The 137411-nt window shown below is 51.0% G+C and overlaps 7 protein-coding genes, 1 long non-coding RNA gene, 1 other non-coding gene and 1 pseudogene across 17 annotated transcripts; 3 read left to right on the top strand and 7 right to left on the bottom strand.

The window, feature by feature from the left end:
- The first annotated feature begins 1290 nt into the window (after positions 1-1290).
- Positions 1291-4928, top strand: Avpr2 (arginine vasopressin receptor 2). Of its 2 annotated transcripts, none has more exons than XM_047536626.1 (4): positions 1291-1387; positions 2775-2973; positions 3371-4255; positions 4412-4928. In XM_047536626.1, exons 2-4 carry the CDS (start codon positions 2949-2951, stop codon positions 4615-4617), a joined length of 1116 nt encoding a protein of 371 aa, XP_047392582.1. In that variant the 5' UTR covers positions 1291-1387; positions 2775-2948; the 3' UTR covers positions 4618-4928. The 2 variants fall into 2 exon arrangements, with proteins under 2 accessions (XP_047392582.1, XP_047392581.1); XM_047536625.1 differs by lacking the exon at positions 1291-1387 and adding an exon at positions 2181-2269.
- A 239-nt stretch (positions 4929-5167) lies between these two features.
- On the bottom strand, positions 5168-20729 carry Arhgap4 (Rho GTPase activating protein 4). Of its 3 annotated transcripts, XM_047536622.1 has the most exons (21): positions 20579-20728; positions 16775-16982; positions 16533-16695; positions 16256-16318; positions 15749-15946; positions 14617-14745; positions 14295-14516; positions 10710-10811; positions 10350-10541; positions 10175-10259; positions 9923-9950; positions 9604-9706; positions 8620-8680; positions 8427-8504; positions 8205-8339; positions 8012-8117; positions 7687-7920; positions 7536-7609; positions 7269-7452; positions 6578-6677; positions 5168-5651 (listed from the first exon to the last, which is right to left on the bottom strand). In XM_047536622.1, the coding sequence occupies exons 1-21, from the start codon at positions 20643-20645 to the stop codon at positions 5430-5432; spliced, it is 2754 nt and encodes a 917-aa protein (XP_047392578.1). In that variant the 5' UTR covers positions 20646-20728; the 3' UTR covers positions 5168-5429. The 3 variants fall into 3 exon arrangements, with proteins under 3 accessions (XP_047392578.1, XP_047392579.1, XP_047392580.1); XM_047536623.1 differs by lacking the exon at positions 16256-16318 and having other exon boundaries at positions 20579-20729; XM_047536624.1 differs by lacking the exons at positions 16256-16318; positions 16533-16695; positions 20579-20728 and having other exon boundaries at positions 16775-16885.
- Positions 20730-24041: 3312 nt separating this feature from the next.
- On the top strand, positions 24042-26618 carry LOC124972082 (uncharacterized). The gene is made up of 4 exons (XR_007106433.1): positions 24042-24997; positions 26012-26175; positions 26256-26334; positions 26405-26618. It is a non-coding gene; the product is annotated as an uncharacterized LOC124972082 (long non-coding RNA).
- On the top strand, positions 25424-25519 carry LOC124972736 (uncharacterized; annotated as a pseudogene).
- On the bottom strand, positions 25506-30181 carry Naa10 (N-alpha-acetyltransferase 10, NatA catalytic subunit). The gene is made up of 8 exons (XM_047536244.1): positions 30011-30181; positions 29494-29592; positions 29029-29087; positions 28361-28406; positions 28158-28273; positions 27911-27955; positions 26502-26586; positions 25506-25829 (listed from the first exon to the last, which is right to left on the bottom strand). Exons 1-8 carry the CDS (start codon positions 30029-30031, stop codon positions 25593-25595), a joined length of 708 nt encoding a protein of 235 aa, XP_047392200.1. The 5' UTR covers positions 30032-30181; the 3' UTR covers positions 25506-25592.
- Positions 30182-30343: 162 nt separating this feature from the next.
- On the bottom strand, positions 30344-36311 carry Renbp (renin binding protein). Of its 4 annotated transcripts, none has more exons than XM_047536241.1 (11): positions 36193-36311; positions 35836-35945; positions 35595-35670; positions 35361-35436; positions 35062-35234; positions 34501-34725; positions 33973-34054; positions 33502-33677; positions 32921-33052; positions 30691-30778; positions 30344-30607 (listed from the first exon to the last, which is right to left on the bottom strand). In XM_047536241.1, exons 1-11 carry the CDS (start codon positions 36217-36219, stop codon positions 30477-30479), a joined length of 1296 nt encoding a protein of 431 aa, XP_047392197.1. In that variant the 5' UTR covers positions 36220-36311; the 3' UTR covers positions 30344-30476. The 4 variants fall into 4 exon arrangements, with proteins under 4 accessions (XP_047392197.1, XP_047392198.1, XP_047392199.1 ...); XM_047536242.1 differs by having other exon boundaries at positions 36168-36272; XM_047536243.1 differs by having other exon boundaries at positions 36223-36241.
- A 3223-nt stretch (positions 36312-39534) lies between these two features.
- Positions 39535-65382, bottom strand: Hcfc1 (host cell factor C1). Its single transcript, XM_047535882.1, is given in 27 exon segments — positions 39535-40478; positions 40654-40717; positions 41339-41639; positions 42563-42748; positions 43238-43375; positions 43475-43593; positions 43825-44148; positions 44528-44972; positions 45631-45794; positions 46065-47568; positions 48188-48408; positions 48638-48776; positions 48925-49067; positions 49382-49601; positions 49866-49970; positions 50111-50335; positions 50700-50897; positions 51487-51647; positions 51948-52106; positions 52109-52306; positions 52398-52577; positions 54006-54112; positions 54666-54750; positions 55681-55889; positions 56597-56757; positions 56988-57136; positions 63986-65382. Coding segments are annotated over 27 exon segments (6138 nt in total). The 5' UTR covers positions 64179-65382; the 3' UTR covers positions 39535-40438.
- Positions 65383-93524: 28142 nt separating this feature from the next.
- Trnaa-ugc (transfer RNA alanine (anticodon UGC)) lies at positions 93525-93598 on the bottom strand. The gene has a single exon. It is a non-coding gene; the product is annotated as a tRNA-Ala (tRNA).
- A 3591-nt stretch (positions 93599-97189) lies between these two features.
- Positions 97190-106094, bottom strand: Irak1 (interleukin 1 receptor associated kinase 1). Of its 2 annotated transcripts, none has more exons than XM_047536892.1 (14): positions 105804-106094; positions 105556-105723; positions 105285-105416; positions 105055-105158; positions 104676-104864; positions 104337-104401; positions 103996-104110; positions 103160-103245; positions 102409-102616; positions 101775-101840; positions 100574-100810; positions 99451-99841; positions 98828-98983; positions 97190-98324 (listed from the first exon to the last, which is right to left on the bottom strand). In XM_047536892.1, the coding sequence occupies exons 1-14, from the start codon at positions 105937-105939 to the stop codon at positions 98263-98265; spliced, it is 2115 nt and encodes a 704-aa protein (XP_047392848.1). In that variant the 5' UTR covers positions 105940-106094; the 3' UTR covers positions 97190-98262. The 2 variants fall into 2 exon arrangements, with proteins under 2 accessions (XP_047392848.1, XP_047392847.1); XM_047536891.1 differs by having other exon boundaries at positions 103160-103278; positions 105804-106093.
- Positions 106095-108733: 2639 nt separating this feature from the next.
- Positions 108734-120257, bottom strand: Mecp2 (methyl-CpG binding protein 2). Of its 2 annotated transcripts, XM_047535496.1 has the most exons (3): positions 119907-119993; positions 118803-118857; positions 108734-118693 (listed from the first exon to the last, which is right to left on the bottom strand). In XM_047535496.1, exon 3 carries the CDS (start codon positions 118563-118565, stop codon positions 117774-117776), a length of 792 nt encoding a protein of 263 aa, XP_047391452.1. In that variant the 5' UTR covers positions 118566-118693; positions 118803-118857; positions 119907-119993; the 3' UTR covers positions 108734-117773. The 2 variants fall into 2 exon arrangements, with proteins under 2 accessions (XP_047391452.1, XP_047391451.1); XM_047535495.1 differs by having other exon boundaries at positions 108734-118857; positions 119907-120257.
- Between the last annotated feature and the right edge of the window lie 17154 nt (positions 120258-137411).

Below are 137411 nucleotides of genomic sequence, written 5' to 3' on the forward strand. Positions count from 1 at the left end.
GCCCAGTGAGAAGGTGCCCTGCTGGGGACCCTGCCCTCTCCCCTGCAGGCGAGAGCCCTGGATCATCCTCAAACAGTTGGCACTGGCTGCGCCCAGCCAGCATGCTTGCACACCTGCCTGCTTTCATTTGTTTGTGTCCACTTAATCCCATCCTCTGATCCATTGCTCCTTCCCCATAGGCACCTCTCCCAGGTGTTTGAATGACAGGGGTTCTCCTCATTCTGCTCCTTATCAGTCCCTGTGACATCCATTCATGCTGGCACACCCTCCCACTGCCACACAGAATGAGCTACCTGTGTTTGCACAGCCCCTGCGCATGATCTGGGTGCTTCTTCCCTCCCCGGTTGCTGCCTCTCAGCAGCTCTGCTTTCTTCCTGCCCTTGGGCACCTGTGTCTTGGCCCCAGGCTCTCCAGACACTTCCCTGCCTCCACTCCTCTCTCCACAGGACCCCTGTCCCCAAGGCAGGTCCAGGTTCTTCCATCTCCACATCCACAGTGGGGCCACTTGCAGGAAGTGGATAGTGAAGGACAGGCCAAACTTCAGTCATTGAATTCACTCTTTGGAGAAGGGGAGCCCGGAACAGAGAGCTGGGTGGTGACGTTCACACAGCTGGGCAGTAGCAAAGCAGGTACTTGAGCCTTGCTTTGTGTCATTAGAGGACCAAGGTCCTCAACTTCTTTGCCAATTTAGATGTGTCTGTATGATGAGGAGATTTGTTTCCTTGATACCTATTCTCCAGAGGCCACCCAGGGCCAGCACGCGGAGGAGGGCTGATGAGGATATGGGCATGAGGCAAGGAAGGAAAGGACGAGGTGGGGTGTCAGCATTCTGCAACCCATTTGCAAAGGGTCCCCAAAACCATCAATGTGCATGTGTGTGTGACTGTCATGTGTGTGGTGTTTGTGTGTTCAGTGTGTATTGGGTGCCTTGTGTGGCCTGTGTGCACATGGGTGTGTGCATGTGAGTTGTGTGGCATGTGCACATGCTGTGTGAATGTGAGGTGATCTAGGGGTGGGTGTGTGTGCATCTCTGCCTGTTTGCAAAGAGCACACCCCCATATGTCCTCTACCAGTTGGGGCTGGGAGGGACTGAACACCGTGACACTCACAGGGCAGGAAGAGGAGGTCTTGGCTGTTGGCAAGGTCCCTGAGTCAGGGCCTGGGCCTGGGCCATGAGAGGCTGGTTTTGGTCTCCAGCTTTGCAGGTCAGTGGAGAGGACAAACAGGAAAAAAGGAGCCTGCTCTGGCGGGTGGACAGGCCAGGGCTGGGCTGGGCTGGGCTAGGCTGACATCTGGAAAGAGTGGAAGCCCTGAGGAGAGGAGAAGCTGACATGCGGCATGGAAAGTCCCCTCTCAGACCCCTCCACATGGAACTGCAGTGGCCATGGTGTGTGCATGAATGTGCATATGAATGCACGTGTATGCCTCTGTCAAACCCTGGTGGGTGTGTGGATGTCATACACGTGAGCGCGTGTGTGTAAGAGAGGGGAGAGGAAGCAAGAGAAACAAGTAAGGACATGGAGGTCCATTAGAAGACCCCTCCTTCTAGGGCAGGTAGTACAGGAAGTGGGTGGGGTGTCCCTGGCTGACACAGGACCCTGGGGAGGAAGTTGGATCTTGCAGGGGCACATTAAGCCTGGGCTTGGCCCCTACCCCACCCCCTCCTTTCCTGTCCCTCCTCTTGAGCCAGCCCTAATTGAGAAGGAGGGGGCTGTGTGTGCCTGGGGGGTACCCTGAGTGTAGTGTGAATTCCCAAGGTTTCACCCCTTCCTCACTGGGCCCAAAGAGGAACAGAAGGCGCTGGCTTGGTTAGCGGGAGTGGGGGCCTGCCATCTCCGACCTCAGTTTACCCACTGAGGAGGTGAGGGCTGCTGCTTGGGCAATCTCCCACAGAAGTTCCAGGAGGGGGGCCCTGTGGGGTGAGGGAAGGCAGGATGGATGGAGGTTGCCACTAGGCCAAGTAGGGGACTGGCTGAGGTGGACTCAGGGCCATCGGGAGTGGGGGGAGGAGCCCTGAGGATGGATCTGGGAAGCCTGAGGGCAGGAAGGGAAAGTGGGGGCCAGGAACTTACTTCCTGGTGGACGGGAGGAGGGAGGCGGGAGGCCAGGGGAGGCATGTGAGGGAGTTAGAGGGGGAGGAAGTTCTCTCCTGGGCAGGTCACTCCCAGAGGCTGGGTCGGGGCGGGGCAGGCGATGGAGAGCAGATCTGAGTGCCTGGGCCACCTTCACGCTGCTGCCCAGCTGCCCAGGAGCCCGGGAGCCCAGCCAGGTAAGGGTGTGCAAAGGGGCACCTGGCAGCACACCTGCCCCTCCTGCCTAGTCCCTAGCCCTCAGATGGTAACCTCTCTAGGCCTCTGCCAGGGCAGGAGGATTTCTGATCTGTGTTGGATGCCCACTGCCCAATCTGGGTCTCATGGGCTCCCTGGGGGTATCCTGCGCTCTGTTCTGTGTGACTGACTTGACCTCTCTCTCTCTCTCTCTCTCTCTCTCTCTCTCTCTCTCTCTCCCTCCCTCCCTCCCTCCCTCCCTCCCTGTCCCTCACTAGGGGAGGTGGGTACTGGGGATTAAACTCAGTGGTGCTCTACTACTGAGCTACACCCACAGTCCCCAGCCTTTTTAACATTTTTTCCAAGTATTTTGAGTCAAGGTCTCACTAAGTTCCTGAGGCTGGCCTGGAATTGATGGTCCTCCTGCCTCAGCCTTCCAAGTCACTGGAATGACAGACACGCGCTGCTGTGCCCAGCTGACTGCCTCTCTCTTATATCCCTGCCCAGGATCGAGCACAGGCCAGACCCCTATCCCGGGCACCCACACACTGACAGGCTCGACTCCCCTGGCACCTCTCTAAGGACTTCTGTACAGTGAACCTGGAAGGCAGGGCTGGCCCCTCAAGTGGAGGCTGAGTTGCCCCATCTCCAAAAGCGTAGGACACCTGTGGTGGCCCCACCATGCTGCTGGCGTCCACCACCTCTGGTAAGGCTGGGCCCCTGCACACCCCCACAGGGGTGAGTTTGGTGGGTTTGATAAAACCAAAAAGTCCCTTTTCCTACACAGCTCCTTCGCCCTCCTCTCTGGGGCAGGTGGGAAGAGTGCCTCTTTCCCAGGAGAGGACAGGGAGAGGAGGGCAGGGCGTACATGCTCCCTGGACCGGGGCTGCCCTTCCCTCAGACCACATGTGTACAACTCCCCACAGATAAGGCTTCCTTGGAGGAGTCCCCTCTGCTGAGAGCCGAAAAGTGGGCAGTTGGGGAGGTCCGGGGTGCCAGCTGCCCAGGTCATCAGCCCTGGCATCTGGTGGGAACTTGCTTGGTGTGGGTACCCCTACATGGCACCCTTTCTAACTTGGCCCTCTCCTCCCACCCTTGCCCAGCTGTGCCTGGGCCCCTGTCTCCACTTAGCCCGCCAAGCAACAAGAGCCAGGAGGAGTCACCGGACACCAGGGACCCATTGCTAGCCCGGGCAGAACTGGCCCTGCTTTCCACAGTCTTTGTGGCTGTGGCCTTGAGCAATGGCTTGGTACTGGGGGCCCTAGTGCGGCGGGGCCGGCGGGGCCGCTGGGCACCCATGCATGTCTTCATTGGTCACTTGTGCCTAGCGGACCTAGCTGTGGCTCTATTTCAAGTGCTGCCCCAGCTGGCCTGGGATGCCACCGACCGCTTCCGTGGGCCCGATGCCCTGTGTCGGGCTGTCAAGTACCTGCAGATGGTGGGCATGTATGCTTCCTCCTACATGATCCTGGCCATGACGCTAGACCGCCACCGCGCCATCTGCCGCCCCATGCTGGCATACCGCCATGGAGGTGGGGCTCGCTGGAACCGGCCAGTACTGGTGGCCTGGGCCTTCTCACTTCTTCTCAGCCTGCCCCAGCTCTTCATCTTTGCCCAGCGTGATGTGGGAGATGGCAGCGGGGTCTTCGACTGCTGGGCCCGTTTTGCAGAGCCCTGGGGCCTTCGTGCCTATGTCACCTGGATTGCCCTGATGGTGTTTGTGGCACCTGCCCTGGGTATTGCTGCTTGCCAGGTTCTCATCTTCCGGGAGATTCATGCCAGTCTGGTGCCAGGGCCATCAGAAAGGGCTGGGGGTGGCCGCAGAGGGCACCGGACAGGCAGTCCCAGAGAGGGAGCCCGGGTGTCAGCAGCCATGGCCAAGACTGTGAGAATGACACTGGTGATTGTGATCGTCTACGTGTTATGCTGGGCACCCTTCTTCCTTGTGCAGCTGTGGGCAGCATGGGACCCAGAGGCCCCTCTGGAAGGTAGGTGTTGCTGTGGCTGGGGCTGGGGCTCTGGGGGCTGCTTTGCTTGGTCCTCTACCCCACACACCTGATAGCGGGCTGCACGCTAGCCTTAGCGGGCACAGAGGATTGCACCCCTCCCAAACCTGAGCTCCAGCCTGGACTCCACCTCCACAGGGCCCCCTTTCGTGCTGCTCATGTTGCTGGCCAGCCTCAACAGCTGTACCAACCCCTGGATCTACGCCTCCTTCAGCAGCAGTGTCTCCTCAGAGCTGCGCAGCTTGCTCTGCTGTGCTCGGGTACAGGACCCACCCAGCCCAGGGCCCCAAGATGAGTCCTGTGCCACTGCCAGCTCCTCCCTGGCTAAGGAGACTTTCTCGTGAGGAGCCGGTGGGCACCTTCCTTCCAAAAGCTCCACGAAGCTCAGCTGCCTCTGGGGTTGGCCCCTCTAGGCCTCACTGTATACACTGAGGGCCCCTTACATTAGCTCCTTGTTCCAGGCATAGGGAGAGACTAAGGAGGGCAGAAGACCCTACGGCCTGGGGGTGGCAGGTGGCTTGTGCCCTGGAAAGTGCCCCCCAGCTAAGACAGAGGTCCCAGGGAACCAAAGAGGAAGGACCAGGGTGGGACCAGGGGACTTTCCTGTCTGAGCCTCTCTATAGCCTTCCGTAATAAAAGTTGCAGTTATTTTCCACATGGTGAGGGGGTCTCCTTGCATTAGGGTAATGGCAGATGTGGAGGGAGGAACATAGACATACGAAGACTCCCTGGAACATGCATGGGTCAGACACCCACAATGCAAGCAACCCAGCCTTCACAGGTACAGCTGTCCAGGAGACACAGTCCCCTGCCAGGGGACCTATAGCAGAAGTTATTCCTTGCCAGTGGAGGTGCTGGGACTGGCCCTGTACCAACCTGCCCAGCCCCCCAAGACAGAGAGTTGGCTCCATCAGGGAATCAACGCACAGGTCTTTATGAATGACTGCCAACACCTGCCACCCACAGCCGCTGACGAGCCCTCCCACCAAAGCTGCACAGGTGCTTGCCCCCAGCCTATTTTCCTGGCTGCCTCCATAAGAGGCCTAAGCCAGGGATGAGAAGAAGCAAAGGACCTAGGGAGAATGGTGGACTTGCTGGAAGCCACCTTGGGAAGGCAGGGCCTGTGCTGGCTCTACCAGAGCATCTCAGTGTGGCTTCAGGGCTGAATCTGGCCCTGGGGATGGGAAGCAGAGGGCGAAGCTGGGGCCCCAGGCCCTCGGGAGAAGCCTTTGTTTCTGCCCAGGCGGCTACAGGCCAGAGGCTTTGGGCTTCGGGGCCCGGGGCTGGTGGAGGCAGTAGCTGCTGGCCCAAGGCCTTGGCGGGCAGCAGCCTTCCCCAAGAGCTCCTTAAACACGGAGTCCATGTTCTGCGCCACAGCCTGGCAGGGAGGAAAGGCAGGGAGAGCATCCAGTGAGGGTTCCCTCGTGGGGGCTCCCCCACTCAGGCCTCTGCCTAATCTCCACCCACCCTGCCACTGGGCCCCTCCCCTCCCAGCCTCTACCACTCCCTGCTGGTTTCCCTTCTACCACTTTTAGTGTCTTCTGTCACAGCCTCCTCTGGGGACAGTGATTCCTTGGTCTGGCCCCATGCCCCCTCATCTTCTCACCCCTACTCTTCCTGGCCCTGTCCATGGCCTCTGGGGCCACCAACATGCTGGCAACTCCCAGCTCAATGTCCTTCCCTGGGACTTCCCACATGCTCTGCCCCAGCCACCCCTGTCCCTGCCAGCAGGTTTCTTATCCTGCATATCCACCCAGCCTGTCTTAGGCTCCTGGTATTCCTACATATTCTTGTACTGTCTCCTCCTTGGGCTCAATGACTGTCCCCAGGACTTCTCTGCCTATAGATGCTCACAAGGCACATCCTTCAGAACAATGGAAGAGGGCTGTGTTCCCCAGGTTGTGCTGCTAACCAGGGCCAGTTGCCCTCCCTGCCCGCCCCACCATCTATTCCTTTCATCTTCCCCGGTGTGCTAAGCACCTTCCAAGTCACTACCTGTCACCTTGAAGCCTGTCCAGGAGCCTCTCCCCGATGCCAGCTTTGATAGCTTGTCCCTACTGCATCTCTGCTCAAGAATGAGCCCCTCTCATCCCTGCCTCTGGGCCCCTGTCCTTCCCACTCCCATCCCCAGCCCCTTTGCCCTCCTGCCCCTTCCTGGACTCTGTCTTGGGCTCTTGTCTGGTGGTGGGTAAGCCTGAACCAAGGCCAAGGAAAGCAGAGACGAACCTCACTTCAGGAGGGTTCCTAGGGGGAGGCAGTGGCCCTGTGGGAGAGAGGCTGCCCCACCTGCCACATAGCTCTCACCTTATCCACATCCACATGTTGCTCTGGGGAGGTTGGGACCAAGCAGTGTCGTCTGTATCCAGAGGGGTCTACAGCCTCAGGTGGGGTGCCTACCTCTGACCTATAGGACAAAGAGAATGAACCTGATGGAGGGCCTGGGAAGTCCCCAAGCCAAGGTGGCAGTGGCTCCTCCCATCGTGGGCATGGCCAAGGAAAGGGGTGGGTCCCAGTGTTTCCCAAGTTCCTCTAGAGCCTCTCCCTGTCAAAGCCAGTCTGGCTTTATTCTGCCCTCCCTAGTGACCCTGGCCTGGCATGGTGAGGGCAGCCTCTGGCCACTATGTCTGCTGCCTGGGGCAGGCAGGACCCTCAGAAGGGATGGGTACACTCCAAGGCCAGGAGGCCCTGGGCCCACCACCTGCTTCTCAGACATGGGCAGGAAAGAGATGGACCTGTCTGAGTGCTCCTTCCCACCTGGGGTCCCAGCCAAAAGTGGTCACAAATGTTCATTCTTGAGCCCAGTCCATATTTACAAAATTTGGCTCAGAGCAGAGAAGGGGCAGCAATGCGGGTTTGAACAAGTGCAGCGTGAGCACCTCCGGTGACAGTGCCTACTTCTCGAGAGAGCTGGGTGGAGAAATGTAGATACCTCCAGTTCAGGCCAGGCTAAGAAGACAACCTCGAACAACCCCCACGAGGGCCTCAGCTCACTCACCCCTCAGGCAGCATGATATACTTGTGGGGAATGAGTCCCCGCACACCAGCATGCTCGCCCCGCCACCAGTCACTTGAGGCCCGCGCATGCAGTCGCAGAACATCCCCTCGCTGGAACGTCAGCTCCTGGGCCGTGCGGCCTGTGTAGGCAAAGCAGGCCACGGCCTCCACAACACCCTCCAGGTCTGCGAACAAGAGAGGGTCTGAGTGGGAATGGAGTGGGCCCCTAGAGTGGGCACAGGGTGGGGACTCCAGCCTGTCCACTCACCATTGTCTTGAGCTGAGGTCCCAGCTTCCAGCTCTGGCTCGTTCTCCCCCACGAGGATCTCCAGTTGGGCATCCCTGAGGTTCAGAGCAGAGCAAGGCAGGTGACGGGGGCTGTCCTCCACTGGACCCCCCAGGCAGCCCCAAGAGCATACCCCAGGCAGCTGGCCGAAGGTGGAGCCATGCACTTCTCATAGGCGGGGCCTGGCAGTGTGGCCAGGGTTGGGAAAACCTGGGCCGGCTGCAGGATGAGTGTCTGCACCAGCTGGTTCACCCGGCTCTGCAAGGCCACTGGGTCCTGTCCAGCAGGCACGGGCAGCAGTGTTGGCCCAAAGCACACAGCCAGGTTGTAGGGGTCCATCATATTCTCATCGCTGTACTGGGCCAGGCTGGGGGGAACATGCGGCTCATAGGCAGAGAGCTCCCATGTTGGTGTCCCCCCCACCCCCCATTCCCAGTTTGCTCCCCAGAGGCACTCACTGGTTGAGGAAGGTGAAAAGGTAGCGTAGGACCACCAGCACCGGGCCAGGCAGCCGGGCCAACAGGCGGCTCACAGGCTCTACCCGCTCAGCCACAGCCTCCAGCTCTGTGGCCAAGAGAGAGTTGAGTGAGTGGGGCCACAGCCACAAGCAGGTGGCCCTCCCATCTGGTCACCCTCAGACCCTGGCCTCACCTGCAGAAGCCAGCAGCTCACTGAACAGGTCTGGGGGGAAGAGTGGGGGCTCCAGGCTCCGGAAGTAGAGCTTCAGCACCCCAGCCACTGAGTCCAGGTCATGGGCAGTGCAGCCTTCTACCAGAGGGTCCTCTCCTAAGGTGGGACAGGAGACATAGCACCATGAGAAGGTCAGCTGCACCTGCTGAGACCCCACTGCCACCCTGGCCTTCCCGTTCGCACCTCTCTCGAAGGCATCACGGATCTCTGAGATCCGGGGCTGGGCACCTGACACTCGGAAGATGCCTTCATGCTGCAAGCCTGTGGAGGACAAGGAGCTGGTGGGCAGAGTCCCCTCCCAGCTTCAGGACTGTCACCCTGTGTGAGGTTCCAGGTGCCGGGCACCAGGCCACAGGAGGGGCTGGGGTGTGCTTACCGTTGAGGTTAATGAAGCGGATACAGCTCTCCACCACCAGGGGAACAGGCTGACCCGAGCTCTGGGGACGGAGAGGGTATTACACGCAAGACCCACCTTGGCATTCCACCTTTCTCTTAGTGTCTTACTGTTGAATTTGCTACAGTCACTCCTAAGTGTCTGATATTTCTAATGCTATTTTAGGTAGTGCTTTGCATTTTATTTGCAAATTGTTTGTTGCTGGAATGTCAAAATGCAATCAAAAGCTGGACGTTGACCTTGAATCAAGTAACACTGCACAACTCAAACAGGTTCATTTAAATAGTCTGATTCTTTTGAATGCTGTGTACATACTCACATCATTGCAAATGATAGTGTTCTTTCTCTTTCTTTGTTTTTTGTTTTTCTTTTTGTTCTTCTTCTTATTATTATTATTTTGTACTGGGGATTGAACCCAGAGATGCTCTACCACTGAGCTACAGCCCCAGTCCTTTTTTTAATTTTGAGGCAGGGTCTCACTGACTTTCCCAGACTGGCCTCAAACTTGCTATCCTCTTGCCTGAGCCTCCCAACTCACTGGGATTCCAGTTGCCCACCATACCCAGCATGCTCTGTACCCACAAGCTCTTTCTTCTTTTGGATCTCTCTTGCTCCCCCTATTTCAATATCTATTGTCGCACCCCAACAGCCAAGGAGCCAGCAATGGGACCTTTGGGCATCCTGCACTGGTCCCAGTCACAGGTAGGGGGCTCTTGCAACATCTCCCCCTGAAAAATGCTGCTGCCCCAGGTTTCTGTATTCCTGTGACTGTTGAGGACATTCACATCAAGCAGTAGAGGCCTAGAAAAGGCCCACCCAGGAAGGGACAATTGACCTCCACCTGGGAAGGTCAGGAATGAGGGATGCAGGGATCAAGCTGCTGCTTGGCCACAAAGATGATCCAGGGTTGAAAAAAGACCGACAGGGCTACCTGCAATCAGTTGGAGTATGGGGCAAAGCAAGCACCTGGATAAACTTCTCCATGTCTCCTCCAAAGAGTTTCTGGTTATACTGGGAGCTGGGGCGGGGATGGCGGCTCTTCTGGAGTTTTCTCTGTGTGTACTGGGTCCTGTGGTGAATGGGAGTTGACTCTGAGGGGATCAGGCATGGAGAATAGGATGCCCTGGTCCAGCCCAGTAAGGCCCTGAAACTCCCAATTTATTCCCCTAAACCACTGGGCACACGGGGACATTGAGGCCACAGGGGACTGAGTGACAGAGCTAGATCCCAAGGAGAGAGGTGATGGGGAACCTCAGAAGAAGCCAGCATCTCATGAAGGACTCACCAAGACATCTCCCGCTCCTCCTTGTCACCTGAGGAGAAGAAAATGCTGGTCTGCATCTCAGGCCAGGAACTCTTGAAGGAACCCCAGAGAAAGGAGCCACAGCCTGAGACTGAGTGCTCAAAGGCCAGGGGTAGGAGAGAGGCCAGGACCCTTGCTGGGCTAGTTCCTCTGGGAAGGAACATAGGCTGGATGGGAGTCCGACAGGACAGAGGAGAGCAGGAAAGAAGGGGTAGGGCCTGCACCAGAGCCCACCTCGTTGCAAGGCCTCCTGCAGCTTCTCATGCTTGGCCTGAAGCTTGGCAAGGATGCTCCGTCCACTCAGATACTCCTGCAGCTTCTGGAAACCCCAAGAAGAGCTCAGAGTTTAAGAACTGGCTCCATGACTGCGCCCAACCCTGCATGCCTCTTCCCTGCCCACCCAGCCCACCGTGATATAGAAGGTCTCTGTCTCCTGTTGCTGTCCCCGCCTCCGGCCTGCCTGCCGGGTGCCTGGGTCTGAGCTGGTGGACTTGAGGGACTCAGTGGAAGGACTGGCCTGGAAAGAATCGAGCATGTCCCCATCATCTGTTGCTACCACCTCCAGCAGAGCCTGCAGCGTTGCCTTCAATGTCTTGTTCACCTGAGGAGGGGACAGCACCAGGGCGGTAAGAAGTCAGGGAGGGTGAGCTGCAGAACAGGAAGTCCAAGTCAGCAGGAAGGAGAGATAAAGGCCATTGTCAATTGGGAGGTTGGTGGCAGGGCAGCTGACCCCACAAGAGGGCTCTAGAGGCACCTGAGCCACTCATACCTCTTCTGTCTCAATGGTCTGTCGGTCCAGGCGGCTCTGGATATTCTGGGCTCTGGGCAGAATCTCATCCCGCAGTTCCATCTCAACCCGGATCTCAGCCACCTGCAGAGGGTAGTGCCAGAGACTGAGGGCTGCACCTGGGGACAAAGCTCAATAGTGGCAGTAAGGACAGGCAGCAGGTACCAGGATCTCTGGGGCCTAAGGAACCAGGCACATTTCTATTGCCTGGTGGCTGACTATAGGACCAGCAGCCCTTGACACTTAAACTGAAGAATGTTTCTCCCCCAGAGAAAGGAATGCATCCATCCACACCAAGACTTGTCCACAAAGGTTCACGGCAACATTATTCAGGCTAGTCCAAAGCTGGAAACAATGCAAGCATCTAACAACTGGCAAATGAAAAAAATGGGATATCATTCAGTCACAATAAAGAATGAAGCTGGGTGTGGTGGTGTATGACTATAATCCTAGCGGTTAGGGAGGCTGAGGCAGGAGGATCAGGAGTTCAAAGTCAGTCTCAGCAAATTATCAAGGTCCTAAGCAACTTAGCAAGATCCTGTCTGTAAATAAAGTACAAAAAAAGGCTGGGGGTGGTGACTCAGTGGTTAAGCACCCCTGGGGCCAATCCCTAGTACCAAAAAAACAACAACAACAAAAAAGAATAAAGTATTTATCTCTGCTACCACAAGGAAAGACCTAGAGAACATTATCTGAGTGAAACAAGTCAGACACAAAGGGCCACATATCACAGAAATGTATTTACCTAAAATGTCTGCTCAGGCAAATCGCGAGAGATAGGAAGCCCATGGAGTGGGCACTGGGGGCAGGGCATAGGTGGGGAGCAACTGTACAGGTAAGATTTCTATTTGGGTGATGAAATGGTTGTAGAATTAGATAATGAAGATGGCTGCAGAGTCTGGGAAGATACACTTTACATGGCTTAATTGTATATATGTTATACTTCAATTAATTGCTGATTTAAAACTAAGGATGGTGAGGAGGGCTGGGCCCTGAGACAGAAGAAGGCCCAGCCAGACCTCTCCTGGGAAAAAGAGAGGACAGAAAAATCACTCTAATTGGACAGCATAAGAGCAGTCTGTCTCCTGGGCATGTGGGGGGATAGGAGGAGAAAGTTTTAGGAAGTGAGGAATTCCCTAAAAGGGAAGTAGAGCACATGCTTAGCACACACGAGGCCCTGGGGCCACCGTTAGAAACACATATAATAAACATGTAAGTATCCAGAAAAGTCTGGCAGAGAGGGGAATGGGGATTTGGTGTTTAATGGCGCCAGGGTTTCATTGTGGGAAGATGAGCAGGTCTGGAGGTGGAAGGTGGTGATGGTTATGCAACACTGTGGAAGTACTCAATGCTACTGACCTGTGTTCAGGTACCCAGTTTTTTTTGAGATACGGTCTCACCAAGTTGCTCAGGCTGGCCTCAAATTTGTGATCCTCCTGCCTCAGCCTCCTGAGTTTCTGGGAGTGCAGGCATGCACCACCACACCCAGCAACCACAGGAAACATTGACATCGGCTCCTTCCCCAAATGCATACCATTAGCAGAAACTAGATATTTCCTCTCTGGACTCAGGGACAGTAGTCACAGCTGACAAGGAGGGATGAAACTGCACCCTGGTGACATAGTGAAGACAGAAACAAGCCTGCCCTGGAATTCCATGTGGCGAAGACAAAAGCAAAGACTTGGTCCATGCCACTTGGTCCATCTCCCTCAGTGCTTGCCAACATGAGACTGCTGCTTCCTCACAATGGCAGCCGTGGCCTCCCTTCACTGTCTCCTTGCTGATAAGATTTATCAAGATGCCAGACCATGGAGTTAGCCCTGTTCTTTGACAGCACGCAATGTACAGGCTTCCCAAGTCCCCTAATGCATGCCCCAGCCTACACCTCCCTGAGATGCGTGCCCCCAGGTTCTCCACGCGGTAGTCTCCTCACAGCAAGAAGTAAAAACCGCAAAGTGGGCCACTACAGGGGTGTTCCTGGTGGGCTTTGGCTGGGTCTGGGTCATGGAGCTCCATCTAGGTGCCTTCAAGTGAGGTCCCCAGAGCACAGCAGCCAGAAAATCTCCTGCTTGGGGAACTGGTCAGTTCAGGAAGAAAAACTCACAGATACCCAATCTTTATTTGGGAATCTCCCCAACAAAAGAGATGAGCCGGGCTGGAGTTGTGGTTCAGTGGTGAGTGCTTGCCTAGCACCACATAAAAATAAATGAATAAATAAAATAAAGATATTGTGTTCATCCACAACTAAAAATATTTTAAAATAAATAAATAAAAATAAAAGATGGCTGGGGATATAGCTCAGTTGGTAGAGGCTTGCCTTACAAGCATGAGCCCCTGCGTTCAATCCTCAGCACCGCAAATAAATAAATAAATAAATAAATAAATAAATAAATAAATAAATAAAAGAAAGGAAGAAAGAAAGAAAGAAAGAATTAAAGGATTTCAGCCCAGAGTGATGGCTCATACCTGCAATCACAACAACTTGGGAGGCTGAAGCAGGCCAGCCTGGATAACTTACAGAGACCCTGTCTCAAGATAAAAAATAAAAAGAGCTGGAGTGTAGCTCGGTGGTAGAGCACTTGCCTAGCATGTGCAAGGCCCTGGTTTCCATCCCCAGCACCATAAAAATAAAGGCATAGTGGGCTGTGGATCTAGCTCAGTTGGTAGAGTGCTTGCCTCACATGCACCAGGCCCTGGGTTCTAATTCCTAGCACCACAGAAAAGAAAGAAAGAAAAAAAAATAAAGGCATAGAGATGAGAAATGGGAAGGAGGATGAGATTAGAGACCCAACCTGTAAGTCCAATATCCAATAACAAGGATTCAAAAAAAAAGAAAATTGAGGGGAGGACCTTTTCAAAGGAATCCTAGAAGCCCCAACCCTCAAGGCACTACTTTGCAGATAGACAGCACCAGAAGGGGAAAAGGATCCCCAAGGCAGAGCATCATGAATTTTACATCAAGGGGAAGGGACTATCCTAACAGCTCATGGGACAAGTACAAAGAAGCCTTATTATAAATTACTGCTGTATGTTTATTTCCTCTCAAATTGGTATTATGAAAATATTTTTAAAAATTTTTTAAGTTGGGCATGGGTGGTGCACACCTGTAATCCTAGCAACTTGGGATGCTGAGAAAGGAGGATCACAAGTTCAAAGCCAGCCTCAGCAACTTAGACCCTGTTTCAAGATCAAAAGGGTTGGACATGTGGCTCAGTGGTTAAGCACCCCTGGGTTTAATCACTGGTATTCCCAAAAAATTTTATGGAAAATTTTCCACATACAGTACATGGAAAGCTACCTAGCACCTGGTGGCAACATTAACACGCCTTGGCCCATGGGGTGTGCATTGGGTTTGTGGATGTTTGGAGTAAGCTGTTGCATGTGCCCTGAGGCCAGGGAACAAGGAGCTGAGCCATCAAGACCAGCTGGTTAGTGAGCTTCCATTCTTTAGCCAAGTGCAAATCCTGAAAATCCTACAACTGGCCTTAGCTAAAATGAAGACCAGAGAATGTGAAGCCCTTTGTACCCATATTTGGGGCATTAATGACAGTGTCATGTGAACCTCACCTCATCACCTTCGTGCGGCTGGTAGTCAAAACGCAGCGGGGGACAGAAAGCAGTTGCATGCACCTCGAGCACCTTGGCCTTGTCTCCTGGAGGATCCAGGGCCTCTAGAGCCTCCTCCAGGCTGCCCAGACCCTGCATCTGGGAGGCTTGGGTGCGGCTCTCTGCGGTTGTGTAGCTCCGGAGCACCTGCCCCAGGGCCAAGTGGAAGCCTGTGTCACAGCACTGTGGAGAAGCAAGCAGACGCTCAGGTGAGCCCAGAGCCATGGTCCCTGAGCCCCAGTTTGTGGGGCTCCTCTCACCCAAACACCTGCCCAAGACTCACATCCATGAGGTCCAAGACATCATGCAAGTAGTAGTTGCTGACGGCAGCGTTGACGCTGGCCAAGCTGAGCAGGTATTCATTGCGCGCCTTAGTGCACTTGAGTCTGTGCTCCAAGAACTTGGCCTGACGCTGCTCAAGACAATGGGGCACATGGGGGTGACCCACTCCCCAGCCCACCCCCATCTCCAGCCTTCCATATAGCCCCCCTTCCCTTCCCTTCCATTGTGGACAAGCACACCATGTCCCATGGGCAAGTCCCTTAGCAAGTTCCCGTTGTCTTTCCCTCCTCACCTTGTCACACCTTAACCCTCAGGGCTCAGTGTGTGGGCTCACCAACCATGGGGTGCCCAGCCGAGCCTGACTTGACTTCCCAGCTCTTTCCAGCTATTTCTAGTCCATCCCACTCTCTTTCCTGCCCTCTGCAAATCTGCCTGTCGCCTTAGTCCAGGCCCCAACCTGCTTCATTGTCATTCCTCACAGCCAAGGGGGAGGACAACACACCAGATACCTGATAAATAAAAGGCCCAAATGCACACACCCCACAATGGAGGTGGGAGCCAGGGCAGGAGGACCTGGAGGATGCACAAGAAACTCCACTTGGACCCAACAGGGGGACTGAAAAGAGGAGAAGGCACATGCTGGGTAGAAGGGACTGGATCGGCACACTCAGCCCCAGCCATCGTGGGGGTTCCCTCCTGGCATTTCACACCCTCTCCATTCTCTTTGGGATCACCTCAAATGTCCTTTCTTACGTGTCACTTGATCACTTATCCTGAGTCTTCTTGCTCTCTGACACCTCACAGGATGGCTGGGAGGAGAGACCCCCAGACTTGGCAACACCAAAGCTCTCTGTACTCTGGTGGGGATGTGGGGGGGGCAGCTTGAAGCATGGGGGACTGCACTGGGCTGTCCTGGGCCCTGTGACTGTTTGACTGTCCTTCCCTCTCTGTCTCTCAGGCTCATGGAGCATTCTGTATGTGATCCCTAGTTTGGGGAACCCTTCAGAGCCAGAATCCTTCCTTTACAGGAGGCAAGAGCCTCACTGGAGGCCTACAGCTCCCCCTCCACCCAGCAGACCCCAGGAAGAGCCAAAGGCTTGCAGGGATGAAGGCCAGGAGCCCTCCAGGCCCACCTTCTCCACCAGCTTCCCCCCCTTCTTGAGGGAGCTCTTGCGGAGGGGCCCTGTCTCAGCAGTGGTGGTGGTGGCGGTGGCAGCAGTGGCCACAGGGGCACTCCGACCTGCCCGCTTCTCCTCTTGCCGCTCAGCTTCCCGGAGCTTCGCCTCTGCATTCATGCTGTCCACATGGTACACCTGGTATGTCTTCTTGGCCTGCAGGGAGGCCCCAGGCAAGGCAGCCCTGCTGAAGGTCATGGCCACAGCCAGCTCCTCCCCCATCCCAGCCCACCTGGGACTTGGACCAGGGATCTGGGCAATTCCACATGAGCACTTAGTCTAACTACCCTGTCCCCAGAGCTGAGAAGGGGCCTTGCCCACGGTCCCCCAAAACCAGGTCTCCCCTGGGCACCCTGCTTTCCTTTAGCCTGATATGGGGAGATGTGATAGCTTGGGGGTGTTCTCGCCTCTGACTGATGTCTCCCTGGGCCACTGCTGTGGCCCTGCCCCTGCCCTGTCCTTTACCGTCTGGAGCTCTGAGACCACTTCCAGGAGCTCATCCTGCAGCTGTTGCACCAGGTCCTTACTCTAGAGGTGGAGGGGGCAGTGTGACCACAGTACCCACCACAGTCCCAGATGAACCACCCTGCCTCAGCTTGAGCCACACAGGTCCCCTCTGCCCAATGACCCCTGGGCCTCCTGTGCTTTCAGCCACAGTGCCTCTGGATCAAGACCCCACAGGCTGCCCCTGCTAGATCCTGAGGGCCCCCTACACTTCACATGGCCCATGCATGAACCCTACCTTCCTGACAATGCGCCCCACGTCCTCTGCGATGTGACTCAGGCGCTGGGCCAGAGGCCCGGCCAGCACCTCACTGAGGGCCGCGCTGTCCCGGCTCTGCTGCCGCGTTTGCTGCAGCAACACAGCCCAGCAATGCAAGGGGGACAGGAGGGATGGCTCCTTCCTGGGGGCACAGGGGCACTCAGACCAGGGTGCCTGGTCCCCGGGCCCCGCTGTGGCATCTCTTCTAGTGCAGCACCTACCGGAAGCTTTGCTGCTCCCGGCTGCTGCCCCCCAGGCGACCTCCGCGGCTGGCAAAGCGCTCGGCCAGCTTGTCCAGGCCCCGGGAGTACTCCAGCTCCACCTCAGCTCGCCGCCGCATGAACTCAGCCAGCTCCTGCAGCAGCTCCCTCCGCAGCTCGCCCTGCAGCTCCAGGCAGCGCAGCTGCTCACTCAGCTGCCAGCGCATCTCTGCAGGACCAGAGGGGCTACGGTTCAGACCTGGTCAGCAGGTATGGTCACCCCATCTGCCCAGAGGGCTCCTGCATGCCTGGCCTAGGCTAAGACTAAAGCCAAGTACAGGGAAGAGGCAGCCCCACAGGCGCATCCCAGCCAGAGGGGAGAGTGGTGCACATGCCCAAGGGTGGGAAGGTTGGAACCATCTACGGCGGGCAGAACACAGGGCCACTCAGCCCCATCCTGCCCCATCTCCAGCCAGGCGCCTTTCAGTTTGGCTTCTTATCCTTCTTTGGTTGCTGGAAAGTCCCCAGAGGTTCTCCCTGCCACTTCCTTCCCCTCAGCCCCCAGGATTCTGGCGCTGCAGCTTCTTCTGAACAGATACACACACACACACCAGGCTGACTGCTCAGACCTCTGTGGCACTCTGGCAAGCCTCTAGTGAACTCGTGGCCTCAGTGGCCAGGGAGCCCTGTCCTCAAGCCCCAGGGAAAAGGGCAGTCTCATGGCGAAGGGTGAGCTGATCTGGGCTGATAAGTAAAGGGACAGAGGGGCAGTTCCCACTTCTGATCACCCACCTCAGGGCTTCCCCAGAACAGAGGAGAACCACACCCGGGGCCCCACACTGCCAGCCTCTCGACAGCTTATCGCTAGTTCCATTGGGCAACACTGCTTCCCCCACACACAGACAGAAAGCTTAAGCAACTCGCTGGCTACAGTTCTGCCCCATTAAATGGACAGGTAGACGGTAGGGGTCCTGAGCAAAAAGACACAGTCGTGGCTTCCGGCAAGCAGGCTGCCACACACTAGTCTCTGTCCATGTTCGCCGGGGCACAACACTAATTCATCTCTTCACTCAGCACAATGCAACGTCCTATCCAGTGTGTGGCAGACACATCCTAGATAGAGTGGTGAGGACAGCCGAGTCAGTGCCTGCCCTCCTGAAGCTAGGATTCGAGTGGGAGAACAGAGAGCAAAAGGACAGACATACAAGAATGTCCAGGAACAACAGGTGCACAAGGCAAGATCAGAGAATGAGTCTGACAAGTGGGTAGGGCAGATGCCCAGAGCCCAAGGTCCAGGGAGGATTTCCAGCTGGACCTGAGGGAGAGGGGAGCTTCATCTTCAGGGCCCTCTCTGGCTGCCATGTGGAGCCCAGGTGGCAAATACTGTACTAGTCCAGGTCAGAGATGGCAGGACTCAAGGGGCTGTTGGGGAGGATTCCACTCTGAACAGCTCAGTACAGGCAGATTTCTGTTCTGCTAGTGACTTTCCAGGGCCTGTGGAGCAAGCAGCCTTGGTGGGCTTTGCCTGCCCAGGCATCCTTATCTCCTCCTATTTCCTCTTGCAGAAAGTCCCCTACCAGTCCTCAGCCCTGAGGTTTGGGTGGGATTGACCTCTCTCTCTCCCTGACACCAGGAACCCCAGAATCAACTGCAGGTGTCACTACCCCTCAGTCCTGCACACCACCCCCACTGGCCTGGCTCGGGGATGGGCCTAGGGGCCACACCCCTGACTGTTTATTTCACTGAAAATACTGAGCAGGGGCACTCTTTTTACACCAATGGGACAAGCTGGGCAAATGGAAGCCTGGAATGGGGAGGACTTCCCAAGAGTGAAGCCAGTGCACAACAGGCCAGAGCTCACGACATGATACCATGTGAGATGGCAGGAGGTTCTTAACCATCCCAGTCAACCTCCTGTGGCTGATGCACGCTATGTGTGTACATGCCATGATTTTCAACCAGGAGAGTTTTCATTTAATCAGGATGACATTTTTGAATAAAAATGAATTTAATTTCATTCCAAGCAAGGTTTTAGATGACCCAGCTGGCCTTGCCTGTCCTCTGGCACCTGTCCTGCCCTTTGGGAGGACTATGTTCCCTGGGGACCTATCACAACCAACAGTGCTGAATGGACCAGCCGACCACAGCACTGCATTTATTCTTTGCTACCACCAGCAAAAACTGACTGGAGAAACGCACCCCATCAGGATGCCGACATGCGCACTGGCTGGCGTCAAGTAGCTGCAAATTGGAAGCCGACTGCATTTGAAGTCCACAAGAGCCTAGCGGCACCCCCCCCACACAGAGTGCAGCTTGCAGCTCAGAGGACCCTGTGCTGACCTCCCCGCAAGCGAGGTCAGCCCACACCCCATCCCCTTTTGCGGTAGTTGTACTCGAAGTTAATTGCGCATTGGGTTGTTTACTATTTGTCTCCCTCACTGGACCCATGAACCATGTGACGGCAGGGGCTGGTTCTTCCTTGTACAACAACATACTCCTAGTGCCTGAGTCAAAACAGATGTATACAAAACATGTGGCAAAAGAAGGGACTGAATGCGGAATCCCCCATATGTTTGAATTGTAAAGCTGAGCCATGGGCCCCACCAGCACTTCCTGTAAGCAAGGCATTCGCTCTCACTTCTGCTGACAAGAGAAGCAGAAGAAAAGATGGCCTCCCAATCCACGGTTATGCTGACCTTTCAGGATTTAGGGTGTTAGGACAGAGACCCTGTTTGTCTACCATGGTCAAAAGGTCTGTTGCCAGGGAAAGGATGGGAAATAGAGGTGCAAAACACTGGAGACCCACAGCACACAAGTTACACCTTAAATAAGTCTGGCTCAGAACTTCACTTTTTCAGTGTGAATAAATGACCCTATTTACTGACTGAAGAGCTTTCAAAGTCCTTGAATTTCATGACATTTTGAGGAAGTAGGTTGAGGATTACTGAGAGGTGATGAAGGCTCACCCACTCAGAAATCTTCTCCAGCTGACACTGGACACCAGGCGGCCTCTCCCAGAGTGGAAGGACTAGGGTTCACTTTGGTATCAATTGCTTGCATTGAATAATTACATTGGAACCAGCACAATCAGGTTGGAAGACACTTCAAGGGTCATTCAATCTACCTCTTGGGAGCTGTTGTGCTGTGTTCCCCATGGAAAGTCACCGTACCTCTCTGGGCTGTTACCACAATAAGTAAACTGGAGTGACAGAGAGCGATATGAGGATCAGGCATTGAAAAGCAGCAGGGAACTGCTGGTTCTTCGAGCTGCCTTCTTTCCTTGCCAAGAGTTACCATGCCCCGAATTAACAGAAGCTGGCGCTGAGCATTTGCAAAGCTGATTTGCATGTGATTTGCACAGGGTGTTTATCAGAGAGGTTTCATTTGTAAAACAGCCCTGTGGACTCTCCCAAGCCAAGATTCACTGCACCGGCCTGACCCAGAGGCAGCCGCCGCCACCTCCAAAGGGAGGCAAAAGTGTCGGAACCTGCAGTGGTGTTAGGGTGAGGTGACCACCAACCCAACCAAGCGACTCACGAGACGCCCTTACCCGCCCCACCCCTCAGCAAAGTCAAGGTGGCCCGTTACACTCTAGCGGGGATGCCGTCTTCCCAGTGTCCCCTCCCTCGGGCCACCAGGGTCTTCACTGCTCCCTGGGTGAGGCACAGGGAGACCCAATTCGGGCAGACGGACCAGAGGCAGGGGACTGGTGGGCGCTCGGGGTGAAGGGGACCCACGACGCAGGCTGGGGCTCGAGCTCCCTCCGCCCCTCTCCTGAGGACGCTTCGGGATCCGTCACAACCTGGGGGTCTCGGCCCCTCTCACCTTTCACTTGCGCCTCGTAGTCGGCCTGCAGCCCCCGCTCCCGCCGCAGCTTCCCGTGCGCCGCCATAGCGGCTGGGCGGCCGCGCCGTCGAGCCCGCTGCTCCCACGCGGCGGCGAGCGGTCGGGCGCTGGGACCTGGGGCGCCACCGCCAGCACCTCGCGCCAGCCCCGCCCAACCCCGCCCCCTGAGCGGTCCCCGGCGGGCGGGGCGGGGCGGGGCGCTCGGCCGGACTGTGCCCCCCGGCCCCTCCCTCCCTCGGAACCCGCGCCCGGCGCCAAGCAGCCAGGGTATGGGCGACAGCTCCCAGGTGCCAGGCCAGCTGACACCCCCTGCCATCTCCTCTGCCCTCAGGAGGCAGTCTTTGGGCGTCACTGGCCCTCAACAGCAGTGGACGGTACACCATAGCTGCTCTGGGCCCCACCCTCCCTGGACATCCCAGCCCTGGGAGAGGCCTAAGGAGCTTGGAGAACCGGAGTGGGAAGTTCTGCACGCAGCCTTAGGCCTTCCTTCCCTCCAGGCTGGGGGAGGGAGCAGGGTTCAACTATGGTTCCCCTTCTGCTCAACCCCAGAGGGAGGAACAAGCCTCATTTCCCCATAGGTGGTTACCACTTCCTGCTGCCGGAAGACACTCTCCTGCCTCCTTTCCCCTGCAGCTTGCACCTGTCCTGTCCTGGGCTTGGGGGACAACCCCCCCCCCCAGAGCTAGGTCTTAGCCAGCCTAAAGGCAAGCCCTGGGGCCTCCCAGGGATGATGGGGTTTCCCTCCATCCCTCTGTACCAACTCTGTGCCATAGTGGCAACAGTTTTCTCTGGTAAATTGGGAAGACAGGTGGCAGGTGGTGACAAGCAAGACTAGACAATGTCTCCTTTGGTAAGAGATAAATCCCTGGGGTACAGGCGATGGGCAAGAGGCAAAGCAGTTAGGCACTGCTTGTCTCCAGACAGGAAGCCTGCAGGCATTAGAGCAAGGGGTCCAGGTGTGTGCATGGATGTCAAAATGCACATATTTAGTCAGGTGCAGTGGCTCAGGAGGCTGAGGCAGGAGAATCATGAGTTCAAAACCAGCCTCGGCAACAATGAAGCGCTAAGCAATTCAGAAAGACCCTGTCTCTAAATAAAATATAAAATAGGGCTGGGGATGTGACTCAGTGGTCGTGTGCCCCTGGGTTCAGTCCCCAGTACCAAAAAAAAAAAAAAAAAAAATGCACGTATTGGTCTGCTACAATGGTGCATCTGTAATCTCAACTATTGGGGAAACTGAGGCAGGAAGGACTGCAAGTTCAAGCCCAGTCTGCACAAGCAAGACCCTGCCCCAAGAGTGGGGGTGTAGCTCAGTGATAGAGTGCTTGCCTACATACACAAGGCCCTGGGTTCACTCCCAGTACTGGGGAAAGAAGTGCACACATCGGTACATATAACCTTGACCTGCAGATCCGAGGGGAAGAGAGGCCATGCAGGTACTTCCTGTCTTGCAGCTCTAAGCAATAAATCTTCTTTCCCAGAAGGAAAAAATACATTCCCTCAGCTATGCGCCCCCCAACACATACACCCCAAGTACCAAAGCCTTTCTCTAAGATTTTGCCACATGCTCACAGGACCTTGAAGGAAGACATGGGAGTTAATCAAACTCTGGTAGGCCCAGGACCTTCCAGTCGCTGGTCTCTTAAGTACCAAAGCTGGAGTCCTCGAGCAAAGCTGGTAAGCTCGCATCCCTTCCCAACACACACGCAAGCACATGCACACTGGAACCTGTTCCTGTGTTAGGTGAGACCCACACACCCCACCATTGCCTCATGCTAAGGGAACCAGGCACCCATTCCCCTCATTAGCTAACCCAACACATCCTGCCTTCCTCCTATGCCTCTGGGCCCTGATTGGTCCCCAAAGGTCCCTCATCCATTCAGCAGAGCCAGGCACAGAACTCAACCACACAGGAAACGGCTGCTAAACTGGGCTCAGCCCCTGCTTTCAAATGCTTCCCTCAGTCCTTTTCAGACTCCAGAAATATCATATGGTGCCCCCTTCAGCTCCTGTTTCCTCTCCCCTCCTCCTCCCCTCCCTTCCTCTTTCTCTCTCTCATTGGGGACTGAATCCAGGGGAGCTTTATCACTGAGCTACTACCCCAGCTCTTTTTATTATTTTTTAATTTTGACACAGGGTTTTGCTAAGTTGCTGAGACTGACCTTGAACTTTTTTGTTGTTGTTCTTTTTAGTTATATATGACAGAATTCATTTTGATATAATTATGCAAACATAGAATATATCTTATTCTAATTAGGACCCCATTCTTATGGATGTACACAATGGTAGGATTCACTATGGTGTATTTATACATGTACATACATGTATTTCGAACTGGCCTCGACCTTGCCATCCTCCTGCCTCAGCCTCCTGAGTCCCTGGGATTACAGACAGGCATCACTGCGCCTGGCTTCCGCCCCTGCTTTGAAACCTTGAGTTAAAAGCAAAAGCCAACCAACCAACCAACCAACCAACCAAACCCTTGAGTGATTAGTCCGGCTTTTAAGACACTTGTCTGGCATTTAAGGCCCTGAATGAAACAGCACCCTATTGCTGGCTCTATCTTTAGCTGTACTGTTCCTCTGCAAAGAATCCAAAAGTCAATTATTTCACATAAAGTGAGGGCCAGGACTGCAGGATCTCTCTAAGCCCGTCGCATGTACCCTTGGCCCTGAGGGGTGATCGCAGAGTTGATGTAGTTAGGTACACTGTGAAAGTAGACCAGAGGGAGATTAGACCAATGGTGAAGTTTTTCACCATATGTCCACATGGAAATGAGAGCAAGAATTAGGCAGTGAGCCCCGCTTCCCATTCCTTTGTCAGTTTTCAAGGATAAGTTTAATAATGGGGATTCAGAGATCAAGGCTGTGCACCTTGAATGTGTATGGGTTCATCTCCTGGGAAAGCCTCCCTAGAATCCACCCCCCAGTCACACAGGGAGGAAGCGAGGGACCTGCTTTCCCACCCTGTCTTCCAGCCTCTGTTCATTGGCTTAGAAGCGGCCGCTCCCAGGAGGCGGATACTGCAGAGGCAGGGGAAGTGCGGGGCCTCTAGGGCCAAGCGGGCCTGCGGTTTCGGTTTCCCTCCTCCCTTCTTCTCCCCCGCTCCGCAGGTCCCACCTCCGCCCAGGAAATCTAACCGCCTGGGGGAGGAGGGGGCGGCCGCGCGTCAACCGGCCGCTAGGGACGCAGAGCACCGAGGACACAGGACGAAGTGAAAGAAGAGTTCCGCAGGACGCCGTGGGAGCCTCTAGCGACTCCCTCCCTCCCTCCAGAGCTGGGGCGCGGCCTAGTTAGCGCGCATGCCCGTCCTCTAGCGCATAGGCGCCGCCGGACCAATCAGAGCCTGGGAACTTAGCCCGCCGCCGGCTTGCGAAACACTGACGTAGGCGAAGTGGGCGGGACGAAGCGCCACTTGGACCCACACAAAGAGAAGCCTGAAACTTCAGCCAATTAACGCAGCCTCGCCTGATCCAGCGGCGCGCCGGCGCGGCGCTGCGGAGCTGCACTCCTGTCACGGTTTCCGCAGTTGCTTGTTGGTCACGCGTCAGGCGCCAGCCAAAGAAAGCTCCGGCCCGGGTGGTGAATTATTCAACCTAGCGGGGGAGCAGTGTGGCACCGGCAGTAGCGGGAGCATAGTGACAGCTCAGGAGTGCGGAGCTCCGCCGGGAGGCGGGAGGCCCAGGCAGAACCCGTTCAGGGACTAGCAGCAACAAATGATGGCGTTGCAGCCAGAAGGGCCCCTAGGGAGGAAAGGCGAGGGAGCTGAAGTTAAGGTTAAGGTGAGGCCATGAAAACCTTGGGAAGGATTTGCTTTTTGTCTTTTTATTCAAAGGAGACAAATGGCTACAGAAAACAAAAACACAAAACAACCTCCGAGGGTTTACATTCTGCATGGAACTAATGGTGGATATATGACTTTATGCATTTGCTAAAACTCATAGAAACTGCATAACAGAGGGAACCCTAATGCAAACTATGAGCTGTAGTTAACAGTAATGTACTAAAAAGAAAAAAAAAATAATGTACCAAATTGGCTCATCAATAGTAACAAATATACCACCTAGTAGAAAAATGTTCATAGGGAAACTGATGGAGAAAGAGGGGATAAGTACTATCGGATCAATTTTTCTGTTAAAAAAAACTACTGTGGTCTATTCTTTTAAATGAAAGCTCAGGTGAGGGAGAAGATTCAAGAGGTATCAAGGTGGCTGAACACACAGGGCTTGCTAACCTTTCACATGGCAAGGGAAGTAGTTGGGATAGTTGACAAGGCTTGAACTGGATGGCAGGTTGGGACATCACCCAGATAGGAAACATGTAGATAAGCCCAATGATCACGTGGACACAGGCCAGCAGGTATGAACTGGAGCTGCAGCTGCAGTAGCTGAAAGCAAACGTGAGTAGGGAGAAGGGGTGGCAGTAGTGCTGCCTACCAAGGATGGGGAGCTGCCTTCGAAGCTTGAGGCTGGCTAGCCTAGGCTTGTCCCTCCATTCAGTGTGGGAGAACTAGAAAGGCCCTGAGGGATCATGAAGCTCAGCCCTGGGACGTTAATGAGGACACAGGCCCAGCAAAGCAGCAGGACAGCAGGGCTCCAAAGGCAGTATCTACTTCCATGGGGGGTTTCTCCCTCCCCTCACACAAAGCTGCTGAAAGCCATTGGTCTTGGGAGTCCCACCTCCACAGCCCTGAAAGAAACCCTTCCCTTTTATTGGACTTGTGGCTCTAGGACCAAAGATTGTAAAGTTGTTATCCCCTGAACACAGGAGCTGGAGAGAGGTACCTCCCCAAGAATCTGCAACACACACGCACACATTCCCCAAGGCTTCAGCAGCACATACACAAATTGGAACAATACAGAGTATTAGCTTGGGCCTGTGCAAGGATGATACACAAACTCGTGAAGTGTGCCATGCTCAAGAAACAAATGCCCAAGGCCACAGGCTGAGGTTTATTGTGGAAACCTGCGGGTGAGGATGGGCTGGGGCAGGCTCTAGGAGGCCGAGTCAGAGGCCTCTGAGCTGTCCTTGACGTCCGTGCTCTCTGTGGTCTCGCTGACTTCGCTGAGGTCCTTGCTGTCCCCGCCACTATCCTCAGCAGCCAGGCCCTTCTCCTCATGACAGACCTCTCCTGAGCTGGGAATCGAATTGCCTTTGCTCTCCACCTTGTTCTCGATGGCACCCAGGACCACGTGCCTGCCCTTTTCCTTCAGCTCCAGATGCCGCCTCAGCTGCCACCAGGAGAAATGGGTAGAAAAAGACAAGACTTAAGTCTGTAGTCACAGGGCAAGGGAAGCTACGTCCAGTCACTGACTGGGGGAGGAGCACATTGAGAGGCATCAGGGCCAGAGCAGGAACCCTGACAGACCAGGTGGGAAGACCTGACTTGAGTTCTGGCTCTGTCCTTCTCTAGGCCTGTTTCCTTGCCTGCAAAAGGAGAGTGATTGTGCCTCCCTCAAACCAGCCGCTGGGAAGCCCCCAAGACAGCAGTGCCCTTTGAAGAGCCCTGCCCTATGAGGAGGCATGGCCAGGACCCCAACTTTCTCCACAGCCCGGTTTGGTTTTACCTCTGAGCAGGTAGGTCACAGCTGTCCCCTGGGCATCCCACTCCCCCTCTGGAAAGCATTTCATTTCCCACCTATAGGCTTCTCTCCCAGACAACAGAATCTTGGATGGATGGCCTCCTCTAGAGCCAGCCAAGGCCAAGCTCACCACTTGACCACTTAGGGAACACAGGTAAAAGAGGGGCCTCGACCCCCAGCACTAGCGCCACAAGGGCTGGCACTAAAAGTTGGTCTTCTTCCAGCCTCCTGTCTCAGGAGTCCTGAGCAACCAGCCACCTTCCCCAGCAGGGGCTCCCCTTCACTTCCAGGACCGCCGCTCCAGCCGGGCTGAACTCTTACCTCATCAGCCATCTGGGTGAGGTCCCGCTTCATCGCATACGCATCTTCACCATCTGCATAGTATTTGGGCTCCACTTCGCTGATCCTGGGGGTAGAAAGAAAACCCAAACCTGGGGGCAAATTCTCTTGGTCTCCTGGTATCATAGGCTAATGGATAGGTGTCATTTCCCCTGAAGGATCCTTTTGGAGGCAGCAAGCCCAGCAGAAAGGAGCTCCTTTCCAGTAGCCCCATTTCTAACATGGCCTTCCCTCTGCTGTCTCAAGCAAAGCCCAGCAGCAGGCTGCACCCACTACCTTTACATCACTCACCCCAGGCCTGCCACTGCTGTACCCAGTCCAGCCACCAAGGTCTGTCTGTGGCTTCCCATGAGCTTAAACCTGGGTTAGCCTTCCCCTTCCCTACCTGCTCTGCTCCCTGTCACTTATTGAGCACACAGCCAGTTCCTCTGCCTAAGAGCAATGGGAACTGGGGACAAGGAGTGCTGTGGCCTCTGAGTACTCATCCCCACACAGTGTGGCCCCTGCCCAAGCAGCTTAGGGGCAGTGACCCTGACACTGGAAAGAAAGCTGCACTCATTGGCCTAGAAAGGCCCTGCCAGCCCTAAAACCTGGGAATTGTTGGCTTAGCACAGGAAGCAGTTCCCACCAGAGGCATCCTTAACTGGGTCAAAGGTCCCTCCCTGATCTGGGTGTTCAACCCAGCCTAGAGGGCACTGACCTACCCAACACTCCTTTCTCTTTACCCCCAGCCCCGCCAAACTGAAGCTAATTATGTCTCCAAGGGCCCTCCATGGGTAGCCCATCCCAGCCTCACTTTCAAGTACTTTTTGCCACTGTCTACTGAACACGTCCAGGTTCTCTGGCCTATGTTGGGCACATGAAGATGCCCACATCCTGAGCCAACCTGCCCTCATCCACCAAGGATGCTCACAGCTCTAGGCCTCTTGCTGCTCTAGTTGGTGGCCCTTCCTTCCTGTGTCCTCCTTCCTTCTGCTCTTGAAGATGCTTCCAGGTACCTGGTCACTTGGGAGTCCTGCTTCTTAGCCTCTGCTCATGCCTGGGGACCATATCTACCTACTACCAAACTTGAACAAAGAAGCCTCGCATGTTTTTTGCCACACTGCCCTTCACCAGCCTTGGCCAGTAGCAAGCCATTATCTCCTCCACCACAACGTGCAGTGAACAGATCTGAACAGGCAGGTGCCGTCTCCATGTCAGCTTTTCAGTCAGCAGCACTGAGTATGAAGAAGGATTCCTGGCAATATCTGGGGTCCATGGCCACCTCCCCCTCTTAGCCCACCCCCCACCCCGCCACTGTGCCTGAAAGGCAGCTCAGCCCATTTCAACCAACTGGATAGGTCAGACCTGGGACCAGCCCCAGCCCCTTAGAAAAATCTAGATCTACTTACTGAAAGTTGAGGGTGTTGGAATAGAGGTGCAGGGCGGCTCGGTTACTGCAGGGGAATAAGGCACTGCTGAACTGCACAGACTTGGCCCGGCAGGCCATGTCCAGGTCCTACCCCTCCTCCTGGTCCCCCCTTCCCACTAATCCTACTTCCCAGATTTTCTCCAAAAGGTCGAGCACCCCAAAACCCACTTTGAAATGTCTCTTCTTCCCCCTCCCCACATCTCCCCTTCCCTCAGCTTAGCTTCCACCTCTTTCTGACATGCAGGGAGACGTATTTGGCATTGAAGTTCTCTATCATGGCTCGAGAGGCCTGGTCCATCAGCTTTTGAGCCAGGCCAAGGCGCCGGTGGGAACGCTTCACAGCCTGGTGAGAGAAGGGTGGGTGGGGGTGGGATATTAAGGGCTGCCCCGACTACCCCTCATTTTCAGAGCCTTGGTGAGTCCCACTCACCAATGAAGTGATATGTCCATGAGGCACATCATCTGGGTCCTCTTCCCTGGAGGAGAAAGGAGAGAGCTAGAAAGGAGCCTGGTGCAGGCACAGCCACCCCCAAGCATCTATGCACAGTGGGTGTGCAAATTCTTTGAGGCTGGTCTCCTAGCACCCCAAGATCCAGGCAACCAGATATGTACAGTATCAACAGAATATTGTTCTATGACAAAAATAAAGAGTTCACAAGCCACAAAAGGACAGGAAGGAAACTTAAATGCACATCACTAAGTGATAAAAACCCAGTCTGAAGTCTACAGACTGTATGATTTCAACTATATGACATTCTGGAAATGGCAAGACTGTGGGGCTCGCAAAAATATCAGTGGTTGTCAGGGGTTAGTGGGCAGGGAGGGAAGAATTGGCAGAGCACAAGGAAACAAGTCCTAGTCCTACCTATAACCCCCAGAGCACACAACACAGAGAACCATCAGAATATAAACTAGGGAACTTTTAGTTAACAAAGTATCAGTGTTGGTCTCTTTTAAGCTGTCCTAAAAAGCAGCCTATTTCACTTTTTAAAACCACACAATAGGTATCTGTCAGACATAAGGAGTGTTGGCCTTTCCCTCCAAAGTTTGTCTCCCACAGTCCCAGCACTAGACTTCTCTTCCTCCTTGGTGACTCACATTTTGGCCAGGACATACCCCACAATCTTCCCATTCTCATCCTCAGCAATGTAAGAGAGCTGGTGACAGAGAGGAAAAGGAAGTCAGTAAACAACTCCATGTAGGAGCCAGAAGAACCCACAGCCCACCTCCTGCTGTGTGCCTGACAGCTGGAAGCAGCTCAAGTGGTGAGTTCTGTGACAGCTCCTGACCTTTGGGCCAAGTCGCACAGTTTTCCCTGCACCACACTGTGCTCTGTCCTTGATCCAGAAGAGAAAAGACAGAAGGTAGGAATCCTGTCCCCACACTGTCCCTACTCTGTGTTCCCTTCAGGCACCTCCTTTCCGTCTGTCCCTGTCCCCACCAGCTGAGAACATCCGCACCTCAGCCGACCACACAGCTCTCGGGGCTCTGGTGGCCTTGCCCACCGGGGTTGTATTTTCTTCGGCCTGGGGTCCCCCGCTCCCAATTTCAAACACTTCCCACCTGGGGCCAGGAGAGGCCATGGTAGAAGTAGTATTTCATCTGGTAGTTCTCAGGCAGGCAGAGGAGGTTGCAGTGCTGCATGTTCATCAGGTCCTCAGGCTGCAGGGGAGGGCAGCGGGATGCGGTCAGTTCAGGGCTGGGGTGACTAAGTAGACCTCGGTCAGGTGAGAACCCAGCTCCCCGTCGGTCTTCTCGGCCTCCCCTCCCCCGGGGCCGGGCAGGGTTGTAAATATCTGACTTTGCACAGGGCCTGGTCCACAGCCGCTGTTCCAGGAAAGAGTGAGAGCTGGGAGGTTCCTGGAGCCCACCCAACCGGGCCCTGACATCACGCAAACAGAAGAGATTCGCTGCCCTAAACCCTGCGTCCCTGACCGCCTCCGCGGGCAGGTCCAGGCTCACGGCTCCCGCAGCTGCCGGCGCGCAGGGCCACAGGGCCGGGTCCCTCGGGAGCATGCGCACGCGGCTACCCGGTCCGGCGCCCACGCGGCGCGGACAGCCGCCCGCCCCGGCCCCTCACCCTTGCATTGCGGATGTTCATAACGGCGGCGGGGCTCGCGGGTCCCAGCGGGTCGTGAACGCGCAGTCAGCTGCCGCCGCGCTCCGAAGCGATGCTGGGCGGTTGGGGCCGGGGCCGGGGCTGGGACTGGGGCTGGAGCTGGGGAAGGGCTCGCGGGGGCGGCGGCGGAAGAGGCGGTGCGCTCCCGGCCGGCCGCCGGCCGGAAGTGCGCGGCTGCCGGACCCGCCCTCCTGGCCGCTAGGCCAATGTGCGGAGCGGTCCAGCGTGCGGGGCGGGCCTGTCCGCGGGGCGGGCTACTGTGCGCACAAGCCAATGAACTGAACAGACCCAGGCGCCGAGCGGGAGGGGCGAAGCACCAGCCCTGTGAGCTGGTGCCTGCGGGCTGCGGGACGCTGGCGAGACGCGGTAGCCGCCCCCTCCCGCGTACCCAGACGCGCGCACACGGGCAGGTGGAGCAGGCTCAGCTTTATTCCACGCCGCAGCGGGCGGGGACAGCGGGCGGGGAGCAGGTGGGGGCGGGGGCCGAGGCGAGGCGGCTCAGCAGAGCGCCCAGCATCTCTTCGCACATGGCTAGGCACCGCGGCACGTGGAAGCAGCCTGCAGGGAGAGGAGGACGGTTGGAGGGGAGGGGGAGCTGAGTCCACGAACCCCTGCATCCCCGCTGTCCCACACTTACTTACCTTTGAAAGGACCCCCCTTAATGGTGAGGGCGACCTTTCCCTCTCGATTTAGATAGCCAAACCACTCCCCATACTCAGGATCGCGAAACTGGAATAACAATGAGACAATGACAGCTAGACCCGGCAGAACCTGCCCCGATGTCACCGTCTGAGGAATGAGCGATCGTGGTTCCCCCGCTGCGGGGGATTAGAGCCCCGCTTGACCCCAGGTGTCACTGCTCAAGAATCAGTGTTTTTAACAGCTACAAGGCGTCCTAGACAAAGATGAAAGCCGGGGAGTGGGAGGCAGCAGGCGATCTGCAGCTGTGTAACTGACTAGAGAAGGGTCTGCTGGTGAGGCGATGGAACAAAAACCCTACTCTGGAACCATAGTCACACTCCGTAGCTCCACTGTGGTGGCGGTTACACAGGTGTACTACATTCTCATAACTCCAGGAACTGAATCGTTAAAATGGATACATTTTAGTGAATGTGAATTGTACTTCTGGTCAATCCACTTAAAGAAACTTGAGGGAGGTTTGACCTGACAGGAAACTTTGTAACAACTGAGTACCCTGTTTCCTGCTTCACAGGTCTGTGGTCCAGATGACTTTGTGCACATCCTGCACAGAGATCAGACTCCTGCTCTTGTACCATGGGTTCAGTATGCCCCTGCCCAGTACCTCACTGCTTCCCATACAGGGAACAGCAGCTCAACTCAGCTCCCCCACTCCTGTCCTGCCTGCATCTCATCCCACGTCTGTCCAAAGGACACTTGTCACTTCCTTTCATACTCTCCAAGATAGATACACTACAGGGCCCTAGCCTAGGTCCTTCTCTTTTTCTCACTGATAACAGTTTAAGTGGAGGCTCTTCTCAGAAGGATCATAGAGCAAAACAATGACATTAAAGTCTACCATCAGAGTGTCCCTTTAGGGGTTAGAGGGTGTAGCTAGTGCTGGAGCACACTTGAGTGGCATGCACAAGGCTCTGGGTTTGACTTCCAGAACTGCAAAAGAAATGTCCATTTAAATTGCGACCTATGAGTTCATAGCCCCTGGTCAAGTGGTGCACATCTGCAATCCCAGCAACTCAGGACAGTGAGGCAAGAGGATCTCAAGTTCAAGGCCAGCCACAACAACTTGGGAAGACCCTGTCTCAAAAAGAAAAAAGGCTGGGGATATGACTGGTAGAGTGCCCCTCGGTTTGATGCCCACTACCAAGGGATAAAAGAGTTCATGGGAGTTAAAACTAACTTTTGAGTTACATTGCTCATGTCCTTATTGTTTTACTACTTGATGTGACACAGGAAGGTAATGCTCCAGCACCACACAAAAATAAAAAAGCAAAATGTTAGTAAAAACCTTCCTACTGTTTTCATCTACTTTTTCTTTTCTTGACCATCCAGATTTTTCTTTTCTTTATCGTTATGTTCCTTAGTGCATACTGATTTACATGTTCATTATGAATTTTATAACGGTTTAATGTCATCTCTATCTTGTTCAAATGTATCCTATTTCAATTTATAGTTATAACTGGTGGCCTCTAATTCATGCCCTTTATGAATACATTCAGTATTAAGAAGAGTCACAGGTCTAATGATTCCTAGTATTTAGAAAGTCATAACAAGCATGTGAGATAGTTGGCAATGTCTCTAACCACAACGTAATGTAAATAAATCTGGGATTCCCTTGCCTCCAGTCCCAATGGAAGCAGTACTAGATTTCAGTTAGAGATCAGTGCAAAGTAATTTTTCTCCTAGCTTCCACAGCCCACAGACCCCAGGATAAGGGCCTCTGCTACAGTTCCAGATTTAGCATCAAAGTGATCACAGCTTTGGAAACATAATCAATCTTCATTCTTTCCCCACTACTTGGGCTTCTGGGGAACTCCTGGCTTAGTTTCCTTACTACCTCATGGCTGACTTTTGTCTCCTTTGCTGGTCCCTCCTTGTTTTGTTTTGTTTGTTTGCTTTGTTTCATTTTCTTGTCCCACAGTTCTCAGTATTATCTATATCTTATGGTACCTAAATATCTGTAGCCAGCCCAGACCTCTCCCTCTGAAGTAGAGACTCAGAGACCCACCTGCAGCTCCACCAGCCTCCTTGTCCCAAGGCTGAGCAGGTCATATATGGTCCTGCCATGCTCCTTTGTCCAGGTTGAACCCTGCCCTACTCTATCCTCCATTGCCTCAGATCCTTGTCCCTGGAAACCCACTGTGGGCTTTCAGGGGACAAGGGGGCAGCACTCACCTGGCGGAAGGTGTACTCAGCCACCTGGTAGAAGACACGTAGCAAGGTAGGGTCCCCACTGTAACTGTAACCCATGAGGAAGGCAATCATGGCCTCACTGTGTGGCCACCAGAGTTTCATGTCCCACTCCAGCTAAAAGCAAAGCAGAGGCAGGTGGCTGAGAGCCTGGGTCCCCTACAGCCTTCTCAGTAGGACATATCCCCATCCTCTGGTCCCAGCTCAATTTCCCTCTGGCTCAGGCACTTCGAGTTTAATTGTGAGATATCTGTGGGTGGCTCTGAATGGCCCCTCTGACTAGGACATATCCCAAGAGTCTCCTTAGGACTAAGTGGAAGGACAGGCTTCCTTTTTAGCCCTTCAATCAAAACTCTGTCTCTCTTGTCTACCTGTCTTTAAGCCCCTTGGACACTGTTCCCACCCATGACCAGCACAGCCACCCTCAGTAGTCACAAGGCCATAGCACCAGGGAGTAATTCCACTCCTGGTTTCTGCAAAGCAAGAATCACTCTAAGATGTGGCTGATGACAGGGAAGAAAGCCTTAGCAAAGAGGCTGTTAATCCATGCCCCTGGGAGCACCAACCTGGGTGGGGCAGAGGTTGTCAGCATCCTGGAAGTAGAAGAGGCCTCCATGCTCAGGGTCCCACCCAGAGTGGAAGGGCAACAGTAGGAATTTGTCAATAATGTGAGCTTGAAGTTCAGGGTCACCTTTCCTGATGGCATGACGAAGCAGGAACCAGCCAGCTTCCAAGGCGTGTCCTGGGGAGGGGTAAGGTAAGGCAGGAACCAGACCCTCCCTAGGTATGGGGAAGTCAAGTCCTTGGTACCTCCCTTCCTCCCTCCATAACCTTGACAGCTGTGTGTTCGCCCCCAAGGGATAGTCTGCCTGATCCCTACAATCCTGCTGCAAGCTCCCCTGACTTACTACTTATGCTCCAGCGGCCACCTGCTCCTCTATGGAGAGTGGTGGGAGGAAGGCAACTCCCCTCACCAGAGGCCTCGAGCCTGAGGTTGTGCCTTCCTCTAGGATGACTCAGTGTATTCTGCCCCTCACCTGGGTTCTGGTGTCTTCCCAAGCAACCAGAGAGTTCTTTGCCATCTTCTGACACATTCTCCAGCACAGCTTGTCCATCCCTCTGCCGGGAAAGGGGCAGGAGCAGCCAACTCTGTCTCTAGCTCCCGGCTCCAAGCAACCCCTCCCTCTTGCCTGCCTAGCCACCCACTGGATTCCCTCCCTTGGACCTGTGGGTTCTAATCCTTGCCTCAGGCCTGAGCCTCCTGAGGGGGAAGAGTAAAATATTCAATGGGGTCTCACAGTGCAGGCATGGATGCCCACAGGCTGGGGAGGGACTGGACCAAGTCTGAGTTTTCTGCCCAGGGGCTCTGGCTCCCTCCCTTCCGCCTTTTGCCACACCCGTGAGGCCTGCTTGGAGTCTATCTTCCCAAGGGCTCTGGGCCGCACCTCCCCCAGTAAGTCTCCCCTGGCTTCCTTGTCTGTAAGGCAGGATGGCAGGTGGGTGGGGCAGAAGAATCACCCCAGGGAGTAGGAGAGCAGGTGTCATCCTGCCCCCTCAACACACACCTGGACGTGCTGCAGAATCCTCTGGGCACACCAGTCACCCAGCTCTGCATATTTGCCTGCCAGCTCTTCATCCGCCTCCCCAAGCTGCTCCACCAGGTTAAGCAGCATCATGGGCACTGCCATGGATTCTGCAGGTGGCGTGCCTGGCAGCTGGGGCCGGCCAAGCCCCGACGGGTCCTCTCGAACCCAGTGGATGATCTGATCCATCATCTCCACTGCTTCATTCTGCAGGGATAGGTGAAGAAAGGAAGGCCCGGGTGAAGGCTGTTTTGCTTCTGACTCAGCTGTCCTGTCCCCTAGGAACCTGCAGGGTCCTGCGGATACGCCCTGTGGTGGGAGGGTTGTGTCCTCTCATGCACTCCAAGGACACTTCTCCCAGCTCTGCTTTAGGATCAGCCTAGGGGCCTAAGGAGGAGGGGAAGGACCCATCCCAGCTAGGCACAGGGTGTGGATCAAGCCCTTTCTGCCCCAGGCCCCTGCGGTGATACTTGAGGTGGGGCACCTCTTCAGGATGCACCCTTAGGCCCATCAGTCTAATTAGGCAGCCCCCCTCCCACAGACCTGGTAACGCTCTTCCCCTGTCACCCTCCACAGCTCATTCATGGCCATGGTGTAGAAACACTCGCTGAAGATGGTCCTCTGCACCTTGACCGGGAGGCCACTCTGAGTCAGCACAAAGGCACACTTCTTGCCAGGAGGTGCAACCCGGGCATAACGCAGCAAAAACTCGCCACCTGGTGGTTGGGGAGTTGGCAGCGAGGACTCGGTGAGGACCTTTCCCAGATCCTTTACTGCTTCTAGACCCCTCTAGGAATGCCCCTGCCGGCCTTATTGAGTCCCCAGGGGAGATGAGGAGGCACCTGCTTTGGCTGAGTCCAGAAGTTCGGAATGGCGGAAGCGCTGGAACTTTCGGTACAAACGACAATACATCCATACCTGTAGGGGGATGGGGCCAAGAGGGGAGTGGCTTGGGTGAGGGGGAAGCCTAGAGGTTCTTATTGTGGGAAGAAGAGTGTTGAAATGACAGGCCTGTGTGGACTGTCAGGAAGGGCCCAGGGGCACGACGTAAGCCATGAGGCTAGGGACACCCCTACCTGCCTCCCCTGCAGCCAAACATATTTGAGGTTGTCATACACCTGCCCATCGCGGCCAAGGCATGTGAAGAAGCCCCTGTGAGACACAAAGGGTTAGTGAGCAGGGAGGAGCCTCACACCTCTACACAGGCACACAGGTGCACAGCCAGGCTGGGGCCATTCTTCTGTGAGTCGCATTTGAGTGAGGTAGAGGCTTGGGAGGGGCAAACACCCTGCTGAGGACACCGGGAGGGGCACGCACCCATGCTCCTGGTCATGGGAGTGCTCCATCCAGAAAGCCACCACTCGATCCAGCTCCTGCCCCACACGCTCCTTCCAGGCACGAAGAGTCTCCCACTCCTTTTCCATGTCCTGAAGGGGGACTCAGGGCTTGTAGGCACAGCTACCCAGGAGGACTTCCCAATTCCCCTGGGTCCCAGCTTCCTCAGAGGGCTCGAGTGGACTCCAGAGCTGCCTGACCCGTGCCCCCATAGGACGCAAAGTCTCGCGACACAGCGCTCTGGGCTCCCCCACCACCACCTCTGCGCTGGACTTCTGACCCCACCTCGGCTGGGGCCCTCTCCAGGACCGCACCTCCCCGGTCAGTCCCACCACTGGCCTGTCGCACTCGGAGACCCCCGCTCATCACCCTCTCCTCCAGGAAGCCAGACGGAGCTGGTAGCGGTCCCGTGACTGTCACTCAGCTGACCGAGCTGCGCCCCACTCACCCGCCCCTTCTCCAGGTTCCGCTGGGCCAGGGGGTGGGGCCTGGGCGAGGCGGGGAGTAGCCCCGCCCCCGTGCTGAGCCCAGCAACGACCCTTGGGCTTGCGATTGCTTCTGCGGGGCACCCTCTGCTGGAGATCCTCTTGGTGGGCAATGCTGGTTGAGTTGGCAGGACAGTCTGGGACGACGGGGAGTGCAGGAGTGGGGCGGGGAACTGGGTCTGAGTAGGGTGGTGGTCCTGGCAGGTTTGTGTGGCTGGGTGAAGCAGGAGAGGGGACAACTGAAAATGCCTGAATCTAGAGGCCCTTCTGACCCATGACCCCACAAGGTGGACAAGTCCTTTTTGTTGAGTTAGTTCTTCTCTAGCCTTCAGCAGTCAGCACTGGGCAACCATTGGTGCTCACTTCACTCAGGAGATGCTGCTGGCAGGCCGGATGGTAACTGCAGAACAGAGCAGGCATGCCTCCACCTCTCTGGGCCTGTCTTCCATCCACCCAGTCTGGTTTGCATTGTTCAGTGACTGACCCCATCAGGTGCTCCAAGGCAAGCTGACTGAACTGTTCTTCATGCTCCCTGCCAATTGGCCAGCCTCACTGCTCAGTCGAATTATGTGGGTAGTATTCGCGTGGTGGCGGGGCGGTTCCAGGAGCCAGAATGTCTGAGCTCCTTGGGCTCCTAGTGTGGTTTATGGGAGCTTAGACTTTTTCCAGAAGGATGGATTGCAGCCCAGTAGCATAACTAGGTCTTTTTGCCTCATTGGTGCAGCTCTGGGAGATGGCCAGCATGGAAAGGTTCCAGTCCTTGAGCATGGCATCATACTGGGGTTCCCACTGCTGTGTGCTGGCCTTTGGTGTCATGATGGTTGTTTCCTTTCAGGCTATGGCTACTTAGCTCCTGCTGCAGACTGAATCTTCCAACACCAGTTTCCCTTTACGGTGCTTGGGAGTAATCGTGGCTCTGTGGCCAGTAGGTGGCTGTCTACTGCAGCTGTTCTGTGTTCACCTCTCAGTTTTAGATCATGCTTGGGGGACCTGGCTTTGTACTCACAGTCTTGTGTCCACTTGTATCAGTTCGTGTTCTGCCTCTCTGTACATACTGCCTCTCTTCCTGCCCAGCCAAGGACAAGTCTTGGTATGTGGAGAGTTCTAGGTTTCTATGGGTGGTCTCCGCCTTGGTTAGTCTAGAGGTGGAGAACTGGAATAGCTTCCATCCACAGCCCAAGAACAGGGCAAGACAGGGTCGTGCTGCCTCTCCTTGCTGTCTTCCAGAAAACTGAAGAGTGATGTGCTCAGACTCAAGCCCACTTTAAGACCAGCACCAAAGACACAACAGGTGTGGCCTTTGCCTTCTGGAGTGCAATGCAGGCTGCCATGAAGCGCCGTGAGTCCAGGGAAGGGGGAGGATGGGTGGCCCCACAGGTATAGGCTACAGGAGTGGATGGGAAGAACCACCGCAACCCTCTCAAGCTAAGCATCTACAAGTCTAGTGATTACATAGGCTCCTCCCCTTTGGAGGCCAGCTCCACATGAACCCTTCACCCCAGCTGGCTGGTGCTCTCCCACCCCTGGGCATGGCTCCCACAGTTCTCCATCTGAATGTTTTCCCACCCCTATCCTGGGCCCCTACCTGGTGAAGCTGCTGTCCTGAGCAACTTGAGGAACAGATACTGGGTGCCAGACTCCACCCAAGGTAGGGAATATAGCCATGATTCCTTGTGTCAAGACCAACACATTAGGTGGGTAGACATGTTGTCCCATTATAGGAGATACTGTAGAGCCCAGTGGTGTGAGCACCAGGGATAGAGCTTCCCAAGACATCCATTGCATTGGCCTTTGTTCTGTCACCAGAGTGCACCAAATGCACAGGAGTGCCACAAGGCAAGATATAGGCAGGTTTTGGTGCCCCACGCAAGGATCTTCTGGTACCAGAGAGGAAGGATCCAAGGGAGCTGGCTGCTAGTAACCATGCTCTGGTGCCATCCTCCAGTGGGGAAAAGGGAAGGTGGTCCCATCCCCAGACACATGGTATGGGCAGCAGTTGCCTATAAGGTCCCCAGATCTCACCCTGTAAGACAGCTATTGTGCAACCTGCTGGTTACATCCAGGCTTGTTGCAAAGGCAGCTCAGGCCACAGTGGGGGGACTTGCTTTGGAACCTTCCATACTCTGGAAAAACTGGGAAGCAGAATCCCTCACCTGCAATCCCAAGGAACAAGAGGCCCCCAGGGGGCTCAAGTGAGCCTTGGGCAGGTCCCAGCTTCCCCCTCTTCCAGAGGCCATGGGAAACCCGGACACAGTCAGACACCAGATAGTTATTTCAAAAAAAGTCTTTTAATTGTTCAAAATAGCACAAAACAACATCGCACTATGGTAATATTGAGTCACAGGGGTTACTCTACAATAGATGAACGGGTTCTCAGAAACGAGAAATCAAAGGGCATTTGGGAGAAGGAACAGGGGTAAAACAGTGGGACCAGGCGAGTGGGCTCCAAGGTGACTAAACGTGACATTTTCCACAGCGAAATATAATACAACAAACCAGAGGCCCCAGAGGGTGCAGGCCAGAGGTGGGGGGGGGGGCTGCCCTCTCCCTTCCCACCATGTCTTCGGAGATGGGGGGACTAAAGAGAGGCTGCTCACTTTAAATCCTTCCATGACCTTTTTGCAACCTTTGCTCAAGCCTGGGTGTGGGGCAGAAAAATCCAAACACAGCTCTAACTCCCCAAGTCTGGCCCTTTGGGGGGAGGATGGACTCAGCCTGAGAACAATGCTGCAAAATTCAGAGCTGATGGCCAGTGCTGTTGGCTTCAGCCTCCTTCTGGATTACATGATATGCTCTCCTGCCCTGTGGAATGGCCTCCAAGGAGACCTCATTCCCTTTCTTTCCCTTCAGATGTCAGTCTCTGAGACGGTAATGCTGAAGGAGGCAGGCTCACTCTCAACTCCCTCAAGCTTGACCCTCTAGGTGTGAAGTGCTCACCCATGGGGAGTAAGGTTTGACAGCTCAGCCTTCCTTTGACCTAGAGGTGTGGGGACAGGCAAAGGGGGCAGAGGGCAGGGGCGGGCAATTGGAAATTGGGCTGGGCAGTAAACACCAGTCCCATGTGGGAGATTCCACACCTCTCCTGCACCAAGTGCCCCCAACTTTTCCTCCAGAAAGATCCCTGCCAAGGATTAGTCAAGGAGAAAAATGTAAAAAAAAAAAAAAAAAAAAAAAAAAAAAATTAAAAAAAGGATAAACATTCTGTACACAGCTAACAACAAAAAGGGACAAAACCCCACACGCTAAGGCTAAAATTACAATAAAAATGTTAACTTCATCAATTTCAACTTAAAAAGAAAAATACAACAAATGCAGCAGTTGGTGATGTGGCCCCAGCCTCAAGCTGGGCAGGGCCAAAGCCAGGCTTGCCAGGGGCCACTCCATTCCCCACTGGGACATTTCAGGATTCCACAGCCGCTGCTCAGGCTACCCAGGGGCTCCTCCTTTCCCCTCCTCCTATTTCCTTCTTTCTTTTCTCTTTATAAAGGGGAAGCGGGGAAGAAGAAGTGGGAGCACAAAGGCCTCAGAGAAGATTTGTAAGCTTCCTGTGGGCTCGCTGGGCGAGATAGGACCGGCTAAGCCTGAGGAAGGGATGAGAGGTGATTGGAAACACAAGGGTAACAAAGTAAAATAGAATCAGACAGACACCCAATACGGGGCGCCTTTCCTTGGCTCCACTACCCACCCCCACCCAGCCCTAGGCTGCCCCTCAGGCCAAGAGTGATGAACCGCAGGAAACATGTGCAGGCTTTGAAATGTGGGTGAGGTCTACCTCCTTTGAGTTTCAATTTCTTTCCCTCAAAGGGCTCTGTAGCCCCAGGGGCAGGGGCTGGAGGGAGGGGGAAAGGAGGAGCGCTATGCTCCTGCTCCTGGCTCACTGCTCTTTCCAATCTGCCTTCTGCTCCCTCCCAACAGCAATGGTAAAATGTGCTTTCTTTATTGTAAAAACAGACAGAAAGAGGGAGGATGAACGGTGGCCAGTGGCTGGTGAGGGTGAAGTGCGAACGCCGAGCAGGCGGGGCGAGCAGGGCAGCCCCTGATGGGTGGTTCCTGAAGCAGAGGGGGTCTGGAGAAGAATCCAGGTGCTGGTCAGCTTACTCTCACTGACCATCTGCCTTAGATTTCTTTGGAGCAGATTTCCTTGGAAGATAGAGGAGAGAGACAGAGAGTTAGGCTCCAAGTTCGGGCCAGCACTCCAAGAACCAGCAATATGGGACACCTGGCAGATCCAGTCCCAAGCTAACTGATGAGAGGCTGAGTCCTACTATTTCCACCCCCTGCCTCAGAATGTTCCTGAAAGGGACGTCCTACTTACATTTCCGGAGAGGACATAGGCCGCTTGCTGGCTGGCTTGGTGCCTGAGCTGTCTTTACTGGTTTCTGAAAAGAACAGGAGATGGTGAGCAGTCAGGCAAAGAGCACGGAATGCATTTATAACCCTGACCCACCCCCGAACAGTCCTGGCCACCTCTGTGCTGCCCTACAGGGCCCAGAAGGGAGGACACTCCCATCATATCTCCCCAAGACATAGGTCAGAAGCCCTCTAGGCTTTACTCTTGCCTCTGTTGCTGCTTTCTCTGGCCTCAGGGGAGCTGGAGTGCTGCTAAACGGAAGATAAGCTGTCCTCCCATGGCTGCCACCAGCCCACTCCACCCCTGTCCGCCACCCACAGGGCTCTGGACTCAGCCTGGGCCTCCTACTTTTTGGAACAGGCTGTTCTTGGGCCTGGAAATCTTTGTCCCTCCATACCACCCTACGCCATCGTGCCCCCATATTGTAGAGCTCCAAGTCTAGCTTCAAGCTGGGTCCGTCCCCCCCCCCCCCCCGCCCCACTCGCTACCCATCCCCATGGGAGCTCTGTGTACAGAATTAGCAGGAACTGGGGGAGGACAGGATACTCAGGATGAAGAGGGGGCAACATCTCAGACAAATTTACGGTAGGTCAGTACCAACCTCCTGCTGTGCCCAGCTTCCCTGTAAGCTGCCCCCAATGCTACTTACCTTGTAACCACCTCACTTGTGTGGCTGGGCCATAGCCCTTCTCGTTGCGGGCAGCGATGCGGAAGATGATGGCGGGCTTGGTGGTGTAGTCAATGTGGGCATTGGAGAGGCTGGAGGACTGCACAAGGCAAGAGGGGCTGGGCCCGCAGTACACTCGCATGAAGGCCAGCTGGGCAGGGGTGGAGCTCTTGGGCTCCCCACCAGCCTGTGAGCTCTGGATGGCCAGGTACACAGAGTACTCGATGATCTTGCCGGAGGTCACAGAGGGCGGCTCCCAGGTGAGGTGAGCACCGTCTGGACTCTAGAAGCCAGACAGAAGGTCAAGCCTTGCCTTCTTCAGTCACTGGGGCCTCTGCCCACCCTGCCTGTCCCCAGAACAACAGGGGGCCAAGAAGCCTGCAGTACTGACTGCTCCTACCTGGCATGAGCCTTTCTTCCTTAACACAATAGAGATATTCCACATTGGAGTTCAAAGAACTTTAAAGAGATCTGCCCCCAAGTGGAAAGAATAAAAGGAACTGGGACTCAAAACAGCTTCCTGAATCTCCTCTGCTACTTAATGTGTAACCTGTCACTTGGCCTCTTGGCGACTCAGTTTCTACATCTGAGAAATGGAGCTAACAAGACAACTCAGACCTCCTTGGGATGTTTTTAGGATAAAAGAACATGTTGAAGGGCAAGCCTGCTGGCACACGCCTATAATGCCAGCTACTTGGGAGGCTGAAGCAGGACAAGTTCTAGGTCAGCCTGGGCAACTCAGAGAGACCCTGTCTCAAAATAAAAATTAATAAAGAAAGAAAGAAAGAAAGGGCTAAGGATGTAGCTCGGTAGTAGAGCACTTGCATAGCATGCACAAGGCCTTAGGTTCAAACCCCAGTACTAGTGGAAAAAATAAAACATGGAGCAGTACAGAGCTTGGCAGAGATGGGCTGCTTGAGGACACTAGCTGCCAGGCTACAGAGAAAGAAATTGAGGCTGGGGAACAGAAAGGAACTTCACCTTGTCACCCTGGCAATCGATGACATAGCCAGGACCAGAAGCCAGGGTCTTGGCACTCATTACCCACCAGGCAGCAGCCTCTGTCCACCAGGGTGGGCTCAGCTACCATGCCCACATCTGGCCCCACCCCCGCATCTGGGCCCTGCATGTGCACTCAGCTGAAGTCTGTTCTGATCAATGGTGGGGACAGGCCACCCCACGAAGTGGGAAGTGAGGAAGACTCACTTTGCTGATTTTAATGGCACAAGGGGCCCCTGGGAAACCAGGCAGACACGTCTTAAAGGCTGAGATCTCGCTGAAGGGCCCCCGGCCACAGGCGTTGATACCAGCAACACGAAACTTATAGGCTGTGCCTGGCTGTAGCTCCTGCTTCTTTAGCTGGTTATAGTCAGGGACAGTGCCCGAGTCATCCTGGGGAAAGAAAATGGAAAAACAGGTGAAGAAAGAGAAAAAAACTGGCATGAAGCTTGCTGTCAAGGTGGCTCTATGGGCTGGGGTGAAGCTCAGTGGCAGAGCATTTGCCTAGTATGCCCTCAAGGCCCTGGGTTCCATCCCCAGCACCACAAAAATTAAAAAGGCAGCTTGAGGGTCCACAGAGCAGTTTTCCATCTTGGGAACAGTATAGGTTCATGGGGACTATGTGGCGAAGGGGAGTGAGGTCACCAATGGTTGCCCAATGAGGCTGAGGCCAGGCACTGTCAGGAAAGGACCCCAAAAGGTGTCACTTTTCTACTGCTTAGCAGGTGGGGAGGGTCTCCAGCTGGTCATTCCTGATCACTCAACTCAGCTTCCTGATGGGAGTTTCTTATAAGCCTCAACTCAAGGCAGTAGAGCCAAGCCTGCTTCTAAATACTTAGAAGATCTACCCACCTGAGGGTGCCAGTTCCTGGGGACACTTACATCTGATGGGACAGCATCATCTGGCGGCAGGAAATAGTGTGTCACCATCACATTAGTGCCCTTAATGACCCCCACATCAAACCACTGGTTCTCCTTCTTCACGGGGGCTTTGCTGGGCGGGGGTGGCAGGTCTGGCTTCTAGAAAACAAACAGGGAGATGAGATCAGGTCCTCAGCCCTCAGGGTCTGGAGGCAGTGCTGATCCCTGTCCCTCAGGGTCCCATCACACCCAACTCACCACACCCAGGGACTCTATGCCATTGGCCACTTCAGTTAGGGTAGCTGCAGCCTGTAGCTTCGCTGGGCTGGCTACCACAACTGGCTGGGGGGCCACAAAGGTGTTGGACGGAGCCAGGCCTGGGAAGAAAGGAGGTGTCAGCAGCAAAGGTTCTGGAAACCTGGCTTCTCTTCAGGGCCTGGACCTCCTGAAATGGTACCCTCATGCTACCCTCACCTCCCTGTCTCCCCTGGCCACCTTCTACGCACGCACTCTAGCACCAGAGTGGTTACCCCCAATCAGATTTCTCTCCCCAAATAACTTGAGTTCCCCAGGCATAGGGGTCAAAGCCAAGGCAGGACCCTGCTTACTCTCAGTGGCCGTCGAGGGTAACAGGGCCACAGTACTGGGGACAGCACCAGACAGCTCATTGAGGCAGTTGCTCTCGATGGTCGGGTCATTGAGGCTGTCGGCTGGGGCCAGGGCCTCGGTGGGGAGGTGGTGCTGCTGCTGGGCCTGGGCCTGGGCCTCCTGTAGCTGTTGCTGCTGCTGCACCAAGGCAGCCAATTCCTGCTGTGTCAGCACAATAGGGATGGTGGTGGCCTGGCCCTCCTGGCCCTCAGCTGAAAGGTGACCCAGCTCTGCCTGTGTCACAGCTGCTGCCGCCTCAGATGTGTCCATGGGTTCCCCGGTGCCTGCTCCAAGGCCAAGAAAAATACGACTCAAAAGGAACGCCAATTCACTTGGCCCAACGGACAGGGATGCTGTCCAAGGGAAGTGCTCGGAAGTGTTTTGAGACCTCGTTTCCCTGGTGGGTTTTGTCCCACCCATTCCCCACCATGGGTTACACCCTGGCCACTGAGCCCCACCTCCTTCCCAGATGTCAGTTCCAGTCTGCCCGGTCAACACAAGTATCCCCTCTACGGGCCTGCCCAGGGCCCACTGTGCCACTCTTGCAGGAAGGGGGCCTTCTCTCATTAGCTGACCCACTGCTGGTCACCTTAGCCCTCCATTCAGGGCTGTCATTCCTCCTGAGGGGCCTGTCTTCCCTTGGGGCTCCTGGCTAGCACCTACCCATGACAGCCTGCTGTGCGGCCTGGAGCACTGCCTGGATGGCCAGGGCCTGGGCCTCCTCGGTGGCTGCAGCCTGGGCAGCTGCTTCTGCAGCAGCAGTCACTGCAAGTTCCTCAGGGGTGAGCCCTGTTACCATGAGGGTGGTGGTGCCCGCCTGGGCCTCAGCCATCAGCTCTTGGGGAAGTGTTAACTGGTCTACTTCAGACTGTGTGGGCTGAGGTGGCTGGACCACCACAGTAGCCACTACCGCTGAGCTGGCAGGCTCCTGGCCTGAAGATGGGTCCCCTGTGCTGCTCAGATCCACGGCGGTCTGGAGCTCAGGGGTCTGGGAGGTTGACAGGACCTCGGCGGACTCCCCCATCAGAGGTGTGGAGGAAGACTGCAGGAGTTGCCGTGGTGGCAGCTGCTGGCGAGGTCCTGGTGAGACCTGGAGTTCCTCTGGGGGCTGCAGGATGTCAACAGCAGAGAAGGGCATGTCAGAAGTTTCTGTGTTGGCTATGGTCACTGTTATCGTGGCTGGGATGGGGACTTCGGAAGTCAGAGCCCCTGGGGTAGTCTCAGTCAGTGATGAAATCTTCTAGAAAGGGAGAGAAGCTCCCGTCAGAGGAGGAGAGGGAAGCCGGTAGTGGGGCTAAAGCAAGATAGCCTTCATCTTCTCCTTTGTGCCTATGGTGTCACGCATGACGGGCCATCTTGACCCCATGCTAAATGGGAATGGGGATGGTGGGTCACTAAGCAGCACGAGGGGTGCAGTGAGAAGGGTAGACCCTTGAGACCCTCAGTCATGTTTAACTAGTCTTCAGAGAGGCTTCCCAGTATATATAGAAAAAAGCACTCAGACCCCCACCATCTCACTTTTACAGGCTACAGTGAAACGACAAGCGACTGGAAACAGTACGGAGACAAAGCGCCCTGGAGTAGCTGAGAACTGTTGGACTGCCGCCTCCTGCCCATCAAGCACGGAGGCTGCCCTTTTATGGTCTGGAAAAGGAGTCAGGAGCAGCACTGTGCCTGGTACAAGAGCGACATCTGGTGTCTGACTCTGGAACAGCACGGGCCAAAGGTGCAGTGGACAAGGAAGGGGGGTCCCCTCTGGCTCTTACCGGCACGGAGGGGCCTGGAACAGGTGTGGACTGTGTCACGGTAGTCACTGCCCGTGGCAGTGTGGAGGACACGGTTGTTGTGATGGCACTGGAGCTGGCGATGTTCACATTATCACCCTGGGTGCTCTCCACCTCTCCCTGATCGCTGGCAGCTGGTGGGGGGTCTGTGGAGGTGACAGGCAGAATGGTCGGCTTCGGCTTGGCTTTACCACCACAGGCTTCTGTTGTCCTCAAGGGAGGACCAGAGGATGAGACAGTCTCCTGGAGACCCCCTATATGTGACCAACACATCAAAGACATCTCCACCTCACCCCACTTGCGGATTGGGTGCCACAGCTTCAACGGACTCTGGACAGGTTTTTGTCACCTTCTCTTTTCCCTCTGAGCCTTGGGGTCCGGGGGATATGAATGCAAGGATGAACGCCTTCACTCACCTTGATTTGAGCTCATGTTGGAGGTGACGGTGGTGGCTGTGTGTGTGGTGCCCGTCTCGTGGGTCTCACAGGGGGGGTTGGAGCACACCCTCTGTGTTGGGAAAGGAGCCAGCAATGCAGCACCAGCCTGGGAAGTGATGGTGGGCACTGCCGCTGCCTCCAAGCTGGACTCCAGGGTCCTGTGGGATGGGGCAGCATCAGGGAGCAGGGCACCCACGCTGACTGACATAGTGGTGCCTGTGGAAGTGGTCTGGTGCGTCTCACAGGGTCGGCCAGCAGGGGGCTGCTGCCCACCCTCAGGCTGACCTGCCCCCCCACTGGAGGTGGCGGTGGTGGCCGTGTGTGTGGTACCCGTCTCATGGGTCTCACAAGGTGGGTTGGAGCACGCCCGCTGGGCGCTGCCTGCGTTGGAGGTAGTGGCGGTGTTGGTGGTGCCCGTCTCGTGGGTCTCGCATGGCGGGTTGGAGCAGACTTGGGTCACTGTGGCCGAGGGGCACAGCAGAGCCTCCAGGGCCGTCACAGTTACAGTGGTGCTGGGTGAACTGGTTTGGAGGCTCTCATATGCAGGCATGGAGACCACGCGAGCTGCACTGGGCTCCCCAGTACCCATGATGGAGCGTGCCGTGGTCGGGGTATTGGTTGTGTGTGTGTGATGCGTCTCCAGCTGGCGCCCCAGGAGCATGTCCTTGTTGCTGGGGCCACCTGGCCCAACTTTACCACTCAGAGGGGCCAACTGCACAAAAGCAGGGCTATGGACCCCAGCCTCCAGGGCCATGCTTGGCCTCAGCAGAGGACCAGTTGAGCATGGGGCCCCGGTGGCCATCACAGTCATGGTGGTGCTGGTTGCGCTGGTCTGGCGGGTTTGGCACTGGGGCTTGACAGAACCCTGGGCTCCCTCCAATGCCCCAGGAACCACACTGATCCGGACCACAGTGGGGGTGCTAGAGGCACGACGGGTATCTCGTTGCTGGCCAGCGCCAATGTTGGACATGGCCGTCGTGGCGGTGCTGGTGGTGCCCGTCTCATGGGTCTCACAGGGTGGGTTTGAGCAGCCATGCTGCCCAGCCATGTTGGAGGTGGCTGTGGTGGCAGTGTTGGTGGTTCCTGTCTCATGGGTTTCACAGGGTGGGTTCGAGCAGACGCGGACCACACTACCATTCTGCTGCCCCACAGTTGAGGTCACAAGAGAAGCAGCTGCCTCCTGCCTATCACAGACAAACTGCACTTGGGTGGGCTGGGGGTGTCCCCCAAGGTTGGCCACAACAGTGGTGGTGGCCGTGTTGGTAGTGCCTGTCTCGTGGGTCTCACAGGGTGGATTGGAGCACACCAGTGTCACAGTGCCAGGCTGCACATCACCCTGACCAGAGTCGGCGATGGTGACTGTGGCCGTGGGCTGCTCTGTAGTAGGTGAGGCCAGAATGGACACAGGGAGGTCGTGCACAGGCTGGGCCTCAACCCCGCTGGGTGCTGTAATCAGAGTCACCTGGGTAGGCTGGGAGACAGGCTGGGGGAGACATGAAACCAGAAGAGTTAGTACCATGAGTTACGTGACTTCCCATCTGTTTCTCTTTCCTACCATACTACATTGTCACCCATGCCAAATGGGACCACAAATTCTGCTCCTAACCAGCCCTGGCAAATCCAAAATGTGCCTATCCTCTGATCTCAACACTGACTTGCTGAAAGACCAGGGAAGAGGCACTGCTTTGCCTCAAGGACAACTGGACCAAGGAAGGGGTTGAGACAGGGCCAGGACAGGAGAGGAGGCTAGCCTAAAGTCGAGCCCTTCGGAGGGAATGGAATCGCTTGATGATGCACAAAGGCCATCAATAGATGCCTCATTGCTTCTAGGAATTCAGCTTAAGGAAACATACGGAGAGAAGACGATGCTACATGTACATGAAGGTGAATTATCACATCCTCTATAAGGCTGAGAGATTAAGCGTTGGCGTAAATAAGGTCGCACCACAACACCCTATGGATAAGACGACACATCGACAAGGAAATCACACATGTTGGAAAAGCGCCAGGGCCGCACAACTTCAGGAAAAGGGCCTACTTCTCCCATACTTTCACCTGGGTCACTGCTGCGTGCGAAGGCTCATCCTTGGGCCCCACCCTACCTGCATTGTGATAGTGGGTGTGGTGAGCCCGCCAGCGGCCGTCAGTGTGGTCTGCGCAGCTGACACAGTAATGGCGGTGGGGTTAATCACCTGGCTTGAGAGGGTGGCAATGGTACCCAGTGTGGTGATGGGCGTGGCCAGGGAGGCGCTGGTGCTATGGCCCCCAGCTCCAGCAAGGCTGGTGGAAACAGTGCCTGTCACCGTGCCTAAGGTTGTAACACCTAAAGGAAAGGAAGCAGAGGTAAAGCTGCTACCACCTCCTTTCCAGCAATCTCTCTCCATGGGTGGGGCTAAGGGACTAGGAGCTCTGGAGTGCAGCTACTAAGGACCGAAGGCCCCGGAAAGAGCACCTGCCATCCTCCCCCAGCTGGACTATGGGGAGGTGGCCACAGGAAGCCTGTAGGGATGGAGTCCGGCCATTGTTGAGGCCCTGGCCTGAGGGCTACACACCTGTGGTGCCCTTCACAACCAATGTGGTGACGGCTGGCTTGACGGCAGAGACGGTGACAGGGGTGACCAGGCGAACGCCCCCCATGGGCACGGTGCGGAGGATGGTGCCTGGCTGTCCAGGGGCCCCCTTTAGCACCACCTAGAACACCAGAGCAAAGCGCCACCAACATCACTCCCAGGCTGGCTGGACTGTGTTGCCCTTCCCAGACCTGTCAGGAGGACATGTGTGCCCTGCTGGGTGGACTGCACTCGAGACCAGGGTGAAGAGAGGGTCATGTGTGCCTCACCTGTGTCACTCCTTGCTGCCCATGGCCAGTGGCAATCTTGGGGACAGCAGTGATGATTTTAGCGGGTGCTCCAGTTCCTGAAGTCATAACCTTGGTGGTGATAATGGTGATAGGGGACTTGATGCCAGGACTGCTAGTCACACCTGCACAGGAGACACAGGGGGAGCCAGGGAAGACAAGTTCCATTGAGGACTTCCCATATGCCATCTTCCTTGGGCCCCCTTTTAAAGCAGTCACATCTGCAGCCCCAAAGATAAAAAGAACTACCAATCAGGGTCAGAAGCCTGCCAGCTCCCTAGAAATCTCAAAACCCAAAAAAGCTAAAGGAGGCAGGAAAGGGGAAAACAAAATCAGGGAACACACTGTTACTGGCCCCCCTTTCTTCTTCCTGCTTCTGCCTCATGACAGTTACTTGTCAGTAAGGACCTTCAGGAACCTGTGTTAGGGAGGTCCCTACCTGTGGCGCCTGCCTGGGTGATGATGGCGGACATGGGGATGGTCTTGATGATGGTGGTCGTGCCAGGTTTGGTGGTGCTGGGAGAGACGCTGCTGATGCCCAGGATGGTGGGCTTGGTCCCTGCCCCACTGGCCTGTGTGGTGGTGATGATGGTGGTAGGTTTTCCGTCTGCTGAGGTCACCAGCTTCAGAATTGTCCCCGCTGGCAGGGGTCCTTTGGTCTGAAATGGGGAAGCAGGTAGATGAATGGGCACCACTATAAGGAAAGAATGCTTGCTCCGATTACTATCCAATGGCAGTCTAAGTAGCTCAGGGAATGGTCTGGATACTGCAGGTAACAGGACTAAACAGCAGGACTCTGAGCAACACATGCTCCTGGGGTCTTCCATAGGCAGAGGCATGAGTTGTCCTTGTGGCACAGCACCTGTTCTTGCCTATGGGGCTCTGAGCCTGGGGATCATTTTCAGTAAATACTGAGAGCTCACCTGGATGATCTGAGTTACAGGACCCGTAGATGCCTGGCCGGTGACTGCTGAAGTCTGAACTGGTTTGGTCTGGACCACTGACATCACTTTGCCCAGATTGGAAATCTAAGAAGGAAAGGATGGAGTAGAGAGTGATCCAGAAACCAAACAAGGTCATGGACTGGGTTGGGACTCTACTGGTATACCAGGGGCAGCAACTCTCCCCTGGCAGTCACCACAGCCTGGCAGCTATCACATGCACTCACCAAAGCACTGCCTCCTGGAACTGAGATGGGGCTCTTCACGAGGGTGATGGTCTTGGTGACCCCACCTACAACTGTGGTCACCACCTGGGCTTGCTGGGCCACGGTCACAGTCCCTGACTTGTGCACCGTGATGATAGGGCGGGTAGATGTGTTAGCGGCAGAGGAGACAGATGTCCCGACTTGGGCAGCTGCAGTCTTCAGCATACGAGTGGCAGGATTGCTCACCTTGAGGGACAGAGATGAGTGATGAGCAGGGTTGAGACCAAGTTGCCATTTGGAATGCCCATGGATCTAGCTGATGCTCACCCAACCCCACACCTCCAGAACAGAATAGACTGGTTTACTTTTCTTTTTAATGATACCAGGGAGCAGCCTGAATGTCCACAAGTCTAGCCCTAAGGTTGCCCATTCCCCCTGAAAGTAACTGCCTATGCCACAGCCCACACCAGTACCAAGAATGGACCAATGGCTTCAAGGGTTGGTCAAAAGCTCAGAAGAAGTGACTGCTGTTTTATAAGATTGCAGTGACCAGAAACCCCTGGCCCTGAGGTTGCTGGCTTAGAACCAGGCCCAGAAGACAGATGCTCACCATGACGGGAGAGGAGGCCACCTTCACAGTGGCTGGGAGGGTGGTCGTGCCAGGTGTCACAGCCACAGTCTTGACGATAGTAGTGCCCGCTGGGACACTCAGCACCGTAGGCGCTGAAGAAGGAGGGATTTTCTGGGTGGCAGCAGCAGCAGCTGCCAACGCGGCCATCCCACTCATCTGTGGGCTGCTACCAATCACCTGTGGCAGGTACAGGGTGTGTGAGCCATGTGGCACCACCTGTCTGCCTGGAACCTGCCAAGGGGGCTCAGCAACATCCCTGAGCTTTTCCTACTGCTGGCCCCTCTCTCCTAGCCCCAAATTAGAAGTATCCCCACCAATGAGAAAGCACAGAAACCCCTGTGGTAGGAATTTGTCAGGCACTCTGGATCTTTTTCAAAGACAACAGAGTCAGGGCTGGGAGTGTAGTTCAGTGCTAGTGCACATGCTAACATGCACAAGGCCCTGGGTTCAAATGCCAACAGTCACATACACCTCACTTTCTTGTTGGCCTGGGTCAGACCCAGCTGGCCAGATTCTCCCTCAGGCTACAGGACAAGGAAGTCCACATTTAAAATGCCCTGAGGATCATATAGCAGGTTAGGTTCTTTTGAGGCATTAACTTATTAATTCTCAATCCTGCCAGAAATCTCACCACCAGCACTTTACAGACAAGAAAGGCGTATGATGCACAGTACAGGAGCTGGGTGGGAGAGCTCCATTTTTTCGACTTGGTCATCAGAAAGTCCCACACCCATTCCCTTAGCCCGGCCCAGTGACAAGTCCTCACCGTCCCCTGGGCACTCTGCGTGGGAACAACCATTCGCACACCAGCAGGCAGGGAGGTCACAGTGACAGGGGCCTTCCCAGCCTGGCTGGCAGGTCGCATGGTGACCAATGGGGTTCCTGTTGTAGCCTGAGGACCAGTCACTTTGAGAACAGCAGGGACACCTGATGAGAGAGGGGGTTGGCCATCAGCAAGTCACCTTCCACACCATGTCCCAGGCCCTCTGTATTTCAGTACACAGACCTGAGCTACTCCTAGACAGGTCTGTGCTTTAGTTTGCATGTGGATCTTCTGTGCCTTCAGGCACGTTCTCCCCCTCATCCCCTTACAATAAGCCCCAAGTCAACTGCGACTGAGCTGCTATTTAAAACCCTCCCAGGAATCAGGGTAGTGACCCCTACTTAGGCACTGAATGTCCCCAGGGATCAGCTCCTACCCTCAATGCCCCTGGCCCCCCAGCTTACCTTGAGTCCTGGCTGCAGCGGGCACAGAAATGGAGCTGCCTGGCACCGTCGGCAAGACCTGGATGGTGGTGGTGGTCGGGGGCGCGGCAGCAGCCTGGGGCAGGAGCGTGATGCCTACTTGGGTCAGCGGCTGCACAGCAGGTGCGGCTGCTGCTGGGCAGGGCTCTTGGGAGGGTTGGCAGGCACAGATGGGACTGGATTGGGTGTGGGGGAGGTGGCAGTAGCAGCCGTGGCAGGAATGTCATATTTCTGGAGCTGCAGAAGATAACTGTCGGCTGTTGCCACTGCCCCCCAGCTCACCTCCAGGGAGTTGGTGTTGGCTCGTACCAGTTGTACCCGGGCCGGGGGTGGTGGCTTTTCTGTAAGAGAACATAGGTTGTAAGATGAGAGGAGGGGAAGCTTTGGGGATTGGCACTGGATTGGCGCTGGCCCTGCTGGATGATGCCTTACCTGTCTCCAAGTACCAGAGGTCCTTGCAGCAGACCTGGTTGTTCCAGGCCTTCCGGTAGCCATCGCGCCCACTCCAAATATACAGGCGGGTGTTGATGGCAACTGCACAGTGGCCAGCTCGAGCGCGGGGAATGTTGTCCTCCAGTGTGTCCATCAGGATGGTCTCCCAGGCCATGGTATCTAGGGGTTGGTAGGTGCTGGAGGTTAATAGGGAGGGCAGAAGAAACCCACCCCCTTCCCTTGATTCCCAGTTGCCCCCTTGTCTTTTCATTGTCAAGGATGGGGAATTAAAACTGGAAAATTGTCAGTGTACTAAATTAAAAACAAGCAAACTCCATACGCCAAAAGCACTATAAAAAAAAAAAAATATATGATGCTGGGTGCAGTGGCGCACACCTGTAATCCCAGTTATTCAAGAGGCTGAGACAGGAAGATATTGCAAGTTCAAAGTCAGCCTGGGCAACATAGCAAGACCCTGTCTCAAAAAAAATAAGGGCTAGGAATGTAACTCAATGGTAGAGAACCCCTGGGTTCAATCCCCAGTACAAAGAGAAAGAGAGAGAGAGAGAGAGAGAGAGAGAGAGAGAGAAAACTATTAGAAAAATAAAGGTGAAGGTTTAACTCCTTGCACATCAAACAACACATGTGCCAGAGACAGGAAGGCAAAAGGACTGCAGTGTACAAGAAAAATTGAATAGAAGGGCCTTTAAACAAAAATGCACCCTTCACTCAAAATAAGAGAAACATAAACCACATGGTACCTGGCAGTTTGAGTTCTGTGCCTGCTGCAACTGGGGCTCAGGGTGAACCAAGGCAGGGGACTGGCTGGTGGGGAGCTCTGCCATTTGGCAGGCTGGGAGAGTCTGACTGTGTGCTGAGGGCCAGGTTCCAGGAACTTAGGCATCACCAGGGTTATCTACACTGGTATAGTCAGGGTGGCATGGCAACATCTGATGGCAACTTTCCCTCTAGACATTTTTTTTCCTTTGAGATTTTTTTCTTGCTTTGTTGCCCAAGCTTAAGCCACTCTCCTGCCTCAGCTCTGGAGTAGCTGGGACTACAGGCCTGCACCACATACCTGGCTACCTACCTCCAGGTTTGTTTACCCTTTCAATGCACTTGCATTTGGATGAAAATGGTGAAAGGATACCCACAGGAGCAGCATCTGTACAAGTTTTGGTGCCACAATAACAATTCAAAAGAATGCAGCTGCTCACTGTGAGGGGACACGGAATGATCTCCGAAACGAAATGTGCCAGTGTGGCCCTGTGTATAGCAGGCTACAGACACATCTAGAGTTACTGCCTTTGTGTGTAGAAGAGTTCCTGCAGGGGGCACAAGAAACCACCCACGTGGCTGCCTGAGATGGGGGGAGGCTCTGCACCAAATATCCTTTTGGACTTTTGGATACAAGACCACGTATATGAAGAGACTAATCAAATAAGAAGAGAGGAGAGCACTGCTCTGGAGTGCTCTACCCAGTGGGTACTTCTGTGGATTCTAAAAGGAGCCATGGGCCCAGCCTCACTCCCCGCACACCCCACACAGCTCTCAGGGCTGAGGAGGGTCAGCCTCCCCCAGGCCACTCCGAGCCCGAGGAGGCCATACCCAGGTTGAGACAAGCCAGCGTGTTGGTACACTTCCACTCCTTCTCGTGTGTGGCCACTTTGACATCATCCATGACGAGAGGCACCCAGCCACCAAACACATACATTCTGAGAGGAGGGAGGGAAAAGCAGGAGAGGATTGTAGAGGAGGTGCCAAGCTAGAGGCCACCTCTTCTACTCAGGAAGTTCCAAACATGCTCAGTCTGCTAGATCTCCCCAGGAGTCCCCCAAGGCACACAAAGCCTTTGGACACAGCCCTCTCCTACCTGGTGGCTCAGCTCTCACAAGAACTGCGTCACCTCTCCAGCAGGAAATCACTGTTTTTGTCTAAGACTCACCTTAGTTTCCATCGTCCCTAGACTCCCTTTTGGACCTTGGCATTCAAAAAGATAGCTGCTTTTGGGGAGGATCCGTACCCTTGATGGTATGGAGCCTCAGCCCAAGAAGGGTTTCGGGCTGAGTTTCATGGGTAGCACCCTCCACCCTGAATTTATCTTCTCTGGATCCCCCAAGATTATAATGGAAAAACGGGGCTACTCAAGGCCAACCCAGCCAAGCAGCAGCCTCCTTGGGCCTTAGGGATTGTCACAATAAAACTGACAGGGAAGCCTGCAGGGGTGGGAATAATTCCAGGCCAGGAAAGAGAAGAGTAGCCACTCACTTGTTTCCTATGGTGGTTGCAGAGTGAAGACTGCGAGGAAGGGGTGCCACCCCACTGAGACTGGGCTTATTCCACGTCAACGTCTCTGCAGAGATGAAAGAGAAAGGATCATCCACACTGGACAAGACAGAGGATACTCCCTGGACTCAAGTGTGGCAGGTGCTACCTGATGCAAAAACTGCATCCCTGACCTTCCTATAGCCCATAGGAGGCCCTCCGATTGTTACCCTAGCAGCCAAATTCTAGCATTTCCAAAGTGATTTTGACCATCCCGGCAAGACAGTTTCTTTCAAAAAGTACTAAGTGTCTCCTACAAGCCAGCAATGCTTCTGGGGCTGGGGTTGGCAGGCTGAGCTCCCACTTCAGCCACTCTACTTCCTACTCGTCATGGAACACACTTACCTCATACCACCTCCATGCTCTACAGACCACGTTTTGGTCTATGCTGATGTTTCTCTCACACTCAACTGTTTCTTTTTGAGTGCTCTGATCTATGGGGCAATATAACCAATATCTACTCTCCCACCAGCAGACCTTCCAGAAATCTGTAGTTGGAATCTTCTCCCCATCATCCCTGATACCACCACCTGGCTACCTGCTCAAGTATCCCCCAAAGGCTTAATGGTCTATGGACATCCAATTTTACCACAACAGCCAGACCAGGATGCATTATTCACATGTAGACTAACCAATGGTAAGTCAATAAGCACTAATGCTTCCCAAATCAAGAGTAATTCCACTCTAGAAAAGCCCCAATCTCCCTCCTTCTTCTCCTATAAGCTAGTTAACCAACTCAGCCAACTAAGCTTACTCTTTCTTAAAAGGAATATCACCAACACAGGACAAAGATACCAGCTCACAAACCTAGGGACTATCAAGTATCCTACCTTCACCATGTCATGAGGAGTGGAAAGAGCTAAGAGGGACACCACCTCCCTGTGAGCCCCACCTCACTGTGTGATGATGGCAGCCCAGACTTTGCTCCAAGTCTACTAGAGCAGCAAGGGCTTCTTACCAATATCCAGGGTCCAGAGATCCCCCAGTCTGCAGCCACTCATCCCTCCATAGATCACCAGCTTGGACTTCTTATTGTCTTTTTCAGTGTAGACCACAGCAGTATGTGACTCTCGAGGTGGGGGCAGGACTCCGTAAGTGATGGGGATATCCCAGGCTACCACTCCAGAGCCTGGCCGTAATTCCAGGATATATAAGTCATTCAGGTACCTGATGAAGAAAGATCAGTTAGTGAGCCTTGATTCCACATGCCAGAGGCCTCACTGGGTACCTATCAGTGAGCAGTAGACTCTTGGGACCATAAAGGGGCAAAGTCTGTGTCAACTCCATGTTGTTCTTCTACCCTTGACCCCGAGGAAGGTGCTGCCAAAAACTCCTGAAGGCAAGCCTAACTGAAACAGTGGAACAGGGTGTGAGGCCACGTGGCCATGTCGAGTTCAGACCCAGCAGCAGGCCCCTCCAGGCTGCTGAGCTCACAAAGCTGGGCATTATACAAGGGCCTCCTAGGGCAAGAAGCGGGTGTTGGCCTGGGACTACCTCCAGACAGAAAGGCCCTTGGCCACAGGCCTTGGAAAATTCCCATCAGGAAACTTGCAGGCAGCGAAGGATGAGAGGGAAAGCACCAGTTCTAAACTGAGTCCGAGGTGCAGGAGCCAGCCCAAGGCAAAGCAGGCTTCCACCTCCTTCCCAGGCCTCCTCCCATGAGGGCTACTCAGGGTTTCAGATTTCAGAGTAGAAAAGTTCCTCAGACAGCATCTAGTGCCAATCTCTCATTTAACAACCTAGCACAGGAAAGGGACAACACTGCAGTGAGGATGGCTGCCCTATCTGACTTTAGGATTCCAGTGAGCCCTCTACCTGAGCAAGCAGACCCACCCTGGTGGAGTTCTACAGAAAAATGAACTCAAGAGCTTTACCTTGGAATGTTGTTCTTAGGGTCCTCACTATCATTGGCCAGACCCCCGAACAGGTAGCATTTGTTGCCCACAAGGGAGAAGCTGTGCCCAAGTCGAGGACATGGAGGGGGGCCATTTTTGGGCGTTTTTGCTTTGAGTCTCTTCCACTCCCACCGGCTTGCCTGCAAAAGCAAGACTTGGAGATTGGCTCCTGGGATAAGAAGCCCCAAGAAGGGAGTCTGGGGCAATTTGTGGCTTAAGGAAGAGATGGTCTCCTCCACTGCCTCACTCATCTCAAGCCCCCAAGCCACCAATGTAAACGAGCAATATAGGAGGTCATATGGGGACTAGGAGACAGTGTGAGAGCACAGATCTGTGAAGGAGGAAGGTCCCAGGGGCTCTACACTGTTACCTGGAGCTCATAGAGATCGTTGCTGTATTTCCCGTACTCCACCATCCCACCAAACACCAGCAGGCGAGTACCATCACAGACGAAGCCATAGGCCGCACACCCTGGAGGGATGTCCCCTCTCACAGCTGGGATGAACCACTGGTTGGTTGCTGAAGAACAAAAGAAGGAGAGTCAAAACACCCAGGAGCTTCTAGAGTCTGACCCTTATTCCTCATATTCCCTAAGTCCCCCAACCTTCAGATGTGGTCAGAGAAAGGAGGAGCTGGGAGCTGGGCCAGTGTACCCCTTGGGAGTCCTATCACCCTGCACCTCCAGCTACTCTGGCCAGGCCGTCTGCTGGAGCTCTGGATGAAAGATTACTGCACAACTGCCTGTGATCACCCTGCTTCTTATCAAGGTCATTTCGGCAAGCAGGAAATCACTGGCCAAGACAATCCATCAGCTTCTGGGAATGTGGACACTGACTTCCTTCCCTACTGCTTGCTGGATCATCACAATAAACTTCAATAACCAAAACGTCCTCTATGAGCCCCCCACTCCTCCTAGTAGCCTACATTTCTCTCCCTGCCATCACTGGGTCAAGACAGTCAGAGCCCACGGCTGCCTCTTTGCAGCAAAACAGTGACTGCTGCAGGCCTCGGTCTTCCCTCCAAGCAGGCAGGCGAGGGAGGACACAAACCAGCCCCAGCTTGCTGGCAGGGGAGAGATGGGGCAAGAATTGGTCTCTGCTCTGACCTCCCGGGCCTCACTGTCTGCTCTGACTTCCCCGCTGTTCTCGTCTCCTAGGTGATGGTCCACAGGCTCAGTGGCAGCGCCAGTACCCCTCCCCCACCACCACGCCTACGCCTATGCTGCTCCAGAACATTCTCAAGCCAGAGGTGGCAACCGCAGCAGAGCTTCTATGACAGAAGCTTCTCAAAAGCCCTTCACACTTCTGGCTGGGGGCAGGGTAGGGAGGCCACCAAGATAGAGGGCAAATCAAACCCCATGCACTGCCTGGATCCACAATGCATGACAGTCTCTAGTGGAAACATGCTTTTCCCTAGACTGCCTGGTATGTCTGGCTCCTCGATCCAGGTTCCCATGTCTCCTACACCTGTGGTGCCAGGGTTTCCCGGAAAGTGGCCGGGGATCCGGGCACAGTGGCACATGCCTCTAATCCCAATGACTCATGAGGCTAGGGCAAGAGGATCCCAAGTTTGAGGTCAGCCTCAAGAACTCAGTAAGACCCTGTTTCAAAATAAAACAAAAAAGGGCTGGGGATGTAGCTCAGTGGTAGAGTGCCCCTGGGATCAATTCCCAACAATGGGGGCGGGGCAGGATGGGGGAAATATCCTTCTACTATGACTTATTAACCAAAGGGTTGACCCCCCAAAAATACATCAATCCCTCTCAAACCCCAAACTGAGGGACAGATGTAAATCTAATCATGCACCCCAGTCAATCAGATCTCAGCTCCAGGGCATCATCTGGACAAAGGCTTGAATCAAGATTGTTCCCCTAGGTAGGGTGTGGTGGTGGCTCACACCTGTAATCCCAGTGAGTTGGGAGGCTGGGGCAGAAGATTCACAAATTTAAAGCCAGCCTTGGCAACTTAGCGAGACCCTGTCTCAAAATAAAAATTACAAAGGACTGGGCATGTGGCTCAGTGGTAAAACGACCCTGAGATCAATTCCCAATTCCAAAAAATAAAAAAGGACAGAAAAAATAAAAACAGTGGTCCCCATCAACTTGATGGTATGTGGGGGGTCCAGGATATTCCTGTGGGGAGGAGATGTTCCAGGAGGCTTCTGAGGACTGGTTTGGGCTGCTCACTGCTTCTCAGTCTGACCTTCCACACTGGAATACCATGACAGTAAGAAATATACATTTGACGGGGATGAAAAGTATTTTGAGATTTGGGAAGAGGAAGAACAGTAGATTTTTCTTTTTTTAAAATTTATTTTAGCATTCAACGGACTTTTAATTAACTTATTTTTTTATGTGGTACTGAGAATCGAACCCAGTGCCTCATAATGCTAGGCAAGTAAGTACTCTGCCACTGAGCCACAACCCCAGTCCCTATTTTTTTCTTTATTCAGATGCATTTGAGGAAACCGGGTTGTTCGTGGTCATTTATACAACTACCACCGTATCCTGAATAACCCACGTCCTGTCCAAAGACTCCACAGGCAGCACACCACTGTGCCCTGGGCCACGCCTGAGGGAACAGGGCCTCCCCAGGCCCCACTGATGCCACAGGTGGATTGGAACAGCTGCTCGCTCCTCGGCTGTTCAGCTGAGTCACTGGGACTCCAGACTGCTAGCACCATGGTCTCTGCCATCTTCTTGTAAGACAGGTACAGCGTTTTACCAGCTCTCTGCCTCCTCAGTCCCAGTGCAAATGCAAACCAAGAAAAGTAGGAGCTTTCAACGCCCAGGCAAATCAACCCTGAACAAACAGGGAGAGACAGCATCCCAAAATCCAGGCAAGGAATTCCTTCCATCCAAGTTACCAGGACAAAAGCCAACAGAAACCTCTGAGGTCACTTTAGTCCAGCTCTCTAGGTTGATAAAGGGACAGAGCCCAGGAGAAGTGACTCACCTAAGGTCACAGAATCAAAAGAGAGACAAAAACCTGGTCACTGACTATGGTCACTGAATGTGATCTATTTGTGTCCACCTGAGGGTCTCATGTAGAGGCAGTCACTGGCTACCCTCCGTCACCAGATCACCCTTGTTCAGAAGCACGTAGCTACAGAAGCATGGATCAAAGTTTGTGAGGAAAGCTAAATGGCAAAATGGATCAGCCCACAGCTTTCCCATCACACTCTGGTCACAGACACAGTTGACCAGGTGAGAAGGGCCCTGTGATGCACCAGGGTCTCTGGATCACCAGTTCCTTCTAGGTGACCCAAGAGGTGATCTTGTTCTAGAATATTCCAGGCAAGGCAGGGTCCCTCCCCAACTCCCTTGGAGAAAGTCTGTCAGGGAGTGCAGTTCCTGGCAAAGAGAACGTAGCTTCTCTTCATTTAACCCACAAGTCCCATTCCACTGCCTGAAAGAGCAAAAGCAAATAAGCTCTTTCTCTCCATCTTTAAAACAAGACAGCTGTTCTCAGCCATCCCTCAATCACCTGGGGGTATCATGTAACCCAATCTCTTGGCCTTTCATTTTGGATATGCCCTGGCATGTCACTGCCCTCTTCGCTGGCTCTCATCAGACAGAGGAATTTGGGGAAAGGAGGCCACCCGCCCGCAAGATCTGGTGTGATACGAAACACCCTCCCTGTCCCTCTCCTCAGTCAAGACTGAAGCCTGCTTTCTATCTGCTCTCCCACCCCTCTTGGTGAGCTGCCAACTCCATCTGTAGTTGTTGATGCCACCATCTCGAGACTGACACCCAGACATCAGGGCAGAAAGTCAGGTTAAAGGAATTGTCTTCCTTTTTTGTTCAATCTGTCACATCAGAACATCAGAGCATTTCCGGTGTGGCAGGCTCTGTGCTAGAAGGCAGAAAGGAGCCACATCCTCTATTGCCCATTTAGTAGGATGGCTGTGCACAGTCTTTCAGCAATGGGAAGAATAACCCGGAAGAGCTGAAAACCAAGCCCAATTCCTGAGAGCAGAGCAAGGGAGATAGTACAAATGGAAAGGAGGTAACATCTGAGCCTGGTCTTGAAGAGTGAACAGGATTTCCCAGCAAACGAAAGTAGCAAGGCCAATCAGGAAGTGACTGCGAGAACCTGGTAAGCAGTGAGGAGGGTCTGGAATGGAAGGGCAACAGATGTGATACCAGCTGGATTTAGTAACCAATTAGGTACAGAGACAAAAGAAAAGGGGGGGGGGTTCCCAAGGTGGTGGTTCACAGCCCATAAATGAAAAGACAGGTGGCAGAGAAGTCCCAGTGAATGTCTGTGCTCCTGTTCAAATCTGCCACCAGCTAGCGGAGTGACCCTGGACTTGTCACTTCCCCTCTTGGATCCCAATTTCTTCATCTACAGAAACAAGGAAATCTGATTAGATTTTTTTAAAGTTTCTTCTAGCTGTACATGTCTATGACACTAAAGCATCACCGAGGCAAAAGTAGCCTGTGCAAAGCATTTGCAATCGTACCCCTCTTCACCAGGGCACCCCCAACCTGGTAGGCTCTGAATTCTTTGGCTCAGAGCCTTTGGGTAATTTGCTTTTGCCTCATGGAAATAAAATCCCCTGAGGAGCATGCCCATAATCCCAGCAGCTTGGGAGGCTGAGGCAGAAGGATCACAAGTTCAAAGCCAGCTTCACCAATTCAGCAAGACCTCGTGTCAAAATGAAATAAAAAATAAAAAGGGCTGAGGATGTGGCTCAGTGGTTAAGCTCGCTGGGTTCAATTTCTAGTACCAAACAAAACAATACAAAATTCCAAAGCCAAGGACAATAGCTACTTTAAGACCTCCCAAAGGCCAGTCAAGTGTCCCTGGGTCACTGTGGTTAACTGACACCAAAAAGGAAAGCTATGCACTCACTTTTTCTCACACACAGGTACCCCCTTAAGTGCACACACTCCATCCCCTGCGGTCACCCCAGGTCACTGAGCTGACCAAGACAATGAAAAGTCACCCCCCCATAAGACAATAAGGATTGGGCCCAGACTGGCCTGCTCTTCACAGGGGCAAGTCTTTTTGAGGGCTGATCCTGCAGAGGGAAAAGTGCTACAGGCAGAGGCATGTGAATGTGCCCTGACCTCAACTGAAACAAAAGGAAACAAAAACCAAGGTGAGCAGGAAAGGGAGTTGTGGGGGCAGATGGGCAGTCAGGACTCTGGGGCACCAAGTGCTAGGCACATCCCGGGTCCATCAGAATAATGGATACACTAGGATGAGGAACAGAGCGCTGGGTCTGCTAGTTGCTCCTGAGAAGTTGTCTATCCAACTGACCCTGAAAGTTTCCAAACTGCTTCCCAGGAGGATTCCAGGGCTCTGCTCTAAGCAGCCCTTTGGAAGGTTGACTGCCCTCTAACAGCCAATCTATTCGTGCAGCTTGATAAAAATTAATGCCAAAGTGGTCAATTCATTTTAATAAATTAAGGAACATGCAGAGGCCCCAAGGAAGCCAAGGCAGAGGCCTGCAGTGGACTTTGGAGCTGACTGTAATTAGGCCCCTGCCCTACTTTCTAAAATTGCATTTCCCTGCCAGGGAGCCTACTCCAAGGCCTCGGAAGAAAGTCAGTCCGAGAAGTCAAGAAGGTGCTGCTCATGGCGAGGGCATCTCTAAAAACAGCCCTATCACCTGAGAAGTTGTATCCCTGCCCTTGGCCTTAGCTTACTGGGCTAATTCCTGCCACCACAGCTGCCCGGGCTGGCATGAGTACCACAGACCCCCCCCCTTCTGCGAAGCCCTGCTCTCTGGAGGCAACAGGTGCTGAGAAACAAGGAATGCAAAGGATCACCAGCAACCCACCAGTCTTTCAAAGTCAAGCTGGAAGGGGCCAATAACGTCAGAGGTGCCTGTCTGTGCTCCCAGTGGTGGTGCCCCCCAGCGAGGAGCCTGTGCCAAGCCTCCCAGTCCCCAAATCACTCCTTCTACATGCTGCCAGTTTCCCACCCCCAGAGCAAGGAGGTGACTGGGGGCTGGCCAAAGGAACAGCAGCCTGGCTGTGCCCTCACAGTCCACTCTTGAAGCTGACAGGAGGTGCTGGGACCACCAGAGCCCTGGGAGGATGGACACCAGTGAAGGGGAGGAGTGGGCAGGCTCTGATGGCAGAGGGGAAGCACTGCAAGATGCACCTCCTGCTGCTGTGGAGGGACTTCCTGAAGGCCACTGCAGCTGCAGGGGCTCTCTCCTGCCACTCTCTCCTGGGACTGAATCCACAGACCTGCAAGACCACTCACCATTCCTTCAGGGCAAGACGAGGGTCCTGAGGGCTAGGAGCAGTCAACAGGCAACTTGGGCCCATCCTTGTGCTAGGTGTACAAAAACAGGCCAAGAGGCTACCTTGGGGAAAGGATGCGACAAAGCTGTGGTGGAAAGCAGCAGGCTTTCTGCCCCAGACCAGGCAAGGGACAACATGTGGCTCCCACGAGGGAGGGGGTAGAGGCCACTGGTACATCACTCACGCCTGCAGATGGAGGCGCCTCCCAACCAACAAGGGCTTGGGTTTAGGGGAAGACAGAAGGAGGGGCAGAACAACTGCCTGGAGCTCATAGAAGAGGGGAGGCATGGGGCTACCTGGCCCTCCGCGGGAAAACGGATCCATCTCATCAACTGCAAGGCACCAGTTTAGGAAAAAAGGCTATTTAGGGGGAATAAAATACTGCAGAAGTGAATGCCAAAAAGGGGAGGCAGCACAACCACCGTTCGATTGGTCCCCAAAGACCCAGCGGCATTACCCAGGAGGCGGTGTCCAGCACGGCTGGCAACCTCCCAGGCTGGATCAGGCTGCTGAAACTGCCCCTCAAGAGCGCTTCCCTCCCTCCGGAGACAGAACTGATCCATAATCCAGAAATTGTCATTTCTCCTGAATGGGCATAGACACTAGGGATGAGGATGAGTGGAGCGAGCTGGGGAGGGGGGAGGACTCTGGCTGCGCCAAGGGGACACCTCCACCCACCGTCCAGCCGGCGGGGGTAAGGGCGTACGTCTGAAGTCACCATCGGTGGCGGCACCACCTCCCCCTCAGCAGTCGACTACAGGGTTTCTCCCAAGTAACGAAAAGCAACCCTCAAACGCAGGAAAGTCCGGGGGTGTAAGAACAGGGGGGAAGACCAGGGAAACGAGGAGAAGCCAGTCAGTGCAAAGGGGAGAAGAAAGCGTATCAGCGGAGAGAGAGAGGGAGAGATGGGAGAAAGGGAAGAGGGGAGGGAGAGGAGGGGAGGGGAGGGGAGGAGAGGGAGAGGAAGACGGAGGAGAGAGGGAAGGAGGGCAAAAGATGGGGAGGGAGGGAAGAGGGTGGTGAGAGAGGAGATGGAAGGAGGGAGGGAAGAGGAAGGAGAGGAGATGGAGGGAAAGATCCGAAGACCCAGCGGGCTTTGCACTCACCCGTGTTGTACACGTGCAGTTCGTCCACTATTCCTTCATTGCCGCCACCAAACACCACGATGAGCTCCTTGATGGCCACGGCACGGTGGCCGTGGCGGGGTCGGGGCACCGGACCCGACCAGCCCACTACTCGCTTCCAGCGGGGCTGCAGGAGCACCGCTGGCGAGTTGGCGGGCGACACGGCCGAAGCCATAGTTCCAGGAAAGGGTGCGGTGGGAAGAAGTCACCAAGCGGGAAGGGAACCCCTCAATTCCTCTCACACACCCCCCCTTTCGCCTAAGGCAGCTCTCACGGAGAAGCGGTTCCTCACACAGCGGTGGACGACTCCATGGAGGCCGCCATCTTAACTACCCTCCTTCCCTTTAGCTCTTCCCCTTCTTCTCGCTCGCCCCGTCTCCCCAAGAGCTTCCCGAAACTGTCGAGTACCTAAGCCCGAGAAGCTGGTGGCCGTCGAGTTCCGCCGCCCTGACTATTTGTTCGGGTGCTCCCGCTTACTAGCTCGGGCGGGAGGCCCTGGGAGCCGCCATCTTGAGCCGCCTCTCTCTCCTCCCTTCCTCAGTCGTAGCCCTCCCCCGCCGGAAATGGCGGAGCCCCGGCCCGGTTCCCACACCCCCAAGTCCCCAACACTGGCCGGCTTCCGGGGCGGGTGGAAAGGAGCCACAAGCGCCGCGGTCGTCTCAGCCCCGCCGGCGCTCAGACCACAATTGTGGGAGCCGCCATCTTGAGACCGTCCCGCTTCCCCGCCTAGCACTTAGTACAGCCGCCGCTCCCGAAACACCCCCGACTCTCCTAAAGAATGGAGTCACGCCGGAGGCCAGTGGAACCAGCTCGAACTCTCCGTGGCTGCTCCGAAGCCCGCGTCGTACGGCTCGTGAGGTCTCGCACCTCTTTCTTGAGTCCGCCTCCGCTGCTCAGGCTGCGCCTGCCGCCCTGGGAGCCGCCATCTTGAGACTAGCTCCCCCTTCCCCCCTATTCTCTTCCTCCTTGGTCAGTTCTTCCACTGCAGACCAAATGCAAGGCAGCGTCCAATCCTCGCTTCCCTCTTTATGACTCCTTCCCACAGGAGCCGCTCCAAAGAGCCAAAGTTAGGCCCCGAAGTGGCAACTGTACGGCAGGAGGAGCGGTAACGGCAGGGCGCTCATGCCTCCTCCCTGGGAGCCGCCATCTTGTGTAAAGAAGTAACAACTAAACATGGCGGCGGCGGTCGGGCGAGGGGGTGGAGTCTGACGACGTCACCACTCCCCCGCCCTCACACGGCTTCGCCTCTGGGCCCAAGCCTCTTAAAGGATCCCCGCGCTGCCTCGCGGCGGGGAGTGGGGGTTGGTGCCGCTGCGCACTCGGCTAGGGCTCGAGCCGCGCTTGGGTCAGGTGCAGGCGCATCTCGCCCCACGGATCCCCGTGAGCGCGCCTCCACGCCTCCGCCCTGGGAGCCGCCATCTTGCCACTTCCCCTCGCCCGGCCGTCCGCGGGCGTCAATAGCGACTTTCAGCACAAAACAAAGATGGCGGCGGCATCTGGATATGCCCGGATGAGAATGCTAACTCCCTCAGACTCGCTGGGCCCCGCCCCCCTTTGGAAACTGTCTCCCGGGTCGCGGAAGGGACATGTGCCTGAGGAGTTGCCTTTAACGAGCAGGGGTTACGAATGCACAGGTTGTTAAGGGTCATAGAAACCAGTGCAGTCGTGCCTTCAACCGGGAAGCAGTTTCCCGCCCCAAACTGCCATAAGAGGCGGTTCGAGACCGGCCACGGGGGGAGCCGACGGGGCGGGGCGAGAGTGGGCAGTTACACGGCTGAGCGCCCGGCGCCCAGGGGCGGAGCCGCGGCCAGCTCCCAGGCTCCCAGGCCCGTCAGCCCCGCCCCCGGGCGCCACCGCCTCCTTCCGCGCCCCAGCGAAATGAGCCGGACCGCGCACCCGGGGGCGCCATGCGTCGGGCCGCCCCCACCGTCCCTCCTTTGCCCCGCCAGCCGCAGGGTGGGCAAACGGGCTGGCAGCGCCCGAACCCGGCGGGCGGGAGCTGTCTGCGTCACTCGCGTCACCTCACGTCACCCCGCCCCGCCTGCTTCCCAGGGCTCCGAGCCCCGCCCCTTGCGCAGGCGCGCGGCAGCTTTCGGGTCCGCCCTTTTTCGAGATTTGAATTTCCCCTAGCATAGCGAGCAACGCAAAATACCCGGATGGTGTTTGCTGGCCTTTTCGCGCCAATACTGTAAATTCTCACAACCACCTTGAGAGCCGAGTACCGGCCTCGCTCCCGTGTCCCAGATTTCCCAGGAGGCCTCTTGGGCGCTTCAGCGTCATCTTCAGTGCCACTGGCAGGCTCTAACGCAAGGGTCCTACCCTGGTGTCCTGAACTTTGGAACCAGACACACGATGATTTTTTCATCTTAGCATATCTTCATTTTATCTTTATTTTCGCTAACCTGTAGTAGAAATTTGACATTTTCTGAAATTACATATATAGGCAGCAGAGGAGGGTAGTAGCCATATCTGTGATTTAAAAGAAATTGCACATCATTTCAGCTGTTTTGCAGAGGTCCAGAAGTTAAATAATTTCAAGATTTAGCAACAGACTGAGCAATTTTGAAGATATTGTATTAACTTCCGGTATATCTTGTAATTTAATGTGTTAGTAAAGAAGCACCTATATTACCATATCACAAAATATTGTAATGATCCTCTTTTGACATATTATTTGGCAGTTGTATTTTAGTTTATGCAGTTGGAAGCACTCATTTAAGGAAGTCCCAAGGTATACTCCATTTATGTATGAGGTGTCGAAATGTATTCCACTGTCATATATAACTAATTAGTACAAATTAAAAAAAGCCCAAAGATGCAAGGCACAGTGGCTCACGTCTTATAATCTCATGGACTCAGGAAGCTGAGGCAGGAGGATTGTGAATTGGAAACCAGCCTCAGCAATTTAGCGAGGCCCTGTCTCTAAAAAATATTTTTTAAAAAAGGGCTGGAGATGTGGATCAGTAGTTAAGGGGCCCTGGGTTTGATTCCCGGTATCAAAAAAAGAAAAAAAAAAAAGAGAGAGAGAGAGAAAGACAGAAAGGAAGAGAGAACGAGAAAGTCCAAAGAGCCAGGAGCTGTGATGCACTCCCGTAATCCCACCAATTTAGGAAGCTGAGGAAGAAGGGTCACAAGTTCAAGGCCAGCCTCAACAATTTAGGGAGACCCTGACTCAAAACAAAAAATAACAAAAGAACTGGGGATGTAGTTCAGTAGTAGAGCATCCCTAGATTCAATCTCCAGTACTCCCCACCCCCCAAAAAAGAAAGTCTAAAGAGGCCTATGGCACAGCAAAAAGAGAAAAGCCCGCACTTAAGTGATTGTGTCACCAACTGCACTATATGACCTTGGTCAATGCCTCACCTAATTCCAGTCGCTTCCCTGGTAAAATAAAGAAGTTGAGCTGCTAGTCCAAGGGCCTTCCCTAAAGTCAGCATGTTTCTCTTCCAAATTCAGGAACCACTGTGGTTGTTCTGGGCTGCTTGGGCTTACAAGTGGCCCAGGGTTGTCCTTACCTAGTGGTGTTTTAGATTATATCCTCTTATCTGCAGAAAGACGGCAAGGAGTGTCTTGGGGCACAACAAATAGTTGTGGAAAATGTTACAGGACAAAAAGCCACCACTGTTTCTTTGCTTGGAGATGACAGTGGCTGCTGCTTAAATGCATACAGCCACAGGAAGCAGGAGGGTCTAAGGAACATGTTTTATGGAAGAAAAAACCGTTGGCTGGGAGATTGTCACATTTTACAGGTCCTTCCAAAAAACCCCAGGCCCAGGACTGAGGATGTAGCTCAGTAGTGGAGTGCTTGCCTGGAATGCGGGAGGTGCTGGGTTCAATTCCCTGCACCACACACACAAAAGAAACAAAAGACCCGAGGGCCTCATGCTGTTGAGCCATCAGCCTTCTTCTTCAGTTGCCAGGGGAAACTGATGAGTTGTGTGTGGCAGAACAAGGGTCATGCACTTCAGGACTAGACCTTCAAGTAACCAGCCTGGGGAACTTGGGCAGTTGGTGTGATTACATATCACTTTCAACTTGGATTCAGTTGGACTCCGCCTGGATATGAGGAAAGAAGAGTTGCTTTCCACACCCTTCCTGCATTTCCTCCTTTATCAGGTTGACAGTATTTGACTCCTGTCCCCAGTCTGCCACCTGGCTTGCTGAAAGACGGGAAAGTCAGACTAGTTCATGCATCTTGGGGCCCCAGATGGGTGCAGGGAGGGACCCAGAGACACAAGGTGGCTCCTCAACTAGTGTCCCAGGAGCCAAATGGTGAAGTGCCAGGGAGGAAATGACAGCCAGCTTGAGAGCATGAGCAGGCCAGGAGCACTGGCCAGGTGTAGAGGGCACAGGGCTTCCAGACCTACAAAGTCTTGTTCTGACTGGAAGACAGAGCTGGCCCTGAGGGACTTGCAGGACTAGATGCAGATGGCACTTTAAGTCTGGCCTAGAGGTTGGGACATGATTGTGGAGAGCCAGTCACTGAAGGATATTAAGCAGGGACAGATATGATCCAATTCGGGAGTGCCTGAGGATAATGCTGGGGCCACTGTGTACAGACCATGTTAGCAGCGGCTTGGGGATAAGAAACCCAGAATGGCTGGCCCCCACACCTGGAGCCTCCTAGGCTGGAGAGGAGGGGGAAGGATGAATCCGGGGTGCTCCGCAGTGAGATCTGAGGCTTGTGTGATGAAAGAGAGGCAGATTCAAACTGATGGCTTCAGTTCCCTGGTGGGAGTTTGAAAGGGCAGTGGGACATGGGAAAGCCACACGCTGGACCTGGTAGTCCTCCTTAGCAGCAGATCCCCAAGGCAAGAAAGCTCAGCATCCACGTGGGCCCCTAGGGCCTAGCTTAGAAGTGAAAGAGCAAATGCGGCTGGTAAGAAAGAGCAAAACTTTGCGTTTTAATATAATTGAGTGGAACTGAGCAGGTTTGGGATAGGAGCACCCCAGAGGAAGAGTAAAGTATTTGAGCCCTGCCTCACTGTTTTGGGACCTAAACTGTTGGGAGGAAGATGGATACTGTGCCTCAAAAATACATGGCACTGCTGGGAATGGTAGTGCACCCTGTAATCTCAGCAACTTGGGAGGCTGAGGCAGGAGAATTCCAAGCTTAAGGCCAGCCTCAGCAACTTACTCTAAGCAATTTAGTAAGACACTATGTCAAAATAAATTGATAACAATAACAATAATAATAATAGGACTGGGGATGTACCTCAGTGGTAAAGTACCCCTGGGTTCAATCCTCAGTACCAACCCCTCCCCAAATACATGCTACTAAGTGGTCTGCATGTACAAGAACTCATTCTGGGACTGGGGGTGTAGCCCAATGAGAGACTGCTTGCCTAGCAGGCATGAGGCCCCAGGTTCCATCCCCAGCACCAAAACAAAACCAAAAACCCACTTCATCTAAACAATACTGCAGGGAAGATACTTCCCCACTGCACAGCTGAGCAAACTGAGACCCAGAGTGGTTCTACCCAATGTTACATGGCTAGTGAGTGGAACAGTCTGGCATCAGTACCAGGATCTTGAGGCCCTATCTTCTCTCTCCTTCGTGTCTGCTTTCTTGGGTCTGAGTCATGTTCAGAGCATTGAACCTCTTTTCCCTACAATATTAATACATTTCTTGACTACTAGACTAACTTACACCACAGCTGGCCCCAAAGCACTTGCCAGGCAGTGATAATTAACTTGTCTCTCTGGTTCTGTCACTGCAAGGAAATGGAAGGTTTTGTCAGAGGCCAAAGAAAGAAGGTAATTCTCAGTGTAGCATTTCAGGGAGGGCAGGAGGGAAACCCCTCATCTTTCTTCAGCACTGTGCCCCAGTCCAGAACTTGGATGGCATCTGATGGTCTCTAATTCATCTGAGTATTTGATTAACAAGGGCTTTTGGGCTGACCTGGAAGCTTCCACATTTATACTCCTTTGGAGGGGGGAAGCCTGTACTAAGTTGTAACAACAGATTTAGGAAAGGAAGTCTCCAAATGAGGTGGCTTTAAGGGAACTAGGACAATGAGCAGGATTTGAGTAATATGCAGGTGAAAGAAGAGCAGCATAGGAAGCGGGAGTGAGGTGCGAAGCCCTGGGCAACAGAGGCTTCCAGAGGCTGAGGGAGGCAAATGTAGTGTGAGCAGCTTCACCTTTATTTCTGATGAAAACCACTGGTGGCTCCTGAGACTGAGAATTAGGAAGATGGAGGCTCTTTTTTGGAATTGTTTTCTACCCACACTCTTTTTGTAACCACAAAGGAAAAAGGCAGAATAGTTCTCCGCTCCATGCCAGCCAATCTGCAGGACTCCTGCCTTCCTCTGGCCTGTTGTTGCCACTCTGGGGCAAGGCAGCAGCATCTGCATTAGAAATCAGGGGCACTTTTTCCTGCTGGCTCAACTGGGAGGCCAAGGAGTAAACGAGGCCGTTTATCTAGATTTTGAAATGAAGGTGAAAACTGCAGCATTGGTCACATTGAAGGTTCTAGTTGGAGCCAGAGTTGGGGCAGGCCCTCTTCTGTGAGGCTATGGCCAGCTGCCTGTGCGTCGCCACCCGCACAGGTGTCTTCATGCAGGGGGCTACAAGCACTATGCTGAAGCTGCACCACGAGCCTCCTTCCTAGTAGTCTTTGCCAGCCTGGCCCTGGTCTATGGTCCTGTTCAGTGGCTGCAGATCTGGATGCAGACACACCCCACGACAGTCTTGACCAGTGGCTCACTTCACCCATCTTCACATGCATGGTGGCCTGGGACCTTTCCCTAGATAGTGCCTGGAAACTGGGTGTGTGACCATCAGTTTGCACAGTTGGCCAACTTTCCAAGGGTTCAAAAGTCCAAGGGACTTTTTTTTTTTGTCCTGGGGACTGAATCAAGAGGCACTCAACCCCTGAGTCACATCCCTAGCCCTATTTTGTATTTTATTCAGAGACACAGTGTCGCTGAGTTGCTTAGTGCCTTGCTTTTGCTGAGGCTGGCTTGGAACTCTCAATCCTCCTGCCTCAGCCTCCCAAATCGCTGGGATTACAGGTGTGTACAACTGTGCACAGCTCACAGGCCACTTCTAATTCAAGATCCGTGATGCACTCCAGTATCAATTCACATTTTTGTTTCTGTCAAATTTAAACTGTCCTACGAGGGAGTGGCTGAGGGAAAGACACTACAATGTGGAGAAAAGCTGCCTAAAAACAATGAACCCCCAGCATTGAAATAGACTCTTTGATGACATTGTCTTATCAGTGTTAGGTGTCCTGGGTGTGGCAATGTGTGAAGGCTTCATAGAAGACTGTCCCTCCCTGAGAAGTTTTGGGCTTCAATACTTCCATGTGAAACCAGGCATGCTAGTGCCACCTGTAATCCCAGCAACTCAGGAGGCTGAGGCAGGAAGATGGCAAGCTCGAGGTCAGCCTGGGAAACTTAGTTGAGACCCTGTGTCAAAATAAAAAATTGAAAAGAAAAACAAGGGCTTGGGACCTAGCTCAGTGGTAAAGTGCCCCGAGTTCAATTCCCAGAACCAACCAACCAAACAAACAAACAACTTAGGAGCGGTGTGCAGTGCTCTGTGCAGTTTAAAGACAAAGCGAAGCTTGAGGTGCAGGGAGTGTGAGGATTCCTCAGACTACTCTTGGAACTTTTCTGTAGTTTGAAATATTTCAAAATAAAGTGTCAAGGAGGAAATGACCCCAAAATTCCACCATGCTGGAGGTCGGAGAGAGTGGTTGTCTGCATTATCTTTGGGGTATTGGTTAGCCAGTGAGTAGGGCAACCATCAAGTGTTGCACATGACTGGCTTCACAAATACCCAGCAGATTCCTGAGAAATCCCTTAACTCCCCAAGACGCTTGATTTAAGGCCAGCACAGTGGCACATGCCTGTAATTCCAGTGGCTCAAGAGGCTGATGCAGGAGAATTGCAAGTTCAAAGCCAGCCTCAGCAACTTAGAGAGGCCCTGTCTCTAAATAAAATTAAAAAATAAAAAGGACTGGGGATGTGGCTCCATGGTTCAGTGCCCCGGGTTCAATCCTTGGCACGCACACACAAAAAATGCCTGACTCGATGGTCATGATAGCTGTTGGCACGTCATATGAAACCAAGTCACCTCAGATCCTTTGTGGAATGAGGCAGGGCACACCTGAGTGAAGAAACATAGAAGTGTCAGAAGTTGAATTTTCCATAGAGAGTTGTGTCCTTAGAGACTGGGGTACCAAAGTTCATGCGTCTGTCATCATTGGAGCGGCTCAGAGGGTGCACATGATAGTTTTTGAACCCAAAGTCAAGGAGTCAGATCCTCTGGGTTAGAGGCCAGAATCTTCCAGTTTACGCTTTTCTTGTTCACAAGTAGACAACAATGCAGGCCCATGTGAGTGGTCATCCACAAATTAAATAGATAAGTGGTCAGCTACAAAATCAAGACCAAAGGAGAGATGACACCTTGTTCCTGCCCAGTAGCCTCTGAGAACAGGCTACCCATGTATCCGTTGAGTGTCCTCAAGGCGCTCTCTCAAGAGCCTTGTGGCTTGGCAAGCAACTGTTGCTCTGATGACTGAGATGCTCTTGAAACCTCTCAAGTAGGTGAGAAACCCAGTGCCTCAGCCAAGGTTTGTCCCTCTGTCAGGCCCAGGGGTTGCAGCCTAGAGGCAGGATGCGCCAGTGGTGGATAGCAAGGGCAGTATTTGCTTGGGAAACAGCTTTGTTCCATTTAAAGTTAGGCCTCAAATGTTCCATGTGCCCTAGAAGAGGAAGAAATCTGGGGTTACCTCCAGAGAGCTGCCCTCACCTCAGCGACCAGCGGGATGGAGAGGGAAGACATGCTTCTGTGAGGGTTCGGTTAGGGGAAGTGTGAGGGGCAAGAAGCTGGCTCTTCATGCGGATCCCAGCCACATCTTCCTTTCGTTGTTTCTGTCATTGGTCCACTGAGAACTGCGGGGCTGTAGTCATTCCATATCTTTGAGCCGAAAGCACCAGTTACTATTTTATTTTTTCTTTTGACCAATACTATGTAATAACCCTGAGAGACTTCCAGTTTTCATTTTGCTCCTGTGTCAGGCAGGGTACTCCCAGGAAACAGGTGGCATGCTCAAGATCTGGGTGATTCAGGGTAGTTTCATGGAGAAATACTTCAAGGGGGAACTACAGGGCCTTTACTACTCTGGGACCCTAGGGGAGTGGACCCCACCCAAAGTGGGGATGGGCAGTGGGAAGCTCGACCCTCCTCCTCCTGTTGAGTCTCCCTTCAGACATTCCCAGGTTATACCCAGGCTCCACAAATAATGTTGCACCACAAATGTGTCCCAAATGTTACATGAGACAAGCTACTTAAAATTATTCACTGTCCACCTGAAATTCAGATTTAACTGGTTATCCTGTATTTTTTACTTGATAAATCAAGCAATCCTCCAGTAAGTCAATCAACTAAAGCCAGAGGCCTCAGAACCTGGGCAAGGTTGATCAGAGGGTGGAGAAGACCTCAAACCTTCTCGCCCCACCCCATTTTCTGATTAGTGTTTCTCATAGTGTGGGCAACTTTAGCCCTGTGTCCCTTCCTGCCCAGATGAAACCCATCTCTGGGGCTGAGACCTCAGTGCCCCAGCCCTGTCCTGGGGCTCTCAGATGCTTGTGATCCCTGAAATGCTCGAGGATGGGAATGGGGACTTGTAGCTGTACTTCCCCAGCACTTTGGTCTGCAGCCCCTCCCAGGGTTCAGTCCTGTTGCTGGATCTGTTGTCTTTACTGTTCTTGATCTTGGTCTCGCTGCTCCACAGCCCCTTGCACAGCTGGGGAGCCAATGGTTGCCAGATGGGGCCTCCCCCCACCTTTGACCTAACGGTTTAGAGCTTCCTAAGCCAGGAGGGATCTCAGAAACCATCTGTGTGGGGCCCCTTGCTTCACAGAATAAGAAACTGAAACCGGAGAGGTTCCACTTGGCCGAAAGTCACAGCCCAGAGGATCAGAAGCCCAGGCAGCCTGCCTCTGGGGCCAAAGCTCTCTCCTTGGATGAAGTGCTTTCTGGTACCATGACTGGGTATTTTCTCCACCAAAAAAAAGTTTTTTGTTTTTGCTCTAATTGTGTTGTAATAAAAGCTTATTGCAGGGGAAAGAAACAAGCAATATAGACAAGAATGTAAACGTCACCCACAGCCCCCTAAGTCTGCCAGGATTCTGGTGGCTCTGCCTTCACAAGTGTCTCTTCACACACGGCCACAGTGTGGAACATACAGGGTCAATTGTCACTAACCCATAGAACCCACACACCCATGCGGTTGCTTCTCCAGGTCCTGGTTTCCCTTAATGACAGGCTGTGTTCCTTGTTAGATGTTGGAAGCTGCATGCTTCTGCCTCCATGCTCTGGAGCACAGCTTCCTCAAGTTCAGTTTGGCAGTTTGGGGAGGAGGGATTGCAAGGCTGAAGAGCACTTATAATTTAGCTGTGACTGGTGGCGCACACCTGTCATCCCAGCAGCTCAGGAGACTGAGGCAGGAGGACTGAAAGTTGGAGGCCAGCCTGAGCAACTTAGTGAGGTCCTGTCTCAAAATAAAAAGAGCTGGGGATGTGACTCTGGGTAAGCACCTGAGTTCAATCCCCAGTACCAAAATAATATTTATAAATAAGAAGAGCTGGTGATATAGCTCAGAGGTAGCATCCTTGTCTAGAATGTACAAGGCCCTAAGTTTCATCCCCAGCACCAAAGAAAAAAACCAAGAGTTTTTGTTTTTAATCCCTAGATTGCTTTTCCCAGTGACAGTCATGATTCACATTTCTACCAGTAACTTCAGAGGCTCCTTCAAAGCAAAGGGTTGGCACTGTTTTTTTCATGTTGTGCCTATCTTATGGGGGGAGTCTCATTGTGACATTAATTTCTCTTTTCTCGCTCTCATATATACACATGACTAGTACATGTGCATTTGTCTGCTGCAAGTTTGAGTTTGTTCTGTAAATTGCTTGTTTATAGCTTTTCCCATTTGGGCACTGTATTTCTCATCAATTTGCAGGAGCTCTTTTTATATTATGGGTATTAAGTCTTCATCTGTCATATAGATGACAAATTTTCTTTCTTAATCTATTGTTTGTCATTTGACTTTGTGGGCATCTTTTTTTGGGGGGTACCAGGGATTGAACTCAGGGGCACTTGACCACTGAGCCACATCCCCAGTTCTATTTGTATTTTATTTAGAGACAGGGTCTCACTGAGTTGCTTGGTGCCTCACTTTTGCTGAGGCTGGCTTTGAACTTGAGATCCTCCTGCCTCAGCCTCCTGAGCTGCTGGGATTACAGCTGTGTGAAACTGTGCTCAGCCTTTGAGGGAATCTTAAAACAAATGGTCCAACATTTATGTACTCATATATCTTTGTCTTTTTCTTTACAGCTTTTGGATTTCTGCTCTTGCTTGAAAACAGTTTTCTCAGTGGCTCAGTGAGACCTGGCTACACATCATCTAGCTTTGTTAAATCAACATATCCCATAGCTGCTTCAGATTGTTCACTACAAAATTTTCATTATAAAATTATTCTAAGGGCCAGGGGAGTAACTCAGTGGTAGAGCATGTGCTTAGCATGCACAAGGCCCTGGGTTTCATCCCAGCACCACCAAATTAATCTAAAATAATAATTATTTCAAAATTATTATTAAAGTTCAAATTTGTATTTGTAAACAAGTCAGTGCCACTGTCATCTCATGATCATGTTTCATGGATGGCAGGAAATGCCAGCACCATGTGTGAGACATTTCACTGTAGCCTGGGAGAACAAAGGAGATGTGTTGGCTCTAAAAATCAGGTACCTCCAGCCAGGCAGGGTGGTGAACATCTGCAATTCTAGTAACCCAGGAGGCTGAGACAGGAGGACTGTGAGTTGGAGGCCAGCCTCAGCAACTGAGTGAGACCTTGTCTCAAATAAAAAAAAACAAAAATGGGGATAGAGCTCAGTGGTAGAGCATCTCTGTGTTCAATCCCCAGTGCTGCAAAACACACACAGAAACTGGCATATCCAACAGGTAAAGCATTTCCTTCCCCCTTTGAAGGTGTCCATTAGTAAAAGCACTGAATAAATATAAACTGAGTGGTTTCTGTCCCCGAGTGAGCCCCTCAATAGTCATGTGCTTGGGGAGCACGTCTCCCCTTTTGGAATGGAAGCTTTGGGTCCTAGGTGCCGCCAGCCTTGTTCTATTTTGGTGCTGACAGAATGCTGTCGTACGACGTGCTCCTTTACTAATTGTCCAGGTGACCAGCAGGTGCCTCTGTGCAGTGTGTGGCCATCCTGTCCCCAGGACTGGGCTTCCGTGGGTCTGGAGAGCAACCAGTTGCCGTGGCAGGCCAGGTCCTTCTAACGTTCTCATGTTTTTCTGGTCGTTTCTTCCGTTGCCACCTTTCACTTTGCTCTTTCCTCTGTTTCTCTTCAGAACACTTGCTGTTGATTTCTGGTTATACTTCTGCCTCTTTTTTCTCTTCCTTTCCTGACTTCCAACGACTGGAGCCTTGGCCAGGGTGTCTGTGCGGCCACCATTGCAGCCAGTTCAGGTCTCTTTCCTCGAAAGACAGGAAGCCTAACAGATTCAGCTGGACTCCAACCCTGCCCTCCTGCCCCAGAGGTGACCACCATCCAGCATGCGTGGCTCCTTTCCTTCCTGTGGTATGTGACCTTCTCTACATGCCACACCCTGTCCAGAGCTTTGTCAAACCCACTAAAGGACTGGATCAATGGCGGGTTTTCCTAGTATCCAGAGGCTGTCGGGTAGTTTCTCATGTGCTGTTGCTCAGAACAGCTGTCCTTGGGCACGCTCCCATGCATGCCTCTTAGTGCCATATGCTTCCCAAGGCGCTGAAATAAGTACCCCACGAGCCTTGGTGTGGTCATGAGGTTTGCTACGTGCTGATCTGCTCAGGATAACCTACATTTCCCTTTTGTTCTTGTTTACCTTTCCCAGCTTAAAATTGAGGTTGCCTCAGAAAACTAAAAATACTCAGATGTGATGGCTATGCCTGTAATCCCAACGACTCTGGAGGCTGAGGCAGGAGGATTTCAAGTTCAAGGCCAGACCGGGCGACTTGGTAAGATCCTGTCTCAAAATAGAAAATAAAAAGGGCTGGGGATGTAGCTCAGTGATAAAGTGTCCCTGGATTCAACCCCCAGTATCACACAAAAAAATTTAAAAAAAAAAAAAATTAGTCTTACCATATGATCCAATAATGTTACATCCAGGTACATCCACAAAAGATTTGAGAGCAGCTATTGGCCAAGAGACAGAAGCAGCCCAGTGTCCATCAGTGGATGAGTAGATACATAAAATGCAGTCTAGCCACACAGTGGAATGTTATTCAGCCTTAAAAAGGATGAAAATTCTGGGCTTGGAATGTAGATCAGTGGTAGAGTGCTTGTCTAGCATGCACAGAATCCTGCTCTCCATCCCTAGCAACACACACACACACACATACACATACACACACACACACACATACATGGAATTCTGACACATGCTACAACATGGATGACCCCTGAGGACATGATGCTCAGTGAAAGAAACCAGGCACCAAAGGACAATTACTGTATGATTCCACTCATAGGAGGTTCCCAGAGTAGTGAAATCCACAGACACAGAGGGTAGAATGCTGGGTGACAGAGGCTGGAAGGAGGAGAGCAGGGACTTAGCATTTAATGGGCACAGAGTTTCAATTTTGCAAGATGAAAAGCTTCTACAGATGGATAGTGGTGACATTTGCACAACACTGAACATAATGCCACTGAACTGTATACTTAAAAATGGTTAAGATGGCACATGCCAGCCAGGCACGGTGGCACATACCTATAATCCCAGTGGCTCAGGAGGCTAAGGCAGGAGGATCACGAGTTCAAAGCCAGACTCAGCAACTTAGACAGGTCCTAAGCAACTCTTGAAGACCCCATCTCTAAATAAAATACAAAAAAGGGCTGGGGATGTGGCTCAGTGAACCCCTAGGTTCAATCCCTGGTACAAAACAAAAAGACACATGCCTAAAATTCCATCCACTTCAGAGGTTGAGGTAGGCCTATTGCAAATTTGAGGCTGGCCTCAGCTACTTAGCAAGACTTTGTCTCAATAAAATATTGAAAGGGCTGGGTTCAATCCCCACCACTGCAATCAATAGGTTAAGAGGGTGAATTTTATGTTATATGTATTTAAGCACAATCTTTTTTTGCAGTGCTGGGGATGGAAGCCAGGATCTTGTACATACTAAGCACACGCTCTGCCACTGAGCTACACCCCCAGTCCCATTAACCACAAGATTTTTTTTTTTTTCAATTGAGGTTGATCCCAGCTGTTCACTAACTGTGAGGTCTCTGGTGTCTCAATTTCCTCTCTTGTAGGACGCAGGCTGGTGGTGACGCCTGGGTAACAGGCTGAGGCTGGGCAACACCAACCTTGCAAGGAAGAACCATTCCAGTGTCACAGTTGACAGATGAGGGGACACGAGTCCCACTGGCATTAGCTGGCAGTTATAGAAGGCTTACTGTAGAGGAAAGTAAGTTTAGAGAAGTTGAATGACCTTCATGTTCATGGAGGTAGGAAGTGGCCAAGGTGGGGTTTGCCTTGGGGCTTTGGATTTCCCTGTTGCTCTTTTCTGTAACTGTGTTCCAGGGAGCCCTTGCTGTGAGAACTCTGGATCCAAATTTCACTTTGAAAACACGTGTGTGTGTGTGTGTGTGTGTGTGTGTGTGTGTGTGTTGAGCCCAGGGTATTCTCCTGCTGAGTCACATCCCCAGCCCTTTTTATTTTATTTTGAGACAGGGTTTTGCCCAGGCTGCCTCCAACTTATGATCCTCCTGCCTCAGCTACCTGAGTAGCTGGAATTCCAGGTGTGCATGACCATGCCTGGCTCCAGCGCCAAAATGAATAAACAAACAGTAAATATGGTTTATTTACAGGTTCACAATGTGTGACCTTGCCCACTCTTATCACTCTTATCATCTTGTAAAACTGAAACTGCGGCCACGCTGAACCCTAACTCCCCAGTTCCCACTTCCTCCAGCCCCTACACTACTTTCGAATGCATCACAGGTCGAGTGTGGACATAGGAACCTGTGGATGTGGCTCAGCCATAGCGTGTTTGACTGGCACCAATAAATAAATAAGAGTGTGGACACAGGGAAGCCTCAGTGTCCCTGCATTTCAGCTTTACTAGGGAATTCCCTGCCCTTGACTGGCATGCTGTGCGGAGAAATATTTGCCATTTGACACTCTTCACCTGGGCATTTCACCTGGGCTTCTTTCCAGATTGTTCCAAACAGGTAGAGGAGCTGAGTCTGTGGCACCCATAATGAACAGGAACATGTGGGGCTGCTGAGCTGGCCCCACTGGGAGGCTGCTGCCAGGACAGGTACAACAAATGACCACAGTAGCTCCTTGAGGCATTCTGATGGGGAACTGTCCGAGACTGGATCAAAAGCAGCAGCCTTCAGGCGAATGCTGTGGACTAGAGACACGCACCCTTGGAAAGATCACATGAGAAAGAATGAGAAAAAAGATACACTAGTCACCTACTTACCATAGGAGGCTGGCACAGCTATATTGACACCAGTCAGAACAGAGTCTGGGACAAAACAAAAGCATTTTAGGAATAATGTTAAAATACACCCAAAATAGCTCAAGCAAAAGTTCTCTTTAGGGAGAAACTGACAAATCTAGCACCATAGAGCAGGGCCGGGGCTGGGGCTGGGGCTCAGTGGTAGAGTGCTTGCCTTGCGTGTGTGAGGTACTGGGTTCGATTCTCAGCACTGCATGAAAATAGATAAATAAAATAAAGGTCCATCTAGCACCAGAGAGGGAGGTTTCTGCCTACAGGGTTCCCTCAAAGGTATTCTGGTAAAGCAGACAACTAAGTGCTCCCTGAAGAAACAAAACGTGAGCCGCATGTGACTAAAGGCACGCTTCCTGCAAGTGTGCAAAACACACCTTCCCACATCCACAAGCAGCAGTAAGGTAAGACGGCCTTGAAGTCAGCACACTCTCCAAGCATTGCAACTGAAAATGAAAACACACTGAGAATTTAAAAACACTCAGAAGTACGTTAATAATCAAAACGAGTACATGATACAGGTAACTCCAGTGTTTTAAAGAGAGTAAAGAAAAGTTTCCAAACTTGACAAGGATAACACAAACAAACATGCTCGTGCACAAAAACAAAACTACGGATCAGTATCATTTATACGCACTGGTGCACACTTCTGGAATCGCATTAGCTAATGTAATCCAAAGGGGATTCAGAATTGAATATACCACCATGAAATGGAGGATAGTTCAAGAATGCAGACATTAGAAAATATATCACAATAGTAATGTCTCAAAGGAGGGAAACATGACATAAGTAGATGTCAAAAAGTGTTTCAAGCTGGACAAGGTGGCATATGCCACTGAACCCAGTCATTTGGGAGGCTGAGGCAGGAGAATGGCAAGTTCAAGGCCAGCCTCAGCAACTTTGTGTGGCCCTATCAAAAAATAAAAAATAAAAATGGCTGGGAATGGAGCTCTACCACAGAGCATCTTTCCCCTTGCTGTACAGAACCTTTTAAGTTTCCAAAATAGAAACTTTTACAGGGCTGGGGAGATAGCTCACTCGGTAGAGTGCTTGCCTTGCAAGCACAAGGCCCTGGGTTCGATCCCTAGCACCCAAAAAAAAAAAAAAAGAAAGAAACTTTTACATGTATGTTTTAGCACAATAAAATAAGATAAAGAAGAAAAAAGGTGTTTTGATAAAGTTCAGTTCCCTCTCTCTCTCTTTCTCTCTCTGTACCAGGGAATGAACCCAGGGGTGCTTAACAACTGAGCCACATCCCCAGTCCTTTTTATGTTTATTTAGAGACAGGGTCTTGCTAAATTGCTGAGGCTGGCTTTGAGTCGCTGGGATTACAGGTCCGCACCACCACGCCCAGCTAAACTTTAATTAGCTTAACATGGAAATAACACTGGAATAGATGATGTCCTACTTAATGATTAATGATTACTGTATAAAAAAAACTACCTCCGGGGCTGGGGAGATAGCTCAGTCGGTAGAGTGCTTGCCTTGTAAGCACAAGGTCCTGGGTTCAATCCCCAGTACCCCCCCCAAAAAAAAAAAAAACTACCTCCAAGCAGCTAGAAATGTGACTTAGTGGTAGAGTGCTTGCTTAGCATGTGCAAGGCCCTGTCTTCACTCCCCAGCATTGCCAAACCAAACTACCTCCAAGACTAAAAACAATTCCAAGACCAAACAAACAAACAAAATGAACCCCAAACAAACAAAAAGCGCCTGCTGCTGCAGCTTCCAGCAGGCTCCACAGGGAAGCTCATCTCTGCTCAGGTGGCATCAGCAGGGAAGTTAGAGGAGGTGGGAGCAGCCATCACCGGGATGTCTTCTTTCAAGGGTGTGAATCTCAGGAGAGGGAGCTTTTTGTGTCTTTTATGACCTAGCCTTGGAAGTCACTAGTGTCACTGCTGCCAGAGTAAACAGAGGCAGGACACAGAGGCCCACCCAGATTCAAGGAAATGTTCTGGAACAACAAGCGACAGGGGAAACATTAGTCTAGCCACTTTCGGAAAGTGAACTCTGCAAACTTCATGAGCCAATTATCTGTATCTCAAGCCACAAGCAGCCCTACACTTAATGGGCTGTAAAATGTGTGTATGAATTTTGATAAACTAACTTTTTATAATAGATCTGTATATATTTTATGGTGATAAAATAGATCATAATCTACAGCTATCTTAGGCAACCACTCCACTGAAACTACAAAAAGAACAAGCAAAGAAATGTCCTGTTAGCCGAGCCCAGTGGCACACGCCTATAATCCTGTAACAGTGGTCCACTTGACGCTTTGAATGCACCCCTTGCTGCTCTGCCACTGCAACTTATTTTTACAATGGACATGTATGTTTCTTTCTCTTGCTCTCTCCCTGCTCCTCCCTAATCTCCTGGGAAACAGGATCACCTTTCTTCCCCATCCTAGGCAGAGTCATCTGTCCCTGAGCACACACCCACCATAGGAGCCAAGAATCCAGACTTTGGGGATGACACCAGACGACCTCAGAAATGACTGTCTCCCAAATTAACAAGTGAATTACAGCTCCAACAGAGAATACATGGAATGTAGCCCTTGAGTCACCTTTTAAAAGTCCCCTGTTCCTACTGATGGGCAGAATCACAGCCTCTGGGACAAGAGTTCCCCGTGTTTCTCCTTTGCTAGCAAAGCAATAAACCTTCTTTTTCCTTTTTCTCAAAACCATGTCCTCATTATTGGATTGGCATCGGGGACCAAGCTTTTGGCAATAATCCCAGCAACTCAGAGGCTGAGACAGAAGGATCACAAGTTTGAGGCCAACCTTAGGAAGTTAGCAAGATCCTCAGCAACTTAGTAAGAACCTGTGTCAAAATAAAAAATAAAACACGACTGGGGCTCAATCCCCAGAGCAAAAAAAAAAAAAAAAAAAAGTCATTTTTATAATATGAAGTCTCGTTTAGTGAAACAGCAGGTCTGCGCTTCTCTTGCTGGTTGCAACTGAGGTGAAGCCTGCCTTTTCCTTTGCAGCTGGTGTGATGGTATCAGTAGCTGTGGTGGCATTGTCTTCTGCCCTCAATCTGCTGGGTTGGTTACTTGGTTATTTTGTAGTACTGGAGATTGAACCCGGGGACCCTCTACCACTGAGCTACATCCCAGCCCTTATTTTTACTTTTATTTTGAGACAGGGTCTCACTAAGTTGCCCAGGCTGGCCTCAAACTTGTCAACCTCCTGCCTCAGCTGCCCGAGTGCCTGGAATTGCTACTCAATCTGCCTACATCGTGGAGCCTGATTCCATCACGTCAGGTCACCTGTATTTACTCAGTCTCTTGCTGGTTTCTAAACCTGACTGCGCAGATGTGTTCATATGTTCACCTGGTATCTCACACAAAGCACTCCCTGCCTGGAAGTCCACCTTCCTCAGGCTCCACTTGCCCCTGGCCCCTCACTTGACCCCAGCTCCTGTTACCTGGATATCTCAGGTGAAGATCCTATGACTCTCAGCAAGACTGCCGAAGCTCAGCCAGCTTCATGCCAAGCGGTGGACAGCAGCACCCAAAGTTCAGAAGATTCCAGCTTGTCGCCTGGGCACTAGCATGGGAGTGGGTGGTGTTGGTACAGTCAGGTCTGCTGGATTGCACCTCTGAGCAATTCCCAAAGAGAGGTAGCTGTCCCCAAACGAGTTTGCTTTTTTCCAGTATTGGACTTTCACAAGGCCTCATGCATGCTAGGCAAGTGCTCTTCCACTGAGCCACATCCCAGCCCCAGACAGGGAAGGTTTTGACTTAGAATGTGAGCTACTGAACTCAGAACTGACTTTTACTACTCGACTCATTGTATTAGCATGACTACTATTCCAGGAAATTCTTGTCTAGGAAGAGGAAGTTACAAATAACTATTGTTTATTTTAGGAACTTCCTGACAATCCATTCATCCAAGCATTATTCCACTAGCCCTCATGAGGGTAACAACCTCCTGCTTGGAACAACAGATTGCTCGGTTTGACCTTTCAAGTTTACCTGCAACGCCCTCGCTGTGCTGTATCCATCTTTCTTTGGTAAGTTTCCTTCAGTCCCATTCAGATCCCCTCACTGGAAGACCCTAAAACCTTATTCAGATCATCCACCCTTAACATCACCCTTCTTAGAAGCTTCTAAGGCTCTTGGTCAGGTAGAGGTCTCCATGACTCCAAGACCTTGACTTTACTGGACCAACAGGTGATTTTGGTGGGAGTCAAAGGTAGTCTATTGTTCTCCTCTAGGGATCTTAGTTGTGAAATGGTTGTGAAATTCAAATCCAGTATCATTTCCTAGTCCTGTGCTAAACAATGCTGAGAGCTAACACGCTTTCCTGTCCCCATGATAAACAATTCTGGGATCGGGTACACTTTCCCCTTCCTATGTCAAACAATACTGGGAACTAGCAAAGGTGAATTCACATGTGGCGCCAGGAAATCCTTGCTCCTGGAAGATAAGACTGTGACCAACCATAAACAGATCTTGTTTTGCAGTCTAGTTGCAGTGTCTACCAATCCAGAGCGATCGCGTCATAAACTCCGCCTTACCACAGGATCCCTCCCACCTAAAAACCCCACCCCAGCTCTAAGGTACTGGGCATTTCTTCGCCTAGTTTCCTCACTGACCACAGTGCAGGAAGTCTAATCAACTCAGCTTTCCCTTGTCAGTAGATTTTTCTGGTGGACATTTTGGGGAACGTACAGTCGACAACCACAATTTGGAAGATGGGGCTCCCTTCTTTTTTTGGAGGGGGAGCATCGGGGATTGAACTCAGGGACACTCAACCACTGAGCCACATCCCCAGCCCTATTTTGTATTTTATTTAGAGATAGGGTCTTGCTAAGTTGCTGAGGCTGGCTTTGAACTTGTGATCCTCCTGCCTCAGCCTCCCGAGTCACAGGGATTACAGGCGTGCTCCATCAAGCCCAGCTCTTCTTGGCTAGCTTCAAACCCCTGTGCCCAAGTGCCCAAGTGACCCTCCTGTCTCAGCCTCCCAAGTAGCTGGGATTACAGGCATGGATTGATGTTGTTTTGCAGAAAATATTTATCTATATTTTTGGTGCCTCGTGCATGCTGAACACATGCTCTTTTTTTAAAATATTTTTTTAGATGTTGATAGACCTTTATTTTACTCATTTATGTATACGTGGTACTGAGAATTGAACCCAGTGCCTCACACTTGATAGGCAAAGCACTCTACCACTGAGTCACAACCCCAGCCCCTAAACATATGCTCTTTTACTGAGCTGTATCACAGCAGACAGTATTTAAACAGCAAAAGATGAACTCATACTAGAAGAAAAATGTGAGTGGCTTTTTAAAATGATCTTGAAAGCTGGGTGTGGTGGTGCACGTCTGTAATCTCAGTGACTCGGGAGGCTGAGGCAGGAGGATTGCAAGTTCAAGGCCAGCCTCAGCAACTTAGCAAGGTCCTAAGTAACTTAGCAAGACCCTGTCTCAAAATAAAATATAAAAAAGACTGGGGATGTGGCTCAGTGGTGGAGTGCTTGCTTAGCATGTGGGAGGCCCTGGGTTCCATCCACAGTACCACAAAAAAAACAAAAACTAACAAAGAAACAAAGAAACTCATGCAAGGACATGGGTTTGTGATAACAAAATCACTAATAAAGAAATTAGAACCATCAGAACTGACCCTCTGGAAGACAGATGAAATGATACTGAAATGATGAAAAGTCTCCATTTGTGTCATTAGACAAATTTGGCAAGGTGTGGCATCAGGAGAAGCGAAAGCAGGGATGGGAAGATGGGAAGATGACAGTTCTTACTTGGTGCACTTCTCTATCGTGTGGCTTTTTCTCCTAAATGAGCAGGTATTTTCAAAAGGAAAGGCGTGTGTGTGTGTTTAATAGGCTCTAAAAATATTCTGGAGAGCAGAAAAGAGAATGCAACATGGTGACCGGTATGGGAGTCTCTTCTGATCTGAGGCTGGCTGGGCTGCTGCCTTGCTGGCTGCTTTGCTCAATGGTTGCCTTAGAAACAGGCTCAGAGAGGGGGAGTCAGTTACCCTGGGCAGCCATTAAGGCAGTGACTCAGCAGAAAAGCCAACTCAAGAGGGAGGCCTCCATTCACTGTTCGCCTGCCGACTTTCATTCTGTCCTAGAAAGACAACAGCAAGAGCATATTTCCGACACGATTTGCAATCTTGGTGCGATGATAAAAAATGAAGGCGGTATAAAGAAGTCGCCCCTCTCTTCCAGTTTCTCCCTAGTGAGACAGACCATGGGTCCCTTTCCCTCTGCCAGGCTGTCCTTTGCCTCTACTTAATATGCAGCCTCCACTTATGCAGCTTTATTCTGGACCCTCCTGCTGACAGGGTAAAACAAGCTTCCTTTCACGAGGGTTTGCTCCACGTTGCTACAGCAACCGTGTCCTATAGACCGCAAGCATGGCTCTTGCAGATTTTTAGAAAAAACCAGACCGAACCAAACATCACTGGAGTTGGAGCCGAGCAGGATTCACAGATTCAATTGAGAGAAAAGCGAAGGGACCAAATTTGATCCGATTTCATTCTGGTTTGCTGTGGCCACATCTGTCTTGGAGGCTGAGCCAAAGGGAAAGTTTAACATCTGAGACAAAGGACAAAAACAACATATTTTTGTGAAGTGATCCTTGCTCCATGTTTATGTCCACCCATGTAGGAGTGGAACACAGGCCGCCACTGCCTTCCACCAGAGAGACTAGTGGTCAGGGTACTGGAAATGTGGAGAGGTTAATGGGAAAAATAGATTTGGAAGAAGTCAGGCACAGGGGCTCTGGAGGCTGAGGCAGGAGGATGACAAGTTTGAGGATGTGGGTACAGGGCATTGAAACTAGGGGCACTTTATCACTCAGTTACTTCTCCAACCATTTTTCTTTTCTTTTTCTTTTTCTTTTTTTTTTTTTGGTACCAGGGATGGAACCCAGAGGCCCTTAACCACTGAGCCACATCCCCAGCCATTTTTATATTTTGTTTAGAGACAATGTCTCACTGAATTGCTTAGGGCCTCGTGAAGTTGCTGAGGCTGGCTTTGAACTTGCAATCCTCCTGCCTCAGCCTCCTGAGCTGCTGGGATTACAGGTGTGGGCCACCATGCCCAGGAGGTTCACAAGTTTTGAGACCAGCCTCAGCAACTTAGTGAGACCTGTGTCAAAATAAAAAATAAAAAGGATTGAGGATGTGACTCAATGGTAAACTGCCCCTGGGTTTAATTCCCAGTACCCACCCCCCACAAAAAAAATGGAAGAAGATAAGTGTATTGGTCATTTGGTGTTGATTCCATTTCCTCAAGGAAATGGGAAGAATCATGATAACTTCTATAGACTTCTTTTTAAAATTTTTTCTTTGGTACTGGAGATCAAACTCAGGGCCTTGCGCAAGCTGAGCACCCTGGGCTATCCCTGGGTCTGGAGACTTATGATTCTGGTCATCATAGACCAGTTTATATCACACTAACTCATTGAAAGAGCTAGACAAACATTTTATTTATAAATGTTTGAATTGGGCACTAGACAACAGCCAACACAAGCATGACTTAAGGTGCTTGTTTTTCCCAAGACAGAGTGAATAGATTTTTTTTTTCTTCAAATATTTTTGCAAAATTACAGGCTGAGAATTTTCCAAACCTGACAAAAACGCCAAAACAAAACATCATATCAAACCACAGATTCAAGGTTTGCAATCATGAAGCTGGATAAATACAAGGAAAACCACATTTAGGCACATTACAATTAAACTGTTGAAAATCAGAGATAAAGAACTATTAAAAGCTGCAGAGGCACACACCTGGAACCCCAGCACCTCAGGAGGCTGAGACAGGATGATCTCAAGTTCAAAGCCAGTTTCAGCAACTTAGCAAGGCCGTAAGCAATTCAGTGAGGCCCCATCTCTAAATAAAATTTAAAAAACAAACTGCCAATGTTCAGTGGTAGAGTGCCCTGGGTCCAATCCCTAGTGTGGGGCGATAGGAAGCAGGGGGGGGGCTCAATTTTCAACAGAAATAATGGAAAACTGCCAACCTAGAATTCTACATCTAGCAGAATATCCTTTAGAAATGAAGGCAAAATGAATACATTTTCAGATAATGGTTGAGGCAATGGTTCTGTCTGATACAATGCTAGCCTTTCTGTACTATAAGATATATTACAGGTAGTTCTTCAAGTCAAAAGAAAATGATCCTACATATGAAAAGAAGCTCAGGGGCTGGGGATATATAGCTCAGTTGGTGGTGTGCTGGCCTGTGAAGCACAGGGCCCTGGGTTCAATCCCCAGCACCGCAAAAACAAAACAAAATAAACAACAACAACAAAAAACCTCAACATTATTAGTCATTAGGGACAAGCAAATCAAAATTACAAAAAGTAGCCTGCCCATGGTGGTATGTGCCTGCAGTCCCACCTACTCCAGAGGCTGGGGTGGGAGGATCACTTGAGCCCAGGAATTTGAGGCCAGCCTGGGCAACACGGTGAGACCGCATCTCAAAAAACAGTAACGAGGGCTGGGGAGATAGCTCAGTTGGTAGAGTGCTTGCCTTGCAAGCACGAGGCCCTGGGTTCAATTCCCAGTACTGCAAAAAAAAAAAAAAAAAAAACAGTAACGAACCAACTAACCAAACACCCCCCTCCCCCACAGAAAACCCTACAATAATACTATACCTACTAGAATGGCTACAATGAAAAGCATGGATAATAAGCATTAGGAGGATGTGGAATAATCGAAACAGTCACTCACTGCTGGTGGGAATGGAAAATGGTGCTGCCACTTGGGAGACAGTTGAAAGGTCCTCAAAGTGTTACACGTGGGCTGAGGCTGTGGTTCAGTGGTAGAGGTGAGGACCTGGGTTCCATCCTAGCACTGCCACGATAAACAAACAAGCTGGTGTGGTGGTACACAACTGGAATCCCAGCTATTCAGGAGGCTCAAGTGGAAGGATCACAAGATCAGGGCCAGCCTGGGCAATTTAGTGAGGCCCTGTCTCCAAATTTTAAAGAAGGGTGGGGTTAGAGGTGTGGCTCGGTGGTGGAGCAGCAGTCCATGAGGCCCTGGGTTCCATCTCCGGTACCACACACACACACACACACACACATACACAGATGGCTATTATGTTATGAATATTTTACCACAATACAAAAATTATACACGCACAACCATTATCGGATAACACAATAAGATATAAGTGGGTAAACACACGAACATGGCCAGGCTGGATTGTAGGGGGAAACCAAACCAAAACAAAACAATATGCTGCTTCAAAGAGACACATTTTATTTTTTAAAAACAGCTTTATTGCGGTATAATTGGCATAAAATCCACAGCATGTATTTTAAGTGTACAGCTTTGAAAATTTTATCTGACAGACCATCACAATAATCAAGTGATGGCACATGTCCACCCCTACCCAACGTTTCGTCATGCCCCTGTCATCCTCTTCTTTGTCTCATCCCTCCCCACCCACCCACTTCCAGGTACCCACCGATCAACTTTCTGTCACTAGAGATAATGCGGCACTCCCTAGAACTTCACAGATGTGGAATCACTCAGCAGGCAGCAGTTACCGGAGTTCAATAGTTCACCCCTGCTGCTTATGGAGGCACATGCCTGGAGTCCCAGCAACTCCGGAGGCTGCTGCGGCAGGAGCACGGCAAGTTGGAGGCTAGCCTCGGCGACTTAGAGAGACATTGTCTCAAAGTAAAAAAATAAAAAGGGCTGCGGATGTGGCTCAGTGGTTGAGTGCCTCTGGGTCCAATCCCCAGTACTGAAGGGAAAAAAAATCATCCCTTTTTGTTGTAATATGCAATTTGTTTATCTATTTTCTTGGTTGCGTGGGTTGGTTCCACTGTCTGGCTATTGTGAATAAAGGGGCTATGAACGTTCAGGTATGAGCCACTATGTGGATGCATTTCTCCCAGGTCAATACCTAGGAGTGGAATCGTCCCATACAGTAAGTGTGTGTCTAATATTTTGAGACACTGCCAGGTTGCACCATTTTACATTTGCCAGAATTCCCTTCCCTGGTTAGGGTTGGCCACAGGAGACATTGTACTGTCAAGGCCGGTTTGGGCCCACTGCAGCTCCTCCTGCTCTCACTGGATCTCCCGCCTCAGATGTCCCAGACCGATAGGACAACCAAGACACGTACGAAAATGCTCACAGCAGCTTTATTTATACCAGCCTCACACATTCATTCACTGGAATGCTACCCAGGAACAAAAGCCACAAACTACTGCTGCTCGCTTCAAGGCCGAGTGCAGTACAGCACGCAATGAAAGAAGCCAGACGTGGGAGTCGAAGCGCATGATCCCATTTATACGGGAACTAAGGGCTGGGGCTGGGGCTCAGTGGGACAGTGCCTGCCTGTATAAGCATGTATGAGGCCCTGGATTCCATGGCCAGCACTGCAAAAACAAACAAACAAACAAACATGTGAAACTGATCTTTTTTTTTTGGGGGGGTGTATTGGGCACTGAACCCAGCAGGCACTGTACTACTGAGCTACGACCCTTTAAAAAAATAACCATTTTTATTTGTACTAAATTATGGCTTAAATAGAGAATAGTGAAAACATTTATTGTAATGGAAACTATAACTCACACATTATACATATTGAATAATAAACTGTTGAGTATTAATTTTCTTTTTCCTAATTCATTGCTTCTTTGATTTAGAAATGGAAAATTACTTCTTTTCTTCCACACCAAGATGGATGTGTCCAGTTGTATATTTTACCTTGGTATACAGTACAGAATTCGGCCTTAAATACTTTAGAGAGGACTTTTATTTAGTTTAATTCAGAAAACAGCTATTCACAACTGTAAGTACATCTGGGCAGTATAAAATCTTTGCACAATATTTTTACCATTAAGAAAACAACTGCACAGAGATATTTGGAAGATTCTAGTATTCTAGAAGTTCCATTTAGTTCTCAGCAACACAATTCAGCAATTCAGGAACTTCCATTTGAAGGTGTTTGTTCACATTTATATTAATCGAGAGAGCTTATTTTATTAAAACTGAATGGCACCTCATTTTGCAGGGGGGTATTGAGAATTGAAACCACGGGCACTTAACCACCGAGCCACATCCCCAGCCCTTTTTTTTTTTGAGACAAGTTCTTGCTAAGTTGCTGAGGCTGGCCTCAAACTTGCAATCCTCCTGCCTCAGCCTCCCAAGTTGCTGGGATTATAGGTGTGTGCTACCACAATAGGCCATGATTCATTTTTATAAATCTTAAAATCAGAGAATATTTTCTGGAGTTCTGTCTCAACTTGAGTATTTGAGGGAGCGCAGTTTAAGCCTTCATTGTCACTTCTGGAAACCGTCTCTATTAGGGGAATGTAAAGCAATATTTCTCTGTCAGAGGACTTTCCGAAGACATCTTTTTTGCTTAAAATGATAACATTAAATTATTTGTAACCATTTGAGAATGTCCTCTTACAATAGAGAGACAAAATTTTAACAACAACCCCAAAGGCCACAATTTAACATCCCTTAAGCTCTTCTGAGCTGAAGCAAGGATTTTTTCCAAGTTGATTTCTTTCAACTTTTGGTTTTTGTAGGCCTGGGTTGAATTACATTGACTCATATTCCATATTTACCCAGTCACCTGCTGTGGAAGAAGCACTTGGTACTACAAAACCTGATCCAGTCTCAGCATCAGCTGTTGTAATGGCAGGAAATGCTTTCCAATTTCTAGAGTCATGTAGCCTGTGCCATTAAAAACTATGTCACTTATGGTCTTCTAAGCACTGGAAGAGTCTTCCAATGGCAGAAATTAAATAGTCTGCTGCATTGTTTAGCATGATATCAGGAAGCCCTGTGACTTTGATGAGTTCCAATGCAGTGTTGTGAGACATATTGGCCTCCCTCACATTACTCTGTTTGTTTGTTATTTCCGCAATCCCACAGTGCTGGGGACTCGAACCCGGGCCTCTAGCATGCGAGGCACGCACTCTACGAGATGGGCTATGTGGCCTGCCATTACTCTGAATCACATGACTTCATTTCTAGTTTGAGAAGAAATTTATTCTGCAGAAGCTCTCAAAACATTAATCCAAGGACCAAGACCAAGACAGGGTCTCACAAAGTTGTTAAAGCTGGGCTCAAATTTGCAATCTTCCTGCCTCAGCCTCCCAAGTAGCTGGGATTACAGGTGTGCACCACAGTGCCTGGCTAATCTATGTGCTTGAAGCAAGGATAATGGTTATCTTGCATGAGGGTTTGTTTTAGTCTGTTTTCTGTTGCTATAAGAGGATACTTGAGAATGGGTAATTTATTTTTTATTTTTTTCAATTTTTTATAGTTGTCAATGGACCTTTACTTAATTAATTTATTTATATGTGGCATTGAGAATCGAACTCAGTGCCTCACACATGCTAGCCAAGTATGCTACCACTGAGCTACAACCCCAGTTCCAAGAATGGGTCATTTATAAAGAAAAGAAAATTATTTTGGCTCACAGTTCTGAAGGCTGGAAGTCCAAGAGTATGGTGCTGGCATCAGGCAAGGAACTCAAGCTGTTTTATCTCATGGTGGAAAAACAGAAGGATCACATGGTGAAAGACGAAGCAAAAGAGAGCCCAGGAAGCCAAACTTGATTTCATAACTTACTCTCATAGTAAGTAGCCTCTTCCCAGGAGAACGGAGTCATTCCCTCAAGGACAGAACTAATCCCTTTATGAGTATAGCGTGCTGACAACCCAAACACCTGGGGGTTGGGATCCAAACCCAGGGCTTTACATGTGCCAGATAAGAACTCTGCCACTGAGCTCCATCCCCAGCCCTTCGTATTTTGAGACAAGACTTCACTAAGTTGCGCAGGCTGGCCTTGAACTTGCCATCCTCCTGCTTCTGCCTCCCGAGTTGCTGTGATAACAGACAAGCACTACCACTGTGCCTGGCTAATGTTACATTTTATCATTGAAGTTTGTAGTGCCTGTGAGATATCAAAGAGGACTATGTCTAGGACCTGGAAACATGGGCCAAAAGGTCAGAGAATAAAGCCCTGGAGATGTAATTTGGGAATGGTCAATACAGAAGATGGTCTTTAGAGGCATGAGAATACGTGAGATCACCACAGGAATGAGCAAAGGAAACAAAGATCGCTAAGGCACCTGGAGGGACTTGTACTTTGTAGAGGTCAGGTAGAGGAGAGTGCCACCAAAGCACACTGAGAAAGAGCAGGAGACTTCAATGTCATGCACATCACAAGAGGAGAGCAGAGGGGGGACGGACACTCATGTTGAATGTTGCTGAGACTCAGTAAGATAGGCTGGGTGCAGTGTTGCACACCTGTGATCACAGCTACCGGGGAGGCTGAAGTAGGAGGTTCTTATGTTTGAGGCTAGCTTGGGCAACTTAGTGAGACCCAGGGATGTAGCTCACTGGTAGAGTGCCCCTGGGTTTCATCTCCAGCACCACAAAATACATACATACATGAAGTCAGAAAAAGGACAAACTGCATCTGGTGATGTGAGGATCAATGGTGTTACGGACAAACATTAATTTGGTGGAGTGGCAGGGGTAGGAGCTATGTTAGAAGGAGTTGGAGAGGAATGGGAAGTCGTGAGAAAATAACAGAATTGTTTTCAGAAGTTTGGCTATAAAGAGGAACAGAGAAGGGGCTGTGGTTGGAGGTGGGCATTTTGTCAAAGGAGTTTTCCTTTCTTCTTCAGGAATGGAAGCTACCATGACATGTTGGACGGAAATAGATTCAGGAATGAGGCAGAAGCTGATCATGCAGGAGAAAGATGCAGTGACCTTAGGAGTGAAGAAGTTCTCAGCAAAGAGGAGGAACTTATTATTCTGGTCATGATGAAATAACTGATACCAGTTGTAAACAAGTAAAAAAACAGGGCGAAATATTTGAAACAACTATTTTCAGATATTGGACAACAGGCAGTGCAGGACTATGATAAGGAGGAAACTCTGGGTTTCTGGCTGGAGGCACTTTCCAGACCTTGGTGCAGGAAGGGAGTTCCTGGCAGAACCGGGGGTTTTACTGATTTATTTATTTATTTATTTTGCGGTGCTGGGGATTGAACCCAGGGCCTTGTGCTTGCAAGGCAAGCACTCTACCAACTGAGCTACATCCCCAGCCCAGTTTTACTGATTTATTAACACTAACATTAACACTAACAAGCCAGTAGTATAGAAAGAACACCAGAAACACTTGATAAGCCCAAAAGTAAGGAACAGAGGAAACAAGGAACAAAGAATGGATGGGACAAATACAAAACAATAAGTTGGAAGACTTTAAGCACAACCATTAAATGCAAATGGATTAAACAGACCAACGAAAAGGCAGAGATTATCAGACTTGTTAAAAAAGTAGACTCAGCCAGGTGCGGTTGTGCACGCCTGTAATCCCAGCAGCTGGGGAGGCTGAGGCAGGAGGATTGTGAGTTCAAAGTTAGCCTCAGTAACTTAGTGAGGACCTAAGCAAATCGGTGAGACCCTGTCACAAAATAAAAAATTAAAAAGGCCTGGGATGTGGCTCAGTGGTTAAGTGTCCCTGAGTTCAATCCCCAGTACAACAAAAACCCCCCAAAAAAACCCAAAACAAACAGACAAGAAAAGAAAAAGTTTACACCACGAAAAAAATAAAATAAACATAAGATAGCTGGACTGGGTATATTCACACCAAAGAAAGCAGACTCCAGAAGGGACATTGCCAGAAATAGAGGGCATTTCATAATATTAAAAGGGTCAATTTATCAATGACGTATGACAATCATAAATGCTTATACACTCAATAAGAGTTTCAAAATACATGTAGCAAAATCTAGAAGAACTGAAGGAAGAAAGATGAATACACATTTACAGAACTTTCTATCCAACTACAGAATATACACTTTAAAAAAAAAATAAACATGGTACATTCACCCAACTGAACCACATGGTAGGTCACAAACAAGTCTCAATAAATTTCAAAGAAATGAAATAAAACAGAATAAATTCTCCAAACTCAATGAATTAAATCAACAACAAAGAGCAAAAAGATAATCTGAAAAATCTCCATGTATAGTTGGCCCTCTGTATCCACAGGTTCTAGATCCATGGATTTGACCAACCATGGATGGAAAATATTCAAATAATTGCATCTGTATAGAATGTACATATTTTTTGGTCATTTTCCCATAAACAATAAGGTATAACAACTATTTACATAGCATTTATATTGATGAGTAATTAAAGGTAATTTAGAGATGATTTCAAGTATAGAGGAAGATATGCCTGGGTTCCATGCAAATACTATTTCACTTTATGCAAAGGACTTGAGCATCCATGGATTTTGGTATCTACAGGTGATCTTGGGAATAGTTCCCTGCAGATACAAAGGGACAGGGGTCCCTGCATATGTAAATTAAACAACATATTTCTAAGTAAGTCACTGATTAAAGGAGAAATTAGAAAATAGTATAACTGAATGTTCACAAAAATATGACATCCAGTTGGGCGGGGTGGTGCATGCCTGCAATTCCAGAGGCTTGGGAGACAGAGGCAGGAAGATCCCAAGTCTGAGACAGTCTGAGCAATTTAGTGAGGCCCTAAACAACTTAGTGAGACCCTGTCTCAAATCAACAAATAAAAAGGGCTGAGGATGTGGCTCAGTGGTCAACTGCACCCAGGTTCGATCCTCAGTACCCACCCCCCACAAGAGAGAAGCCAGGTATGGTGTCCATGCCTGTGTCCCAGCTACTCGGGAGCTGAGGGAGAGGATCCTCAGGAGTTTGAGGTCAGCCTTGGCAATACAGTAAGAACCCCTTCAACTCAAAGAGGAGGACTTAAAATCAGTGATTTAAGGCAATACTTTAGGAAGCTGGAAAAAGATGAGCAAATTACATCTAAAATAAGCAAAAGAAAGGAACTGATAAAGAGTGAAAATCAACAATAGAAAATGGATGAATAATACAGAAAAGTCAACGAAACACCAAAAATCAATGAAACACCAAAAATCAGGTCTTTGAAATTATCAATAAATTGATAAGCCTTTATTTAGGTTGATCAAGAAAAAAAAGCTGGGTACAGTGGTGTGCACCTGAAGTCCCAGAGACTGAGATGAGAGGACTGCTTGATGTCAGAAAAAAAAGATACCCATTACCAATATCCAGAATGATCCTAGATCCTACATAGTTAAGGGATGAAAAAAGAGCATTATTACTACTATTTTAAAAGTAAAGTAATGTTAACTTTATGTTAACTTCAGTGAAATGGACAAATTCCTTAACAGACACAAAGTATCAAAATTGACACTAGAAGAACCAGAAATGCTGAATGGCCCAATATGTAATTAAAGAAACAGAATTTATAATGAAAAGTTTTCCTGTGTGGCTGGGGGTGTATCTCAGTAATAGTGACTAGCATGCATGAGACCCTGGCTTCTATCCCCAGCACTAGAAATCAACTAAAACCCCAAACAACAAAAACAAAACCTCAAAACAAAACGCTTTCCCACAATGAAAACTCCAGGTGCAAATGGCTTCACTTGTGAATCTATGAAACATTTGAAGAATAAATAACATTTAATATGTATAAGAACACAAGAGAATAATCTCAGTTACTCCAGAAGCTGAGGTAGGAGGATCACAAGATCAAGGGCAGCCTGGGCAACTTAGTGGGACCCTGTCTCAAAAAAAAGCTTGGGGTGTAGCTCAGAGGTAGAGTGCTTGCCCAGCATACAAGGCCTGGGGTTCCATCCCCAGCACCACAAAACAAAATGGGAGAGAATGATTTCCAGTTTATTCTATGAGGCCCTGACACCAAAATCAGAAAAAGATATTACTATACACTGAAGGCCAATACCCTTTATGAACATAGATACAAAAATTCTCAAGATATTAGCAAATGAATTCGGCAATATATAAAAGGCTATTACACCATAATCAAAGTGTAGTACTATTTTTAACCAAGGAATGCAAGTCTGGTGTAACATGTGAAAATCATAGTGATTTACCATATACATGAACAGAATAAGGGAGAAAAATCACATAATCATTGCAATAGCTGCAGAAAAATCATTCAAAACATTCAGTAATGCCTCCCCCAATTCAACAACCATTTATAATAAAAAAATTCTCAGACATCTAGGATGAACTGACAAAATCCATCTCTGACAATCCTATGGCTTCCACCATACTTAGTGGTGAAAGACAATACTTCACCTAAGACTGAGAACAAGACAAGGATGTCCACTTTTACCCTTGTATTCAACATCTGACTAGAGGCCCTAGCCAGTGTAATAAGTTGAGAAAAAGAACTAATGTATATAGGTTGGAAAAGAAGAAGTAAAACTGTCTTTATTTGTAGATGAAATGGTTGTGTATATAGATTCTCCCAAGGTATTTACCCCCAAACTACTAGAACTGATAAGTGCATTTAAGTTAGGGTCAGAATATAAGGTCCATATATAAAACTCAATTGTACTTCTATATATTATCAATGAAGGTACTGCCTACAATAGAATCAAAACCCATGAACTATGTGAGGAAAAACTTAATGAGATTAAAGTATGGAGTAGCAGCACTGTGGATCTATCTATTCCCAGTCTGGGCCTGGCTAACTGGGAGTAGAAACAAGAGCCTCCAGAGGGTGGGAAGTCTGGAGTTTGGGCTGGACACTCAAGAATCCCAAGACAAGATGTGCCGGAAAGCTCAAGGCTTTCAGAGCAAGAAATTGTACAAGTATAGCCAGAGATTGAAAATTTTTATTACTCAAGGACAACTTGGACTTCACCAATGCCTAGCTTCATGGGGGCACGTAGTGTGACTCATGATTGTGAACACAAAATCACGGTAAGCCTGTGCTACAGCCCTGGGCTACTTTTGAAGACTCTCTAGAGGACACTTGGTTACACAAAACCTGACTTGCTTTTAAAAATGTGAGTCACATTTTTTTTCCCCAAAATGTTGCTGTTTCCTTTCTGCCTCGCCCCCAACTTCCTGCTTCCTTGGGGCTTCTCACTGAGTAACACAGGGCTTGGCCTTGCCAGACCTTGGGCAGCAGCCCCTCTGCCACGACCGGTGCCTGGGCCTGAGGCTGAACCTTTGGTCTCCGGAGTGTGATTGGGCTTAGAGCCCATTCATGGTGCCTATGGGTGGTCTGGCTAGTGGGTGGTCCCATTAGGCTAGCTCACAGGTCTCCAGTGAAGCCTGTAGACACCAGCCCAAGGCAGGGACACTGCTGGACTCTCTGGGATTTTAGAACTCTCGCTTCTACTAGTGGACTGAACCACAAGATAGCCATACTTCACTTTCCACATTACAAGTGGCTGGGAAGGTCCCAGGCCTCACCTGCTCTGTTGTGCAGAATGGCTGCTTTTCCTCAGAGTTTTAGGAAAGTCCATGATGAGTTAAGGGCTGCTGCAGGTCTGGGCTGCAGATGCCCCGCCTAGCTCAAGGGAGCCAGCTCTCACTGCACCAGCAGCCCCCCTGGACTCCCGCCCTAGCCTGCTCAGCTGGCAGCCTTCTGACATGCACCAGCCCACCCCTGAGGTGCTATCTGCTTGCCTTCCCTTGAAGTGATGAACTGAAGGAAGGCCTCTGAGATGTCTTGCCCTATCAGTGGCTTCCAGCAGCCCTTCTGGCTGGCTCTGCTGGTGCCCACACCCCTTGAGCTGCAGGGGCCACCACCCACTCTTCCCTGCTAGGACGGGCCCCCACCCCTGCTGCCTGCAGGCTGCTGAGAGGGTCATGTGCAATGAGAACTTCCAACCATGAGAACTTTGACTTCTGTTCTGGGGGAACTGCCCAGGTGAACAAATCAGCTCTGAAATTCGTCACTCTCTTCAGGTCCCTGTCTGTTTTCGTGTTCCAGGTCCAAGCCTAGAAAGGAAGAGGATAAACCACTTAGCAAACAGGGACAGCCTCCCTGTCTGCCAGAGGCCCTGGCTGGAGGGCTGGGCCATGCTTCCTTCTCAGCTCCTGGGGTGCTCTCTGGAATCAATGGAGGGTTTCTATTTCCAAGCAGCTCTTCAAATAGTCCCTGGAATGGAAAATTCCTGCTGGGGCTTCACGTTTTCTGGGAGCAAGGGGAACTGGCACCCTCAGGTTAAGGGAAGGTGCTGTCCTCAGGTGGTGGGGGAGCTGGGACACCAACTTCCTATACCTAAGCTGCCAGCCACTGTTGGAGGGAGTGGCCTGGCTGGTCAGCCCACACCCTTGGTGACTGGAGGCCTTGTCTGTGCTGTCAGAACAAACGCTCTGGTGTTCGGCGCTGGCATGAGGAAGTGCTTCTGTGCACCCTGGAGGTTGGTCATCCAGCTGCAACATGTGTGTAGGGTGGGGAGGACTCCCTGGGAAGCAGAATTGGAAGTGTCCCTTGGTACCTGGGACAGAGCTTGATGACAGCAGCTGCAGGCTGTCCAGGACCCCATCCTCATACAGAGCCAGCTTCTGCACCATTTTCTGTCGAGCTGGGTTGATGATGATCTGTGGTGGCTCCGAAGACGATGAGGATGAGGCGGAGTTGCCCAGGGGCGATCCTGGGGCAGAGATAGCACACTCAGCTGTCCCTAGCAACTCTGGGTGACACTCTAGCCTCACAAGTCTTCCCAGTACCAAGTCTAACACCCTGTTGCACCGGCCTCAGGACAGAATTCCTCAGTGAACTCTGAGGTCAGGCTGAGGCGGGCGTGCCATGGACCCAGCTCTCAGGCTAGGCAAGGAGCCCAAACACAGCCTTCCTTGGTTTGGCCCACAGGACTAGGGCGGGAAGGGCTAGGAAAGGGGCTGCTGGCTCTTTCTCATCCACCAGCAGGGCATGACCAGGGGAGGGAAAGCACGACAGCACCAAGCCATTCTCTGTGCTCCTATGGCCTTGAACTTGCTAGGGACATAGTGAACTGAATCACTTGGCCTCAATTCTCTTCTCTTCCGATGGCCTGGGTGGGAAGTCTGGGGGATACTGCCAAAGCAGTCCTCTGGTCCCTCTTCTGGACACCCCAGCTACCTTCTATGGATGTGGGTCGAAGGCCTGAGCCACTCCCCCAGCTTGACTCTCCAGCGGTGTCCCCCTGAATACAGCCAGCCTCTTTGAGGGGTGCCGGGCCTAAGGGGCATCTTGGGGTCAAGTTCCAGGAGTGCAGGGCAGCAGAGAGGCCAGATATACTCTCGTCACTCTCCACGGGCTGGTTGGGGCTCTTCAGGAGCTGCTGGGCAGCGTGGCCTGGGGCTTCTGAGGGCATTGCCAGGGGCTGCCGTGGACCACTCCCACTCTGGGCATTGCCAGTGGTAGACACATAGGAGTTCTCCTGTGGGGAAGGTGGGCTAGGGTTGGTAGCTTCTGGTTCCCAAGAAGGCCCTGCCACCGCTGCCTGTAGCTGCTCCAGCCTCTTGTACACCTGTGTGAAGAGAGAGACTCTCAGGACATGCAGAGCCAAACTACTGGGCTGGCCAGACAGCCCTGGCCCAGCACCCCATGGTCAAAGCACAGGCCCACCCTAGGTTGTCTACGACCACTCTGGGGCTTAGCTTGCTGCAGCAGGCCACATGCATCTGCTCTGGGGGCTGCAGGAACCACTGACCCAGCACACCCTACAGCTGGAAAAGCTCTGCCCCTTGCTCCTCTGTTCCTGTCACAAGGAGTGCTGACAGTCATGATCACCAAAGCCAAGGACTCGATTTTATTTTGCAGCATCCCTAAGCTACACCCTCAGTCATTTTTATTTTTTATTTTGAGACGGGATCCCACCAAGTTGCTGAGGTTGGCCTCAAACTTGGGATCCTCCTGCCTCAGCCTCCCAAGAAGTCTATTTTCAACTATCAACAGAGGGAAACAGTGGGAGAACCAGAGAGGGAAGAGAAAAAGGCAGATGCAGAGGCACAATGCTCCCAGTAGGGGACATGGTAAGAGAACTTTCCTTCTCTCAGAGACAGAATCAAAGCCCCATCCAGCAAAGCAGGTCCACAGGGTCCCTCAGTTGGGTGGAGCACTGCTCCAAGTAGAACCAAAAGGCAAGCAAGGAATGCTGGGAGGCTTGTCTGTGTGTGTGGCTTACTACCGAGCAGAGCCAGGAATGAGGGGTTTCTGGCCAGCCACCCTCCCCATAGGCAGCTGGATTTCCCAGGGCTACCTGGGTCATGGGAGGCCTCCTCTTGGCCCGGCGGTGCAGGCAGCAACAAGCCAGCTGACCCAGGGCCAGGCCCAGCTGTGGCAGGCAGGGTCCAGGCCTGGGGTCCAGGTGCTTCTTATAAATCTGGGCAGCGATGGGAAGAGCCCAGGCATCTGTGGCCACACCTCCTTGGAGAGTGGTTTGGGTGCTCTTCAGGGTCACTCCAGCCTCCTCAGCCTCATCTTCAATCAGGTCTTTCTGTGGGACAAATACTGTGAGCATGGCTTCTGGGTGGCGAGAACTTCAGCTGGACTCCCCAGACTCTGGTACTCAATCATGTGTCTTCCTTCTCCAGATTTATCGAACACACACTGTGTGCCCAGTGCTGCCCCAGGTTCTAGGGATACAATGACAAACAGAACACCCTGGGCCCTGCTTCACAGAGCCAATTTCTTGGCAGGGGCAGAGAGATACTAACAAACCTATTGGCTTGTTAGCGAAGCCCATGAGGCCCGAGCAAGTGGTACCTGAGCTGGGATCTGGAGGACATGCTGATGGATGTGGAGGTAAAGAAAGGAGGGGTCTAATCTGGCTCACAGCTTGGGTGGGCTGAGTGCCTGCTGAGACCCACAAGGGACAGAAAGCCCCCACACGGAAGTTTGTGAAAGGTAAAGAGCAACCAGTGGCCAAGCACGTTCTGGCCCAGGAAGTGTCCGAATGCTGCCTGTGTGTTAAGACTTCTTTGCACATGGGGAAACTGAGGCTCAGCAAGGAGCAGGAATTTGCTTCAAGGCCTGAGTCTTGTGTCTCTCAACCCCATCGCAGTACATGGTGGAGCAGGCGAGAATGCATTTACCTGCAACTTGTTGGGCAGGGCCCAGGGAAAGGCTTCTCAGTCTGCCCGATTCTCTACCACTGCCTTTTCCAGGCCCCTGCCTTCTCTGAGTTCCACTGCAGCTCTGGTCCCAGAGCACTGGGACTGTCCCCATTCCTGTCCCCAGCCCAGGTGGGGTCTGTCAAGGCCCACAGAATCTACAGAAGAAAGATAGGTTTCTCCTTGCGAAGTAAAGGAAGCTGATCAGGACCCTGCCCACTTTCAAAGATGAGTCAGCAGCAGCAATAGTGGCAGGCTTCTTCTGGATCATTCACCCTCTGGGGATGCACCTGTTGACTGCCAGAAGCAACACCTCCTTCCCTCTCTGCCCTCCCTCAGGAGGCTCACCAGATACTTGGTCCTGGATCCATGTGTCCTCACAGCCCTCTGGCCAGCCAGGGTCTCCAGCACTACCTAGAGGGCAGGACAGAGAGTGTTGCCCCACACCGTGGCAGGGAGGTACTGTGTGCAGAGGAGGCCTCTGGGTGGACATGGATCAGGGCTGATGGGGCTGGCCCTGGGGCAGGCTCCCAGCAGGGACAGAGCCAGGCGTTATGGGACCAAAGGGTAAGCAATTTGGAGGGTCTGTCTGAAGTAAAAGGATGCAAAATCAAGCTAGGCACGGTGGTACATGCCTGTCATCCCAGCTACTTGGGAGGTTGAGGGAGGAGGATTGCCATGAGGCCAGCCTCATCAACTTAGACCCTATCTCAAAATACAAAGGGCTGGGGCATAGCTCAGCAGTAGAGGGCTTGCCTAGCATGAGGAGGCCCTGTGTCCAATCCTCAGTACCGGAAGAAACACAAAGAATACAAAATTATAAACATGAAATCAGGTACAGGGAAGGAAGGAGACTGTGCAAGGCAGGGAGGGTTTCTCACCAGAACGACCTCTGGAGTTCACACACAATTCCCTAGGTCCTCCTACTTTGGCTACTGGTGGCTTTTCCTCCCCCCAGCCAGTGCAGGGGCTAGCAGCTCACCACCCCAAAGCTGAAGGTGTCAGTGTCCACGGCCAGCCGGCCCGTCTTGATGTACTCCTCGGGCAGGTAAGCCAGGGTGCCCCGCACAGTGTGTGTCCGGGCCACGGCACTGCTCTGGCCAGGGTTGGCCCCTGCAAAGCGGCTGAAACGGGCCAGGCCAAAGTCTCCCAGCTTGGGCATCAGTCTCTCATCCAGAAGGACATTAGAACTTGAGGAGGAAAGAGAGGTATCAGCCCAGGCCTGGCCTCGGTCTGCTCTGTCCTCCACACCCAAGTGGTCCTATGAAACTGGACTGGAGGCTGCCAGTCTGGTGCCTTGCCCACGTATGGTGGCTAGCACTGCCTTGCATGTCCCAGTTGCCTGGGGGAACAGTAGTCCCAGGGCGTCCTTATAACAACTTGTTATAAGAACTTGTGTCCTCATTTTCATACTGTGCCATACGGGGGGCTCAATGTCCTGGAACCGCCAGCTCTGAGGTCCCAGGGTAAGCCCATCCCCAGCAGGACTAGGCAGGTTGCTTCTCCCTGGGGTATTGGGCAGGGGTCCACAGGAAGCAGGGGGTACTGCTTCCCTGACCAAAGGTTCTGTCCCTGCAGCTTTCCTGAGGCCCTCCTCACCTCCTTTTTTTAAAACGATTTTTTAGTTGCCGATGGATATTTATTTATTTGTAGTGCTGAGAATCAAACCCAGAGCCTCACACGCGCTAGGCCAGCGCTCTACCCCTGAGCCACAACCCCAGGGCCCTCCTCACCTCTTGATGTCTCCGTGGATGAGGCTGGGGCTGTCCTGATGTAAAAACTGAATGGCCCGGGCTGTGCCCAAAAGGATGTCTAGTCGCTGAGGCCAGGAGAGAGGAGGGCAGGCCTCAGTCTGGGGTGACAAAAGGAGCAAAGGCATGGAGGAGGCTGGGGGCAGCTGTTTCACCCCAACCCTCCCCCCACTTGTCACTGTGTGGCCTGGAACAAGCCAGTCATTCCTCAGTTTCCCCTTCTGGAAAATGAGGAACGAAACATCTGTGATCTACTTCACGAGTGAGAGGAGAAGCAGCTCCTCTGATGCTTTGCAAGGCACTGTAATCCCCAGCGGAGGGCGGGGATGGTTCTAGGATTGGCAACACAACGTGTGGGGCAGAGATTCCTGAAGTTTATTCCTTTGCCTTTGGGTGATCAGGAAGGTGTCAAGGACGTTCTCCCCACCCTCCCCCAACACAGCTTGAGTGAGAAGGCCAGGAACCTCTTGCCCTGTGTGCACTTGGTCCTTGTGCCTCATGAGTATGTCACTCAGGCAGGGCCAAGCTTCTGGACAGCCTGTGCCCATAGATCCCCTTTCCTCAAGGGCTATGCTGATAAAATCCTGCAGCTACTCTGCTTGCATGGAGCAGAAGCTTGAGCCAATAATCCCCTTTTTAGAATAGTAGCCAGGAAGAGGCCACAGGAAAGAGTTCTGCAGAAAGCAGTGACCCACCTTGGGACAAACCCTGAGCTAGGTGCTGTAGGGGAACTGATAGTTCAAGCCCTGTGCCTGGTTCTGCCCAGGTGCTGAAAATGCTGTAAGTCCAGGGAAATGTGGCAGGCAAGGTAAGCCTACCTGGAAGTGGAGACGGTCTTCTAGGGAGCCATTGGGAAGGAACCCGTACACAAGGCAGTAGAAGCCGCTCTCAGCACAGTAGCCAGCAAAGTCCACAATATTTGGGTGACGAAACCTGTTTTAAAAAGTGAAGCCTGAGCCCTCTGGTTCTCTAGGCTCCACCACTTCCCATCTGGACAGACTGGGTGGGCAGCCCTTGCTGCACCCTCACCTTGGCTGGCCCTGGCAGGCCTCAGTAGCCAAGGTAGCCAGGTCCTATGGTGTGCAGTCCTGGTGCCTGATGGGGCCCTGGTATGGCTCTCTCCCTCTGCCCTGAGCCAGAAGGGACCCCTGAGGCTCACCTCGACAGCTGCTTCACCTCAGTCAGGAAGCTCTGCTTCACCACAGTCCACTCGAGGTCAGACTCCTGTAGTCCCAGGTACAACGGGGGAAGGGGCAGGGAAAGTGGACAGTGTGAGCACAGCTTGACAGTCATGTCCAATGCTACCTAACCCAGGCCCAGGACAAGGGAGTGGGAGGGCCGTGTGGGCCCCTTGAACTAGAATCAAGACTGAAAGAATTGCTTGGGGGAAGCTTTGGAGTGGGGAGGAACCAGAGCAGTGAGGAGCAGTGGAGGGGAAAGGCTGGAGAAGCAAGGGCTGGAGGACCTTCCAGAGCCTTCGGCAGGATGCTACACTTACCTCCTTCAGCCTTTTCACGGCATACATGGTATTCCTCATCACTGCCTGGTACACACACCCAAAGCCGCCCTCCCCGATCCTGAGCTCTTCCGAGAAGTTGTGGGTGCCCTGGGAAATCTCACAGAGGGGCCAGCAGAATGGGGAGGGGTGGGCCTCCTGCAGTAGGGACGCTGGGCTCTTTGGGCTTAGCTGTTGGAAGAGACCCTGGATCAGGTGAAGTCACTGTCTCCATCCCTCTGCCCAGGCTGCAAACTCCCCCATACCCGGCTATTTTCCAGCTGACTGGACTTGGCCAACTGGGGCTTGGAGGTGCATCAAAGGCTTAGTTTTTTCTTGGTTGTCCAGGACATTCCCTGGGAGGGTGGCAGGGGATACCTACCTTGGTAGAGGAAGGGACTGGAGATGGCAGTGGTGGCTGCACAGTAGCAGGTCTTGGAACAGGGCAGAGCTCACTACCTGAACGAATCTGGGAGTCTGGAAAAGCTTCATAAAGACACGAGTGAGAAGCAGGCAGAGAAACAGAGATCGGCAGCAAGGTCTATAGCCATGATCACGGCCAAGGTGGCCCTTTTCTCAGGTCCCTCAGGCCCCAAACCTGGGTCTTCTTACCTGGGGAAGGGAGGGTGGAGGCGGAGGAATGTAACTTCCGGGGGCTCCAGGCCTCGGCCTTAAAGGGTTCAGAGTTGTTGCCGGGCATCGGGGCAGTGGCGCTGGGGGGTGGAAGAGGGGTGGGAGGGTGCCCTGGGATGACGAGGAGGAAAAGGAGGTTGAGGCCCAGGTGGGAGTTCTCCTTGTGGTCCCGCCCCCTGGCTGGGCTCGGTGCCCGTGTCCTCCCACGAGTTCCCCATCCCCAGGGTCCCCGGGGGCCGCGCGCGCTCACAAGACGTGATGATGTCCCGCGCGCGCAGCAGCTGCAGGTGCGTGAGGATGTGCACGAGGTCGGCCACGCGCGCATTGCGGTTGATCCAGGGCCACAGGACGCTGGCGGTGCGCTGCTCCGAGCGCTCGCACAGCCGCAGCTCGGTCTGGTCGCGCACGATCAGGGCCGCTGCGGGGTGCGGGGCGTCAGGCCTCGGCGCCAGGAGCCCGCGCCCCCCGCCCAGCCCCCCACCGGCCACCACCACCCACCGAACTGGCACCAGTCGGCGGGTTCCAGGGCGTCCATCACTTTGTAGAAGCGGCACATGACCCAGGGTGGCACCTCATACAAGAAGTGCTGGGCGCCGGGAACCGCGGGCTCCCCCGGGCCCGGTCCCCCGGCCATTGCTACTGCCGCCGCCGGCCCGGGGCCTCTCGGGGCCACGGCGGGCGCAGGCCTGGGCCTGGGCCGGCCGGGTCCGCGGACACTGACTCACTTCCCCTTGAAGCCGGCCTCGTGCGACGCCCGGCGGGGCGGAAGAGGCGGCGCTCGGGACCGCCGCCATCTTGCCCGCCGCCGCGACCCTTGGCCACACGGGGGCGCCTCGCAGCGCCAGAGGGAAGGGACGCTGGTAGGAAGCGGCCGCGACCCCGACCCCCGCCAGCCCCGGGCGTGGCAAGTGAACTCGAGGCCCACGACCACAGCCTTTCACCACGGCGGGGTGGGCCGGTGGGACTTCCAAGAGAAGGGACTGTCTGAATGGGACTCTGAAGGATGAACAACTCCCATTTCTGGGGACAAAGGTTATGGCAGAGGCACAGGATGTTCCAGAAAGGCGGCTCCTGCCAAGCCTGATGAACGTCACTGGTAGGCCTCATTAGGAAGTTTTGGCGTTATTTGGGAGGCAGAGGACAAAAGCAGAATTCTAGGCAGGAAGGGGTCAGATGCGAGCCCCAGAAAAGCCCACCGGGGAACTCTGCTCAGCTGGTGGTGAGGCTGGATGCAGAGAACTCTGGAAGCCGTACACCAGGCCCCCTCCTGTGCCCTGGATCGCATCCTTCCCACACCTTCAGGAACCTGCACCAGCAATTGTTAGGTCTTGGAAATATCTGCCGCTTTTCCTTCTTTGCTGGCTCCTAACTAGTGCATGAACACACTTGTCTCTTCACAACAGGACTTTGCTCCACTCCCAGCTCCTGCTGTCCCTCCTCTTTTCTGTCACACTTCTGGTCAGTTTGCACTGCTCCCCGTGGAAAAGGCAGAGTCCAGAAACATCTCCTACCCTCTTTTCCAAAGCATCCATCAATCAGTCACCAAACTCAGTTCACGACCTGTGACCTCAGCCAATAAGTCTTTTTTGCTTATTTCCCGTTTTTTTTTTTTTTTTTTTTTTTTTTGTACTGTGGATTGAACCCAGGGGCACCCTACCACTGAGCTACATCCCCAGCCCTTTTCATTTCTGTTTTGAGACAAGGTCTTGGTAAGTTGCTGAAGCTGGCCTCAAACTTGCCATCCTCTTGCCTCAGCCTTCCAGCCACCCCCACTACCCACTGTGTTCTTCACCCATGGATTATCGCTGGCTACATACCAGCCATAACTTTCCTGTGGTTTCACTGAATTCTGAGTCCTTCCCCACTTCCCTACAGGCCCACTGCCCTTGCTGTTAATCAATACCTCTTACCTGCATGAATGTGCTGGCTTCCTGAATGGGCTCACTGTCCTGTTGATCTTCCTTGGGCACAATCACACCACAGCATTTTACTGCACAAGACTTTCCCAGGATTCTCAAAGCCCTCCCATGGACTCCCACCTCTTTAGTGTGGCCTACAGGGCTGTTCAGTGTAGTCCCTGCCCACCCAAAAGTATAGACCTCTGCACACATCAGCAGTCTTAAGCCATTCAGAACCCCTTAGGTGTCCTAAAATGTGTCTAGCATGCTGTCCCTCACAACTGTGAGAATGCAAGTGTCACTGCCATACCCCTTACCAGACAAGGTTGAGCTCAAACAGCCATGGTGAATACTTCCCAAGCCCCCCACCATTATACTTGTCCTCTCGTGCACATCTTCCTGAGCTCCCTGAAGTTCCATGCCTCTGCACTTGTCTAACTTTCCCACTGCACAGGAAAGACCCACAGGCAGCAATGGGGGCCTCTTCTTTCTCCAGCTGGATGCATCCTTGTAAGGCAATACGTCTCATCCCCTGATGGTCCCTCTCGCCCTACTAATCCTGACTGCAAGGGGATTCCCCTATCCACTAGCTTATCCTCTGTGGAATTTAGAACGGTTTCCAGAAACAAGGTCTGCCCAAGATCTGTGAATGGTCCCTACTAGAGCCTCTTCCCTGAAGCTACAGCCACTGTGGCCACCTTGGTGACGAGGGCCACCAAGCCCTGGGCCCCAGTGGCTTCTCATGGAACAGTCTTTACTGAGATATATACCAACTCCAGTATCCAAAATTATCATGTACATGTATGCTGACCTCTCTGGTGCAGGAATTTGGTCTTCCTTGTGCACTGAGGGACATCAGTTCCTGGAACAGGTCTAGTGCACAAGAGATGCTCAATGCATATAGGTTGCATTTTCAATTCTCTCATTGAACATTCAAGGCCAGGACTTAGAGGGTACTTTCTAGTAGCTATGCCCATATATACATGTGAAGCTGGACTCTGAGTGACTCCACAGTCCCACTGCTCCGTGCCATTGTCCTTTCCTTCAGCCTAGCACCAGTATGATGAGGACAGCTGTGGCCTGAGTGGGCACAGTGACAACAGGGTCCCTTCTAGGTCAGGGCGCCACATTAGCTGTCAGCAGAGGCCCTGCAAGGGTCTCAGCTGGAATGGGCCACAGGAGTCAGAGATGGGCAGAGGGTGTCCAAAAGCATCATGGCACATTGGAACCTAGGAAGTGCCCTGCCATACTGGTAAGGAATAGGTAAGTTTTGCTGCAGGCTGACTTAGGCCAGGCCCTTCCCATCACACAGTGGAGCAGTATGCCTGGAAAGTACTGACTCGGAGCAAGATAAGGAGTATGCCAGGAAGACCAGCATATGAAGTAGGCTTCACTTCCCTCCCATGGCAGAGCAGTCCTGAGTGGCTATTGGTGTTCAGGGACAGCTGGATCAAATGTGCAAACGCACCACCATGCTGTCAGGTGAGCTGGAGGGGACTGCTGACTTACAATGAAAGCCCAGACCTTGAGTCACTTTCACAGAGAGATTTATCGAGAATGCTAACAGCACAGGATACAGTACTTCCCAACAAAAGGTGCAAACGCATCACTTAGAAAGGCATGCTGAGTATTCTTTGCTTTCACATGTATTAAAAAACTTACAAAAATAAAATAAAACTGCGTGCTGCCCATCTTTTCAAATAGTAAAAGAACCTTATGAAAAAACCACTTGATTTTACAACAAAAGACACAAACGGACATTTTTATGTAAATTTATAAGGCAAACTCTTTATATAATAAATAGGTTACAGGGATTCAGTGGGGGGTGTTTTTGAAACGTATACAGGTACATTCAGACAGGTTTACTGAAATGGTACAAATTTCCTTAATAAATTGCCTTTTGTTTTTAAATATATCAGTGCTTTCAGTCATTTGGCTATACACAAAGAACCTTTTTTGAACACTACAAAAAAGCAATCAATATTTTTGTTTTTAAAACGACCTACTTATTTTCTAAAGTAATTGTCCCAAAACACAAAAACTGAAGGTGAATGTGACAGAGGGCTTTTAGAGACCCCCTCCAGCTAAGTCTGTCCTGGGCCTCTCCCAGTACCCCATGCATCCCCTCAACCTCAAGCAGGCTTTCCAGCTGGAGCCAGCTCCCTTCAGTACAGGGTGGCCTGTCACTGGCAGCACTGTCCCACAGATTCATTTGGGAGGGGGCGAACTTCCTGCCTTGTTCTTCCAGCTACTAAATGCCATGTGCACATGGTCACTCCAGGCATCACTGTTCTTGCCTGAAGGCATTAAGGGAGCACCAATCTGTCCCTGTTCTGAGAGCCCAGAACAATCTCAATCAAGGGTAATGGCTTCTGAGAAGGACCTGTTTGCCATGGAAAGGGAAGGGGGCATGTCACATCCAAATTTTGCTGGAGATCAGATGAAAGGAGAGAGAGGCAGTCAGTTCCCTCCACTGTCATTACCCTCAGGATGGCAGGGAATAGAGATGTCACATTGGTGCTATATCCCTGGGAGGCAGGATAGGGCATGAAAGAAGTGTTCTGACTGGTAATGCCCCCAGGGCATGTCTTGGAGACAAGAATGCTGCCTCTTCCACCTGGCCTTATCCAGAAACAGCTGCAATCAGGTGGGGAGGGGCCAATCCATCTCCCAACCCACCCCTACCCTGTGTCCACAGTGGGGCATAGGGGCATGGGCATCCAGCTGCATGCTCGGGCACAAGCCCCTCCTTCCTCTCCCCCTCCCTCTTCAGCAGGCTCAGCTCTGCTCTAACATCCCCTCCTGGCTCTCCTCAAAGGAACAACGACCTTGTCTTTCCTTAAAAATAACAATGATGGTAATAATCTGGGGGGTGGGGAGCCAAAAGAATCCACTGGATGGAACAAAAACTGATTTTGCTCTGACTTTGAAAATGGCAACACATCAGCTTATTCAGTCTGTTGATTTGGAATGGGACTCTGAGGCTCAACCTCCTTGGGTGGTTTCTGGATGATCTGGGCAGGGGTCATCTCTGCAGATCGCCCCTCTTGTCTCAGTCACCATTCCCCTCCTTCCGAATGCTTTTTAAAGAAAAGGTGTCTAGAAGCATTTGTCTCTGGAACAATTACTTTAAACATGGTTACAATACAGACTTCAGTTCAAACACAGAAGAGATTTACTTAGCAAAGTTCCTTTCACCCACCAAAAATTACACAAATATAAGCCTCAACACCACAGTTAAGAGGACCAGTAGAAAGAACTTCATGTTTGGAACACAAAAGGAGGGGAAAAAAAAAACCAAACCAAACCCAAACAGAAAAACCCCAGAAAGACAAGGAAAGGGAGAAGGAGGAAAGGGAAGGAGAGCAAACACAGCACACATTACAGTGTCCAGGTACACGGGGAGCCCAGCACGAGGAAAGGGCTCGGCACACATTGAGTAACAGTCCTGGTGATATTTGGTCATATATTCATCAACTACTGACTCTGGAGCGGCTGTTATTGATTGAAGCAGTGACAAATCAAATGGAAAGGAGGCCGTGGTAGCAAGGGAAGGAGCAGGCTTCAAGTTCTGCAAGCCTTTTGTACTCCACTGTCCAGCTCCCCAGAAACACTGAACCGGGTGGGCCCTGCTCCATCCGGGCAGGGCTAGAGGTCACCGTGTGAGGCTAACTCAGGCGCTGATTTCCCGTCAGTCACAAAGCACGCTCGTGGACACCCACCTGTCAGTGGCTGATCAGCGGCAATGGCCTCTTGTCTCCTCTGCCCCCATCCCAGGCTGGCTAGGAAAGAACGTCGCGACCCACTGCTAATACTGAACGCGTGCTGAAGCAGGCCCCGGGACATGGGCCCAGAGGCTGCACAGCTCTGGTCCTCCAAGGGGCCTGAAGGTAAGACCGGCCACTCAAAGGGCCTACGATCGTCTCTCTGTTGGATTCTGGCCTCAGAAGAAGCAATGATATGGGGAGGGGTAGATTTTGGCCCTAGTGATTATAATGCTCTCTGCTTTGGAAGAACAAGTTTCTGGATTTTGTTTTTTGGTGTTTTTAATTACTTAAAAAATGATCAAAGAGAACTGTTACAGCTAAACTCTCTAGCGTATTGCTCATTAAGAATTACAAAAGCAAATGCAATTACTCATGGGAGAGGGGAGAAGAGAAAGGGACACTTCTGGTGTCTCCACTACTTCCTGGAGGGGACCCAGTGGACTGCCCCATGTGGTTCTGGGGTCCCTGGCATTCTACCTGGTGCAGCTCATGGGTTCAGAGACAGGACAGTCTCTCATCTCCCCTCCAGCCATCAGACCCAGTAAGTGGGGAGGGTGAAATGCTTCGAGCCTTGCTGGTGGGGAGGCCTGCCAGGCCGACTGCACATGGGCTCCCCTAGCCAGGTCACTGGGATGGGGAAGCTAGGCCACCCCTGTGCACTCCAGTTCTCTACCACCCCTAGAGGTGGAAAAGACCAGGCTGTGCAATGACTACATTCTGGACTTCGGCAGGTTGAGGGAGCACTCCTGCACCCAGAATCTTAAGGATCCCTTTCATAAGCACAGGAGAAACAGTGCAAAACCTGGGTGTTGCCTAGAGCCCCCTTTGCTTGGCACAGGGAAGCCCTTGGAAGAAGTGAGGAGAGACCACAGATCTGCTTGGACCAAAGAAGTGACCAGCAGACAGATTTGTCATTTTTTTTTCTTTTTCTCTTTTTTATTTTCCCTTGTCCTATGCTATGGTTATCAGAAATATTGTAATTAAGCAACAGGTATAATTTTAACAGGTCTTTGTGTGTGTGTGGAGCCACAAGCAAAATGAGTTTATAATTGTGCAATATACAGATATATATATAAAAATTCAACTGCTTTGTGTGTCTAGTCGGTGCATAAAATAAAAGGGACAGGAAAACAAAAAGCAAAACTAAAAAGCAAAACAAAAGCCCAGGACAGAGGAAACAAAGCAGGCCTATGTGTATAGTCTATAAGTTACTGGATATAATCAGGGTCACCAGGAAGAACAGCTTTGCCACTCGTCACACAGACACTGCGAGCAGAGGGGCCACCAGTGGGCAGGAGCCAAACCTCTTGGCCTTCTCACTGCATCTGCTCTCACTGCTGAACAGGACCTGATAAAGAGTAAGATAAACAGAAGGGGAGCTAGGGAGTAAAGGCCATTTGCGAATTGTCCAAAAGTTCTTCAATTCAAAGGCCAGACTTTGTTCCAGGAGGGTCTGGTCCCTCCCTCTGCAAAGACAAGGACCCTGTCCCCCTTCCTCACCTGCCCTCCCTACCTCTGCCCCAGGGGCCAGCATGCCTCCTCACAGGGCAGACAGGGTGATCTGGGGAGGCAGAGAGAGGCTCTGGGGTGAGTTCAACAGGGAGCGCTAGAGTGCTTGCTAAAGTCACTTCATTTGCACCCAACCTCCTGACTCCACCCTGAAGGGAGCAGAGCAGAAATGTAGAGGGAAGGCCCCCCACCCTGGCAGAGGACCTTCCTATCCCTCCACAGAATTTTTTCCTGACAAATCAGCACTGGGACAGGCTGTCAAGATAAGAGTGGAAAATTGGGTGGTGCTGGGACTTCTGGCGCTGGGACATTTTGGTGAATATTCTGCTTCCCACATCAAGAGCTGGTTGGCCTCTTGGAGCTTTGGGAACAAGCAGGCTGCTAACCTTCACACCACCCACAAAGGACAGGGTCAGAAGCCGAGTCCACAGGGACAACAACCTAACCTGGTTCTCCACTGACAAAAGGCCCAGAGTTTCAAGAGGCCCCTGGTTCTATCTCCTGTCACAGGAGGTTTCAGACTGGAATTTCCTTTGCCCGTAAAGCTCAACAACAGACAGACATCTTAGGCCAAGCAGTAAGTATTTTTAGATCAGCACTTTTGCAAAAGCTTGCTCTTATTCAGAAACATCAAAATGCAATTTTCTGCCAAATGTTTTCTAGGTTTTCCTTCTAAATTGTTGAGAACTGGTTTCAGTGTTCAAATTTTCCCCTTTAATATGTAATTTTAGGCCCTGGGGGAGGCAGTATCCTAGCGATTTGTAACAATTAGACTAAGCCTTTTCTAAAGATTGATATAGTATCTAAAAGAGAAAGACATCAAAATGGAGAGAATCAACAAATCCCTTCAGAGTGGAGCTGGTTCACTGATGCAGAGAGCAGCGATGAAGAGCAGGAAGAGGATGCGGAGGGAGCAGAGGGCTTGTCCCAGGCGTGGGGTGCTGCTGCATCTACCCCACCCCACTCCTGTGGCAGCTTTCCCAGGGCCCCTTCGGCAGCAACGCGGGGCTTTGCTAAGCCATTGTCCATAAGGGGCTCTAGAAACTGCATACTTCCCGAAGTCTAGGACATCGGTCCTAGAATCTGCAGGTGTGAACCTGAATCTGGAGACCATATGGGGCAAGGACACGGGCTACGAACTGATGCACAAAGGTCTTCTCAAAGAACTGGCACCAGTGATTTCCCCGTCATCAGTCCAGACCCTGGCTGGCACACTCCGGGAAAGGGGCTGTGGTTGGAGGGGCATACAGGGCTCTGGCTGCTAGGCTCCACTTGAGCTAAATGAAATCTGGTTAGTCCCACCTGGTGGGTTCAGTTCATGCCCTTTTGCTCTCTCCTGGGCTTGAGCCACTTACTCAAAGTAACTTAAAATTCAGAGATCCTGTTGGCTAACCTAACTCACCTAACTTGGCAGTTTGTTTCTGGTTATTACTGTCCTTCATGATCACTGCCACAGCAGTAACAAGCTGGGCAGAGAAGCAGGTGACAATTTAGGGCTGCTCTGGTTCCCATTTCCATGTGTGTGGTCTCTAGTCTGGTATGATGCCACTGATGAATAGACTGGGCTCTGCACCCACACTGGGGTGGCAGCTTTCACCATCCTGTGAGCTGAGAAGCAGGGGCTCTTGGCTAGGCTGGCATTGACAGACTGGGGGATTTCTAGGTGTCCCCTCTGCTTTTTGATACGGGCATGCAGTGCCAGCAGAAGGGAGCTGTACTAGAGCCTGGCTGTGCCAAGCATCCTCAGCTCACTGCACTGTCAAGGCTAGCAATTCCACCGGTTATGACAGACCCGCCAATGGGTAGGACAGGGTCAGGCCGGGTATACCTGGGAGAAGCTGGAGGATATACAGCATTCTGTCAGGAGAGGAGGTAGTAACTAACAACTAGAATAGGGTGGGGGAGACTGTGGATGTGACCTTAGTGACTTAGCCCAATGGTATCTGAAAGCTGTCGGTCAATTCCTGTATTCACATATTCACTGAAAAATGCCCCCCCCAATCTTTATAGTGTTCAAGTACAGACAAAATTGAGGTCACACCCCAAAACTGGGCCGGACACAGCTGGTGAGAATCCCATGGCTTAAGGCTTTCCCTCCAACCTCCTGTCAACTTGACCCCAAGGCAGGGGTGGCCTGGGAGCTGCAGGGCCCATGCCTGCCAGGGTGATAAACTGCCAAAGCTGCCTATTTAGAGGCGACTGACTCATGATGCCCTTAGTTGGGGAAGAAGGAATGGGGAAAAGAGGGAGACATGGATTAAACCCTAAGGAGCTGCAGGCACCACCTGCAGTTTTGGAACCAACTCTAAGGGAAAGCAGCTGGGGAGCGAGGAAGCTGCAGGTGGGGCCCAACCGAAAGAAAACAACATTTGAAATGCTGTGTTCCCAACCATGAATGCCCAATCAACCCAGGTGACGGGGGGGCCTGGCAGCCCCTACACTCCTCTTCCCAAGACCAGGTGGCACCCAACCCAGGAGCCACATTTAGCTGGACTAAGTATAATGTGCAAAAACGACATTCTTCTCGGTGACAACCTGGCCGGGTGTCGTGCTTGCGTGGATAGGTAGGTGTCCTTTGGGGGTGCGAGGAGTGCGAGGCCACTGCAGGGTCAGGGGCCTTTTGTCCTTGGAGGAAGAGGAGTTCCGAAGTACTCGTCCCCTCCTCTGACCCCCCTTCCCTTCCTGGGGAGGAGTCAGAAGTGAGGCTGGGAGGATCAACAGCAGAGCGGGCAGAAGGGATCGGGATCAGCTGATGGGAGTCTGGTTGCAGGACTTGCTTTTACAGCATAAGGAAATGGATACAAATATGCTAGAAAGTCCAACTATGACTCTACAAACAGAACAGGGCAAACTTCCTCGCTTCTAACCATTCCAGAAGAGACAAACACGGTTTTATCTTAAGCTATTGATTGGAACTGTCAACTATGGTTCCTGATCACTAAAAGACTGGCAAGGAAGTGCTAGACAGTTTCTATGATGTTTCACTCCTTCATGATTACACCATAGTTAAGAAAGAAGCCAGGGGACAGTAACTGAAATACACAAGACAACACGCACTTGACAGTTCATGGCAGCAGCTCACATGGGACGTGCCTGTGGGTGTTTCTGGAAGCATAAGACTGCTGTCTCATTTGCTACTTTGATAAAGTACTTCTCAGTTGGACAGATTTAGATATAAGAGACATCTCTGTAAACACAGAAAAGGATATACCAATATGATGAAGATATGCAGCTAGATAAGGACTTCCTGAACAGAGGTTAAAACTTTGGGATCCCAAATGAAAAGTGATCAATAAAAAACCCACAGCAAGCCCAAGCTTCTAAACCCCAACACCACACTCACAGACCAGAGATTGAAATGTGTGGTGTGTTGGCCCCACCCAGTCTCTAGCAAGCAAAAGTAAAACAGTTCCACTGGAAGGACTGGGCGGGGAAAGGGAGGGCAAAGGAGGGACTGGAGGCTTGGGTGTGGGTGCCAGCTTAGGCCTTGGGAGGGTTTGCATTTGTCCTGCCATCTGCCCTGCCACACTCTGCTAGACATCAGACTTCTGAGTGGGGCCAAGGGTGGTGGGCATGGAGCTCCTGTTGGGTAACTCAATGACTGGCAGGCCATAGAGGGCCTCTGTGCCTCCCTCAGGTGCCACATGTGGCCTCACTTCTCTGGCCCAATTCTTTAAAGCAGAAGAGTGGAAAGGTGTGTTGTTTAGGGTCTGAAAAGTTTTGCTTTTTTCTTACCAGTGAAGAGGGGCTACCTAGTAGAGTAAGACCTCACTGCTCTCTTGCTCTTCACAGATGCCAGGGCAGATTCAGCAGAGCCCAGGGCTTCCTCAGGGATCAGAAATGGTGAGGCTGGTGCTGGTAATGGGGAGGCAAAGGGAAGGAGAGTTCTAGGGGCTGGAGCCAACTGTGTCAGCTCAGTGTATGGTTGGGCATTGCGGCTGCCTGGAACAGAGGGGATGAACTGGGAGATAGGAGGAAGGGGAAGAAATGAAAGGATGAAATGAAAGGAAGGCAGTAATGGAAGGACAGAAGAGAAACCAATCAGGAAGTCCTTATAAAATTGCAGCAAACACTTAGAGTTTCGGAGCTTCGTGGGAACCCTATGTGCTGAGCCCACTTTAAAACAAGCGCAGGTATATACAGATCCAGGTAGTTCTGAACACCATCATGTCTGGTGGCTTGAGGGACAAAGTGTCACCAATTCAAGCCAGCTTGCTCTCAGAGCATCTGTTTGTTTTGAAGTGGGAACATGAAGACTCAATAGTGCAAATAATTCTAAGCTGTCCCTAAAGGAGAACTGGAAAGTAATTGGAAGAACATTTTCCCTCTCTTCCCTCCTTGCCCTTTGTCCCATCCACTAAGTCCTTAACTACCAGTCACAGACTGCTCTGAGCGACTAGGAAATCTCTCTTGCCCAGCTGCACTAGACCTGGCCTGATCCCCGGCCAGCCTGCCTGTACCTCCCCTCCTGCTGCTTCTGCAGCTTCTTTCTTTCTCTCTCTCTCTCTCTCTCTCTCCTCCCCTCCCTAGTGCCACCCACTGGAGGATGTGCCTTGAGAACGGGTGATGCCACCTCACCCTGGGCCACCCTCTCCTGTGGCTCAGGCCAGTCTATACCCAGCAGTTCAGGACTCCCTCTTAGCCATGCCAGAATTGGAGCAGACCAGGTAGTACCTTCCTGTCCTGCGAAATGACAGACATCAGTTTTGGATTGGGGCTGGCGTGGGGCTAGACTTGTGCCACCATGGGTGGGATCACATGGGCCATAGCCACTGGCCACCTCCGTCGTCTTCTCTAAAGAATACAACAGTCTCTCCTGCCTCACACCTCATTGTCCCACCGTGGTTGGGAGTGGGGGAGGTGAGGGAGCCAGGGTAGCTGTGGTGGGGCACCAATGGCACCAAAAACTGGAGTGTCCTCTCAACTGTTCTCTGTCCTTAATGACCACATGAGGAAAAGATTTGGGTGGGAGGGGAGGTGCCTGGTCAACAGCTTGTCTGGTCAGTAGTATCTGCAGCAAGCCTTGTTGAAGGAGCCTAGTTTAGAAAAGTGCAAAGCTACTTCTGGCCCTGGTTAGGTCTTCAACCTGACTGTGCTTGTCGGTAAGAAAAACATCCCCAATGCTCCAACTACTCCCACCCTGAAGCCACGAAACTCTAAGTTTACTGAAAGAAAAAAAAATATTTTTTATTTCAGTTAATCGGGAAGCTTTGTCAGAGCCCTACCCATAAGGAGAAGAGACAACAGCTGCCTTTATTCTTGTTGGTTTGCTTTGCAATCCGCTCTGTGTAAAGTCAGCTAACTCTCTCGGTCACGGGCGTCCGGCTGTCCACAGGCTCCTCTCTGTTTGGCCTTGGCATGGAGGATGAAACAATGTCTTTGCGCTCTCCCTCCCCTCGGTGTTTGTACTTTTCTGCGGCCGTGGCGGCGGTAGCGACCGCGGGCTGAGTCTTAGCTGGCTCCTTGGGGCAGCCGTCACTCTCCAGCGAGCCTCCTCGGGGCATCTTCTCTTCTTTGCAGACACTGCTGCTCAAGTCCTGGGGCTCAGGGGGGCTGGTGGGGTCCTCAGAGCTCTCAGGCTCAGGTGGGGGCGGGGGCGGGGGTGGGAGCAGTGGCGCAGGGGCCTTTGGGGACTCTGAGTGGTGGTGGTGATGGTGGTGCTCCTTCTTGGGGGGTGAAGAGGCGCTGCTGCTGCGCCCCTTAGGGCTGCTCTCCTTGCTTTTCCGCCCGGGGCTCTTGCAGGTCTTCAGTCCCTTCCCACTCTTCTCACCAAGGGTGGACACCAAGAGGGGCTTCACTACTTCCTTGACCTCAATGCTGACTGTCTCCCGGGTCTTGCGCTTCTTGATGGGGAGCACGGTCTCCTGCACGGACCGGATGGAAGACTCCTTCACGGCTTTTTTCTTGGCCTCAGCAGCAGCAGCTGCCACCACACTCCCTGGCTTTCTGCCCCGTTTCTTGGGAATGGCCTGGGGATCGGCCTCAGCTTTTCTCTTCCTTCCAGGGCGTTTGATCACCATGACCTGGGCAGATGTGGTGGCCCCACCCCCCTCTGCCTTGCCCCCAGGTGATGCTTGGAAAGGCATCTTGACCAGGAGCTTCCCAGGGCTTTTCTCCAGGACCCTTTTCACCTGAACACCTTCGGATGCTGCTGCCTTGGGTCTCGTGGTGCCACTCCCTTTGGGGCGTCCCCGACCTCTGCCAGTTCCTGGAGCTTTGGGAGATTTGGGCTTCTTAGGTGGTTTCTGCTCTCGCCGGGAGGGGCTCCCTCTCCCAGTTACCGTGAAGTCAAAATCATTAGGGTCCAGGGAGGTGTCGCCTACCTTTTCGAAGTATGCAATCAACTCCACTTTAGAGCGAAAGGCTTTTCCCTGGGGACTGTGGGACAAAAGGAGAGACACGAAGAAAAATCAGAAGCTTTCCACAGCAATGTTAGAGATGAGGCAGAGCGGATGGTGCTGATGAGCTCTCTAATGACAGATATTATACTCGATCAAGAGTCACACTGAAAAAGTCGGGATGAGCTAGAAGTGAAGGGGCACAACCAGGTCAGACGTAGTGCACTGCTGTACGGCCAGGGGAAGTGAGCACCTATATGGCCTGTTCTGGTGCCAGAATAACTCAGTGCTGGCTGCTCACCAGATGCTGGCTGGAAGCCCTTGTGAACCTGCCTATAACCAAGGCCACTCCCCTGGCCTTCTCCACAATTCAGTAACCAAAGGGGTCAGGCCTAGTAAAGTGGGGCTCATTCTGCTGGCTGGTGCCCCGGGCTGATTCACCATCAGAACATTCCTGTGTCTGAACTTGGGCATGATGCTCAGTTGCTCTGGAAATCTGTTTCAGTGCAATAATGCTTTTCTCACCCTTCTTAGAGTTGTGGAATTAAATGAGGCTGTTCACAATCGTATTTTGAAAACTGTTAGCCTTTCTGGGATCATTTAAGGGGCAAAACTGGGATGTGCTTCTTTATGGCTCCTCTAAACCTCTGACTCTGGAAGTTAATCTGCTTCAACTGAGAATACTCAGCTGTTACTCCAATGCTGGACAAATGCAAAAGGGACAGCTGGAAAGGCACATATAGCCAGTCTGCCTCTCTTCCCAGAGGCCCTTTTAGCACACCTCACCCACCACTGATTTGCAGACAAAAATAAAATCAGAGTAGGTCCTTCTGCTATTTGATCTCAAGGACTTGAGGTATGGCAAGGATAAAATGGGTCTGCTACCCCTAGCACTTCCCAGGCAGGGCAGGGACCTCTGCACAAAGTCATTTCTAAGCATACGTGGTCTTGCTGTTCACTTTTTTCGTCCCCCAGCTGGGGTTATCCACACACATTTTCCTGATCAAAGAGCAGCAAAGAGCTGTAATTCCAATGTATCCCTGTCCCTGTCCTCCCCACCCTGGAGAGACAAGAGCAGCTCTTACTTACTTGATCAAATAGACATCATACTTCCCAGCAGAGCGGCCAGACTTCCTTTGTTTAAGCTTTCGTGTCCAACCTTCAGGCAGGGTGGGGTCATCATACATGGGCCCCCGGTCACGAATGATGGAACGTCGCTGTTTGGGGGAAGCAGAAGCTTCTGGCACGGCTGGGGCAGAGCCCGATCCTTCTGATGTCTCTGCTTTGCCGGCCTCTGCTGGCTCGGCAGAGTGGTGGGCTGATGGCTGCAGAGGCTCATGTTTGCCTTCTTTGTCTTCTTTTTTATCTTTCTTCACCTTTTTAAACTTCAAGGGTTTGTCCTTGAGGCCCTGGAGATCCTGGTCTTCTGACTTTTCTTCCCTGAAGTGTTAAACAAGTATATAAGTATCAAAGAGAACACAATGTCTGCAGAAAAGCAAGCAAGGGAGGGCTTAGAGCACACGTGAAGCTACTGTAAACCCAGGTCTTCGTTACTTCCCCAGTGTATTCCTGGGCTGCTGCTGGTGTTGACCCATACTGTGGCACCCCAAGTCCCAGTCACAGCATGGCAAGGGAGTGAGCAACCTGTATCTTTCTTTTAAGTACAAGCATTTGGGGCTTCTTTGCCCATCACTTTGGCGGAGGCCAATTTATAAGTCACATCTGAGGGCCCCTAGACTTGCTGACTGACAAGAGGCCCTCCATTGCTAGAAAGGAGTTGCTCACCCTAACAGGGGAGTGGTGGTGGTTCCCTCCAGGAAGGTCCAAATTTGGGTGAATTTTTGGTTTTCTCAAATGTGTTAATACACCTACCAAATTTGTGTTCAATAAAAATCAGTCTGTGAGGCACCTGCTGATAGGAACATGGCCCAGCACCCGACCCTGCCAGAGAAGGTACACAGCACAGTGTCATGAAAATGTCTTACACAAAGTTTGGAGCCAGCCAACCTGAGTTCAAATCCTGGCTTTGCCACTTTCCAAACACAGACCCAAGCAAGTGACATCAGTATTCCATGCCTCAGTTTCCTCATCTTAACAATGAGTCCTTATTAAAGCAATCATGAAATAAAATGCCCCAAGGTACTGTATAAATGCCAGGTACTATCAGCTGATGCTCAGGGTTCTGGTATGAAAAGAGATTCTAGGTCAAGTGGGCCTTTATCACAAGACACTCCCTTACAAGGAATTCGGCCTCAGCAGATGTGGAGGGAAAAGGACAAAGGTGTAGTCCACTATGTCCCCTTCCTACTAGCACAGAGTAGCACCCAACCACATTCTCCCCATTTCATGGCAGGATGCCTGCCCATTATTTTATGGGGACAGAAGCAGCTCCCTCCCTACACACGTCAGTTCAGTCTGGTAGGCTCCCTCTCTCATGTGTTTTAGAGATCAGAGTTTGGCTGTGATGCTCTACTAACCATCTGAGGGAGACAAGCAACACGTAGGACTGCAGAACCTGACAATGCTATGGCCTGTACCTCTGAGCTGCAGGCCAAGTCAAGGGAGGCTTAGAAAGAAGCAGCAGGTGCCCACTAGTTCCTTGGTTAGCAGTTTATTCTAGAAAAGAACATTATCATTCCTGTGTTCTTAGCTCTAAGAGTTCCCTATCCTACTTGGTTCATGTCAGAGCTGGTCATGGTCACAAGACTACTGTATCCCGAGCAACTTCCCCTTCTTGCCCTCATTGTGGAAACTGCAATAAAGGCACTGTGGTGTGTACCAACATATACCATCAGGAAACTGGATCTCAAATGATGTGGATAAGTCACTAAAGGCTGGTTAGTTAGCTCAAGGATGCAGAAGCTACATGGACAAAACTTTCCAGAATGGTCAGGTCAAGTGTGAGGAGGCAGCAGTGGCTCCCACTGAGTGACAAGGACCTAATGATGGAGGACCCCAGCCCCACTGACTTTTTCCTGAGTTCTTGCTTATTCTGTATCTTCCTGTAGCAGTTTAGAGCCCACAGTGGGGGTTTCTCATGAGAAGTATGTGTCCCTAATGTATTCAGCACAGGGCTCACTTTTCACGTCTGTGAGTCTTAGGATTCTCAATGGGAAATGTGGAAGAGCCCTGGGAAGGCAGGTGTGGACTGTGGCTTGAATATTCAGCCTTTGGGGTTGGCCCACTAGGCAGCAGCTTCTTGTGGAAGAGGAAAGAAGGGAAGCTCACTAACAGAGAAGGCAAGAGGAAGGCCAGGGCAGCTAGCAGACAGGCGGGGACTCATCACTTCTACATAAATCCCCAGGGCTCTGCGTAATGCCAGGGCTACTCCCTAGAAACTACACAATACTGGAGTCTGAGAAACTCTGGACTAATGGGAAATGCTGGCTTCTTCAGAAATCTCATTTGTATTCTCAAATATCTTAACCACCACAAGATCAAGTACCGACCACATAACCAAAGGAATACCTTACAGAAATTTTCCGAGGAGACACAAGCATAAGGATATTCACTACAGCATTATTTTGATTAGCCAAAGACTAGATCCTTCAGATCCCTGTCATCAGGGACCTGGTGAATAAGCTGTGGTACAGCCACATGCTGGAGGACTGTGCAGCTACAGAAGGATGGATGACCTGCTGCTGAGCGAGTTCCAGGAACCATTGTGAAGTGAAAAAGTAAAATGCCCAAGTGTTTATCATATGCTACCTGTTGTGCAGAAAAGAGGAATTAAGGAAGGACAGAAGTCATTAGTTGGCCTGGAGTAGTGGGAAGAAGGTTAGAAAGCTTTAGTAGTGGCCTAGGTGGAGTAAACGAAGGATTTAGTATCTGCCAAAAGGTGGAGAGAGATTTACTGGTGGACTGATATCGGGCAGGGGTGAGTGAAGGAATAAGTCAAAGTCTGGGAGGACAGTGTGCCACTGATTAAGAAGGGAAAGGATGATAAGGAGAGGTCCTTAAAGGGTTTTCAGCTACAACCTATGAGGGGGAAGCCCAAGATTTGCTCAAACTTTGACTTGGGTTTAAGTCATCTTTCTTTTTTAGGTTCTTAAAATTATAGTAAAAACATAACATTAAAAAATTGCCTTTATTTTTTATGGGATGGAGCCCAGGGATGCTTAACCACTGAGCCACATCCCTAGTCCATTTTTTATTTTTTATATTGAGAGAGGGTCTCACTAAATTGCTTAGGGCTCAAGTTGTTGAGGCTGGCTTTGAACTTGCAACCCTCCTGCCTCAGTCTCCTGAACCACTGGGATTACAGGTGTATCCCACTGTGCCCAGCTTTTTTGATTCAGCTGATTTGGCTGGCTAGGCAAGTGTCCCCTTCCTTTCTCACTGCTCCATGTGTTTTACTCCTGAAGCTGTGTGCTCAGCTGAAGAGGAGGAACTCCCTAGATAGGAGAGGACTGTTCTTTGGTCAAGGGTATATGAGTAGCTGCACTTCCATGCTACAATCTCTAAACAATTTTTTTGATCATTTCTAAGTGTCCAATAAATGAACTTTTAATATTACTAAAGATGGGAAATAAAGGGCCTCTAACTCTTGTATTCTAGTTCTGTAGGCTAAAATTATTTGAAGTAAATAATAACCATATGATGATCTTCAATTTTGCTTCACTGAAAGGCACAGGTGTTTATGACTATATTTTCTCACTGCTAATTCATGTTTAAAAAGAAGTAACAAAATCCCACAAAGAAACCTGGATTCTGTTGGACATAGAACGGAGTTAAAAATCATATAAAATAGGCATTCCAAATGAGTTTACCGTGGCCCATAGGCCTGCTCAGTCCCAGGGTGAATGGGGCACTTGCACACCCTCATTTCTGGGGCGCTAGGCAGATTCCTAAGGCTGCTCTCTAGGGGTTTTATGGGATTTACTAAAACACACCTTTTTTTTTTTAAGAGACCAAACATGCCTCTTCACCCTTCTTCTAATCAGACCATAAGTGTACACACACACACACACACACACACACACACACACACACAATCTTGCCATGAGAACCCAGCACCTAGTTTACACATTCATACAGTCGAGAGTTGGAGGTATCCTTAGAAAAACTATTCAACACTTGAGTGTTATGAGTGAAAAAAGAAGTTTAATTCCACAAAGGAACTTGTCTGAGGTTACTGTTAAGTCTATAATCAAGGGAAATACCTCCCAATGCCTGGCTTTGCTGTCAATACATATGTGCACATGTGCTCACTGATCACCTCTGTTATTGTGTCTATCCACCCCATCACTACTGTGATGCCTTTCCCTAGAAGGAGAAGTGACTGATGATGCCTTTCCTGTGTCACCAGAGGCTCTCAGCCTGCTCCCTCCCATGTATTCATTTGGAAATCTTTGTCTTGCAGGTTCAGTTAAGATGGCACTTCAGACAGGCCTCTCTGCTTCTGCCTCTCCCCTCCCAATTCTGTAAGCCCGAGTACCCCATGTCCTATAATGTACTTAAAATATACCACTGAGCATTATCGACACATCCCCCCACCCCATCTCCCTGCTCATGTACAGTGCCAGGGACAGGAGCAACATTTACATCTGCTTTTTTTTTGGTAGTACTTGCAATTGAACCCAGGGATGCTCTACCACTGAGCTACATCCCCGGTCCTTTTAATTTTTATTTTGAGACAGGGCCTTGCCAGGTTGTCTAGGCTGGCCTCCAACTCGCAATCCTTCTGCCTCAGCCTCCTGAGTATCTGGCGTGTGCTACCATGCCCAGTTTACATCTGCTTTTTTTGATGGCTGTAACCTCTGACCAGAAGCTTCTAGCAAGCAGGGGTTAACTTCAGTCTGAAAGCAGGCTGACTCTGAACAAGTGAAAAAACAAATGATGGGTTTAGGAACTACCAGTAGTCTCTTGGACATCAGTGGTTTCCAGATGGCAGTACGTGAGGCTTGGATGTTACTGAGGGCCTCAGTGTCAAGAGCAGTGGTATGGAGGATGGTTACACCATGAAGATGGATGAGCTTCCAGAAATGTAGCACACAATCCTTCTGCTGAAACAACTAAAAATGCTGCACCAAACATATTAAAGAAAACACTAGAGAAGACATTAGAAGAATGTCTTAAATGCACCTACAAGCTAGTAAGTAAGGAATACACAGGCTAATAGTCAGGAGACTGCAACATGTGATCCTGGACTGGATTCTGGGTTGAAAGGTGCTAAAAAGGCATTAATGGGCTGGGTATGGTGGTGCACACCTGTAATCCCAGAGACTCGGGAGGCTGAGGCAGGAGAATTGCAAGTTCAAGGTCAGCCTGGGTAACTTGGTGAGACCCTTTCTCAAAATAAAATATACAAAAAAATATAGCACGCGCGTGCGCGCACACACACACACACACACACACAGCATTCACGGGGCATCTGGGGAAATGTGAATAAGATTCTAGTTAGTTCACTGATGAACTTCCTGAGTATTGTAACTCTACTGTCTGCTCTTAGGAAAGCCAGGCGTAAGTGTTGAGGAGTGAAGTGTCATGATCACTATAATTCTCAAATGTATACACTGCCAATATGGTAACACATTTAAAAAGAGGGAAACGACATCAACATTTAGAAGCTGTGATATTGACCACATGTGTATGTGTATGTGTATATGTATGTATGTGTGTGTATAAAATTTGTGGTGCTGGTGATGGAACTCAGGGCCTCTTACATGCTAGGGAAGTGCCAAATCCTTAGCCCCAACTGTAATATTCTGAAGCAGTGACAGGGAAGCTGCTTAATAAAGAATGTTTTCATGTTACCTGAAGACCTTAAGACAAACAGCTGGAAACATCAAGAGCCTTCTTTTAGTGGCTGAAAGAACCACGATGCTTTCCATAATGCTACCCACTATATGGTAAATCTTTGAGTGGGATTGAAGACTTACAAACGTTTCTCCCATGTTTAAGAAAAAAGTAATGCCAAAGAAGCCTTCAACCAGGCTCTGAACAACTTGCCTATCCAGGAATAAATATTGTCAAAGACCTTGCAACAACATGAGGAAACAATTATGATCTGGTTATGATGAAAAGAGATGATGGCGATGCTGGGGGCAAATGCCAATGGAGACTGTAGTGTGCCTGGTGTTCTGGGAACCAGAATTGTTAACAGTTTCATTAGTGAGCTCTGGTTACTACTATACAGATTTGAAGTGGTCTACCAAACCACCCTAATTTTTTCTATATGAACTCTTTAAAAATTTTTTTAGTTGTAGATCGAAACAATACATTTATTTATTTTTATGCGGTGCTGAGGATTGAGCCCAGTGCCTCAAATGTGCTAGGCAAGCACTCTACCACTGAGTCACAACCACAGCCCTCTATATGAACTCATTAAAAAAAATTTGGTGGGGCTAGGGCTGTAGCTCAGCACTAGAGTGCTTGCCTGTGTGAGGCACTGGGTTCAATCCTTAGCACCACATAAAAATAAATACATAAAATAAAGGTATTGTGTCCATCTGCAACTAAAAATTACATAAATTTTTTTCTTTTGGTACTGGGGATTAAACCCAGGAATACTCTACCACTGAGCTACATCCCCATCCCTTTTCATTTACTTTTGTTTTGCAATAGGGTCTCCCTAAGTTGCCCAGGCTAGACTTGAACTTGAAATTCTCCTGACTTGGCCTCCCAAGTAGCTGGGATTATAGGTGCACACCACTGCACCCAGCTAAGAACTCATTTTTTTCCCTGTGTTAATCATTTTATTTTAGAATTTGTATTTTTGTTGTGTGATTTGTGGTACACAAACTTTTTTTTTTTCAGGAATGCACATATCATATTGGAGCAAAAGGCCTTCATGAATCTTAAGTATGTATACAAAGCATGAGGTAACGCTCCTGTGTAATAAAGCATCATTCACTGATTCTGCTACTAGAATGCCACCATTAGATCAAATCCTTAATTTGATGTAGCAAAGGAAAATTAAAGTTGCAAGAATCTTGGTTTCAAGCCAAATAACTATATCCTGAAGGTTCTGATGGTGAGAACTGCCTGTATTTTTACAAGGAAAATTACCTATAGTAATCGTGTATACAAGAGGCCCTGAAGGTAGTCCCAGCAGGCCACCAATGGTGCACTCATTTGACACAACACAGGCAACAGGGGCAGGTTCAGCCAGTCAGACAATTGCAGCTGAGGAAGAACTATTCAATCCCTGAAGTTTTCAGTTTAAAAAAGGTATGTGTGGGCTGGGGAGATAGCTCAGTTGGTAGAGTGCTCGCCTTGCAAGCACGATGCCCTGGGTTCAATCCTCAGCACCACAAAAAAAAAAAAAAAAGGTATGTGGGGGCATGGTGGCTCATGCCTATAATCCCTGGGAGGTTGAGGCAGGAGAACTGCAAGTTTCAGGCCAGCCTTGTCAACCTGGCAAGACCCTGTCTCAAAAATAAAAAAATATTGAAAAAGGGCTGGTGATATAGCTCAGTTGTAAAGCACTTACCTAGCATGTGCAAGGCCCTGTGTTCCCACCCCAGCACTGAAAAAAAGAGAAAAAAGAAAAAAGAAATGTGAAAGCAGCAGCTGAAAACTGTTTTTCATTTGAGCTGGAATCCAGTCCCTTCCCTACCCTCTCCTAAATGAGCTCCAGGGAAACTTCCAGGACCCCAGCAATATCCTGACCTTTTCTAATTTCACTCATGTGTATGTTAGGCCAATTTCAGGAGATGGCATTTCTTAGCAGCTTTCATTTCCAGTTATCCTATGGAGTAGCAGAAAGAGCTGAAGTACCTCAGGAAGCCACAAACCTAGGGCAGGGTGGCAGCTACTTCCCCAGGTGAATGGTCTAGGTCCAGAGGACATTATCTCCTTTTACTGGCTGTTTCCATCCTAGAGTGCTATTCAAGCAGTGCCTGCAATTCTTCCTACTTTCAGAAAAACCTGCAGAATCTCTGAATCAAGGAGGCATCTCTGTATGAATTAATATAAAGGCAGCCCTTTACAAATCTGTGAAATCAAACTAGCACCAGAAAAAGAATGCCTTGGTGGTCTCTGGGAAGCATGGAGGATGGAGGAGGGATGGGTGGTCTCTGGGAAGCATGGGGGGTGGAGGAGGGATGGGATTCAGCTAGAAGGTAACAATGGTAGAGTCTGAGGTTCAGCTGCTTTGCTCTGAACTCACAGTGCATTGTTTAATGCCCCCCTTTTGAGAAGATGCAAGAAACCATCTATGTCTTGAAAAGCTAAATAAAACATAGTTCCTGCCAAACAAAAGTAGATCCTTCCCCAAATACAGGCAACCAGCACAATATAGTAAATCTCTTATTTAGAGTTGCGTAAGATGGAAACTTGAACACAAGTTCACCACACAGGGGTTAAAAAGAAGTTAAAAAAAGAAACCTCATTCCACTATAAGAATGTCAGTTTCAGAAAAATGTTAAACATGAAGTTCCCATATGACACAGCAATTACACTCCTAGGTATAGACTCCAAACAGGCACTCAAACAAATACTTGTACACCAATGTTCATGGCAGCATGATTCAAAACAGTCAAGTGGTGAAAGCAACCTGAGTGTTCACTGACGAATGAATGGATAAGCAAAATGTAGTCTATTTATACACTGGAATATTATTCAACCTTAGAAATGAAGGGAATGGGCTACAGATGTGGCTTAATGGTAGAGCACTTGTTTAGCATGTGTGGGGCCCTGGGTTTCATCCCCTATTTCTGCCAAAAAAGGGGAAAAAAAAGAAATTCTGACACATACTACATAACATATAATGGATGAACCATTGAACATGTTCAATGAAAGCATACACACACACACACACACACACACACACACACACACACACATCTTTTCATATGAAATGTCCAGCATAGGCAAATCCAGACAGACAAAAAGCAGATTAGTCATTGCCAGGGGCTCTGGGTAATAAGGAGTAACTGCTAATGGGCCTTGAACATGCGAGGCAAGCACTCTACCACTGAGCTACATCTCATCACCCCACAACTTTTTTTTAAACTCACTAAGTTGCCAGGCTGGCTTCGAACTTGTGATCCTCCTGCCTTATCCTCCTAAGTATCTGGGATAATAAGCACAGCCTATTGAGTCCAGCTAAACTGTATACCTTAAATGAGTGAATTTCATGGTATATGAATTAAAAGTCGATTTTAAAAATCCCACTAAAACCGCTGATGTCACCAGTTACTCTAAATCATAAAGGCAGGTTTTATAATATCCAGGCAGCACTCACAGCCCAGTTGTCTCCCAGTCAGTCTTGTCAACTGTGGCACAGAACCCCAGCAGGCAGCACTACCATCTCAGAGAAAGTTGCCAGTGTGGGAAACTATTGTGATACACACATTAGATGGGATCAAGCCGATGCAAATATCAAACTCTGAAGCCCAGGACATGGTAACCTTGACAGTCAGAAAGGAATTTAGTTCAGTAAGTTTAATGATTAGGCATTTAGTCAGACTGATGTTGTTGGCTAAATATTCTGAGGGTATCTGATCATTTGTTTTAACTGTGGTAAAATAAACATAACATAAAATTTATCATTAGTGGCACTTAGTAACCATCACCACTATCTAGTTCCAGAACATTTTTGTAACTCTCAAAGGAAACCCTGTACCAAGTTGTTACTTCCCATTCTCATTCCTCTCAGCCCCTGACAAGGAGTAATCTGTTTCGGTGAATCTGCCCAATGTGGACATTTCATCAGTGGAATCATAACAGTTTGTGGCCTTTTGTGACCAGCTTCTTTCACTTAGCATAATGTCTTCAAGGTTCATCTATGCTATAGCATGGATCAGAACTTCATTCCTTTTTATGGACCAATAATATTTCATTTTAGAGAAATACTACACTTCATTTACCTATTCATCCATTGATGGAATCTTTACAAAACCTTTTGGCTATTATGAATAGCAGTGGTATGACTACATGTTTTTGTGTGAACCTATGTTTTTAATTCTCTTGGCCCTATAAACCTAGAAGTTGAATTGGTGGATCATATGGCAACTCCATATTTAATTTTTTTTTTTTTTTGCGGTGCTGGGGATTGAACCCAGGACCTTGTACTTTTGAGGAAAGCACTCTACCAACTGAGCTGTATACACAGCCCTCCATATTTAATCTTTGAGGAGCAGTGCACTGTTTTCCATGGGGTTTCCTTTAGGGATGATGGAAGTGTCTGGAACTAGACAGGAGTAAAGTTTGATGGCAGGTGATGGCAGAAATCATTTCCATTTTGGAATGCTTAGCAGCAAGCTTTAAATAAGCCATCAAAGCAAGAATGCTGGGTGTAGGTCAGGGTTGTTTCATTTCACTTACTCATTAGCCAATATTCCTTGAATGCCTTCTACATACTGTACCTGTGCCCTGCTCAGGCCAGGAATGACACAGCTGCAATACTCTCTTAACCTGGACAAAGCATCTGTTCTGCTCTCTTTTCTGTTGTAGATGGTGTTCTGAGGCAGTTACTAATGAAATAATAGCAACCTTGATGAATGTTGTAAAAGGAGAGATACTGTGAACTAGGGGAGACTCCTCAAGAAGCTCAGGGAAGGGGCTGTGGTTGTAGCTCAGTGGTAGAATGCTTGCCTAGCACCTGTGAGGCACTAGGTTCAATCCTTAGCACCACATATAAATAAATAAATAAAATAAGGGTATTATGTTCATCCATGACTAAAAATATTTTTAAAAAAAGAATCCAGGGAAGCACTCCATAACAGGGATGCAATGGCTATGATGTGAGAAGTTGGGGGTGGAGGAAGGACAGGATCTAAGTTGTGAAGCCACAACTAGAACCCAGGCAGGGTGACTTCATCACCAACTGTCAACCCAAAAGTGACCAAATGAGATGAGAAGGGAGGAAAAGTAAGACTCACTGCTTAATGTGGAGGTTTCTGTTGTCCCACTTCTTCCTCTGGAAAGCCTGTTCTCTTTTAAGATTAATGTTCCATTCTCGAGCAACTTCTCCATCACTTTTCTCATTGGGCTTTTGCGTCGACATTCTAATTTTATGTGTCAATTGAAAATAAAACTTAAAAAAGCTCACTTGGTCTATACACCTTGTAACTACTTTGGAATACATACTCTTATTTCCCTTATATTTCCTCTCACTAATATAGGTTACTCCACATCTGCAGGTCTGATTAGCTTTTCTTCTCCTGAAAATGACATCTGGGCCCTCATGTTTACTGCAGTTTGATTATACTGAAATGACCAAGGAAATGGAAATGATGGAGAGTATTTATCAGTGCTGGCAAGAAGAGGACTGCCAGGGGCTGAGAACCTTTGAGAAATTACTGCAGGATGTGGTGCAGCTGGGATCAATGTGAGAGGAGCTGTGCCCGCCCAATTCTACCACACACAATTAAACACACACACAAAGCAGGGACCCAGTGGCATGTATGTGGGTAGAATTCCCCAAGAGAGCCCTATAAAATCTTCAATGTCAGAAAAACCAGACTTGTGAGTCAGCCCGGCTGAAGTGCAGTTTGTTGGTAGGAAGTAGAAGGATGACCTAGGAGAGCCTAATGTGCTCTAGGTGGAAAGGCTAGTGATGAGCTGATTGGGGAGTGGGGCACAGACAGGTTGTGACTTGCCTCTGGTGAAGGCAGCTGTATGAAGCCTCTCTTACTATCATATCACTGCACATGCATAAAACAGAGGGAATTCTACAGAGAATGAACAGTGGTTTCAGACTTCCTTACACAATTGCTATCTCCCAATCTCTAGTAAAATGGGAAAGCAAAGGGAAGACTTCATTAAACAAAGGAAAGGGACACGACTGAATGCAGCCTAGGGAAAGACTTCAGAGGACAAAGCAGGAGCAAGACAGAACTCCTGCCTGCTGCCTCTATCCCTAGAAACCATGCTGCAGAGTGGGCAACACCCTGAGAATTCTCAGCCAGTGAAGTACAGAGAAGTAAATCAATAGGAGTACTTCCCTTTCTCCTTTTAGGCCCAGGAACTATAGAAATTCCTGCTGGGAGGCACAGGAGAAACAACCAAGTGGCCAGTGAGCCAGGTCAGCTCTGTGAGAAATGAATGTTCTGAGGCACATGCAGGTTTAGGGAACCACCTAGACCCTGAGGTGCCCCTCGCTCTAAGAGAAAGGTATATACACCCCTCAAGCAGCTACAGTGAGCTTACATATAAGGACTTGACCAAGTTCTTTAGCTGAAGACTATCTAGATGCAGCTGCCAGCTCCCCTCAATGTATAAATTCACATGGAACACAAGATAACAAACCTGCACAAGATAGCTCAGAGGGCGAAATGGAGAGGATGCCAAGTGATTAGGAAGAGAGGGCCAAGAATTCCCCCACCTCAAAGTAAACAGAACGACTGTACAGAAGCAACCAAGCTGGAGCCAAGATGAACAAAGTGACACAGTAACTCTGCTCACATTATGGCCAAAAAAAAAAAAAAAAAAAAAAAAAAAAGAGAGATGCAGAGAGAGAGAGAGAGAGAGTGAGAGAGAGGAGAGAGGAGAGGAGAGCACGGGAATGGCCCAGTGTCCCACTAAGAACAGAATACACTGCAAGAAGGGGAGGGAATTCCTCTCAAGTTTATAACACAATGTGTTCTCAATAGGAGTTCACAGATAAGATGATAAGACAGAATAAAAGACAAATCCCCAACCTAGAGAAATAAACTGCAGACCAAAACTTTGTGGTAAATACACTGAAAATCAGCTAGAAATAGAATAGACAGAGCTGAAAATCAAATCAGAACAGTGCATATAGATGAAAAGACAAAAGATACACAATTAGTGCAAAGCTAATATAGCACTGCAGGAGACCAATATAATCCAACATAAGGATAATTTGTGTCCCTAAAGTAGAGAACTCAAGTAATGGGACAGAAGGTGCCATCAAGGATGTAGTATAAGAGTACCAACCTGACACAAAGATGACACATCTGCAGTTTGAAGGAACACACCAGGTGCCCAGGGAAATCAGACAAAGAATGCTCCATAGCAAGATAGCCTTCACTCACTCAACACAATTTCAAAGATAAATAAAATTGTCCAGGCACCCTGGAAGGAATAAGCAAGCCTGTTCCAAGGAGGAAACACCAGAAGACCAGGAATGATGTCTAAAGTTCCAGAGCAGCTCAGAGCAGGGATGATGAGGTGGGACATGGTCAGAGGTCAGGTCAGAGACTGGTAGGGGCCAGAAGCCTGAGAAGATGAAATGTGAATGCAGATTTGAAGGAAGCAAGGGCTGAGGGAGTGGGTTATATAAAGAGAGGCCCAGACAGAAGGAGCAGCCAGAGCCAAGGCCCTGTCCCAGAGCAATTTGGCATGTTCCAGGGGAAGCCAGAGTAGCAGGCTGGAGTTCACAGAGGCAGGTCAGGCACATTATTTGGGGGGTCCTGGTGCAAAATGAAAACATAGGGTCTTTCATTCAAAAACTTAAGAATTTTGAGATGATGATAGTGGGGTGTTAAACCAAGCCCTGGGCAAACTATACAGGTTACCCAACCATGAAATCAGCCTGCTTCCAAACAGACTTTTTTATTCTAAGAGGGCTTTTTCTCAGGGGAGTGACCTGATTAGACATTTTCCAAAAGTCTATTCTAACAACGGGAAGATGTAGAGTGGGGTGCGGGCAGGAGGATGCAAAGATGCTACAAGGTGGGTCTGCAGAAGCCAATAGTAAATCACAGGTTGGGGTACAAGATGTTTATCAGGGAGGGACTGACACTCATAAAAGGAGGTAGAAGAAATCAAAGTGTGAGATGGTTCCACAGGAGCTCTGTAACCTACCTCACTCAGTCTCCAGGGCACCATCCTGGAAAAAGGGGGATTCTGGGTGAGGAGGAGGCTCCTGCAGCTGAGGTCAGTCCTAAGGGACAGGCAGCTGGAGGCTGCCTGCTAAATGCAATAAATTTTATCTTACATGTATTTTATCACAATAAAAATATTAGGGTTAAAAAAGGCTACTGAGCAGTCAGAGGATCCCTAGAGGGTTCGAGAAGTAGGTTTGAGTTCAGTTGGTCAGGAACACTACTCCAAATCTCACTGCCAAGCTGGACTGGTACAGCCAGTATGGTCTCTGCCACCCTGCATGGGGGCAGCACTGGCCACTGGCATTGTAGGCACTGCGGGCCTAGGAACTCATCCTTCTGTGCAGCCTCAGGGCTGGAAGGGCTCCTCCTACTCTTCTCCTTCTTTCAGCAGGGAAGGGTGACTGGTGGAGCCCAGGGCATATACTCATGCCCTTGCGCAGGGTCCAGGCAATTTTTTTTCTATGAAGAGCCAGATAGTAAACATTTTTAGTAAGTACTTTCCACTTTGAGGGTCAGTCTCTGTTGCAATCATTCAACTTCTAGTTGTAGTAGGAGATAGCCAGACAGTGCAGGAAGGAATGGGTGGGGCTGGGATTCAGTCAACTTAATTTGCAAAACAAGCAACGGGCTGGAGTTGTCCCTTGGGATGTGTTTAGGATATAGTTTACCTACTGTTGCTGTGAATGAAAATGAAGCTTAGGGAAACAAGCCCCTGGTATTTTCAGAGATTACAGTCAGGTTACTTGGATTTCCATTAAATTTATAGGCTGGGGTGAGAATTCTCCCAAACATGGAAGGGGGCCAAAGGTGTGAAGTGAGGTAGCCAGTGTACAAGATACCTGAAGAGGGTGAGATCCTAGAAGAGACATGAAGAAAGGGTTTTGAGAAGTGAAAACTATGGCAAGAAAGAAGAGGACCTGCCAGTGACCACAGTAACATAGAGGTTCACCCAGAAAAGGGGGAAAGCTTTCATGGAGTGGGCTGGGGAGGGGAGGAAAGGGATCAGCGAATAGAACTCTGGAAGAGTTTGGCTAAAAGGGGAAATAGAGACTGGGCAGGAGCTGGGAGGGTGTGAGCTGAATCAGGGAGTGCTTAGTTCAGACAGGAAATTCTAAAACATGTTCATATGGTGATTCATGAGAGGGAAGACTGATGAAGTCCCAGGGAACATGGAATGGTGGTCAGCACCACAAGTTGGCAAGAAGGGAAGTCCTTGTCACAGGCAGAGCTGGCTGAGCTTGACTCTGTGGGTTGCAGAGTTTCCAGTGATGACTATGAGAGTGGGTGGCTGAGGTCACTGGAGTGGAGGTAGTGAAAGGGATGCGAAGAGGATGGTGAAGGGCTATGTGCACACTACAGTCACCTTAGTAAGATGGAAGGGACTGGGACAGAGAGACAAAGGCTATGGGTCTGGCACCAATGCTCAATAGGTTGAACCCATAAGAGAGAGTCCATGGGCTGGGACAGCTGAGGGTCACAGCTCTTTCTCCTGCCCCTGAGGGACATGAGACATGAGACAAATCAATGAGCTGCTCTCAGAAGAGCTGTAGAGGATTTGGTATGTCATATGGGCAGAGAGGTGGGGACCTAACTCAGATAGGGAGTGGGGAAGAGGCTGGAAAGAAAAGCCAGGGTCACATTAAAGGCCTTGATGTCATTTGAAAGCAGGGATACCATTTGGATTTAAACAGGAGGATGAGATTTTACTCTAGGGATCATTAGGAAAGCTTGTGAGGTTGCAGGAGTCCTAGAAAGAAATGAGGGCTTAGTCCAGGAAAGTGCTAGAAGGGGTGAAAAAGGGAGAAGTGGGAGACAAGGGAGCAGCGGGTGCAGGCTGGCAGCTCTCTGGATGTGGGCAGTGCAGGGGACTCTCAAGTGTTTGGCTTTGGTGACTATGATCAAGAGCAGAGCATATGACATTTGGCTATTTGGTCTTGTGATCTACCCAGCTTATTTTGGAGGCAGTGTGGGGGTAGTAAGGATAGGCAGTGGGTTGAGAAGAATGGGAGGGAGAAAAGAGGACAAAAACCCTTCCAATGCCTTGCACAGTAAAATCTGAACAAAAATGCACATAAACCCCACAAGTCTTTTTCTACCATAAAACAAAACAAGGTTTATTTCCTTTGCACTTCATTTTAGTGCTCTCTGTCGCCACCTAATGGGATGTCAGTCGAAACCCAAAGCCTTGCCTATGGACTAGAAGAGACTTGAGACAGGAGCCTGGCCCACTCTACAGGCAGAGGACCTAAAGAAGCCTGGCTGCTTCTAGATCACTGGGACCACTTCCTGGAAGACCAGAGATTCCTCGGAGCTAAAAAAAAAAAAAAGAGAAAATCGTTCCTTAATAATACCTACAGATCATATTCAGTAGTTATCTATCTACCTTGACTTCTTTGCCCTCCCAGGAAAAGGAATAAAATTGAGACACACTACGGGAACCTATCTGTAGACATCTATGAAACTGTTTGGTAAGACGAAAATTCCGTGGTTGAGCCTAGTTGAATTTAAGTTTTAGGTTCTAGTGTTTAACATACCATTTCTAGGTGTATTTTTTTCTTGCATTTGGGAATGAAAAAAAATGTCCTACTGAAAAGTGTGGGCTCTCAGGGAAAAGGGAAGGGCCACAACCCTTGTTGCTAACACCTTCCTTCCACAGCCCTGACAGGCCTACAAATCTCACCCACCCAACAAGAAATATAGCAATCACCGAACTGGAGATGACAAGGGAAGGGGAAAATGCAGCCAACAGGTAACTTCACTGTCACCTGGGACTGTGTGGAGAGAACATCAGAGCCCAGTGTCTAGAAGAGGGAAAAAAGACAAGGGCCAAAGAGTATAACCTGGTTTAACTCCCAGCAAAGAGTTTTTGCCAGAAGAGCTACAAGAAGGACACTGGCATTTTAATGCCCAAGAAGCCACTAAGATAAACGTTTAAATCTGGTAGTTTTTATGTGAAGAATGTGGGTAAAAAGTCTGCCTTGCATGGTGGCATTAATTCAGAGAGTAAGCCCTTGGATGCTGCTGGATCCTGTGATCAGGCAGGCAGGCAGGCAGAAGCTCATTGAGAAACACTGCATGTGAGAGTGGGTAAGTATGTTCAGTAGTTTCCAGGGCTGACAATGGACCAATGAGGTGCTGGAGATCATGATTAGAAGCCACTCTTTCGAAACTGGGCAAGACCTCAGAAGACGGAAAGATCTCCCAAGTTCTTGGATAGGCAGAATTAATATTGTCAAAATGGACATACTACTAAAAGCGCTATACAGATTCAATGCAATTCCAGTTAAAATTCCAATGATGACGTTCTTCATAGAAATAGAAAAAGCAGTCATGAAATTCATTTGGAAAAACAAGAGGCCCAGAATAGGCAAAGCAATCCGTAGCAAGAAAAGTGGAGCAGGAGGCATCGCAACACCAGACCTAAAATTATACTATAAAGCTATCGTAAGAAGAACAGCATGGGATTGGCACCAAAACAGGCAAGACCACCAACGAATAGAAGACACAAACTCACAAAAAAGGCGCCAAGAACACACACTGGAGAAAAGACACATGGTGCTGGGAAAACTGGAAATCCATATACAGTTGAATGAAATTGAACCCCTCTTTCTCACTCTGTGCAAAATCCCACCAAAAGTGGATCAAGAACCTAGGCATTAGACCAGAGACCCCGCACTTACTAGAAGAAAAGGTAGGCCATCATGTCTCCATCATGTCAGCTTAGAAACCGACTTTCTTAACATGATTCCTAAAGTGTAAGAAATAAAATCAAGAGTCAATAAATGGGATTGTATCAAACTAAAAAGCTTCTTCAAAGCAAAGGAAACAATCAAGAGCGTGAAGAGAGAGCCTA

Source organism: Sciurus carolinensis, chromosome X, assembly GCF_902686445.1.
Source record: "Sciurus carolinensis chromosome X, mSciCar1.2, whole genome shotgun sequence".
Taxonomy (NCBI): Eukaryota; Metazoa; Chordata; class Mammalia; order Rodentia; family Sciuridae; genus Sciurus; species Sciurus carolinensis.

What these genes read in the sequence shown, in the direction of transcription:
- Mecp2 (XM_047535495.1), bottom strand. Translation starts at nt 120,004, where the DNA reads ATGTATGATGACCCCACCCTGCCTGAAGGTTGGACACGAAAGCTTAAA. An exon ending in TATGATGTCTATTTGATCAA is followed by an intron (nt 118,858 to 119,906) that starts GTAAGTAAGAGC and finishes TTTGTCCCACAG; the next exon opens with TCCCCAGGGAAAAGCCTTTC.
- Arhgap4 (XM_047536622.1), bottom strand. Translation starts at nt 20,645, where the DNA reads ATGGCGGCGCACGGGAAGCTGCGGCGGGAGCGGGGGCTGCAGGCCGAC. An exon ending in CGGGAGCAGCAAAGCTTCCG is followed by an intron (nt 16,696 to 16,774) that starts GTAGGTGCTGCA and finishes CTGTGCCCCCAG; the next exon opens with GAAGGAGCCATCCCTCCTGT. An exon ending in TGAGCTGCTGGCTTCTGCAG is followed by an intron (nt 8,118 to 8,204) that starts GTGAGGCCAGGG and finishes TCTTGGCCACAG; the next exon opens with AGCTGGAGGCTGTGGCTGAG.
- Avpr2 (XM_047536626.1), top strand. Translation starts at nt 2,949, where the DNA reads ATGCTGCTGGCGTCCACCACCTCTG. An exon ending in GCTGGCGTCCACCACCTCTG is followed by an intron (nt 2,974 to 3,370) that starts GTAAGGCTGGGC and finishes ACCCTTGCCCAG; the next exon opens with CTGTGCCTGGGCCCCTGTCT. An exon ending in CCCAGAGGCCCCTCTGGAAG is followed by an intron (nt 4,256 to 4,411) that starts GTAGGTGTTGCT and finishes CCACCTCCACAG; the next exon opens with GGCCCCCTTTCGTGCTGCTC.
- Irak1 (XM_047536891.1), bottom strand. Translation starts at nt 105,939, where the DNA reads ATGGCCGGGGGACCGGGCCCGGGGGAGCCCGCGGTTCCCGGCGCCCAG. An exon ending in GCGGGACATCATCACGTCTT is followed by an intron (nt 105,417 to 105,555) that starts GTGAGCGCGCGC and finishes TCGTCATCCCAG; the next exon opens with GGCACCCTCCCACCCCTCTT. An exon ending in CAGTCCCTTCCTCTACCAAG is followed by an intron (nt 104,865 to 105,054) that starts GTAGGTATCCCC and finishes CTCTTCCAACAG; the next exon opens with CTAAGCCCAAAGAGCCCAGC.
- Renbp (XM_047536240.1), bottom strand. Translation starts at nt 36,219, where the DNA reads ATGAGCGGGGGTCTCCGAGTGCGACAGGCCAGTGGTGGGACTGACCGG. An exon ending in TCCCATGACCAGGAGCATGG is followed by an intron (nt 35,671 to 35,835) that starts GTGCGTGCCCCT and finishes TGTGTCTCACAG; the next exon opens with GGGCTTCTTCACATGCCTTG. An exon ending in GGATTCTGCAGCACGTCCAG is followed by an intron (nt 34,055 to 34,500) that starts GTGTGTGTTGAG and finishes CTTTCCCGGCAG; the next exon opens with AGGGATGGACAAGCTGTGCT.
- Naa10 (XM_047536244.1), bottom strand. Translation starts at nt 30,031, where the DNA reads ATGAACATCCGCAATGCAAGG. An exon ending in ATGGCCTCTCCTGGCCCCAG is followed by an intron (nt 29,088 to 29,493) that starts GTGGGAAGTGTT and finishes CTCTGTCACCAG; the next exon opens with CTCTCTTACATTGCTGAGGA. An exon ending in TCCCTGCATGTCAGAAAGAG is followed by an intron (nt 27,956 to 28,157) that starts GTGGAAGCTAAG and finishes ATTCCCCTGCAG; the next exon opens with TAACCGAGCCGCCCTGCACC.